This window comes from Sebastes fasciatus, chromosome 19, assembly GCF_043250625.1.
Source record: "Sebastes fasciatus isolate fSebFas1 chromosome 19, fSebFas1.pri, whole genome shotgun sequence".
Taxonomy (NCBI): Eukaryota; Metazoa; Chordata; class Actinopteri; order Perciformes; family Sebastidae; genus Sebastes; species Sebastes fasciatus.
In genome coordinates this window covers 6,801,773-6,930,412 of record NC_133813.1, presented here as the reverse complement: position 1 = coordinate 6,930,412, position 128,640 = coordinate 6,801,773, and the positions used below count along the sequence as shown (strand labels likewise).

The window sequence follows — 128,640 nt, the reverse complement described above, 5'->3', positions numbered from 1 at the left end:
TAAAAATAAATAAATAAAGAATAAACAAATGTCCCAGTAGATTATGTTCACCTCTACAACTGAGCATACAAATATGTCACAGAAATTGTATACACACATGGTCACACAGTATTAAGTAACATTTTTTTTTAATAATATTTTTATTTTAGAAAAATAATATTATTCACAGATGTTTAACATTTCCCTTTTCTCCCACCCCCCACCGCATAGACTATAATAACATATCTACACAGGGAATGATGGTTCAAAATTAAGTAATAAGATTAATATATATATATATTATAATAATGTAAATAATCAAAAGCAAAATAAATAAATAAAACAAAAATAATAAAATAAAAATAAATAAATAAAAATAAAAAAGCAAGCAAACACATAAATAATGAAATAAAACATACATACAGATTAATTATTTTAACATTTTGTATAGGAAAAGATGCATATACATGCTTTGAAATATAAAAAAAATGGTGGATGTTCAAGTATATAGGCTTATTTAACACCAGTTTTTAACACTACATTCTATAAATAGATAGATAGATAGACAGACAGACAGACAGACAGACAGACAGATAGATAGATAGATAGATAGATAGATAGACATAGGGCCTATATATATATATATATATATATATACGTATATATATATGGTTAAAAAAGTAATTTCAAAATTATTATTTTTAAATTTTTATATATATATATATATATATAAACATATATTTTATATTATATATATTTTGTTTTAATATATTATATATATACTATTTATATTATATATATATTTGGTGGCTGAAGGGCATTGTTGAAAGAAGTATTCATATGTTTTACTAAGTGAAAGTAGCAATATAAAATTAAAGAAAGCTCAATTACAAGTGAACATCCTGCATTTAAACTATTAAGTAAAAGCACAGAAGTATTATTTACAGATTGTACTTAAAGCATCAAAAGCATTTTTGCAGAAAAAATAGTGTTATGTTGATATGTTATTATCTCCTCCAGGTGTAAAGGGAACCCTCCTTGAATGGGAGCAGACGGGTTTCAGCATCTGGTGGGAAAGCCTGAAACCAGAAGAGCTGTTTAACTAGATATTTACATAGTCACACTGTAGACTGTAGTTTTGGCTATATAGTGTAGTTTGTTTACGCTAGCCTATTACAATACAACTTAATTCTCCATCATCAGCTTGGCTCCACTTTGTTCCCATTTGAATCATTGTAATCAGGTTTGGCCGTTTTAAGGGTAAATTAAATTAGACCATGGATAGCTTAGTGACCTAATATGCATGGAACAACTTGTAACAAAGGGTTTTAATATAAATTATGATGACATACAAATTAGCTGAATCCTCTTACTCCCCTATTATTATCTTAGGAGAGGGTGAAAAACTAGGCTGAGAGCAGCTGAAAGACAGCTTTTCTGGGCCGAGGGCCAACTTTAAGGCTAAACAAGCTCAAAATTACAGGTTTATTCCAAACTCAGAAGGTCTACTTATTGTTGGGTATCGCTTTTGTCAAAATAAAGTATATTAGGGGCAGAATAACTGTTAAAGGCATATTTTGTCATCAGGGATCTTTACATAAAAGAAACAGTGCCTGTTGCTCTTTAAACAATGTCGACTAGAGAGTTTACGCAGCTGTGAATATTTGTTGTGTCAACATATTAGTTATGATGTCATATGACCGAGGGAGTGTGTGTTATTAAGTATCTTCAAATGAGAATGAATAAAATCTGGTTATACACACAAACATCTGACAGTATGATTAGTGTCACAGTAATGACAGCTAATGAAATACAGATTAAAGTACGCATATTTTATGAAACCAACAATTGTCTTTGTGGTCATAGTTATTTTAACCCAAAACACAAGAAGTTGTAGTTTTGTTGCCTAAACCTCATTGTTTTATTGCCTAAACCTGTAGAAGTTGTAGTTTTATTGCCTAAACACAACTGTTTTTGTTGCCTAAACCTAAAGAAGTTGTAGTTTTATTGCCTAAACCTACACAAGTTGTAGTTTTATTGCCTAAACCTAAAGAAGTTGTAGTTTTGCTGCCTAAACCTAACTGTTTTTTCCTAAACCTAAAGAAGTTGTAGCTTTGTTGCCTAAACCTAAAGAAGTTGTAGTTTTGTTGCCTAAACCTAACTGTTTTAGTTGCCTAAACCTAAAGTAGTTGTAGTTTTATTGCCTAAACCTAACTGTTTTTTTGCCTAAACCTAAAGAAGTTTTATTTCTGTTGCCTATAACTATAGAAGGCTTTTTGTTTGTGTTCAAAATGTGATGTTTCATTCAGTTTTACATGTTAGAATGTGTTGCTTTTAAGTTAAGTTTTCGCTTCCACTCTTACAAGTAGGCGTAGGAGGCCCCTAATGACCCAGATCTACTGTATGGTGCTTATAGTGACTGATAACGCCTGTTTAATGTCCTGATAACGGTCAAATTAGGTGCAGCAGATGTTACAGATGGCACAGAGAAGGGGAATGTTCTGAGTATATGTGAACATTTTCTGTTTCACAACTGAGCTGGAACAGAAAATGCGTGCTGTGGTGAAGGGATGGGGCATGACTAAATGTTTTAATGATGAATGTATTGACACATAAAAAAGAAAACTCAATAAATGTAATTGTTATAAAAGAAAGAAAGAAAGCTTTTCGCTTGCCCATGTAAAGATAGTGTGCTATAAATGCAGAATTTGTGTTTATTCTTGTGCTGGATTTTGCTTGATGTTAACTGAAGTGCTGTAAAAGTATGAAACTACTGTTCCACCATTTGAACGTGCTACTACAAACTGCCCCCTCCACAGACGTCACAGCGGGAGCAAACAATGTATGTAAATAATTCTTCACCAGGTTTGTTTGTACTGACATGCTGACGTCCTTTCTCTGGCTAAACAGCTATTGTTTCTGTTAAAGGAAAGGGTGGGGGGTCAAAGGTGCTGCCAGTCAATCAGATAGGGACTCATGAATAATGTTATTGTTACATTAACAACCCACAAACAGTGTGGCCATTGGAGGCAGGTGTGGGCATGTGGAAATAACTTTTGGTGAAACTGAACAACCTTAGATTTAAATAAGTTTCACAGAGTCATTATCAGTAAATTTCATGACAAATATACTATATTAGCCATTAGTGATATTTCTTGCATACTAGTGGAAATTGTGGTATGTTGGTGGAACTAAGAAAAGTCAGGGGATCACCAGAAACATTTTAGATTCCACACATGGCGCGCATGATTATCCACAGCAAAGCTCAGTTTTTGAGATATGTTTTTATGAACCAGACTACCATCATATATCACACCAGACCATCAGATAGGGGTGTCGCCATATACCGGCATTGATGATAACGATACAACGATTGATATTTAAAAAATCAAATATTGATATCATGTTAATAATATACATCCAGCACCTCTTGAATAATTTCCATTTCTTTCCGTTCTTGCGCTGTCTCCCTCCCCCAACAGTTAAACTTGTATTTTGAGTGTAAATCTTTTGCCAAGAAAGAGACAAAACGCACAATAAACAAAGTTAAAGATCCCTATATTTTAACAATTACATAAGTAATCACTTTATTCACACACATTGCACTTTACTCTCACATACATTTCTTTTTACCATCTTTTTTTCTTGTTTTTTTTGGTGTACTTGACTTTCACTTCCACCTTAACCAGAAGTACATTACTGGAATAGCTTTTTTCTACAGTGATGTGACTTAGGGTCATTCTGCTGATACATAAAAATACATATACAGTAACTCAATCTATTTATTGCAGTAGGCTATAGTAGCCTACATCTAAAAGCCCAAAACAGGGAAACCCTAAGAGGCAAGTGAGAAAAAAAAATTCTGATGATCCAAGTCTGAAAAAAATTCTCCCCTGTGTTTATGACATCTGTTTTCGCAGATGATAAAAGAAACTTAGAAAAACAACAGATGCAACAACAGATTCATGCTTAAAATATAAACAATTTATGTCAATTAAACACTGTGGTTAAAGCAGGAAAGTCAGTGGGCCTAAATTAGTCTGCATTGATCTATGAATGAATGTGAGTGATTCTTACAATCTGCTCTCCACAGCTGCTTTATAGGCTACTGTGTGAAAAGCAAATTCAGTTCATGAAAACTGAAGGCAGCAGGACACATATGTTGGTAAATTTGTGTGAGAAGTGCTGCACCAGAGCACAGTGCCATTACGCACGGCCGTTCACTGTTTACCTTCATTAAATTGCCTGAAAACTACACCAGGCTGCTACAGTATAATACAGACCTCTACACACATCAGACTGTCCGGTTATAACTCTGTATTCTGCTTTTTGTATGTATGGAGGAGACGTCGGTTACTAGGGCGAGTCCCATGTTGTAGCCTTGAAATACATAGCAGTGCAAATTCTGTTGTGGAACATTAATTACTAAACTATCTTGCGTATGTCTTTGGGTGCAGATCTGTGGTGATGTGTGAGTTGAGTTAATGTCGTGAAGGTCTGAACCATCAACACAAGGTTTCCGTTTACTGAGCTGTCGTTATCACGTTTAACTGGGATTGGCACAGCTGTTTCACAGCTATGAGAGCAGTGATGTGACTGGCTGACAGGGTATTAAATAATCACCAGCACGTCTTCCTGCTTTACATACATGAACCAAAATAGAAGGGCGCGTGGAGAGACGCCCACACAATACTACCACCTTGTGCTTGACATCATTATTCACATTTCAACAGAGGGTGCAAAATATTAAAGCTGTAGTGGGTAGAAATGGAGCAAATATGATTAAAACAAAGTTATTTCTTCTTGCAGGTGCCATTAGGAGCACCTGAGGACACAGAGGCACATGTTTTTTTTCAGATTACCTGTCTCATGCACTACTGTCAGGATATAGTGACCGTGAAAATAACTTTTTCTTAAAAATATCTGCTGCAATTCTACGTACTGCAGTTTTAAGTCATAAACAGGAGAGAAAACAATTCAGATCGGACTTATAAAATGGATCACTAGAAAAAAAATTCAAACTTACCCCTCAGGGCTTCCATAAAAAGCAAGAGTATGAGAGATAAATGTATGTCTGTAGGAGGAAAAATACAGGAAACATTTATATTTGCTCAAATAGAACTCAAGTAGAACATGATGACACAGCAGTAGAATTAATGCTGCTCCATGGCATCCTCCATCAGGTCTAAAGTTTCCTATGGTCTGGCTGGCTGGCTGCCTGTACTGCAGCAGGGTGTCATGCTGATAATAACACAGTGACAGGCTTTGCGATATCATTTCACAGCAGTGTGGAAGGTCAGACCCCCCAGAAATCTGGGGGCTCATTAACTGGGAGGACTGCTAATCCAGTTAATGCCGGATATCATTACTGTGAAACACACTCACTCAGTTCTCTGCTGCTCTCGCTGCCTCTACACTGTAACACACAAGTCTATTTCATTTGGATAGTCCAAGGCATCCAATATACTGTATCACAAACTCTTCGGTTACACTTTACGAGAAGGAACACAAAATTGTCAGTAGTTAAAAGCCTATTCTCATTCCAGTGCACTCCTCTTTAAAGACTCCCTTACATGCTTTTGAATTAACACATTGATCAAGAAGATGCAGAGAAGACCTTGAAGAACCTGCTTGGCCCGGACGCTTTGAGTGACAGTCGGGTGCCTTTTCAGGTGACCAGCCGCTAGCTGTCTGCCCACCTTAACTCCACCAACAATCCACCTCTTTGCCCATGTTTGGATTAGCCGGGAGTTTTCAGAAACCTATGGGTTTTACGAAGACTACGTCCATATTTTATACAGTCTATGTGTGGTTCATAAGTGTACTTGGTACCAGAGCATCCCTTGGCCAAAGATTGATGATAGACTTTGTGGTCATATCATCAGATCTGCGGCCATATGTCTTGGACACTCGGTGGAAGAGAGGAGCAGAGTTGTCAACTGATCACCACCTGGTGGTGAGTTGGATCAGATGGCGGGGGAGGCTGCCAGACAGACCTGGGAAACCCAAATGTGTATTGCGGGGGAACTGGGCACGTCTGGCTGAGGCTCACGTCTGCCATTCTTGCCAACTTTGAGAACTCAAAAAAAAAAAGGATTTGTAAACCAGAGCAGGAGGTAATTCCCCAGAAAAATTTGAGTTTCAGAGACTTTGTTTCCTGCATTCTGGTGACATTTAAAGAATGAAAATGGTAAAATATCAAGTAAACTACAACGGCATTTTTATGTTAATTAGCTTATTTTAATTTTACTTTTAATTCTCAGGAAAGAAAATGGAATGATTCGCCCCTCTGGCGTGAACTTGTGTGAATCTCTGGCATAAATTAATATTCATCAGTTTTCATTCATTCATAATTTTTTTGCCCCTGCTTGAGTATTTCTTCTTCTTAATACTTTCCATTTCTCTCCTTCTCCGTCTCACTGAAGGCCCTTTCAGACACAACATGACAACAGCACCACTGCACTCCAAAACCCCCTGGTTTGCACCACGCCATGATGGCAAAACCCAACTTCTGGCACTGCATGCTGTGATGTGAACCCAGCAGCGAGCGCAGCTCAAACCGCTGTGCAGTAATCAGGAGGGTTGGCAAGTATGCTGTCCGCGAGGTCTTCAACTTCCACCTCCAGAAGAATTTCATGTGCATCATGGGGGAGGTCGGGGAAATGTAATCTGAGTGGGTCATGTTCAAAACCATTGTCGAAACGGCAGCTGGGAGTTGGGCTCGGAAGGTCGTCGGCGCCTTTCGTATGTATGAATGGAAAAATAGGAGACTGAGTAAACTGTATGAACTACAAAATGTGAAACACCAATTTAGTCCTTCAGTATGACTCATCTGTGCAGCCGTCTGTGTGATATACAGTAGGTGGACAAAATAACAGAAACACAACCAATGGTAAATGGTAAATGGATTTGCATTTATATGGTGCCTTTCTAGTCGAACCACGATATTCATTTTAGTGGACAACCACTCTGATCTGCTGAACCACAGCCGCTTGGCATCATGTGCCAAACAGAACAACTGTATTAGGAGGGGTTCACATGCAGACCCTCAGCTTCACTCACTGAAACATGACACTAAAATATTCCACCTGCCGGTGTCATTTCAACAGTCCAACACACACGCACCAAAACTACATACTATACAGCAGGTTATTGCACACATGCAAAAGTGTAAGGAGGGGAGTGATTTTTCACAAAGACAGGCCACAGTGGAACAGAGAGCTGAGTAAATACTTGCTATTCCTGCAGCCACATATTAGAATAATGAAAGTAATGAGTGCAATTTTATCATAACTGATAGCAATGATGGTCAAAATGACAAAAATGAGGTCGTAGGGTTTTAAATGTTGGCCGAAATATCTGCCACCCTCTTCCTCATCCTGCTCCGTCCTCTCTCAGTTCACCGTAAGATGAGAAGTGTGCCGCAGGTTTTGACCCCCTGGGATATTTCTGTTGTGACCGTGTCTAACTCATTGGGTCTACAGGTCAACAGGACCTCTGCAGTGTCAATCACAAGGTATTGGTACAAGCTTCATGACCTTCAGTGTCAGTTTGCAGAGACGTGTTAAATTACCACATATGCTGGGAATGTCTGCGGTGTGTTTCAAGCAAGGTTTAAGAAAATAGAACCAACTCTGGTTATTTCATTGGGCTCTCATTTCTGACACTCACTGTAGAATTGTACCCCCATATAATATGGGAATACGGGGTACCGGGGTCTCCGTTACAAGCCATCCGGTCCATGTATAACCAAAGTGACAGCTGCATCCGTATACTCGGCACAAAGTCAAACACTTTTCTGGTGGTTGTTGGCCTCCGCCAGGGTTGTCGGGGAATGTCCGGTTTGGGGACCTCAGAATTGGGTCACTGCTCTTTGCAGATGATGTGGTTCTGTTGGCTTCATCAGAGCGTGACCTTCAGCAAGCACTGCGGCGGTTGCAGCCGAGTGTGAAGCAGTCGGGATGAGAGTCAGTACCTCCAAGTCTGAGGCCATGGTTCTCTGCAGGAAAAAATTGGTAGATTGCACCCTACGGGTGGGGAGTGAGTCACTGCCCCAAGCAAGGGAGTTCAAGTATCTCGGGGTCTTGTTCACGAGTGAGGGGAAATGGAGCAGGAGATGGACAGGACCGTTGTCGTGACGAGGGAGCTGAGCCAGAAGGCAAAGCTCTCGATTTACCAGTCAATCTACGTTCTGTCCCTCACCTATGGTCATGAGCTTTGGGTAGTGACTGAAAGAATGAGATCTCGGATACAAGTGGCCGAAATGAGTTTCCTCCGTAGGGTGGCTGGGCTCAGCCTTAGAGATAAGGTGAGGAGCTCGGAGTAGAGACGCTTCTCCTTCACGCCGAAAGGGGCCAGCTGAGGTGGTTCGGGCATCTGATCAGGATGCCTCCTGGACACCTCTCTTTGGAGGTTTTTCGGGCCCCGGGGTAGACCCAGAACACACTGGAGAGATTATATATCTCGTCTGGCCTGGGAACGCCTCGGGGTTCCCCAGGAAGAGCTGGAAAACGTTGCTGGGGAGGGACGTCTGGAATAACCTGCTAATCCTGCCTCCCCCGAGACCCGGCTCAGGATAAGTGGAAGAAAATGGATGGATGGATGGACGGATGGATGAAAATGGACTGTAGAATTGTGAGAATAAACCGTGGATGGTGCCAACAAGATGGAGGATTAATATCGCACTTTTGCCCATCATGTTCACTCAGTGCGGATTGATATTTTCCTTAATTTCCATGTAAGGAAACCAATCAAAAGAGGAGAACACAGAATGGGAAAGGAGGCTGGTTTAATTATTCTTTTCACTAGAGATATTTAGTTGTAGCTGACAAGACCATGACCACAAACTATACATTCACATACATTACAAACCTGTCAAATAAACAGTTTTGCATCTGTTTGTGATCTTTTTTTGCACGTCTTTATAGTAATTTTGAATCTTTTTCATCGAACAAAACACACCTGGCAAATTTTGAAATGAAAGTAATAACTTCCCAGCAGAGCGTTATGTTGCATGGTGGTGTGGTGGAGTTTATGTATCATCAGTGTTTCGTTTGTTTTGACCATATCTGTGGCATTTCAGTTAACAGGGTAGTGTGACTTTCACCGAGGACGACTTCACTCCTCCTGTCAACATCTGAACACAGCTCATTCCCTGCAAGGTGACTGCTGAAGCTGCGGCGAGACAGCGGCCAAACTGTGGGGAAGATTTTGAATGACTATGCAAAAATATGTGTATTATTTTTAATGGACTTTCTATGGAGAGAAATCTGTCTAAAATTATAGATATATTTTGACACTTTTTTAACATCCTCTAATCAACAAATGCATGTGTTTAGGTGTTTGGTGTAAAACTGGGACATCTCACAGATTACATCCACACTTGTCAGGTGATTTATTGATACAAACTCGACAATGTGTAAACAAATGTAAGAAGCATTTCACCGTTTAATTTTTTATTTTTATTAAAATTTGACATTATTCTGCTTTATTGTTGAAGTTTGGTTATATTTAAGTGTAAAATTGTCAAGTCAGGTGCTATTTTTGTGGATAGGTGCATGCATTTGTGATCACCATATTTTTTTGTTTGTTTCAAATTGTCATATATGTTTCATGCGTGTCATGAAAATCAAACACTGTGTTTCTGCAATAGTTGATCAGTGCAGCGAGTCCTACCTCTTACCTCTCTGTAGATACACTGACAAACACAAAACAACCGGGTTGCCATCACAGACAGCATGCAGGTGGCAATATTTTTCTACGCACTCGGAGGTTCTGAGCAGATGCAAAACGCAGTATACTGCAGTATAGGGGGTATCACTTCATTTTACAGGTCCGCAAATTTCAAATTACTGTCAAATTACCCCAATATTTACCTCAAAATTGATAAAAAATTACTTTATTATAAACATTATTTAATAATGATATGCTAAAATAGAATATAATGGTTAAAATAGAGCCCTTAGGCTTGAGAAGCGGCTGTGCGCTGCTCTTCATCGGAGGTGGAAAACTAATAGAAGACACTTCTGATTCAGCACAAATCTCACCATTGTGTGACTTATTGTCTACACAGATCTAACCTGGTAGCTGATCTAATGATTCAGGGAGTTTTTTAAGAAATTTCAAATAAGTTATTTGCTAATTATTATCTATTTACCAGCAGACATGGAAATAAAGCATTACAAATAACTTTGTATTCTTTTCCTGGAAATGTATTCAATATATTACCAGCTATTTATTACTGCTTGTTGGGAAATAGCGGAATATAATTATTAAATAATATTTATAATAGATATAAAATAATAATAATAAAAGTCCAGAGTCAAGTGCCAAGTCAGGACAACCAAACAAATTAATTTTCGATAAATTTGAGGTAAATATCGGGGTAATTTGGCAGTAATTCCAAAGAAATTTCAAATAGGTTACTTGCTAATTATCACCTAATTACCATGAAATTGGCAGAGCTGTAGTGTTACCGTATAGAGTAGGCCTACATGTGATAAGACATCAGAATGCATTGAATTGGACTAAATAGAATATTTATAGACAACCACATTCATGTACAGTAGCCAATGTCAGAGTGGTTATCTATTTCTGGAGGGAGACGAAAAGGTTCAGCCTGAAGTGTCACTACGACCTCTCAGAACAGTGTAAGACTATTAGCACATAGTTGACCCAGGGAGGCAGCAACAAATTCCCAGAAGGTATTGCAACTCAGGTCTATGAGACGTCGAATAGAAAAAAAAGGCTGACGCAGTTCAAAGAGATTCATTCAGCATGGCTCTGGGGCAAAAAACAGCTGTGGTCTCCTATTGGCCACCGCCCATGTTTGTGACACAAAATGGGCCTTGTGGAAAAAAATCTTTTTGTTGAAGAAAACTTCACTCAAATCAAAGAAAATAATCTTTACTTAAAGCTGGGGGAGGCAGTTTATTTTTGGTGTTATTCAGCCGATTAGACTGTTGTCAGGCTATTAAATAGGCGTTATCAGTCGCTATAAGCCCCATAGATGTGGGTCAATAGGGGCCTACTACAGCCACTAGTAGGTTTTATCATCTATTCACATGGTAGATCATCGAAAGAAGGTACAAAAATACATGACAGCGACCTCTAGCGACCGTAGTAATTATGACAGGAGCAGAAGTGGAAGTAAGGTGCTGTAGTATAGACAGTGTGAAACAGTTTGAAAGCCGTGGAGGTCGGGGACGATGGATGGGACACAAAACACTGAGTTTTCACCCAGGAGACCAGAGTTTGCATCCCGTCTGAAACCAACAATGTGTAGCTGTCTTTGTGTTTGTTGTTATTCTAACCCAAAACACTATGTTTTTCCCTAAACTATAAAGTGTTTTTTGTTGCATAAACCTAAAGAAGTTGTAGTTTTATTGCATAAACCTAAAGAAGTTGTAGTTTTATTGCCTAAACCTAAAGATGTCGTAGTTTTGTTGCCTAAACCTAAAGAAGTTGTAGTTTTGTTGCCTAAACCTAAAGAAGCCTTTTTGTTTGTGTTCAAATTGTGACGTTTCATTCAGTTTTACATGTTAGAACGTGTTGCTTTTAAGTTTCACTTTCACTTTTAAAACGTAATTGTGTGTTGCGTGCAATACACAATGTTCTTAAAGCTGATAAAAAGCTTCATTAGCATCAGTTTCACATGAAACAAAGCAGAATGACTGAAAGGAGAAAAAAAAAAATCCGCTTTTCAGCCCACAGTGTTAAAACCGAGCTTCTCTCTCTGTAAGTGTGACCTCTCACAACGCTGCAGTAGAAAGCTCTTTCAGCCAGGTTTGAGAGTCATTAACACACAGAGAACGTTATTGACCAACAAATCAGGACATTAAAGGGTCACCGCTACCGTGACGACAGGCCGAGTGGAAAGTTTTTTCCTACATACCCCGTACACACTGCTGCTTGTTGTCAGCTTACACACACGGCAGCACGACCAGCATTTATCATTGCAGCTGGAGCATGGTGCGGTCAGATCAGCGGCTGAACTTTGAATCACAGTAAACATTATGGATGTCAATATTGATGGTGCCCTATAGAGGTTCAAATGTCAAGAAGGGCTCGTGAAGGCATATTCCATCCCAGTAGACGTTAGTCAGTGTTCAGTGTGAGGAGGAGCTGCAGGACATCCTGAGACTGCTCTCAGACCAGTCTAATGTCACTTAGACAGTCAGATCTCATTTTAAGCTTTTAAAGATAGCGACCTTACCCCCCATGCTATCTGTATAATTATAAGGTAGGAACTGTCTCTCACTAATCAACATCTGCTCTGCTCCCATGCTCTCGCTCAACTATGACCCCTATCTCTGAAATGAGAAAAATTTATTATTAACATTATTTAGCTAATTTTAGAGATGAGGAATCAATTGGTACCAACCATGTCATACTAGGAAGCTAATTAACGCTCCAAACTTGCATTAATTTTTGGCGAGGAAAAACTGGCATGGTCATTTTCAAAGGGGTCCCTTGACCTCTGACCTCAAGATATGTGACTGAAAATTGGTTTTATGGGTACCCACGAGTCTCCCCTTTACAGACATGCCCACTTTATGATAATCACATGCAGTTTGGGCAATATACAGTATGATAAGCTTATTAAATACAATTATTTCCGGATATTAAACCAGTGGCTCAACCTTTTTTTGGAGCTTCATATCCTTTTTCAAATGAGTTGATATCACATTTCCCTCTAGAGGTACTCAGTTCCGTTCACGGTCCACAGAGGTCAAATAATCCAATATTTCACGGAAAAAAAGTCCAAAAGATTAAATACAGATTGGACATCAGATTTGTTTCTTCTTTTCAACCTCATTAATCATCTCATCCCCTCAGATTTATCTTGTGACCCTTTGGAGGGGCTGGAGGCTTTATACTAGCTCCACCTTGAACAGCACCAGTATTAACAATGTACTATAATAATGTCATATACATATATGATATCAGGACCTTTTTTAAAAACCCATTTTTATAAAAAAGCTTTTTTAACTCCGTAAGGCAACAGCTTGGTGCACCTTTTCCCACACCTTATACTGTCCTCTTTTGGCATATGTATTGATAAAGTACCACTGGTTACAGGTTTTAGTTTTCTCATTATTTGGTCTTTATGTTTTGTTCTTTTATTGTTGTTTTTATTTTGTCTGTGTTTCATTGTATCTGTGCAAGCACTTTGTTACTATGTTTAGAAAGGTGCTATACAAATAAAGATTATTATTATTATTATTATTTACTTGTAATGGTGTACTTTTACATTGTGGTACTGTTACTTAAATATCTCTATGTTTTCCACAGGTCCACCAGGGGTTTGGTGCCATCTGCTGTTTAAAATCAGCGTGACAACTGTACTGTAATCTAGTTGTGAGCACATACTGGCAACAGAATAATCTTTAAGTGGTTATGGGTATATTTATGAGCATTATACATTTATAATTCAGTCTAAATATAGCTATAATTACCACTGGTGAGAAATAACGAGGTACATTTGCTCAAGTACTGCACTGAAGTAAAAGTTTTCAATTTATGCTATTTGTAGACCACTTTACAGAAGGAAATGTACTTTTTACTCCATTGTATTTATCTGGCAGCTTTAGTTAATGAATACTTTAAAAATAAAGATTAAAAAAAAAAAAATGCAATAAATTGTTATACAATAAAATAAAGTAAAGTAGTTAAAATTAGCCCCAACTCGTCTTGCTACAACAAACATGCTGCTCACTTATAAACAAGTACAGTTACTCAAGCACTTACCTACTTAAGTACAAATTAGAGGTACTTGTACATACGAATTTCCTTTATACTTCTATTCCACTACATCTCAGAGGGAAATATTGTGCTTTCTAATCCACTACATTTATTTGACAGCTATTGTTACCGGTCATGTTTCTTGTTAAAGGGGACATATCATCCTCATTTTCAGGGTTTCTACTAGAACATGTTTACATACTTTAATGTTTAAGAAAACCTTTATTTTCCTCATGCTGTCTGTCTGAATATACCTGTATTTACCCTCTGTCTGAAACGCTCCGTTTTAGTACATTTCAACGGAATTGCAACAGAATTGCGTTGCTAGGCAACAGCTCGGGTCCATGTTTACTTCCTGTCAGCTGATGTCATTCACATACACTGCAACAGGAAATAAACTGGGACCCATTTAGAATGTTTACGTTTAAAACTTTGAAATGGTCTAAATATTGTATATTTGTGACATCACAAATGGACAGAAATCCTGACGGCTTGTTTCAAACGCAGTTTCTGAATACGGTCCGTGTGTATTTCTCTGTATTTTGAGCGTTTCGATACTTTCACAGTATTTATATAGAACTTAAACCTGCTTTATAATATAAAAGCCATGAAAATGTCACTTTTTACAATATGGGACCTTTAAGATTTTAAATGAGGACACATAAAATAAATAAAATGCATTGGTAAACACGGATTCCCGACCTTTTTGACCGAAAAAAAACAAAATAAATAAATAAATAAATCAATGTGTAGTCGAGGCTCCTTGTCACATTTCAGATATTGATGTTATTTCTTTATAGCAGACCGTTGCTATGAACGGAGTTCTGATCTCAGACTCTAGCGGGCCACTTTGGTGTCAAATTATTGATTTCTTAAGTAAGCAGCCGTGCAATAAGCGGGATAATGTACAGCTAGCGGATCGTTGTTGCGAGATAAACCATTCTGTGCATGAAAGGTGCTATATATAAATAAAGTTCATTCATTCATTCAGTCACAGTTAAGTGTTTATTTTCTAGAATATTACAAATATTTTCTCTCATCTCAGTTATAGTCATACAACTGTGCTAATATACTGAAATTAGCTGTTGATATAAATCACTTAGACACTCTGAAGTTGGTGGAAAAAAAACAAGCTTATTGTGGTTGATGTTTCTAATCCCCTGACCCTGCACATATTGTAAAGGTGTAGTGAAGACCTTTCACGTTAGTGGACTTCTTAGTAAACATTTGACCCAGGAAAGTTCCCGAGCATGAAACATGTCTATAAATACATTTATCAGCACATGTGAATTAATAAAAGGACAATAAAGGAACAGAAATTAAAATAAATAAATCACGGAATCAGAACTTTCACAGAATTGAAAAAAAAAACATTTGATAGGCTAAACATCGGGGCACTTTTGGTCTTTTCATATTCAAAATCCCTCTCCACCAAGACAATCTACAATTATTTTTGTTTCATAAATAATATGAATTGAACAAACACATACAATGTGCGCTGTGATAGGTCCACATAAAATATATATATATAAATTTGTTGATCTTGTTGAAAAAATTCACAAAGACATTTTAAGCAGTTCGACAGGTGTCAGAAAAATTGCTATCTGTGAACCATTTATTTTTGTTTGTAAGTTCCAAACCACATCTGTGAATCTTCTTTTTCAATACACTATAATATTTTATACCCCATTAATTTATCCTTTAGCACTGAATGTAATTAAGGCATTTTAAGGGGACTATCAAATGTCAGTTTACCCTCTTAATCCATGCAAAAAGACCATTAAAAACCACTTCATATATTACAGTTCATTCATTTAACATTATTAATGTATCCATAAATCTGAGTAGACTTATTAAATACTGAAGAAGAATCCTTCATTTGCATCTGAAAATATTTTAGAACGTAAACCAACCTTAAAAACACCTTAAACATACTATTAATGAAGAGAAAAGCCCATTAAAATCTACTGAATTAATTTATTACGGGCTTTTATTTACGGTGTTTTCATCAAATGGATGGATAAATGAAGGGCTTTCTGGTTACAGTAACGAACACATTGTTTCAGTCGAGGGTGCGGGTTGTTGTTTCACAGTGATACGTTCAGGTTCATATTATTTATCCAATGTTTTGTGAACTGGTCACGCACATACGATCAACTCACGATCCTCTTATTCACTAACTAGACGACCTCAGTGAATCATCGAACATGATTGTAGACTCACTGGCAAGAGCTCATTTCTATCCCTCTTTGCTCATCGCTCCGAGCTGCGTCACCACATCCGTTGGGAGTTCTATAGCTTACGATCTCCGGCGAGGATGCTCTGGTAGATACTGTCTGTTAGAGGAATGTAGTTCTGCTGCTGGTAGTCCAACACGTAGAGGAGATCAGAGATTGTTAAAGGGTTGAAGCCGCTCTGGACCAGCTGGAACTTCTGCTGCTTGAAGGTGCTTGTCATTTCCATGAACTCCTGATGGGGAAAAAACACAGTTGATCACCACTAATTCTGATAATTGGTTAGTTTTTTTAAATCATTTTTTAAACAATAGGTTGACATTTGAAAACATTGGGTTACGGGAAGTTAATTCTAAAGTGAAGCTACAGATATCACATGAAACTAGAAGACCTAAGGAATCCATTGGTATCATGTCAGGAAGGAGGCTAAATAACGCTTACAAGTTGGGCTAACTTTTAGTGAGGAAAAAACGGCATGGCCATTTTCAAAGGGGTCCCTTGACCTCTGACCTCAAGATATGTGAATGAAAATGGGTTCTATGGGTACCCACGAGTCTCCCCTTTACAGACATGCCCACTTTATGATAATCACATGCAGTTTTGGGTAAAAAGCATGCAGTTCTTTGCATGCAGTATAAGCGGTTATTTTCTTCTATTCTAAAATTATGTGTTTGAATATTTCTGCATACTGGGGTCCCTAAACAGTCTTGAATTACATAAATTGGGTATCACTGTAAAGCTGAGACTCTTGTGGATCCAATGAGCCCAACTGTATTCATGTGTGATGATGTTAGTCCCCATAGTAGCTATTTCATTGTAGTGAGACCACTTTTTTAAACTTGACCTGACTGTATAAAATGACCTGTGGTGACCTCTAGGATAATCACAGCTTCATGAAACTTTACAACCACAAACTAGAGACCTAGAGCATTCAGAGGATGGATGGCTTTTCTAGCTAGATTGACAATAAGGGGGTTTCTGAGCAGTTTACACAACAGGAGTGCTCGCCATCCAATCGCCGACAAATGATATTCTTGCAGAAATCTCAGAATGTCAAAAGTTTTTTATCCCAAATCACAGCATGGCTTTTCTATGGTGTTCCTCAAGGTCTTGGTGTCTTAATGTGGTATTTTGGAGGGATTATTGATAATTTTTTATCAATTCTCGAGCGGTAAAAAATTGTTAAATTTAGCACCAAATCTGTGTAACATATGGTATCAACCCAAAAATTGGTTGGAACCTACTAGAGCCTCTGAAAGACGGTCGGGATCAATAGGACAAGCAGGTAGGATATCTGTTTCAACTATTCTGTCCTGAATGAAAGTAAACTCCACGATAGTCCTCATTATGAAGAACACTCTTCAACATAATGCAGACACAGTAATTAGTCTCTGCTCGTTACCTGAAGCCTTATGAACAGTGGACGAGCGTACGCTGGGATTTCCTTCATCACATGCTCAAACAGTTTCTTCCCATCGAATGTGAGTTCTGGTCTCACAATCATGGCAGCCATACCTGCTCTGCCCTCGAACCCTGTGGACAACATGGTTCAGTGTCATCACTCTCCAGCTCAGTGTTGTTCATTATCAGGAGTAATACTTGAAACAGCATGGCTCACTTAGCTGGAAATTATTGCAATAATAAAGTTAGTACACGTTGCATTATTCTGAAAACACTTAAATGCTTTGTAATTGCGTTGCTTATTGAGATGAGCAGTATTTGGAGGGCAGAGGTAGACATGTAAACATACCTGGTATTTCCACCCCATACACATTGACTTCTTGGATAAAATCCACCTGCCCGAGAATCTCCGTTACCTCCGTCGTTGCTACGTTTTCACCCTTCCACCTGAAATCAGGGGAACAAGATGATGATTAACACTGCAGGTGTTGTTTCTTTGGTTGTTTACATGTGTCCTGAATATAAAACATTTAGCATTTTAAAAAGGAAATGTATTTGTGAATCTCAATGGATTCCTGTGGATCCTTTTGAGACTGTTGTGTCTCACAGAAAATTCACAAGTGTATGGAAGAGCCAGCGCTCTCCAGTAGATGGCAGCACTGCAACAAAAGAAGCCTTCACTCCAACCCAGTAAACATTAGTCCAAAGGTACCAATCTCAGTAATATATCCATGGATACTTCCTGACCCTCTCAGGCCTACAGGGGTTCCCTGCCTGCGCAGCGCCTCAGTGTTTTTGCACCCCGCAAGCCGAATGAACCATAAACTCTACATATACAGTCTATGGTATGACCGTAAAAACTATTTGGAGAACATCTGGCTGACCCGACGCACTGCCTTTACTCGTCATGTTCACTAAGTTATGGACCAACCTGCATCCTATTTTCACGTGTTTTTGTGTCTCTTACAATAAGACACTTCTATTAACAATCTGAACTTATCAGTGGCAAAAACGAGCACTTTTAGTGGACGTACACGGACACATCTTTCAACTCCCCACCTCTGGTTTCTATTGCAGACTTTCTGTTATACATGTGTGGTCTTCAAGTCTGATGACATCATTCTTTAAAGGTTGTAGTGTATGGTTCGTACTAGGGATGCATCAAGTTATGCATATGATATCGGGCCGATACTGACGCAAATAGCTGACTCAAATAGCTGGATCGGATATTGTTGACAAAGTGGCCGATCTATTAAATTCAATTCTATGTTTATATAATATATATATTATATAGTGGAATTTTAATTTCTGTTTAAGTTTTGACCAATATGTTGCTGCATTAAAACACTTGAATTGTTATTCCTGTTAATTTTAAAGAGTTTTTTGCCAAGTTATTGGTGTACGATTTATTATTTTAATAATAAATAACAATTTAATAAAATATATCTGTGTATTTATTTTTTTAATTTTGTTTTAAAAAGTTAAGAAAACAATGTTTAAGTCAAGCCTGATGTTTCCTTACACATAAAAGAATGATCCCAGCATACAGCTTATTGATTAAACACCCAAGGCCAAGGTATCGCCGATACCCAAGGCCAAGGTATCGCTATCGGTATCGGGACTGAAAAAGTCGGATCTGTGCATCCGTAGTTCGTACATCTTATCAAACTGTACCTGAAGGTGTCTCCCACTCTGTCTCTGAAATAGATGAAGCCGTCCTGGTCTTCAGACATGAGGTCGCCCGTGTTAAAGTAGGCGTCTTCCTTCACGAACACATTTCGTATCAGCTTCTTTTCAGTCAGCTGCTTGCTTCCGGCGTAGCCAAAGAACGGACTGGTGGCGCTCACTTTGGACAGTAAAAGCCCTGTCTCACCTAAGAAGAAAAAAAAAGGGACAGAAAGTCTAAAATCAAAACAAAATACAAAGTCAACTTTCAAAGAAAAAAAATTCTAAAAAGACAATTGCACTCTTACCTTTTTCCACTCGCTGACAGAAACCATGCACATCTTTCACTGGTTCATCTTTCTCCATGTCGTACTTTATCAGATCATACTTGAACAGGAGCTACACAAAAAAAATAAGAGAAATGTAGAGTAAGAGAAAAATATAATGTTCAAGCCAAGATATCGCTATCGGTATCAGGACTGAAAAAGTCAGATCGGTGCATCCCTAGTATTTACAGGCTTTCCTCGGGTCTAAGAATAACATTTTACTACATGTTACAGAACTGAGGATTAGGATATCTATTTTTATAACTTTTATAACGGGGCGAGACGGATCTAAAAATAGCGGCGGTCAGAGATTAGAGCTAAATACATGTTGTAACTCTGTTGTAACTGATTATCTGCTCCACAGACGAGCATTAATGAGGCTAATACCTCCCTCATCCACAGGAAAGCCACTTCACTGGTCATCCTCCGTAATCACTACAACTAATAATTCAGGTTGACATTCTTTATCCTACCTCTTTCCAAGTTTCAGCAGCAACATCGTTAATGCCTTGGCTGGTGTTTCTATTATTTTGTCAACCACAAGATATCATAAACACCTGACTATTGTACTACAATTTATTGTAATTATAATAAATTATTGTTATATTGAGCCCCAAATGGACAAAATAAACCTGACCATGATGCGTTGTAGAACATCATATTGTGTTATATTAATAAAATATAAATGAGCTGATATGAGATGTACTGTATGATTTTGGCATAAAAGTTAGTCACAGTTTCTTTTTCTTTCTGTATTGTGCATAAAACAATATGATGAGATACGGATGATCAAAACTAGAACTAGAAAATGCATTTCCTGCTGAAGATGCATGGAAATGCTGGCAATTAATTGCAATGCGTTGCTGAAAATACGGAAATGAATTGTAGAACTTGAGTTGAAAGCTGAACTGCATGACCCCAAAAAAAGCTAAGAGCTTAAATACACTGCTAGGAAAGCAGGAAGCTAAACTGTAGTACTGTCAAAAGTGGAAGTTGAAATTAATTAACTCGTTAAGACAGAAAATAGTTTTTGGATGGAGTGAACCTTTAAAACTGTGAGTCGTTAAACAGAAAGTAGTATTTGGTTGGAATAAACGTGGACAGAAAGTAGTATTTTGGCCGAATTTTAAGTCATTAGACAGAGGGTTGTAGTAGCAGTAGTAGTAGTAGTAGTAGTAGTAGTAGAAGAAGGAGCAGCAGCAGGAGCAATATTAGAAGTAATAGTAGTAGTAGCAGCAGCAGTAGTAGTAGGAGCAGTAGGAGCAGCAGCAGCAGTAGTAGTAGTAGCAGTAGTAGCAGTAGTAGGAGCAGTAGGAGCAGCAGCAGCAGCAGCAGTAGTAGTAGCAGTAGGAGCAGCAGCAGCAGCAGCAGTAGTAGTAGTAGTAGCAGCAGCAGCAGCAGCAGCAGTAGTAGTAGTAGAAGCAGCAGCAGTAGTAGTAGTAGTAGTAGTAGCAGCAGCAGCAGCAGCAGTAGTAGCAGTAGGAGCAGCAGCAGGAGCAATATTAGAAGTAATAGGTAATAGTAGTAGTAGGAGCAGTAGGAGCAGGAGCAGCAGCAGCAGCAGTAGTAGTAGCAGTAGCAGCAGCAGCAGTAGTAGTAGTAGTAGCAGTAGGAGCAGCAGCAGGAGCAATATTAGAAGTAATAGGTAATAGTAGTAGTAGGAGCAGTAGGAGCAGCAGCAGCAGCAGCAGCAGTAGTAGTAGTAGTAGCAGTAGCAGCAGCAGCAGTAGTAGTAGCAGTAGGAGCAGCAGCAGGAGCAATATTAGAAGTAATAGGTAATAGTAGTAGTAGTAGCAGTAGGAGCAGCAGCAGCAGCAGCAGTAGTAGTAGTAATAGTAGTAGTAGTAGTAGTAGTAGTAGTAGCAGAAGGAGCAGCAGCAGGGGCAATATTAGAAGTTATAGTAGTAGTAGTAGTAGCAGCAACAGCAGTAGTAGTATGCTGAAGCAACATTCCCACAAAAATAGGATTTGTTGTTCATTTGTGATGTTTTTAAGTTTGCTAACTCAAAAGCGGAGAAAAGAGGACAACGTGGACAATTTAATTTGTCTTCACTTGGATTACTCTCGTAGGTTACAACTATATAGCTTTATAATCATGGATTTTGTTGAAGATATGGTCTGAAAACTTGTAGTAAAATGTGTGAATCAGTATTCTTAATTTCTGGACTGTGGAATGTGTGCATTATATTCTGGATCTGGTTTATATTATATTTATTGATATAAACTCATGCAGGGTTTATATCAACCCATTTCTATGCATGACAAAATAATAACTTCATAATCATCTGTAATAAAACATAAAGATATAATAAAATACACAATATTGTAATGTATTTCATTATATTGTAAGGTGTATGAACACCTCTCGTGTATTGTTATATAGGACAACCACAGGTATTCATGATACGGTGTCCACGCCATGTTGAACTGGTCGACCTCTTACCGACCCCTCTAATAGAGGACATTTGCTACATCCTGGATAATACATGACCTGGCAGATCTCCTCTAAGCTGCTTACCCCTCCTCCCACCACTTACTACAGTTAGGTTAGTGGTCAACTTCACAGCGGTGGTCTAGCACACTGCCTCTACCGTAAGATGTGCCCAATTAGCAATAATGCCTGGATAGTGGACACACCTCTTCAACACAGCCACACACCTGGGTTGCCATCACGTTTGAAAGTAGATTTACATAACGCATTGAAGTGATGGGGATTCTTTTATCTGGTCACCTGTAAAGCACTTTGAATTGCCGATGTGTATGAATTGTGCTATATAGTAAATAAATTGACTTGATAAATCCTCACCTGCTGGCAGCTGAAAAAGTGTGCTTTTAGTGGTACTGAGTAACTTAGAAATTAATATAATTCTGGATTAATGCATGACATCAAATCACTGGTTGCTGCTATTATTTATCATTATTGTACACTTTAAGGTCAGTGACACATATAATAGCTTTAACCCTCTGAGACTCCGCAATCCTGACCGACTTGACTGTCTGTCTGAGACTGTAGCAGGTTCAGTTTTAGAGCTATATTGGGAAGGAGGTTAAATAACGCTCCAGATTTGGGCTAAATTTTGGCGAGGAAAAACTGGCATGGCCATTTTCAAAGGGGTCCCTTGACCTCTGACCTCAACCTAAGTTTTTTGAATACGGTATAAATGTGTTAATAATTGTTTGAATATTTCTGCATACTGGGGTCCCTAAACAGTCTTTGAATTACATAAATGGGTATCACTGTAAAACTGAGACTCTTGTGGATCCAATGAGCCCAACTGTATTCATGTGTGATGATGTTGGTCCCCATAGTAGCCATTTCATTGTAGTGAGACCATTTTTTTGAAACTTTACAGCCACAAACTAGAGACCTCGGGCATTCAGAGGATGGATGGCTTCCCTAGGTAGATTGACAATAAGGTTGTCTCTTCACATCTTGCAGACCTCACACCTTCAGGTTACCGAGTACTCACCCTGTAGAAGAAGTTGGAGCGTCCCACAGTGCCAATCTTGCCGATGTGGTTCATGAAACACAGGTTTCCCTCCGTGGAGCCGTACACCTCGCGCATTTTAACGTCTCCAAAGCGATTCTGGAACTCCCGCCAGACGTCCTGCCGCAGCCCGTTCCCGACTCCCATCCGCACCTTGTGAACTTTATCCTCCTCTCTCTGACGGAGGGAGAAGGACGTGATGACGTTAGCAAAATAGACAGCTGATAATTTCTCAAGTAAACACATGTTGTTATTGAGCTGACACGATGGACTATATGGACAAAAGTCAGTTATGCAACGAGCTTTCAAACTGCAGCTCTCGAGAAAAAAAAATGTTTGTGTCACAAACAAAGAAATACCATGAATACAAATTAGTGTGAACACACTAACTCACAGAAGTTGTGAAAACACAGCCATGGTCATAGCTTGCTCCAACAAGTTATCACTTATTATTCCATGTGTCTTATTTCTAACTGCTGAGAGCACTATAATGTGATGCATATCGATGCATTTACTTGCAGTTTGTTTAGAAAATGTACACTAGAATGCCCCAGAGCCCCTATAGACATCCTGTCCGTGGTATTTTGGTTGCATATTACAGAACAAATCTGCAATTAAATGACCACAAACCAACTGAAATAGAATCAGCATTGGGCCTTTGGGGTTCTGGGGTCGAGGGGAAGTTGCCCGATTAACCTCGGTTGGTAATGCAGCCCTGCATGTATCGAGCACCGGGGGCGGCCGACACACTTTGAGCAACTACTCTGTCAGAAATATAACAGAAGAAGAAGAACAAAGGTTACGATATTGTAACCCTAGTTCTATAAGCACAGGCGGAGCCCTCTAAGGGTACAACTATACAATCAACAGTCCTGCACTCCTGATCAAATAAAAACACCTTTAGACAAACTGCTTGCTAGGTGTGTTTGTGTCCTCTGTGATGAGTGCTCTGGTATTTGTCATGTTTGCTCATTTGGTCGGTCACTGTGCATAATGACAGCACACAAGCAGTAATTGGTACTCACCCTTGTGTGCACACATTGACCTCATGAAAAAGGTGCTTATGCGCCGTACGTGTCCGCGTCTTTAATTTGCCAATCAGTAGTGAGTGGTGTGACAGTGTCGAAGCCAGCCTTCCGCCCACAAAGCCAAATAACAGAGAGGGAAAGTGGACAAAGAGGACTTTGAGTCCGGCCTCAAGAAGGGATGAGCTCTTCCCCTCGCACTGTGTGTTTGCGTGCATGTCTACGTGTTCCCCATGGGAGGACGCAAACATCATTAAACAAAGGCCCCGCTTGTCTTTCTGCTACAGTTGAGCACAACTTTGCTTGAATGATTCACAAGTAGCAATGATTATGAAGGACTCTGCCTACTGTATGAAGCATTGATGCTTTTTTTCCGTTGCTCTACTCTAATTTACTTGCTCCGCCATCCATGAAGTGGCAACGTATGTTGACTATCTGGACCTTGTTTTGTAGACTGGTGAGGGGATAACAAGGTAAATGTAAATAACATGATGGCAAGTCATGTTGAGATATTAACAGCAAGTATAGAATAGAAAGTATAGGATAGGAGAAAGCTTTAAAGTACTTTGAAGATCAATGGTTTGAGTGTCAGTCCATCAGAATCAAGACAAAGCACTTCCTTCTAAACTTAAAATTCACATTCAACAATCACACAGAAATAGATATCCTGAAAACAACGGAATTACAATGTTTTCTTTAGTGTATAATCACCTGAAAATAAGAATAGTTGTGTTTTCGTTACCCTAGAATGAGCCGTTTGTATCTACGTACTGAGCGGGTCCTCTTCTACAGTAGCCTAGAACGAAGGTTATGATATTGTAACCCTAGTTCTATGAGCACAGGCAAAGCCATCTACAGGGGACTATGGGTAATACTACCATAATACCATACGCACGCATTCGCACATTGAGATTTGTATAAACGTAGCCGGCCAATAGGGACGTGCCTGCCTGCTCATCCCACACTGAATAGACAAACCAAAACACTGGCTCTAAATAGGGCCAATCGCGTCTGCCACTATAGCTCTCCTACACGCTTGGCACACAATCTGCAACCTTACTGCCAAATACTACACACACAAGACCTTTAACACTCAGAGCTGAATGCCAAACAGAAGGTTACCTTAGGCTGGTTGCAGAGATATCGGCAGAGTTCACCGATATACTGGAAAACCGTAACGTTGTGTTTTCTACAGTCGTTCCAGAACTGGGAGGCTGAGAACTTCTTTTTCAAGACGCAGGTCGCACCTGTGATAGAAACGGACAACAATGTCATTAAATTCCCTTTTAAAGGACACAATTATACATATTCTCCTATATCAATATAAGTTATATCTACTTCATATGTTTAAGAATGTAAATATGAAACTTAAAACACATTTATACACATTTGAATTTCCATATACAATTAAATTACAATTAAAATATTTTGATGGCAGAGGTATCTTGAACAAGTGGTGCTGTAGAGCATGGGGTTACTATGCAAGTCCTTGCACTGTGTAAATCTCGGTAACACTTCATTTTACAGGTCCACAAATTTCATGGTAATTAGGTAATAATTAGAAAGTAACCTATTTGAAATTGCTTTGGAATTACCCCAATATTTACCTAAAAATTTATAAAAAATTATTTTGTGTAGCTGTCTTGACTTTGGACTTGACTCTGGACTTTTATTATTATTATTTTATATCTATTATAAACATTATTTAATAATTAAAATTCCACTATTTCCCCAAAAAACAGTAATAAATAGTTTTATCATTATTTAATACATTTCCATTTGATATGCTATTTTAGCATATAATTATTAAATCATGTCTATAATAAAGATATTGGGGTAATTTGGCAGTAATTCCAAAGAAATTTCAAATATATACTTGCTAATTATCACCTACTTACCATGAAATTTGCGGACCTGTAAATTGAAGTGTTCCCTTACAGTGTTAAACACGCAAAAATGTGGAAAATAACACACTAAGCCAAATGGTTTCAGTCCAAAGAACTGGAACCCAACATAATGTCACCTGAGATACAACCCATTCACTGACCTTCCTGAATGGATGAACTCCACAAACAGAGTTCAAACATTAGTCTTTGCGCTCGTAGCACAAACAGACGTACGTCAAACAGATCACGGTGCCTTATTGACGTCTTTTCAAAACTGAGGTACAAAGTGTACATTAAGTGTTCTCTTTGGTCCACTAAACTAATCTATTACAAATAACTGACGTAATGTCTGCCAATGTTATCTTGTGGTAAAGGGTCAACAACAGCTTGATGGTATTTTTGTTTGCTTTCAGTCCTACAAGCTCGTCTCAGTCTTATGAGGGCATCCTTCGTCTCCAACATTACAACATAACACTGTGACCTGTGTTCTATCATCAAAACTATAGTGTAGACTCGCATAGCTACAGGTTTTTTAGGGACGTAACCTACAGCACATACCTGGTGAGAAGAAACAGAGTCTTGCATTTGGAGGATGAAATTGCTACATAATTTGTTAGCTAGCTTGTTAACTAACTTGTATTTTGTATACTACAGTACACGTATCTTTAGACAAGTCCCAGTTATAAAGGTCTTGGCCATTGGTACCAAACATGCCAGCTCTTTAAAGGATAGGCTTGGGTTATTCCATGACACACACATCTTCGTCCTGACAATTGTGTCTAGGTTACAGACAATATTGGCATGGCATGGGAGAACTGTATTATGATAGAGTGATTCAGACCTGCAGTTCTGAACTCCAGTTCAATTGTGTTTGAAATCTACAGCAGCTATCACTTCCCTGGTGAAGGTTGGCGTGAAGGAGTAGCTCTGGTCTGACGACAGAACAGCTAACCTCGTGTCTCTACATACATTTCAACATCTAAAAACGGTCAGGACACCGGCCTCACCAAGGTTTATTAGCACAACCTATCTGGATGTTTATCGCTCTACCAGGAAAGGACGTTGAACTGTCAACTTTGGTAGCAGTTGGATCGAATCCAGAAGCCAAGGATTCATCAATGGGATAGCTCATTCTGAATCTACTGCTGAAACAAGCTGTTTCTACCATACTGCAATGTTGGGAGTCGTGGAGAGGAGGTCGTGTTGCTCTGGCTCTATCTATTTGGCGTGGAGAGGAGGTCATGTTGAGGGAAGCTGCTTGACATCCTCCCGGATCCACCTTCTCACATATGTTCACATTATATGTATTAATTCTTGAACAACTGCTGAAACAAGTAGTTTCCACCATACTGCACTGTTAGGAGGAGGTCGTGTTGCTCTGGCTCTATCTATTTGGCGTGGAGAGAAAGTCGTGGTACTCTGGCTCTATCTATTTGGCGTGGAGAGAAAGTCGTGGTACTCTGGCTCTATCTATTTGGCGTGGAGAGGAGGTTGTGTTGCTCTGGCTCTATCTATTTGGCGTGGAGAGGAGGTTGTGTTGCTCTGGGCCTATCCGTTTGGTGACGCCGGGAAGCTGCTTGACATCCTCCTGGATCCACCTTCTCATATATCATCACATTATATGTATTCATTTTTGTCATATAGAATGACTTGACTATCTAAACCCAAATATGAGGGTTCACACAGTGGACAGGAGAAACACAGCCGCGATGACCTAAAAACAATAATAGTCTCCATAATAGTCCCTAGTGTCCACTTCCTTCTCTAAAGCCTCCAATTAAGCCGCTAGTTGAAGTGAAACACAGCGGGTCCTCAAAGGGTTCACATTGTTTGGCAGTTACACTGTGCTCACTGGACATTGTGCTCACTGGACACTGTCTGCAGTCCTGAATACCAGTTTGCCAAAATAATTACTTCTCTGTATCTGACATGGTCCTCAAATGCTTTCCATCGCTAAGATGGAACAGATTCGCTTTAGCAAATGTAACTCCCAAATCAACTTTTTAAAAGGTGTGGAAGCCGTTCTTGACATTGCTTGATAAGCCCTAATTGTATAATTCATGAGCTTTGCTGCTATGTTGTATCTATCTAATCTATCTATCTAATTTGGTCATATTCTTAAGGCCTACCCAGCTCTATGGTTCCTCCGATACCGATCAAGGAAGCTGCGCTGTGGTAGAGCGGCAGAGGGATGTACATCACGTCATTTTCAGTCGCTCCAAACGCCCAAAACCCTGCTGCTGCCTTCAAGCTCTGGAGGTGAGTGATCACTGCAGCCTTCGGGAGCCCTGTGAACATGAAAAAGACATGATTACATGATATCACAAAATAAACATTTCATACTTTCTGCACTGTAGAATGTTAGCATGGGGAGGGAGGACGTAGCCATGTGCAACCTCAAAGACAGTGGAACAACATATCATTCAATGCTGCATTCAATTGTAATTCTACTAATATTACAGTAGTTTTGTGGCTGCTCCAGAGAAGAGCCACTAACGCTCTCGCTCTCTCTCTGGGTTACCCTTCACTCGCCCTCCGTGCGAGGTCCTGGGTAGCCCGGATGTTGCTATTTGACATTTTTTGACTTGAATTTTTCGACCAAATCGAATTTGAGCAACGTGAATGTATTTTCTGGGAAATTCTGAAACTTAAAATTTTTAATTTGTGAACATTGAAACAAATGCATTCAAATTCAGGTCTTCAAATACATTCGGATACATGGTTTTCAAAGTAAAATATTTCAATGCTATGAACTCAGTGGGGTTTATATTTCAATATTAAGTATTCAGTGGCTGTTAAAATTCAATTACTTATATCTCTTATTTGCTTCCATATTCAACTTAATACTAAACCTTTTTTTCGAACTGTTTCAACTTATTTCTTAAAATCTCCAAACTACGGCCCTAATACTCCGTCAAAACATAGCAAATGGCAAAAATAAGGCTAAATATGATGTAGTCATGTTATTTCTGTATATTTATCTTGTCTAGAGGTGGAGGCTTCAGGCTTCTTCCTGCACTGTATAAATGTATATATATTTTTTGTTATGTTTGTGTAGTCTTAATTTGTGAAAAATAAATAAACATAAACATAGATTAATACAGTATGGAAAATGTAGGAGAAGATGTTACCGTATTGTATAAATCATTGATGCACATTTAAATTGAAATATAAGCTAGTCTCACTAATATGGTCGGCCTGAGGTTAAACAGATTTACAGAATGCCCTTGTTTGTTCAGAGTCACAAAGTCTATCCCAGCATTCATTGGTAAAAAAGGCAGGTTGACCAGACCAACACCTGGTGAGCAACACGTGTTGTTATTTATTTATTTTTACATTTTATATACTAAACAATTAGTGGAGAAAAAAAACGAATAGGTTAATCAATACTAAAAATAAGCATCATATTTTCCCTTTACAAGCAGAGTGGCTGCTGTGTTCATGTTCTTGGCACTAAGCCAAACACAAAGAGCCCCCAAACACTGGAGGGTTTACTCAGGGGAGACGCTTGAGGAGTCCTCTGGGGACCCGTTACCAACACAACAACAGCAAACACAGGTGGCTATAAACCAGTTAGTTGGGTGGATGGACAGATTGTTTTGCTAAGAAACAGCCTAAAGTCAGTTAGTTACATGGCATTCATGATAGTAAATGTATTCTGAATAAGAAAAAAGGTTATCATTTAGTAAAAAATAACGCTTTCAGTGGGTGAATGCGTGCTTGTGATTGGAGGAGAGTATTACCCAGAGTCCAGTAGAGGGCGGAGCCTATGTGATTAGAACTATTGGCTATTTCTTATTATAACTAACAGCTGTCTAAAGGTAATATTTATCCCTATATCACAAGAACACTGTGGTAATCAGACACAGTAACTTTACACATTATGCACTACAAGCACCATAAACATGACATATTTGAGGATGACGTTTTTGCACATGGTGTGAGGACCTAAACGACGAGACTACAGTCGAGGACTGGCGAGAGGTCTGCCTAAATGCTCAAACACAATCCATAAAAACACGTTTTAAACTCCTCCAATGAAACTGTATATAACACCAATCCTGTTAAATAAATGTAATCCCTGCATCCCCGGTTTGTGTAGTAAATGTGGAACAAAGGGCACACTATTTCATTGCCTATGGGACTGCCCAATTATCCAAGCTTTCTGGATAGAGGTTTTGGATATTCTTTCATATGTTACAGGTGTAAGGTTGACTGTATGTCCCAAAAACTATGTATCCTTGGAATTTTTTCTGCAAACTGAGCAATACAGATAAGAAAATTACTGTCTTTTGTTTACTACAAGCAACGCATACCATAGCCAAGCTTTGGAAATCAGATCTGGCTCGAGGGTCTATTACACTCTCTTGCTCTTGGAAAAACTTACACTGACAATTAAGGGAAAATGTTCTACCTACCTAATCTGCAGAAGCCTGTTTGACTTGAATGTTTGCTGATGTCATAATTTATGTGCAATATTTCTTTTTTTTATTGATGTTTACATAGTCACTCCTCGTTGAGCTGTAGAAAAAACCCTCAGACTCACCAGTTGTTCCAGAGGTGAAGATGTAAAGAGTGGCGGATCTGAGGGACGTGGCGGCGCGTAACGCTGCAGGTACGGGCTGGTCAGAGGCAGCATCGATCTTATCCAGCAGAGTGTGCACCTGCGTGTGCTCACTTTGGCTCTTCATGGCCCACACCTGGATGTTGTCCTCCAGCAGGCTGGGTAGGATGCCGTCCAAACATTCCACTAAATCTGGGAGACGGAGATAGCAAAGCTATAATTCATGAAAAGAATACTTTGAATTTTTTCTAGTGCAGTGCCTGTTCATGGCGTGGCCGTTCGGAGAGCGTACCTCCTGGTATTGCTCTAAAAAAGATTTCTGGACAGCACACCAGTCAGAGCAATACTGTAAAAGAGTGATTCTGTCATAAACAGATGAATGGCTTTGCTAGTAAGTACAGTATCCAGTTGACCCTTATGGGAACGGTGCTTGTGTACTGCCCCACATGTACTCTTATCAGTGTCGGACTGTTCCAGCTATTCCATGAATCCGTCTCCTGTCTCCCCGGGGTTGCAGTGAGGACAGCGTCCCTGACCAATATCATGCTTGTTTGGTTGGGCAATCATCCGTCATCCTGTCACATGGCTGCAGCGTGGTGAATCCTATTAACTGCAGAAACAGGATTCTTCCAGTGAAACATGGGTGGATGCTGAATATGATTCAATATTCATATTGTTGTGTCATTAAAATAAACAAGAAATATTAGAAATTAGTATTACAAACAGCAGGGTGGTGCTCCCAGCGCTTGTTTTGGATATTGGCAAGTTTGGAAATGTTCAGCCGTCGTTAAAGTCTCTTACTGGAACTCCACACAGTTCACAGCTGAGTTTGAAAACAACTCAAGTGACCTGAGCAGATATTTGGAGATCGGGGTTCACTATAGGGAATCATAACAGAATCAAGGAGTGTACTGTATCTTTGAACTACATGTTATTCAACCCTCTGAGACCCACAACAGACCTGTTTTTGTCTTTTTTAGGGGGGTACAGGTGGTCTTTAGGGGGAGATAGCAGGTCAACAGTAGATGTCATATAGGAGTGGTGTACATCATCTGAAAGCTGGGAACCTGAATTAATTAATTAATTATTTAAAATTAATTTTAACAGTGTATAAGCGCCTAGAACATCATGATAGAAGTATATGATTTACATCCCCATGCTTTATTATGTCTCATAAGTTGTTGCAGCAATTTTTGGGTTGATACCATTTGTTACACAGATTTGGTGCTAAATTTAACCATTTTTTTTTTCCCTTGAAATTTGATAAAAATGATCAACAATCCCTCCAAAATACCACATTAAGACACCAAGACCTCGAGGAACACCATAGAAAAAGCCATGCTGGGATTTTTGGTATCAAAAACGTTTGACATTTTGAGATTTCTGCAAGAATTGCATTTGTCGGCGATTGGATGGCGAGCACTTCTGTTGTGTAAACTACTCAGAAACCCCCTTATTGTCAATCTAGCTAGGAAAGCCATCCATCCTCTGAATGCTCTAGGTCTCTAGTTTGTGGCTGTAAAGTTTCATGAGGCTGTTATTATCCTAGAGGTCACCACAGGTCATTTGCATCAAAAACGGGTCTCACTACAATGAAATGGCTACTATGGGGACTAACATCATCACACATGAATACAGTTGGGCTCATTGGATCCACAAGAGTCTCAGTTTTACAGTGATACCCAGTTTATGTAATTCAAGACTGTTTACAGGAGTATTTACTTATGCAAGCGATCAACAGCTGCTTCAATTTGGCATCTTGTTTCCTCAAGGGATTAGCAATTGTTTGTCTCTTGATTTGCATGCCTCGGTAAGACGATACGGTATGTGTGAGTGAAAATGCGTCTCATGTGCTTGATGAGGGTTTACACAATTGCTGTAAATAAATAATATTTTATTTGTAAATTCTTTTCATAATTCATCTTTTTATTGCCTCATTAAAATGTCAAATAATGAAATACTTTGTAATTTATTCAATTTATTCATTAATTAATTAATTAATTTGTAAACACATTTATTAACGCCTATTTTTATTGTACAATTAGTTATTAATGAATTAAATGTTCTATTACTATTTATGTGACTCTTGTGGTCCTCCATAACCTTATGTAATGATTCAGGGAGTTTAGCAAGTTATTTGCTAATTATTATCTATTTATCAGCAGACTTGGAAATAAAGCATATCAATTAACTTTAAGTAATTAAGTATATATCAAATTAAGTAATTTTCGACCAATTTTTAGGTAAATATTGGGGTAATTTGGCAGTAATTTAAAAAAAAATTCAAATAGGTTACTTGCTAATTATCATCTCTTTATCACTTAACTTTGAATTATTTTCCTAGAAATGTATTAAATAAATTACCAGCTATTGGGAAATATAATTATTAAATAATTTTTATAATACAGTCATTTTCGATACATTTTGAGGTAAATATTAGGGAAATTTGGCAGTAATTTCAAGGAAATTTCAATTTTTTTTCTAATTATCACCTAATTATCACCCTGTAAAATAAAGTTTTACCCTATTAAATTATGATATGTGTCATGCAATATTAAAATGAAAAGCAGTGAAGGTGAGAGCTTTACCTGCACCAACAATGAGAGTTTTGGTACACGTTGTCAGAAATTTCAAATAGGTTACTTGCTAATTATTATCTATTTACCAGCAGACATGGAAATAAAGCCTATCAATTAACTTTGTATTATTTTACTGGAAATATATTAATTTAAATAATCAGCTTTTGGGAAATATAAGTATTAAATAATGTTTATAATAATAATAATAATAATAATAATTATGAAAAGAATATACAAATGAAATATTATTTATTTACACATTTTATAATGCCTATTTTTTTGTACAATTAGTTATTCATCAATTAAATGCTCTATTACTATTGACGTGACTCTTGTGGTCCTCCATACAAGCTTCTTTTCACTTTAATATTGTATGACACATAATTATCACCTAAGTGTTACCCTACTGAATTATGATATGTGTCATGCAATATTAAAAATGAAAAGTAGAACAAGAAGAAGTGAAAAGAAGTTCAGGTGAGAGTTTTTACCTGCTCCAACAATGAGAGTTTTGGTACATTTTGAGGTAAATATTAGGGTAATTTGGCAGTAATTCCATAGGTTACTTGCTAATTATCACCTAATTACCATGACATTTGAGGACCTGTAAAATAAAGTGTTACCTTATTAAATTATGATATGTGTCATGCAATATTAAAATGAAAAGAAGAAGAAGAAGATGTAAAAAGAAGTTCAGGTGAGAGCTTTACCTGCACCAACAATGAGAGTTTTGGCTCCACAGCAGTTGAAGCAGTGCAGCAGAGACTTGGACTTGATGTTGGTGTTGAGGAAAGCCACCGAGCAGCCGACCTTCACCAAGCCGAACCAGACGCACAGGAAGTCGGGCTCGTTGCTCATCAGCAGCGCCACACAGTCTCCTCTCCTCAGCTTCACTCTCTCCAGGAACACGTTGGCCAGCCGGTTGCTGCGTCGCTCCACGTCCCGGTACGTGTGGACCGCACCGTCGTAGATAACGAAAGGTTTGTCCGGGATGCGGTGAGCCTGCTGGACGAACCGGTCCAGAACCGTGACCACTCTGGAGGTCAGGTTGCTCAGCTCCAGATGCGCTCCGTACCGGACCACTTTGAGCAAGAAGAAGAAGTCTCTCCAGAAGTATGGGAAGCAGAGTTTCTGCAGAACATGAGCGGAGAAAAAACCCGCGGCCACAGCGGAGAGCCAGCCCAGAGACAGAGGCATGTCTGCGGCTGTGAGGCAGAGAGAGGACCCGGTGGAGGTGGAGATGGAGACACTCAGAGCAGAGATGCCCACTTCATACTCTAGTTGTTGCACAACCAGGTGTTATACACCATGATAAACACTGTCTGTTTGACCGAGTGATGTAAGTGATGTAAGACAATGATGTAAAGTTACACAACATATGACCAGAACAGGAGAAATGTTGCCTTCAAAATAAAAGAGGATACAGTGTGTTGAATAACTAAAATATCTCCAGTGCTGGAAAAAAAAAATTTAGATTATGAAATAGTTACATTTAAGAAATAAAATTGTCAACTTTGTCAAAGTCTAAGGAGGCTTCTGCTCCACTCTTCAAGAAACTGAACATTCTTTCAGTTTATGACATAAATATTCATCAGATATGTGTGTTTATATATAAATTTATGTTCTTCATCGTTTAGCAACTTCTTTAAATCTAATTCTCAAATTCATTCACATAATACAAGACAGGTTAATCATCTTCACCTGCCTTTTTACAAAACAAAACATGGCAATACAAATAGGAACACCAAAATACATGTTATCAAGAGCTCGTTATCCTTAGAACATTTTAAAAGGAAATTATCATCACATTTAATTAAAGATGTCTAATTATCTTTTGATATGTTTAGATATATTTTCTTTTTTTCTGTACTGTTCTTTGTATGTATTTCATTGTTTTTATTGGGTTGTTTTCCACTGTTTGGTTGTTTTTTCCGCACATTTTGTGTGCTTCTTGTTGTTTAACTTTTGTTGTAATTTTAAATTATGTTACTTTAGATCTTTCTTCCTTTTGTGTTATTGTTTTTTTCTCCTAGGGTTGGGGGGGAGGTCCTTTGTATAAGTCTTATAAGGCTTCTTGACCTCTCCTGACAACCGAATACTCACGAATGGATTAAAGGTCCCATATTATACTCATTTTCAGGTTCATACTTGTATTTTGTGTTTCTTCTAGAACATGTTTACATGCTGTAATATTTTTAAAAAAAACTTTATTTTCTTCATACTGTCTGCCTGAATATACCTGTATTTACCCTCCTGTCTGAAAACGCTCCATTTTAGTGCATTTCAACGGATCGCGTTGCTAGGCAACAGCTTTGGGTCCATGTTTACTTCCTGTCAGCTGATGTTATTTACATACACTGCAACCAGGAAATACACTGGTACACATTTAGAATGTTTATGTTTAAAACCATGTACATTTTTGTATATTTGTGACATCACAAATGGACAGTAATCCTAACGGCTCAAGCGTCCAATGCTGGGAAGCGAGGCGATCCCTCGCGATAAAAAAAAAACGCCCCTGTGGACACGTACCTTTAGAAACAGACAGAAACACAGAAACAGGATTTCATGCAATAAAAAAATATTTAAAACATTTAAAAAATCTCCATCTTCTCTTCCAGGACAGACAGAAATGCAACTCTGTTTTGAGCCTGTTGTAGAAGTTGTGTAAGATGAGTATTTTATTTTGAAGGGAAAACTCACTTCACTTCCTGTTTGACTGATTTCTTGAGGCAACTTGTGAAATGTTATTTTCTGGGAGTTATATCATGTGACAGATGCTGCAAAGATGAGTGGGTGAGCTGCTGAGGACCTCTCCTCCTCTTTTTTTTTTTAAAGTCAGATAACAGAGTGACTGTTCTGACAGTTAACAGGGAGGTCTGCTGTCTCTCTGCTGTAAACACTATATTAAAACTCACAAAGTAAATTATACAGAATGAAGCCTCTGTTCTTCTCTGACTGAGCTGTTACTGTGAATGGATCCATATTTTTTTTTTTTAAACAGAGTTTATTTCTGAATTTTGTCAATACAACTCTGACAATCCACTGCACAAACATGTTTTGACCGATAGATATCCCACCCACCCCTCAGCCCACACCCATGACAATACCCAGAGGGCACTCAACTAACAAAAAAACAAGTGTACAAAAATAAATAAATAAATACACAAAAATATATAAATAAAATAAAATAGCTATAGTTAAAAATAATAATAATAATAATAATAATAATAATAATAATAATAATAATAATAATAATAATAATAATAATAATAATAATAATAAATAAAATAAAATAAAATAAAATAAAGTAAATAAAATAATAATAATAATAAAAGAAAATAGCTCCATATTTTTACAAGATTCAATAATTTATTGCCAAATATCAAATGCAGTTGGTTAGTAATTTGTTTTTCGGTGTGCTGAAAAACAAAACATACAATCACATAGCACCCACAACAAAAACACACTGCCACACTCTACCACAATAACAATACAGCAACCATACAATAAATACAACAATGCAACCAGATGGCTCCGACCCTTAAAGTGACAAGTTAAAGTGCATATGCTTGTTTTATGGTGTCAAAACCAGGACTCTAAACTAACATTTTTCAGCATCCTCCCAGAACCGAAATGAATGCGGACCGTCCCAAATTTTAAATGTTTGTTTTCTACATTATCCTTAGTTAATCATTCAAAGTAACCTTTAAAATAAATCAAAATAGATCTCATTTATGTTGGGTTTTTTAAAGAAGAAAATTAAAAACAGATGGTAAGTTTTTGTCTCCTTCTTTCAGATTATTATCCCATTTCATAATCCTTTGAAAGACAACTAAGAATGGAGAAAGAAAAGAAAATCAAGTTGTTTTTTTCCTTTAATAGTTACTTGTGTCTTGTAAAACACAATGCACAAATATATGTAGAGTGATTTGTATCTGTATCTGTGCCTCTAATTTACAACTTCTATATCAAACTAACAGTTAATAACATTCACAAACCTTCTATTCATTTGTGAATCGTCAACTTAGCATTTTAAAATTGGAAATGTGAATGAGTATCTCAACGGATTCATGGGATCCTTTTGAGACTGTTTTAAGAACAAGTGTAGGGAAGAACCAGGGCTCTCCAGTAGATGGTGGTAACGCAACATTTATGGATGCCAACTGCTGATAAATTAAACAGAGGGCAAGGCAAATTTATTTAATATATAATACAAATACATTTCAGCAACAAGGCAATTCAGAGTGCTTTACATTATAAAAGGACATTTAAATACAAGTAAAAACATTATTTTAAATATTAAAATAATAATAATAATATCATTAAATATCCAAGACAATAGAAAACAAGATAAAATAGAATCAGAGAGGTATAAAATATATAAAATAAATCAAAATCCATCTAAACACGAAAGTGTATTCGTTCCACACAGTAGAGGGGGGGATTAGTAAAATGATCTTTGAACAGCAATAAAGTGTAGCCTACTTATTAGAATAAACATCATCCCTCTCTCTCCTTGACGGAGCTGTGCGGCGGCTACTTTTCTAATGTTTTCTTAGTTATTATTTATATCCTTATCTTAATGTCTTTCTCTGCGCAACACACAGCAGAAACATGTCATCAATATCCCTGTTGTTTACAGAACGTTATCGTTAATCAGTGTGGGTGCTCACATTGTTATATTTATGGTTATTATATTCATTATAGTTAGGATGAGTTGCCGTAATGTGGGACACACCTAAGTTCCAGTGTAGGTCAATACAAGTCAATACAATTATTGGTCAACACAAGCTGTGGTTGCAAGTGATCAAAATGACATCTGAAATGTCCAATCATAGGATTAGGGTATAGCAATCATCAAACTGGAAGCACACCGTGTGAAGAAGACCACCCAAAGGTCAATGACCTAGAGTTTAGACAAAATGAATGCTATCCGAATAGAGTTGTTAGCGACCCTGGTCCTTGCCATTCACATTGAAATCGACCCTGGTCCGATGGAGGAAAATGCAACCGTCCCAGCGCCAAGAGGTTTGGCTGGTGGAGGAATTGGAGGGCGACAGTGAGCTGTATGTGACGGCAAGGGAGATGGAGGAGGCCGGGATTCTCCAGATTGAGGATGTTGTTGTTGTTTTTCAGCTGGATGTCGTGGTTAGGAGGTGGACGAGAAGGTCTGTGAATGAAAGAGTCTATCGACCTGTCGAAAATATGTCTAACACACTATTATTCTCAGCAATTCTGCACATATTTCTGCTTTTTATAAGTTCTCAGTTTAAGCACACACAAGAGACTGAAATAATGAGAAAACCACTTCAGCACGTTTGTTTTTTATTTGGTACATAAAGCACATCAGGGCCAGTGTGGTTCTCTTACAGCCCTCCAGAAGGCAAAGTTAAATAGGTAAAACTGACCTGCAACATGGCTTCAATTGATACATTTGACATTGGTGCGACATTTAATACACGTTGAATAAAGATTTAGATTACTGAACAGGATCTGTTAAAAACAAACATTTTCAAGGCAACATTTCTTCTGTAACAGAGTCCGCTCTTGCTGAGATGCTGTGGACACCAAGCCCGCTTCTTAGGAGCTCTTCTTCTCCTCAAACATGATGTTCGCTGTGGCTCTCTTGGCTGTGGACAAATTAGACACAAATGTCAGATGTCTTGTTTGTTTTCTAGATTCTTTTTAATGTTATTATTATTATTATCTTTTTTTTTTTTCATCACAAACAAATATAGTAACATCTACAGACAGACTCACAAACATACCAACCCCACATACAGAAAAACAAGCATAAAATAAAATAAAATAAATCAAAATAAATCAAAATAAAATAAAATAAAATAAATAATAAATAATAAATAATAAATAATAATAATAATAATAATAATAATAATAATAATAATAAATACATAAAAAAAGACAACCACCACAAGAAAGCCAGACAAAGATACAATCACATTTCCGCCTATGTCCTGATCTTCTACTTTGAGGCATTTTTGTTCAATTCTAAGCTACTGTCAGTGAAACTCAACCTTTCCTGCAGATGTTTCACATTACAAAGTCCAACAGAAAAGGGAAGGAAATGACGTTTGCAACAAGAAGGCTTTTTATGTATGTATGTATGTATGTATGTATGTATGTATGTATGTGCAGGAAATGTTGAGTTTCTTTGACATTAGCTAAACTCTAAATGAAATAAGTAAATAAATGGCAAAGTATATAAGAATAAGAACAGTATTTGGAGGAAGTGTATAATAGGAGCGTATCAGAAAACAAAGAGGCTTCTTAATAAAAAAAAAAGTATTTTAAAAGAATTGCCCGTCTCTAATACAAGAAGAATAAGAAGAATGAGGTGAAGCGAAACAACGCGACGGTGAGAAGGAGAGAACGACGGCGTGACAGAGCACCCGTGTCCCCGGTCGCTTCCACTTCACAAGATGCCTCGGCTTCCCGTGGCTTCTTGTTGAGCTCGGCCAGAAGCAAGCATGACATTTCATGGAGGTCCACTGTTAAGTGCACTTAAAACACATTACGGCCCCGCCGCCCCACCTAATTTTGGCTACATCTAGTGGAGCCGTACTTTACTAATTCTTAGGTAAAATGGACCGAAAAGGAGAGTAGCGTCTGCATGTGGTTTAAACTTCAAATAATGTTGATATAAAAGGCATGTTTAATTCAACTCTTTGTATTTGTCAGACAATGTTTTAGTCCCGACCCCTTCAATTTTGTGAGAAATTACAAAATTGGAGGGATTTGTTCATTTTGGAATATTGGCTGATATATAGTCATCGGTTTTTGTTCCCCTTTACTTACAATCCCAGTCTGGGTGCGGCTCTATTGACAGTAAACACCTCGTAGACGTGTCGGTTCACTCACCCTCATCTTTGATCTTGTCCGCAGCTTCTGACGCCTTGTCCTGGACTTTCTTCAACGCGTCGTCAATCTTGGCTTCGTTCTTGAGGAAAAATGGTCGAACGATGCGGTTATAAATCGTGACCGATCCGTTAGAAGGAGTTGGGGCCATGCACCACACCAGGAAGGCACACTGGGGAAAGAAGACAAGAGCTCTGTCATCAAACTGGAACTGGAACAGGACACGGACGTCACAGTTACATTACTGGTGGTGAAACTATTCTCAATAACTCTATTATATTAAATTACTAAGAAAGAGCAAACTATATTTGACAAATACCAAGAAGTTAAACGCATAATCCAGATTAAAATTAACACAGTTGAAGCTGCCAAATGCAGGAAGGTCAGCTGGCAAAAGAAACAATGCTGATATGTGAATGAGTAAATTAATAGATTTATTAATTTAAGTCTGTTAATAAGTAAAAATATAAATATAAAAACATAATTCAAAGCGGTAAACACCCACAGCATAAATCCAACTGTCCTTCCTGCATTTATCAGTTTAAACTATGTTGATTTCAGCCTGGATTATGACTTCAACTTCTTCATATTTGTGTAATACGATCTGCGCTACGATTGGTCAGAAAGTGGTGCTTTTATACGAGTTGATCTCTTATCTGGAACATAACCTGCTCCGGAGCAGGTTAGGTGTTCAGTTTAAGTTACCATGGCGATCTACCCCGATAAGAAGTGAAACACCGTCGTAGGACGGAAAAACCCTGAAGTTACCTCACTAACCCTAAATCCCTCTTCGTAGTACAGACCTCTGGTTTACAGTCAGATTAACGCCTGTGTTACAGAGACCATGGCTGTACATTATACATGACTACCATGTCACAATCTTGTTTTTCTATGTCTGAAGTTAAATGGATGAGGAAATTTAAATAAACACAACAAAGAGCACCCGTGCTTTGACTGGACATGGCAGCGTCTTTCACCCTGTGTCTGTCCCTCCCTGCCTGTCGGAAGAAGAGATTATCACGTATATCGCCCATCCCTTAAAGCAAACACAGGCTCTCTGCATTAAATGGCTGCCTGTGAACTTGCTGACGCAGCTCTCAGCACTCGGATACTCTTTTATCATCAGTGCAGAGTGCTCCGCCCTCGACATGTTGATGAGTTTACTCTGCTCATAAGAACGGAGAAAAAAAAACATGCACCCACTCTCGTGAGAAGCTGTGCTCAATGTGGTCAGAGTCCATTGTTTGACTCAACCCACATTCAGCAGCTCCCTCAGCCTCCTCGTCACGCATAGTGAGTCTACACACAGCCTACATGTGAGAGATGGATATTTAGAAGGTTATTCATGGTTACTATTTTGTTATTTCTTACTGTTAACTTTGATATTATTCATAAAGGTTACCCCGCAATTGATATGCAATTTGCATCCTTATTTATTTATATGCAGGCAGTGTGTTTGTATTCCAAATGCACTGAGCTCTGTACTACGAAGAGAGTTCAACACACCCAGGGTGTGTTCTCGTTATCTGGCTTAACTAACCCTAACAAACCCAGATCCCGCTAAACGGTCCTATGACGGTGGTTATCAACTCAGTAAATCAACCCAGGGTTTCTCAGTCTGGCTCTGAGCGCGTTGCTCCTTTGTTTTTGTTATTAAGTGGAGAAATAAAATCACTGCAACATAAACAGCATCCGTCCGTCTCTGGCTGCAACATACACATGAAATGCCTATTGCATATGTTATATACTTTTCTAATTATCATGCATTTTATCTTGTTTTCTTTGACTTATTGAGACGTCGTAGTGTGTTATTGGAGTGGCGAGAGTCCAAAAATGGAAATATGCAGCAACAGTAATCACACATTCTGGGATTATTTTGGTTTAAATATAGTTTTTTTTTGCTGCAGACAAATATGAGTAGCTTGTATCAAAGTTTGAGATTTATAAAACAAACCACCACTGAATGAAGCAAACTACTAGTACAACATTCCCCTTGTGCCACCTGCTATGCTTGTATTTAGTGTGTGCTTTTGTTCACGATTATGACATTCGACAGGACGGGGCTGTACAGGACAGGATGGGACCTGCTCAATGTGGGCGGAGTCGAATGTCTGATTCTAACCTCATTGAACAACTCCCTGAATTGCACACTGCAGTGAGTGACACTTGTCTCTAATGAGGTGCTGACTCAATAGACATCTGACGCTTTGGTCAGACTGCCTCGCTAAACCGCTGCGTATCTCACACGTATTGTCCATACCGGCAGCGTTTCTGCTGCTGCTGGGCTGCCCCTGCCAGCCCTTTCTTTCTGCCTTTCATAATGGCCAATTCACTTCATTATAAATGTCATTTATATTTAATTTAGACAGCAAAAGGTTAAGAAGCGTGTGCTCATTTGTAAATAACAATGATAATCCACAATTAACACCCCGGAGGTTCGTGACATTTATGGAGCCGTGCAAGTCACTGCATTTTCTACAACACTGTCCTGCAAATATTTCAGAATAAAAGCCTTGTGTTAACAAATGAAGGAATTCTGTCTACAGAAAAAAAAGCTTGGGCGCTTTTATTTTGAAATGGCAGCAGGAAGTGTTTTTGTCTTTTTTTCATGTTCGTGACATATTCTACAGATACAGACATTTAAACTGTAGTAATGTTGCTCGTATGATGTCAATATACAGTCAAAGGATCACTTTCACTGTCTGTTGTTGCTGTGAACCGCGCAGCTTGCGGTAAAAATAGACCTCGAATCTCTAGATGAGACTTAGCTGACACGCCGCCGGGAGCCTCTGTGGCTGCTCTAACCTGTTAACACATCGTTTGAAACCCAAACAAACACAACAGCTGGATTACCTTTCCGATATAGTAGAACGGGAACCAGGAGAGAAAGATATCAGCGAAGAACTCTGCCACACTAAAGAGTCCGTACACCACCCAGTAGGTCAGCCATTTAGTATCATCATCTTTGGTGGCACTTTCAATGGCCTTAATCCTGGAAAGAGAGAGGAACAACATGTTAGAGAAATAGTTTGATATTATAAAGTCATAATTATTGTCACTCTGGTCCGGCATGTGGTCGTCCATCTCTTCCGTCCTTTGTTTTCTCTCTTTCTTTCATTTGTTGTTACAGTGACGGCTCTGGTTAGGGAAATCTAAAAGTCACTATAAAGACATCGTTGATGAGAGACGGGAACCAAAACAATCCCTGCTGTCAAAGTCACAGTCTGCAACTGAATGTAAAGATGAGTCAAAGCTATTGTTTTTCTGGTGAGGTCACGTCTTCTCTGCGATGTTTAAGGGACATTTGTCTTAAAATATACACTTGCAGAGATCTAAAGAATCAGTCTTTTCAGACACTGAAGCTTTTTCATTGTTTCATCTGTGGCAAAGACAGGTACATTTTTATCAGTAGCTTTTATTTTTGAAGCTTTTGACTAAGATGCGAGGAAAGGAAAGAGAGGAAAGGAAACGAAGAGACACGTTAGCACAATGAAAAAGACCCAAGGGGCTTTGAGATGGTCTTCAAGATGACGGAGCAGAACGACTTCCGGTTCAAGCGAAGATCGAGGAGCGAGGAAATGTCAAATAAGAGACTTGGGATGTTCCCCCTTATGTGGCTGATGTCCCAGCAGCCATATTTGATGCGGCCATCTTTGTAGTTTTACATTGTCAGCCATAATGTTTTGTAGTTTCAGTAATTCTAATTTTATTGATATTAATAATTATCTTAACATTCTTACATTTGCTAATGACCAGACCTGTTCATACCTTCGTCCCCAACAAAAACAATAAACATGAAAACTTCCAAGGGGGGGGTGAATAGTTTTTATGCTATTTGTTATTTGCTAAAAGAAATTCCTTACAAAGGTTGTTGTACTAAACAGAGCTATTTAATACATTTACCAAACATGATGTTTAAATAGAGCCCCCCAAGTATATAGCAGTGTTAGAAACACACAGTAATTGCCTGTTTTTCTGGTTCCCGTTTGTTTTGCTTCATCTTTCCTCTTGTCAAACACACAGCAGTATTTAAAGGAAGTGTGCAACAGCACTGGAGAGAGAAAATACTGAACATGATTGGGTAGTATTTAGTTTCCTCTTGTCGTTTGTTTCTAACAGCAGTCTTTATCATGTATTTGCATTCTCCCTGAGGCCTGTGCTTCTCAGTATAAAAGCTCCTGTGTGTTTCAGTTACACGCTTCCATGCTGTTTTAGTGCAGTTTTAACAGTCTGGAGGCTCAACATAGCTCAACTGTCCACCAGTAAGGGTTGTTACATACACATGTGTTGACTTGGCCCGGCTCGGTTTGACTCGGCACATTAGCCCAGCAGAGAGGGGATTTGCATTTCCATTACAACAGTGCGTTCCCTGTTTGAAGGTGAGCACCTTGGCCAAAAGAGCAGCTGTAAAATGGTGGATAAATACATTTCATTTCCTTAAATCTTCACAATAAAAGTCCCCCGTTATTTTTGCTGCTTGTTCTCTTCCTCTCTGCAGTATTAGTTTTTTATAAAGACTAGCCGCTAACAAAGCTCCGCAAATTCTGAGATCAACATTTCATTTCATATAATTTCTTCATAATAAATGTTGCCCGTTATTTTTATTTAAAAGCTTTTATTATGAAGCAGCAAATCAGGACTGTTGGGGTTTTCATCCGCAGCAACTTAACACGAATCATTTGGCCTACAGCTCAAAGCGAAACAGGCGAAGAAGAGAAGCTAAAGATCAAACCACAGATATTCAGTTAGAAGCTACAGAACACACACAACGTCCTCCTTTGGTCTCCTGCACAGATAAGAGTTGAGTTAAGTTGCTGCTGATGAAAACCCAACAATGTACAGAAGTACAGAAGGACCTGAAGTTGTCAGAGCTGATTACTAACGGACACCATTGGGTCCCTGGCATGGCAAGTCCTGTCAGAGACTTTCCTCATGCTGATGGAGCTGTAACAACCTGGATGTAACCACTGCTCAAGGCAGAATACCTTGTGCATGACTGATGAACGTGCTAATCAATTCAAAATTCATCTCAGAGAAGGGAAAAGGGCCAAATTTCAAAACCAGTTTTTGATAAGAACTTTATGCTGCTGCTCAAACACGCTCTGCAATCCAGTCGTGTGACTCGCTGATCACATAAAAACACTGTTCGCTTCAAATGTTCAAGGGTAATCAAGGTAAGCCTGAGAACAACTGCCCAACAGGTTTGGGACTTACTTTGGAGTCTTTAGTGAGGTAACATCAAGGGGCAGGGCGGCAGACGAATTCAAAATCCGAGCCTAACTGAGTCATAACTGAGTCTGTAAGGGAGACAAGATCGTGGCTAAACCCAGTCTGAGAGGATATCAAGTATAAAAAACAACTGAATTGCATGTGTGGGTTGTTATAACGTTGTATGTATTTTAGAACATTCTTATGTAGGCATGCAAAATATGGGACGAAGGAAGGTAAATTCATGCAAATGAGTTGTGTCTGTGGATCCTGTTCAGACCTGGTGTTAACATACGTCCTCAGTGATCGGATCACAAGTGGACAGCTCTAAGGTGAACGCACTCAAGACGCATTGAGATCAGATCTTTCAGACCACATTCAGAGGTGGTCTGGGCCACATATGGCCACGTTCTTGTAGTAGTGTGTACGCGAATGTTGTCCTGGGCAACATTAAGGACCACCTACTGACGTCCCGATAAATAATCGTGATACCAATATTGATCAAAATAATCGTGATTGTCATTTTGGCCATTAATCTTGCAGCCCTACTTGGATATCAACAAGTTTTTGGATATGTGCAAATATCGCAACGCCGACCTTTTTTTTAGAATGTGGATGACGGAATGAAAGAGGGAGGCTGTGTTTACACGGTCCAACAAGTCCGCCAACCAGTTATTCGGAGAATAAACGACTGCATGAATATTAGTGGAATATAAATTTTCATTAGCAAATGTAAGCAGCTTAGTAGGAATATTGTCTTTTTTGGAATAAGGGCATAAAATGTAATATTATGTGCATGTGAATGTCACTGAGAGAGAGTGTCTGCTTTGGTTAACCATCTACAGCTCCGAATACTTTGTTTAACTTTATGATATAATCACAAACTGTACGCCCGAGGTGAGCCTAAAAAGAAATAGGTAACTAACTAGTTTGAGAGTTAGAAGCATACTTGTTATTTCACGAGAGATTTCTGCTGAGTAAAGGTCATCCACTGATGAAGATCACATTATACAGTTGAAAGCTCCAAAGAAAAGCTGGATCTTGAGTGGGAATCATTTTGTCAAACTAAATAAACCAAACTAGGATGTTAGGACGATTTAATTGCTGAGCTCTTATGTATTTATAACTAAGTATGTATTCTAACTGTACTTTATTTATTCTAACTCTAATGTATTGTCACAAGTATTTAATATAAAAGATAAACACTAATATTTGATATATTATATATATAATATTTGAATATTTTCAAGTGATTCACCCATCATGTCACTGCCACATAATGTCTGCGACTCAAACAGCACGGCGGTATAAATACGGAAGGAAGCAGAGTGCTTGTGGTTTAGTGAGTGACACGTCAGACTGACTTTCTTTTGAGATCGTGACTCAACTAACGTTATTTCCTGAAGACCAAAATGACGCCTTGTATTAATATTTTTAACCCAACTAATGATCTCATCATAACGTTAACTAAAGATGCCAAATGTTTTATTTTAACTGCAGATAGTCCTGGTCATTCTATGTCGGTCTCATCGTGGCGTCATTCCTCACAGCCTCGAGGCATCCGAGGAGAAAACAGAGCACAAGTGACGGAGGAGAACACAACATGTGATACTGAGTCTACCAGTAGCTGAGAGATTATGAGATAATTACATCATGATAACGGTTTCAAAATGATCAAATTGTTTTCTCCGAACAAGTCTTAAAATGAATATGAGAAGCACAGAAAATTGTGTAATTAAGTCATGATCACAAGATTATCAGAGGGGAAACTCAAACAGCTTCGATAAGTCTGAAAATATATAAACCAGACAAATAGATAGCTGCAATGGTTGGAAAACCATTCATCCATCCAAAAATCTAAAAAATGTACAGCATTCATTTGAAAAAAAGTCTGCAAAAACGTTAAGTATCCACCTCTTCTCTACTGTAGAAATGATGTGGGCGTAACTTCCGGTGAGATAGCGGGAGTAGCAATAAGATAGTTAGTCCCATATAAGCTAACCATAGTGCTAAACGCCAACGACGCTCTTTTGAAAAGTAATTCGCCTTCAATTTATAAAATCCTGCTTTATTTTTTAACAGTTAACTGACGTTAAATTAGCATTTTCTAAAATGTCATTGCGGAGAGGAGGTCTCTCATCACCCTGAAGGAGTTTCTTTCACAACAATGACCTGAAATAAGCTGTACATTATCCTGCTTATTACACGGCTACTTAATTAAGAAATCAATAATTTGACACCAAGACGGTCCGCCAGAGTCCGACATCAGAGCCGCGCCCATAGCAACGGTCTGTTTTACATAGCAATAGTCTGTTATACATAGTAACGGTCTGTTTTACATAGTAACGGTCTGTTATACATAGCAACAGTCTGTTATACATAGTAACGGTCTGTTATACATAGCAATAGTCTGTTATACATAGTAACGGTCTATTATACATAGCAACGGTCTGTTATACATAGTAACGGTCTGTTATACATAGTAACGGTCTGTTATACATAGCAATAGTCTGTTATACATAGTAACGGTCTATTATACATAGCAACGGTCTGTTATACATAGTAACGGTCTGTTATACATTGTAACGGTCTGTTATACATAGCAACGGTCTGCTATCCATAGCAACGGTCTGTTATAAAGAAATAACAGACTTTAGAATGATTGACCAATCAGAATCGAGTATTCAACACAGCCGTGTAATAAACTGAAATAATGGTGACTACCAGACTACAGTACGCTATACATACATACACATAGCTGAAAATCTAATAATACAAATAAAGGTGTGTGTATGTGCGTGCATGTGTGCGCGCGTGTGTGCGTGTGCTGGGTTAGGGGCGCTGCCTCCCTTAGAGTTAGGAGGTCTAATAATAAATACACTTACGATATGTAGGCTGGATAAAGGAAGCCGATGAGGTTACACAGCAGAGAGGCTCCGTAGCCTATGACCAAGTAAACTGCGATGATCCCGACGACAGCTGGAACAAAAACACACACCAGATGTTTATCACGCATTTACTATAATAAACATATTATACTGCACTGCTGATCACAATAAATACAGCTGCTAGGCCTTGATGTTTATTATTGATTAAAAATCAAGAGCAATATTTAATTTATTTGGTTAGATTATGAGGAAAAATGTACTATAATAAACATATTATACTGCACTGCTGATCATAATGAATACAGCTAGTAGGCCTGATGTTTATTATTGATACAAATCAACAGCAATGTTTCATTCATTTGGATACATTGTGTCAAAAGGTGCATGAAGGTGTTTGTGCCACGCTTCCTCTTTCTGATGCATCGAGCTCTTTCTTCTGTTTTTCCATCCCCGCCCATGTCAACACTCACCCAGAGAGATGTAGGTCCTGCTCACTCCGGTTCTGGCCTCGATCTTGGCCAGAACATCTGTCATTATGTTCTTTTCATGGAGAAACTTCTCAAATCTGTCTTTGAGCCCCTGCGCCATGACTGCTGCTGCTGCACTTCCTTTCTTTCTTTATAGAGAAGCGATGCTGGATTACGAAATGTGTTTCTGATTCAAACTGCGACACCCCTGCAACTCAATACACCACCACACACACTGCTGCTACCAGAGACAAGAAACAGAAGTCACACAGAGAAAACGGATGGCCTCTACTGTCTCAGGGCCACGGGCTTCACAATAAGAGCATGAGGTTTGTTTAAAGCTGCAGTGGGTAGAAATGGAGATAGTATTATTAAAAAAAAAAAAAATTTATAAAATGGTCACTACATCCTGACAGTTATAATAGAGAGTATTAGGGACACATTGAGGGAAAAAAATCTGAGATTTCGAAATAAAGTTGTAATATTACGAGAAAAAAGTTGTATTATTACAAGAATAATGTCATAACTTTACGAGAAAAAAAGTCGTTATAGTACGAGAATAAAGTTATAACTTTACGAGAAAAAAAAGTAGTTTTTAGTACGAGAATAAACGAGAAAAAAAGTAGTAATATTACGAGAATAAGGTCATAACTTTACGAGAAAAAAAGTCGTTATAGTACGAGAATAAAGTTAGAACTTTACGAGAAAAAAAAGTAGTTTTTAGTACGAGAATAAACGAGAAAAAAAGTCGTAATATTACGAGAATAAGGTCATAACTTTACGAGAAAAAAGTTGTTATAGTACAAGAATAAACAAGAAAAAGTCGTAATATTATGAAAATAAACAAGAAAAAAGTAGTATTACGAGAATAAATGAGAAAAAAATTCGTAATATGAGAATAAAGTCATATCTTTACGAGAAAAAAAGTAGTAATATTACGAGAATAAACGAGAGAAAAAAGTCGTAATAGTATAACTTCACAGGATGCTCCATGTTCCTCATTTTCACACAAACGGCACAATGCTCTATTTCCCCTCTAAAATAACACCTAAAATTACCACTTTATAATATTATGATTTTATTCTTATAATATTACGACTTTTTTTCTTGTAGACTTTTGACTTTATTTTCGAAATCTCAGATTTATTTATGTTTTCCTCAATGTGGCCCTAGTACTCGTGCATAGTACATGAGACAGGTAATATGAAAAAAATCATGTGCCTCTGTGTCCTCCGGTGCTCCTAATAGAGAGCCTAAGTCACGCCCCTTACAGTGGAACCCATGAGACCTTATTTCGGAAAAAATATGAACGGTAGTCAACGGAGAGAGACAAATAATTTTTCCCTTTTTATTTTATTATTTTTGAATACTGTTTCAACATAATAATATCATATAAATGTAACAGCCATCTAAAGAGGAAGCGTTCTGTGCTCTCACATTGTGCATTTTTCTGATGTGCTATAATGAAATTTACCTCAAACATACACCCCCAAATCCAAAAATGTACACCCATGTCACTGCTGATTTTTTCGAAAATCAAGTATGAATTGTGTTTCAAAGAGCAAGCTGCACGAGGGGATGTTTGAGGATTTGAATGTGCTGTTTAATGATTCATTGTTTTACATAATTAATCACCACTGATCAAACGTGTAGCTCCCATTAGTATCAATCATTTGGTTGGAACACTAGTAAATAAAATGCATTTTTAATAGCATAAACTAAGTGAATCCATCCCCCCCTTTACAGTTGTAAGTAACAAAAACAGGATGTTTTTATCCCATTTCCAAATAAGTGTTGTGTGAGTATTTACTTTGAAGGTAAGTGGAAGTAAATGTGGTCTCATACACCTACAGTAAATGTGTCCAGCTTGACACAGCTGGTGCTCAATAATTAAAGAGAAAGGAGGGATTTTTCCCCCTGACCTCGGTCTTACTGGCATTGCCTTCCCCCACACTGTTTACTTTAGCAAGAACTCTACCTATCAAATCCTTTAGGTTAAGAGTTATAGAGGTTAGATAACCTCATGATCAGGTTAGGGACTGTCAGGGCTGCTGAAGAACTGTGTAATTTAGAGGAATATTTCCTGAGAGTCTAAAATCAGGGCACAAACCATGTAACAATAACATGAGCCCTCTGCAGCCACACCCTTACTGGCTATGATGACATTGCAAATACACTGTGTAGTTACTGGCATTAAATGCAATTATTTAAAACATGCTGCAGTGTGCAGCCGCTGATTTATAATGTAAGATTGCTGATAATGTAAGAGACATACTCAGATATTAATAACCAGGTATCATAATAAGACATAATAGTGTGCATGTAAAGACTCTTATTTACAGATGATGTTGATACAGAACAGGAGTTGGCGGAAGCTGTTTATAGTACTTAAAATAATATAGTGTTTAAAAGAAACAATTATAAAATGATTATAATGTTTATAAAATATTATTATTATTATTATTAATAATAATAATAATAATATTAATAATGATAATAATAGCTTGCATTTTATAGCACCTTTCAAGGAACCCAAGGACGCTTTACACATATGGAGACAGAACAAATGACACAATCAATTCTCAGCGGACGTCTCACCTATAGGTCCAGAACTGGCCCTAACCACACTGAAAGGCCTGCTGATCTCTCTCCAACAACTCGATGTCTTTTGCATCTTTGTAGTCTCAATGCAATGAATCCTACAAATGGATCTCTTCTTGAGGGCATTCACGGTGTTACACTTAAAGACGAAAAGTGCCCCCCGCTTACCTTCACAGCTCCACATACCTGACAAAACACTACGTAAAGTGGGTGTGATACCGGGAGTGTTTGTTTGGAAAAGTTACAAGAATCATCAGACAAGCGAGTGGTTTACAGACGCTGTTACACCACCCCCGATTCGACTGTTATCAGACCATTAAATAGGCGTTATCAGTCGCTATAAGCAGCATAGATGTGGGTCATTAGGGGCCTACTACGCCTACTACTTTGTAAAAGTGAAAGTGAAAATTAAAAGCAAAGAGTTAGTTGTCGTGTTCTTTTATACCTTCTTTCAGTGATCTACCATGTGAATAGATGATAAAACCTATTAGTGGGTGTAGTAGGCCCCTATTGACCCACATCTATGGGGCTAATAGCAGCTGATAACGCCTATTTAATAGCCTGACAACAGTCTAATCGTCTGGTTAGTACACGATCCGATAACCTTTTCATTCGAAGCATACTGACGTCTTTACTTTACTCTTAACACTGAGTTCTCCTCATCTTTACATTTTCTATGCAGTTTTAGACACATTTCCCCTCATCTTTCCCCCACAGCTGGAGACTAAACATTTGCTATCATTACTTGTAGATTAATATATGGATCATTATTTTGGAACAGCATACAACGGAGGTATCCAGGTATTCTGATACAAGAAATTAATGGATCATAAATTCTAAGAGGCCACGGTACTGTCTAATGGTTAGGTTCTGTGAATTGTTAAATCTACGACTACAAGAAAAAATGTTAATCAAATTTCAAAAGCAACCTTGGGGCATCTTGCAGCCTGGCGATTCCTGTATTTAAATGTTTTGGGATATGGGGGCTGGACTGTAGAGCAGACATTGTCTCTCTGTATATGTGGGGCGTAATACTGACAAGCTGGCTTCGATAGAGGTGCGCTTGCCGCTGGCACAGCCCCATACGGCTCAGCAGCATCAGGAGGTCTCGGTGAAACGCCTTTGTCAGGATGGCGTAAAAAAATGGGTGCGCGCAAGAGTTGAGAGGATAGAAAAGCACCAGCAGCACCTGTGGAGATAAAAAAAAAAGATACATCAGTCTTTATTTTAAAACAGAAAAGGAATTAAATCTCAAAGAGGGAGTCGCACCTTGGAGTCGGTGACAGTCATCAGCGGTTGGATGAGAGCTGCAGACAAGCCGTAGAAGCAAATGGGAGCCAGACACAGAAAGTTGGTGAAGATTAGAACGGCCATGCGTTTGGCCATGCTGGTATCACATCTGCTCGACTGGTGCTGGGGATTGTGCACCATGCAGTAGATGTGGAGGTAACACAAACACACCACCATGAAAGCGACGACGTTAACCATCAGCACGGAGACCACGTAGGCCCGAGCGGCAGTCGTCTCGGTGTCCATGGGTAAGCAGATGCTCACTCTCTGGTAACTGCTCACACCGACCGCCGGCAGCATTGCTAGAATCACACACAGCGTCCAGCCGACGAGCATCAGCACAGCTACGTGGCGTAACCGAAGTTTCCTGTCTGGCCTCATGGCGTAGAAGATGGCATGCCAGCGCTGGAGGCTGATTAAAGTTAACGTGTACACGGATAGCTCGCTGGCAAACACCGATAATGTCCCCGCTAGATCGCAGCCGCCTCCTGTCTGCCAGGCAATAGCATAGTGGTGATAATGGGAGCGCGTGTAGAGGTCGACAGAAGCGACGAGCAGCAAGTATATCCCCATGCAGAAGTCTGCAAACGCCAGGTGGCCCATGAGGAAACGGGTGACGGAGAACTTCTGTCGGCTTGTCAGCAGGATGAACATCACCAGGAGGTTGGCTGTAATGGCTAACGGACTGACCAGCCAGACCAGCACCCGCAGGAAGCCGTGACTCAGCACGTCCTCGCAGGGGTTCAGGGCGTCAGGCAGGGGGGTGCACAAGAGTCCACGGTTATCTGCGCGGAGTTCATCACACAGTGCAAAGTCAAAACCTTCACTGAGACGCTCCGTAGGTAACTCCACGTAAAACTCATTCTGAGACTGTTCAGTCGGGCAAACGGAGGTGTCGTTGTAATGATTGTGATTTCTGCCGTCGGCGGTTGGGAGACCGAAGCTGTCGTTCACATGTTGATAGATTTTGTGTCTCAGATGCTTCTGAGAAAGAGCTGCGGAGGATTCCTGCAGCTTTCCCAAAGCAGCGCGGGTCAGGTTGCAAATAACTGCCTCCGAGTGTCTTGAACACAAACGATACAGATTATTAATCAGAGAATGAACTAGGCTACGACATTTTTTAGATGCATGCAAATGTTCTTCCACAGGTTCAAAAACTCTCGACGGAGGAAAAATGCACTCTGTCGCTAATTTGTAGTCACTTTGTTAATGATGTGTCAGGCCTTCATCAAATACCGTAGACTGTATATATAAAGAAAAAACACCAATCAGAGGCAGCAGCTCCCTGGCAAAGGTTAATGAGCTCTTCCAATTGTAAATAAGCATTGTATATTTACACCTATCAAAAAACTAACTACATAGGTACTGTACATAACCCTGGACTTGTAATCCCCAAAAGGCACAACTAGACCACACTGTCAACTATTATACCAAATTTGAAGTTCATATGTTAAATAGTTTCCAAGTTCTACTCCGAGAACAAAATTGAAGTCGAAAAAAATCACAGTTTTTGGCCAAAATTTCAAAAGTTTTGTGTACCTTGGACTTCTAACCCCCAAAAGGCACAACTAGACCACACTGTCAACCATTATACCAAATTTGAAGTTCATATGTTAAATAGTTTCCAAGTTCTGCTACGGAAACGAAAGTGTGACACGCGAACGGACAGAGGGACGGACAGAGGGACGGACAGAGGGACGGACAGAGGGACGGACAGAGGGACGGACAGAGGGACGGACAGAGGGACGGACAGAGGAACGGACAGAGGGACGGACAGAGGGACGGACAGAGGGACGGACAGAGGAACGGACAGAGGGACGGACAGAGGAACGGACAGAGGGACGGACAGAGGAACGGACAGAGGAACGGACAGAGGGACGGACAGAGGGACGGACAGAGGGACGGACAGAGGAACGGACAGAGGGACGGACAGAGGAACGGACAGAGGGACGGACAGAGGGACGGACAGAGGAACGGACAGAGGGACGGACAGAGGAACGGACAGAGGGACGGACAGAGGGACGGACAGAGGAACGGACAGAGGGACGGACAGAGGAACGGACAGAGGGACGGACAGAGCGCTATATATCCCCAACTACCTTGTCGCGGTATAAAAACAAACTACATAGGTACATAATCAGACAGAATAATTCAGTATACAGGGGAGAAGCAGGTATTAATACATAAAATAATTTCAAAGTCAAAGGATGGACCAAATATATAAATAAATATGATATCATGATAATAGATATTTTTTAGTATAGGTTGGAAAACAGTGAAAATGGGCCAATGTTGGCTAAAAAGAAAAATAACCCAATATCATAATAATCACAATAGTCAAAGATCAGCAATCACAAAAAAGAAGTCTTATACATAAGATGTATTCTTTTTGATCTTATGGTTATGGGTTTGATATTACAATTAGAAGAGCTCATTTACCTTAATTTGTAGGGTTGCCTGGAGATGCTGCTGGCGCTCTCTGATAGGTGTTTTTATTCATATAAAGTCACTTGGTGAAGTCTGATGAAGTGACTACAAGTGATCAACACTGCAGGATTTTCCCCCCCCCACAGTAACATGTTTAAATACAAATCATTACAATGCTGAAAAACTCAGTCGTTCACTCAATTCATTGAAATCAGCTTTTGTGAGTACTCTAATACGTACACGTTACCGTGGGCTCGAGGGTAGTTTAGTATGTATAGGACAACTACCTGACAAAAAGAAACCATAGTGGGAAAGTATTTCCCCAACACTTTCAATTCTCTTACTTACCCTCTCCACCTTTTCAACATGTTGAGACCACAACAATGGCTCGGGAAGGTCAATTCAGCACTCTGCAAATGGAGAAAGGCTCTAAAGGGGGGCAGCACTTTGAGGGCCCATGTGTTTTTAGCCTTGAGTCTTTCAATGGTCTCCATACCTATTGAAGGCAGAGAGCTAACTTTGGTTTCTGAAAGGTCTCTGGAAGGACAAATTGTTCGGATTATTCATTTGGACACAAAGCTGAGGCTGTTCCTATATCTGAGGTTACGATATTGTAACCCTAGTTCTATAAACACAGGCGGAGCCCTCTACTGGACTCTATGGGTAATGCTGTCCTCCAATCACACGCACGCATTCGCCCACAGAGATTTGCACAAACGTAGCCGGCCAATCAGGACGTGCCTACCGAATATGTGCATTACCACAGTATATAAGGCGGTGTCCAGCGCTGCCTGGTATCCCATGCCCTCTTCAGCGAGCAGAGACTCCTTGGTAACTCCTTCTCAGGAGCCAAGTCTAGAGAGGATGGCTCAGACACAGCCCCCCAGAACTGGGGGAAGGACCAAGGCTGGGCCGCCAACATCTGAGTGAGTTCTGCGTATCATGGTGCCGAGTAACGACCTGGTGCTATCAGAATGACTGACAACTGCTCCCGCCTCACTATCTCCAGTAGGGGAGGGATGAAATGGAGGGCGTAAAGCTGCTTTCTTGGCCGTGGGCACGTGTGCAAACGCGTCCACTCCCAGGGGTGTGTCCTTCTGTCGTGCCAGAGAGGAGCCATAGCTGGCAGTGGGTGTTGCGTTGGATGGCAAACAAGATCCACTTCCACTCTGTTGAACCGGGACCAAATCTGCTTCACCATCTCCGGTTGAAGCCTCCATTCGTCTGGCAGAGGTCTGCCTCTTGACATGAGGTCGCCCCATGCACCATGACTCCATCCGTGGAGATGTAGCAGTCAGTGCACATCGATTGACACCGCATTATATACCGCGGTAACGCACAAATTCGGTAGGCGCATCCTGATTGGTCCGCGTGCGTTTGATTGGAGGAACGTATTACCCATAGAGTCCAGTAGAGGGCGGTAAGTATGTGAGAAAACACAAAGTAAAGTTCTCTATTTTCCCAGAAGAACACAAATTCCTCTTCTAGCAAATTCTGTCACTCACAAGTGCGTTGGGCCTTGAATCACGCCATAAAATGCAAATTCATCTATTCGTTCCAAATCCACATTCCTGTGAAGATACCTGTAGAATGGAGGATAGATTAGAGGCAAAGAATGTGACCAAAATTAATCTGTTTTGTTTTACAAAAATCACACATAATTTTATCAAAACACAATATTAATACAACCTGCCAGCCAGCCAGGTGGTTAAAGCTTTATTAGCTCATTTATAACACATAAATAGAACATAAAAGAAAGTTGTAAAGTTGCAAAATAATTCCAAATGGCATACACTTCCTCCAGTCTGCTCCCGTTGAAGGCATAGTGCTGGATCTCTCTCACGCCGTTGCTATTCAGCATGCTAAAAAAAAAGAGGAAAGAAGAGAATATCATGTGAACCTTCAACTCATTTTTTATTAAAAGTGGAAAATTAGTTCCATTTCTTGTCTCGCTAGTGGAGACTCACGAAGGATTGGGCTTTTATTTGTCACTGCACACTTTTGATTACATTCCTATCTGACATGGCTAAAGCAAAAAGCTCGATTTACGGATGGTACAGTTATGCCTTAACATTGTCATAATTTAATATTGGTTTCAAAATTTAAAAAATAGTAAGTGCAATCAGATTACAAGAGATGAAATCATACTGGTGTAAAGCTGTAAGATAAAATGAGCAGAAGCCATCACGGAACTGTCATTTTAACGCCCGTGAGTCAGCGACAGTGTGGGTGAAAATGTCATTTGATCCATCGTTCAACTATCAATCCTACTTACATGGTCAGAGCGTTCTCAGATATCCCAGTGAAAGAATTAGCAGGTATAACTTGTATGAAGACGTTCTCCACTATCTCTCTGTCAGAAAGGGATGAACATTAAATATTTTTACACCAGTTAAAAATATGTACATTTTTAGAAAACGATTAAATGCTACATACAAAATAAAATCCTCTTGGCTGGACTGAATATATTGCAGCCCGGGGAAGGAGGTGAGACCTGTGTTGGTGATCCCGCTGTATGGAGACAAATGTCGAGTTAATGGTTAAACTATTTATAGAAGTTTTCTTGTGAAAATATGATAAGCTATGATACAAGAAGAACTACACATGAGCAAATGAAATCTTACTTACAGGTACTTTAAATTCGGCAAATCTTTAAAGGCCTCTTGGTCAATGTGGGACAGCGTTTTGATACCCGTTAGTTGTCTATTGGACACACAAACGCACACTTTACTATCTCATTAGGGTTGACTAACTATTTCATCATTCGAAATGTTGTTTTTTTAATACTTTAATATGTAGTTTGGTCAATACATATAATGTTCTGACCTCTTACCTCCTGTAAAATGTCCAACTTCTTGTGTGTTGAGCAGTATATGTATGTACATTTATGTAGCCAGGACAGTGACAGTAAATTTTGGCATTGAAAATATAATTTGGCATTGAAAACAAGATCTAAACATTGGCATGGAAACACCTGGATAAGTTGTATTGGCACCAAGCGGCAACTTCCAGGTCTGAAAAATGAAGCCAATTTGGAAGTGCCAAAAAAATGCAGTTCCTCAGATGGCCACTGGAGGTTGTTGAATGTTGATAATATTCAATGTTCATTATATTGTTTATAGTCCCTGTGGGGTTACTACGGTGGACACTTAAAGCCTTTCCTTCCTGTATGTCAACTGCTGTATGTTTCTATGTTATACGGTATTGTAAGTTTTGTATGTGTTTTTATGCTTGCTGCAGTGCAAATTGCCTACTTAGGAAAACTACTCTATGCCAAAACGGTGACCGAAAGTTGAAAGATTGTTGTTGTCTACTATCAGAATAGAATAAACTGATTTTGAATGCCTGTGTTATATTTTTTAGTGGAACTTTTTTCCGTGCAAATACAACTTTTGTGTCCCTTTTCAGTTCAGGTCGTTGACGCCAAAACATTACCGTCACTGTTCTGACTCCATATCCAATGGCTTCAGATCCCATTAATCTAAACTCAATAACCCATAATGACAAAGAGGAAACAGGTTTTTATAATATTTTGCTGCAAAACTTTGTGGGCATGTTTGCTCCGTAATATCATCAGCACAATATCTGTTGTGAATTGGACCTTGAGACGAGACAGAGCGGTTTCACGTGATGCTCAATCCGTTCTTTGTGAATTTGCCCGTTTTATGTGTATTCATGTTGGCTTCATTTTAATCAAGTTAATCAAGTTGCACTGCTCAAAGGTTACATACATGTGGGTAACCCTGGACAGGTTGTGGAAAGAATGCCTCTCAAGATATCTTATAGTATCATCATCAGAGATGTATCTGAAAACAAAACACACAAACAAATAAAATACAACAAAAGAACAATCTGGAGAGTCGTGCTATATTTGGATTTGCAGAGGTGGAGGAAAATAAAAATAAAATGAAACCCCTCAGTTAGTTAACGCAACAAGTTGGGCCAGCTAACTACACCTCACTAGGTAACTAAGCAGAAAGACAAACTGACAGATGAACAGATTTATCAGTTTGCTGCTGCTCAGACTCAAACAAGCATGAGTGCGCCTGCGCAGGCTTGGAGGATGACCTATGACCTGCAGCTTCTACTATAGTCATACTTCATATTCCCATTTTAACAACAACCTTCTTTTTTTTTTTTTTACTTTGAGCACAAAATTAAGTTATTTGTCTTATCAACTTAGCCAGGAAATGACTCCAATATGTGCAATATTACTTATTTTCTCATCATATGTAATATTACTATTGCAAATTTCCCCACTACGGGACTAATAAAGGAATATCTTATTTACTTACTTTTCTGTTTTTTAGCTTACTTTTTTAAATCTTTTTTGTTTTACCTATCTTATTTACTCATTTCACTAAATGTATCTTACTTTATTGTTATTCTTTTAGACATTAGTGCTAGAAATAGTACTTTTTATTTTACACACTTGACTTAATTTTGAGCAATCTCTGGCACAAGAATTTCCTTCTGGATTAATAAAGCTCAACCTTATCTTATCTTAAATATGAAATATCATAGAAATGTCACAATACACTGGAGGGGGGTATTTCAGTATTCTTCTGGTTTGAAAGAGTATTTGGGGAAAAACGAGAGAATCTTACATGCGAGAAAGGTTGGCCAAGTTGACAAAAGCATTCTGAGGAATAGAAGAAAGTTTGGTTCCCACAAGCGACCTGAAGCAGAAATACATTGTGACTCTTCAGTCTTGATGTACAACTGAACTCATGAGCTACAATCAGAGTTGTTGAGAAGAAGAATGTGGTTACTTACACCTCCTGTGTGCTGGAATGGAAAAAAGGCATGACCTCGGCACCAAAACATGACACACTGTAGATGCTCCAATCACACCGGCAACGAGGTGGACAATATTCCAGCAGGAGAGAGACCTGGATGGAACTGAAAATGAAAACAAGTAGATTCAAATCAGGCTTCATTGTGAAAGTGGTGATTCAGAAGAGGAGACTCTTCAGGTCACGTTGCTCAGTGAAGAGGTTCTGGAAGAGGCTGGGCTGGATGGGATGTGGCCAATAGTGGAAGTCTGGCAAGATTACAGACTGGCACTTCTGGTCAAGACCTTCAGAATAAAAAGCTAATTGACTTTACTTGCATAATACAAATTAGACTCATATATATTCATATGCATATACAGTATATATACATACTTTTGATGAACAGTGTCCAAAAAATAATTATCAAATAACTTCTACAAAATTTCTTAATGCTCCTCTCGTCAGAAAACACTCAAGGACAAATTTGAAGTTACTTGAATTTAACTTGTATTTCCATTCTGACGTTGCTTCTACTCCACTTCATTTTAGAGGTAACTATTGTGCTTTTTACTGCACTACATTTACCCGACACTTCATTTTACAGGTCCACAAATTTCATGGTAATTAGGTGATAATTAGCAGGTAACCTATTTGAAATTTCTTTGTAATTACTGCCACATTACCCCAATATCTACCTCAAAATGTATCGAAAATTACTTTATTATAAACATTTAATAATTATATTCCGCTATTTCCCAATAGCTGGCAATTTATTTAATACATCTCTAGAAAAAAAATACAAAGTTAATTGATATGCTTTATTTCCATGTCTGCTGATAAATAGATAATTGGCAAATAACTTATTTGAAATTTCTTAATGCTCTTGTCAGAAAACACTCAAGCACAACTTTGAAGTTACTTGAATTTAACTTGTATTTCCATTCTTATGTTGCTTCTACTCTACTTCATTTTAGAGGTAACTATTGTACTTTTTACTGCACCACATTTACCTGACCAAACTTCATGGTATTTAGTTGATAATTAGCAAGTAACCTATTTGAAATTTCTTTGTAATTACTGCCACATTACCCCAATATCTACCTCAAAATGTATCGAAAATTACTTTATTATAAACATTATTTAATAATTATATTCTGCTATTTCCCAATAGCTGGTAATTTATTTAATATATTTCTAGGAAAAGAATACAAAGTTAATTGATATGCTTTATTTCCATTTTTACTGATAAATAGATAATTAGCAAATAACTTCTTTGAAATTTCTTTAAAAAAAAACTCCCTGAATCATGACATTAGCTACCAGGATACATTTGTGTAGACAATAAGTCACACAATGGTGAGATTTGTGCCTGATCAGAAGTGTCTTCTATTCGTTTTCCACCTCCGATGAAGAGCAGCGCACAGCCGCTTCTCAAGCCTAAGGGCCCAGAGAGTGCACTGTCTTAACAGCGGACTCACTGACGACACCAGGCGGATTCCTTTTCCAATTTAGAGTCAACAATTAACCTGCATGTCTTTGGACTGTGGGAGGAAGCCGGAGAACCCGGAGAAAACCCACGCTGACACGGGGAGAGGATGCAAACTCCACACAGAAGCCAGACCGGATTCGAACCTCCGACCCCTCTTGCTGTGAGGCTACAGGTGATGGCCATCTCCTGTTTCATTCAAACAAATGTCATGACATACAGCAAGTAAAAATCTAATGGAAAGTTATTTGCAGACATTTAACAGCCTTTGCTTGTGCTCAACCTACCTAGAGTGTCCGATTTCTATCATAATCAAAAAGGTGACACTTTGTCGAAGAGAGTTGGTACGAGTGAGTACAGTGATTGATTTTAATGGCTTCATAAACAACTATATAAAACAGTTCATAAAAATTCATGCACTTTCAGTGTAAATTCATTTTGAAATATAGAGGAAATTTATGTACAACAGTGTGAACCGTAACAGTGACTTCATTCAGTTGGGTGGTTCACCACAAATATACTTGGCTGCATAGAAACATCGACATTATTGCCTACGTAGAAAAAGAAAACTGAAAAGGTAAAAGAAAAAATATGTAAAAAGTTTATTTAAGATCTAACGGGGTGCTTCTATTGAAAGACGACCGTCGTGATTTTCAAAAGTCAGCTCCTTCCAACTTGATTTCGACGCACTGAGGAAAAAAAATATAAACCTAAGCACAAGAGAATAAAACTGAGTATCATTAAAAGAAACTTTCCCTTTACCAAAAAGTTACATTCTGAAAGCATTATCATGAAAGAACTATTATACAGAAACTCACTCGTAGAACGACAAAAAAGCCTGAGTTGATGGGGGAAAAGTAGAGTCATAATAAATCCAAAAAAGCCTGAGGAAAAAGACCACTGATTTACTATTTTACAAAAATTTACAACAGTATTACTGGAGGAAAAAAAACATGATACACCTCTCTCTCCAAAACAAAAAAACAACAACAATCCAGGTTATTTTTTTTTACAGCTAAGATATGTTATTAAATAATAATTCACGCCTGGTGGAAAAAAAAGAAAAAAAAGAAAACCTGCTGAAAATGAGAAATGCTGTAAATGAGGTACTTCAGGTGGTGAGCCTGAGTCCGGACTGGATTCAACCAGACACCTTTTTACGTCAACTTGTAATGCGATTCGTGTGACTTCTCGAGTTAACACTTAAATAAAAGGTAGAATAAATCACATTAAGCATGATAAGAGAGACAGAGACAGACAGACAAAACATAGAGAACAGTCATACAGGATCCAGTGTCATTGGTTGGTGGGAATATGAGGCAGCACTCAGGGTCAATTGTGTCAGTTTCCAGAGTAAAAAAAAGTTTATAAAAATAACAAAAAAAAAAATGTCTGCATCCTGTTGAACGCCAACAATGCAGCTTTAAATTCTTTAAATACAAAAATATGCTTTGATTTTTTTTTTTTATTATTATTTTCCGCCCGCCTGGATTGAGCCGCTCCCTGGCATTCATCTCCCAGGTTCCCGAGATTTAGCTGCAGCTTAAGAGAGGAGAGGACAGCCATGCTGAACTGACTGATACACAGTGCTTCAAACAGCTTCCGGTTGGAGCCCACAGTCCTTAGTAAGGCATTTGCTGTGTTTTGCTGAGTCTATGGCTGCTACTAGCAGACCCAGGCAGCTCCTGTTATGTCTTGCGGCTGCTCCAGATCTGCTCCGGTGTGCTCTTGTGGTCCGACGAGTAGTCGAAAGGTGAGCGGTGTCCCATGGGCGAGCGGGAGTCGTAGGGCGAGCGCTGGTCTCGGGGAGAGCGGGGCCCGCTGGCCGAGGCCCGCTGCTCCGTCTGCCAGTCCGAGTGGTAGCGGTACGATGAGCGGTGGTCCGAGTGGGAATGATCCTTTATGTCCAGCCGGTGGTCTCTGCCGGAGCGGTACTCTTCCAGCTTCCTGTGCTTACTGTCGTTGTAGTATCTGCACATAACACACACATAGCACGACTCAGCAACAAGTCAAAGATGACACTTAAGACAACAAAACACTTTTTCTATGGTATTCTTCAAGGTCTTCGTACCGACGGTATTGCAAAATCCATGTCGTGGCCGAACGTGACACCGGTGTTGACCGATATACCGCCCACCCCTACTCGGGAGCAGCACTTGTTCCTCACCTGTCCTGTCTGTCTCTGTCTCTGTCTCTGTCTCTGTCCCTGCTGTCTGGTCTGTAGTGGTCTCTGTCTCTCTCTCTGTGGTCTTTGCCGTTGCTGAAGGAGGGGTACGGTCTTTTCCTCGACTCCCCTCCCGTCGTCTTCCTGTGTGACTCTGAGCTGTGTCTCTCCTTGCTGCTGTTGCTCTCGTGGTATCGCCCCGAAGGCTGATGCCGGTCCGAGCTGTAGCTGTCCCTGCTGCTGTCGTCCTGGTGAGAGTTGTCCTTCAGCCTTTCGATATCTGAGGACGAAGACGACCGCAAAAATTAATCAGCACACAGCGACAACATCTTATTCTTTAATGTGCAACAGGAGAAAAAGTGAACGTACCTGCGTGTTTATAGCCGTGGGTGTTAGTTCTAGTGTTCTGCTCCATCGCCTGAAGAAAGAATCATGATGGATTTCAGTAAAGGACTTGATACTGTAATCCAGATTAAGAATCACTATAGTGCCTTCACATACCTGGGCGTTCTCTTGTCTTTTCTTGATTGCGTGCTTATACAGTTTATGTAGTTTCCTGGCATCAAACTCAGTGAACTTGGAAACAAATATCCACAGGTTTCTGTAAAAGACAAACACAGTCAGCTTAACATATAGAACAAAGATGACTTACACCTCATTCAATCTGCGTTGATGAATCATGTGTGTACTAACTTTCTCCACTGTTTGATCTGGTCAGGGTTGGAATACTCTTTCAGACACTCGGTGATGTGGTCTCCGATCTTTATGAGGCACTGTCTCGTGTGTTCGAGCTGCTCGCGCTCCGACAGCCCTTTCTCCGGTCGGTCCAGCTGCTTCAGGGCTGCTTTCACTGGCCGCATCCTCTCTTTACACTGTAAACGTTCACATGAAAGTCAACTGGTCTTATCTTAGTCATCAAAATCTGTTTGAATGATGCTGCTATTCCATCAATCAAGGACATAACATTATATACGCCAAGATAGTCCAACAGGCTATGTTTTGCCATTAGCTGATCATTTAACTATTTATTTTATCTGAAGATTTGGTTATCAGTGAAACGTACCACACTGAAGGTCCTCTGGTCCAGCTCCTCGGACTCCTCAGACACCGGCACATTCTCTCCACTCGCTGTTATGTGGACCGGCACATCGGAGGCTTTCTTTGTTCGTTCTCGTACCTCAGTCTTTACTTCAATCTGATGAAAAGGATTTGAGAATTAATTCCAAACCGATCCATCGTGTTTTTTCCTCCCGAGACCCACAATAGACCAGTTTTTTGTCTTTTTTCTAGGGCGGTACAGGGGGTGTTTAGGGGGAGATAGCAGGTCAACAGTAGATGTCACATAGAAGTGGTGTACATCATCTGAAAGTTGGGAACCTGAAGATTCATTTAAGATGCAGCTCAGCACTGTTGTAGCAAGTTGTTCTAGTCATAAATCAGAAATAAACATGAATTACTTAATTAAATGAATTGTAAAAGTGTGTACGGGTTTAGAACATTATGATAGAAGTATATGATGATCATCCCCATGCTCTATTATATCTTGTTGCAGCAATGTTTGGGTTGATACCATTTGTTACACAGATTTTGTGCTAAATTTAACAATTATTTTTGATAAAAATGATCAATAATCCCTCCAAAATACCACATTAAGACACCAAGACCTTGAGGAACACCATAGAAAAAGCCATGCTCACCTTTTCCATGCTCTCCTCTTGTTTATATACGGCCTCCAGAGGTTTGGTTTCCTTTTTCTCTTTTGGCTCCTTTGAATCTTTAATGTCCCAGCTTTCCTCCTTCTTCTCCTTTTTGCCTTCTTTTTTTATTTCTTTTTCTTTGACCTCCCTCTCCCCCGACGAAGAAACTTCCTCCTGCTCAGGCTCCTCGTCCTCGTCCTCCTCCTTCACCTTCACCACGACCACCCTGTCTGCTCGGCTCCGTCTGCTCGGCGCCTTCACGGGTGTCACCTCCTAAAAAGGGTTGAAACACATTATTATTATTATTATTACACATCAACTCCAAACTAAAAACAGGAAATGTTTGTTTCATGCTACAGCTAGCGAAGCAGTACCAGTCGGTATTAAAATGTACCTTTTCCTCCTCGATTTCATCCTCATCGTCCGACCTCTTGTCCGACGGGGGATCCGAGGACGTGCTCTTCAGCACCTCTACGGTCTTAGCTGGCTTCAGAGTTTTGCTCTTTTTACTTCTTGGTTTCCTCTTCCGTGAGTTGGCCTACGTACACACAAAGAGGCATGGTAGATTCTGGTAGACATACATCTTAATCCATCCATATTGAATTTAAAAATGACTCATATATACATATTCTAGTTAATGATGCAGTACTTAATACTCAAGTATTTTTGGGACTATCTCTACTTTACTTGAGTTTTTATATTTCTGTCAACTTTCACTTTTACCCCACTACATCTCCTAACTAAAATGTGTACTTTTACTACGATACATTTAACCTATGCATCTTCGTTACTATTGCAAGCAAGTTACGTCATTCACGTGATGGGCAACAAGTGCAAACAAAGTGCTCTCAAAGCCGCGGTTTAGTTTCGATTTCCGCTCAAGTCCAGGCAGGTTGCATGTCAGATCATGCTACTTGAGACTACGAGGGAAGGAAAAGGTTTGTTCTTTAAATCCTTTAAGTTATGAAGACCTTATTTTTCTTCAAATGAAATGTATCCTCCAGTTTTAAGGTGGTGTAAATGAGGAATAAACGTCATAAATCTCCAAATTCGGACGTGCTTGCTTTTTTTATTAACAGCATTTACTTGTACTTTTAATATCAGAAAATTACTTTTGGTTCAGAATATCAGATACTTCTTAATCTAATAGGTGACTTTAGCTTCTACTGAAGTCATTTTCAGGTTAAATATCCGTACTTTAATCAAGTGTAGCGTTCAGATACTCACTGTCCCTGCTTGTTTCTGTGCTTCTTTTTTGGCCAGGTCCTTGCTTAGCAACTTGATGAGGTAGTCTGCTCTGGTCTGTAGCTGCTTGGCCTGTGGCTTCTTGTCGGGGTCGTCTGGTAAGAGCTAGTCAACAATGGACACAGGAAACATTTTCAGAAAAGGCTGCACACAAATACATCACACTCTTACATTAGTTTGCCTCTATACCAACATTTGAAAGGAAAACAACAATACAAAATATGAAACAAATATTTGGCTAGGGGCAAATCTATATGGCTGACCTGCCCAGATAAACAGATGAATGTGGGAAAACACTTGTACTTTACGTTTAGTACAACTCTCTAAATTTGGAAAAATCTCTAAATCAATACAGTAAAAATGTTTGATTTTCAGCATGTATGTAGTCAGAGATGTCCTCAAGTCAAATATATATCGGTCATCGCCAGGAATTATTCATTACATTTTTACCAGCAAGCCAAAAATCACAGAATGAAAACATTTCCCTCACATTTTCTACTTTCTCGTTTCGGCTCACTGCGGTTTGTTTTGGTTGACTGATACGGAACGGATTTGATGTCATGTTACTCAGACTACAATCGATTCCAAAATCGTAAAACAAAAAATAGCGATATATAGGTGAATCATTTTTCCCCAAATCCCTACTTGTGCCTGAACTCACCTTGTGAGTGAGATTGAGGTCCGGGTCCATCTTGATCATCTCCCAGCTGCCGTAACCGTACTCATAGATTCCTATGAGGAGGCTGGAGTCGTCCTCCTTCCCCCAATCAATGTCAAAGTGTGCTGCCTTCGAGTGGCATGGAATCATATACCTATTCAAATACACAATTCAGTTCTGGACATTCAAATACATATGGGCTTTTCATATTTAGCAACAGGGTTGCTTGAAATAGAAAACATATGAGAGAGTAGGTGCCATTCAATTATTGGATATTACACAGACCAATACAAATAAGCTGCGATGCCCAATCCTGTCTAACGGAAATCATGTAGTGTATCTGGAACCTTACTTCTTTCTCTCCTCGGGGTCAGCAGGAATGGCCTTGTGGAGTGGAGACAGCTCTTCTTCATGGGAGATGACAAGCTTGGCATTCACCTGGACTCCAGAGATCCTGAATGTAGGGCCCTTCACCTTCCCTCTTCTTCCTCCTGATGATCACACAAGTGGGGAAAAGAAACAACAAAGCACTTAGATGCAGGTTTGGTGACCTTGAGAAAGCAGCAAGAGTACACTAGATTTTTAAAGAAAACAAAAGACATATTTAGAAATGTTTTTTTTCACTCAAAGTTTTATAGTAAACAAGAAGAAGGGAAACATAACAGACAACGTCTCCCTCTCAAAACTACAAAACTGTGATGGAAACTGAGCAGCGCAGCTTGTTTTATTGGCAGCTTCAACTCTCTCAGGTCTAGTGCTCAGCCAGATGCTGGTACAATATCCCCTACTCAGTGTGATTGACTCTTTGACTGACAGATGCTTCAGCGGTCTGTTTTCATATCACCGATAACGAACAAAAGGCATTAAAACGTATTATTACTGATGATTAATCTAATTTATTGCAGCTCTGATAAAAAGAAATACATATATACAAAACATTCCCATCATGTGCGGATCTTTAATGGGTAAAAAGATCTGTTTTTGGTTACCTGAAGTCTTCTCTGGTCCAGAGGGGTTTTCTCGTAGTGTTCGAACACAGCCGTTGTGAACCGTCTCCGCTAAGCGTTTCAGGTCGTGTTCGGATTTATCCACGAGTTCGGCATCACGGGCAATAGCATCCAACCTGAATGACGTGACAAGACACGTGTTGAGAAGACTGCGTGGGGTGTTATGTTTTGTTAATTGTTAAAAAACAGTAAGCGAATCTGATGCGGCTTACCTTTCTAGTGGTCCTCCAAATTTTTTGTAACTCTTGACAAACCTGTAAGTAGATCACAGAGATGGTAAAGGTATACTATGCAGCATTTTGCAAAAAAAAAAACAATGTATAGGCTCATAAAAATTATCCCTCTCAATCATCACTTATGAACCAATAGAAACATGTGGTGGTGTCTGTATCTACAGAGATTTTTGCAGTGTATGAGACGTTTCTGGGTGCCAGCAAAGAAGCTATGGGTGTGTAACCCCTAATTGATAACAGCGCGCAGGCGAGGTCGTGACTTAATCAAAACCATAGACTGTATGATCAAACTAACGTCTAACGCCGCTCCCTCTCTTCATTCACACTAGCTCGCTCGACCACAACTGCTCTCTCTTTCTCTCGCTTGTTGAGCCGGGGAAACTTTGAAGGGTTAGTTTACAAACACCAACTTGACAATGTATACCTTTAACAGGAATATGTGAGGAGGAGTAGATAAATAGCCACACTGAAACATTTGGTTTGTTAATATAATCACCTCCGGATCTCAGCATCACTAAAGCCCTTGATATTTTCTCGTGGAATGGTCCGAGGCCGTCCTCGTTTCTTTGGCCTTTTTCGGTCTGAGGGCGAGTCGCTGTCAGACGCAGAGTACCTCCTGTTCCTGCTCTGCCGGCCCGAACTGGCGTTAAATTTCATCTGTTAACACAAACCAAGAAAATGCAAAATATCACTGCATAGCACACAAATTATCGTGAATATTTTTTCAGAAAAACGTAAATCATGAGTCCTTATATGTATATTTTATAATATATTATATTTGGACTGCTTGTGTACCTGTTTGGCACAATTCCTCATGCGTGGCAGCAAGTAGATTTCCTCAAGCTCCTTCTGTCTTTCCTCCTCCTCCATCCTCCTCCTCTGCTCCCCAGGAATGATGTCGTCCCAACTCCGATGACTACGCTCAGAGTCGATGTCTATTTCCTCTTCCTCCATCATAGAGAAGTTGGCAACCTGCACAGATCAAGTAACAAACAACTGTAAACATTAAATTGCTGAAGAACAGAGCATCGTTCAGCCAGTTTCTAAAACAAGAACCTTTTTACATACCTTGAACTGAGACAGCAGTTCTTCTCCCACTGTGGAGGGTCCAGGGTCATTATCCCTGGTCTCGGCTCTTTTCAGGATCTCGTCAATGTCCATTTCCTAGAGAGCAGAAAAAGGTCATGCTACTCTGACATATTTCAGAGAAAATGTGTGATCATGTACTCGCATAATTCAGTATATAACTACGTACCTGAGGCTCCTGCTCCTCACCCTCCGGCTCTTTGAAAAGCTCCTCAGCACCAAACTTCAGGATGGAAGACAGCTCCTCCTTGTTGTATGGTGCTGAACTGTTTGTAATAAAAAAAACACACTCACGTGAGAAGACAGCAAAGTGCAGCAGCAACATCTGAGAGGAGTATTAACACTAAGGATGACATCTCTTGATTTGATTTCTTTAGTGAAAAAGCTGCACTCAAGGTGGTCAACAAGCACAGGAATTTGAGTTCAAGAGGGACGTTGGCAAAAGAAGGAAAGGCAGTCAAGTAGCAAAGAGCTGTATGGGGTTGCTTACCTGGAGGGAGCAGCACCCGTATGGAGGACAGTTTTCCCCGTCGTGTCCATCCTCTGAATGACAAGGTGGTCCAGCACCATTTTCTTCTTCGCCCTCTCAATGATTTCCTCCTCTACTGAGCCCTTCGTCACCAGACGGTAGATATTCACCTGCCAACAGTGGGATATACAGTATACTGTGTTTATTAATGGAATAACATTCAAACACAATGTATGTCTATTAAGGATCATCTGAGTCGGACCAGAAAGGCTAACCGTAGTGGTGGAATGCACTTAAGTACTACAATGTTGAGGTAATTGTGTAATCGCTACTTGTACTACACCTGCATTTTTTTTAAAAACATCTCATAAATGTGATTAATTATTAGAGATGAAAATGCCTATCAAGTAGCTATAATATATCTAATCATATAAACCTCTGAAATGGGCCATTCTGCATAATGACTACTTTTCATGCTAGTACATTTCGTCAAACTTAAAATGCAAGACTTCTACTTGTAACAGAGTATTTTTAAATTGTGCTATTGTTACTTTTACTTAAGTAAACAATCGAAGGCTCTCTTCCACCACTGGATGACTGCCTACTGAAGGGATTGGTCTTATTGCTGTCATCAACACCCTTTTCCCCGCAATCTTGACCAAACATTCATTTCTACCACAAAATATATAAACAAAGAAATGGATGGAGGTTTATGACAGTTGCTGCATACCTGTCTTTTCTGTCCAATCCTGTGGGCTCTGGCCTGGGCCTGGAGATCGTTCTGGGGGTTCCAGTCCGAGTCAAAGATGACTACTGTATCAGCCGACGCCAGATTGATACCCAGACCACCCGCACGCGTCGATAATAAGAAGCAGAAATCCTGGGGCACACAAACGGAGGTTCACTAAATGTTAAAGTTTATTCAAATGAAGCATACAGTGCATTTATTGTACGCAGGGCATGAGACTTACCTCTGAGCCCTCAGCATTAAAATGATCCAACGCCTGCTTCCTCATCTCCCCCTTGATGGAGCCATCTAATCTCTACATAAATAAACATATTCAGAAATTAATAACAGAAATATGTAGATGGCATTTCATCTTTTCTGGTTAGCTGGAGGGAAATTCATCCTACGTATGCATGTACAGTATGTCTGATGGTTGTGTGAGCTACAGTACCTGAAAGAGGAACTGCCGGCTCCTCAGGTAATCGGCCAGGATATCCAGCATCCGTACCATCTGGGAGAAGATGAGAACTCTGTGGCCTCGCTCCTTCAAACGCACCAGCAGTTTGTCCAACAGAACCAGCTTCCCACTGCAGCGGATCAGGTGCTGTCGGAGGAAAAAGAGGGGCAAACGGTTACTGGTCTCTCCTCTCCAAGTAATATTAGGAAATCAATAAACACTCAACTGTGTTCACTTGATGGAATTAACCACACACACACACTAAGTTAGTTCTTCCAAAATGTGTTCACAATCTGTCAAAAGCATCTCCTGTAATTCGTCAATCACATAATCCACCAAATAGCACGTGTTAAAGTATTCTTTTGCCGTGTTCCTCAGTAACCTGAGATGGACAGAGAGGAAAAGAAGTCCGGCGGCGACAGAGACATTCTCTAAGCAGTCTGGCGAGACTCTTCACAAAGACCTCTTACAGACACAATGCAGCGTTTTCTACAGTTACTGTGGTGTCTTTCTGATTTTAGCAGCTTTTCTCTCATCAACTTCTCACAGAACTTCATCTGAATTTATTATCATTTTGTGGGGGTTTGTATTGAAAGCCTCTCGCCAATCTCCCCTGCGGCAGTATCACTCTCTGCCTGAACTGCGCCGGCGGGGGCACCGTTTTACCAAAACACAAATATCACTATGTGATATTGACAGAACTGTTAATGACAGAATGTTCTCTAACTGGGAATGTTGGTATTGGGAATGTTGGTATTGGCAATGGTAGAAGAAGTAGGCTAGATAAAACTATTAATACCCCACAGTAAAAGTCCTGCATTCAAATGTTTACTTACCTGCCAAATTCTACTTTTTAATAATAATTAATTCCTTAAATAAATAAAAACACACTGTGTCAGGACTAACAGAAACCCTGATGTTGCAACACAATGAGATAAAATAAACAGACCTGTAAGGCTTCAGCTCTGTTGAGGAAATCGTTGTCCTCCGGGGGTTTGATAAGGTAACAGTGGTTACAACACTTCTTCAGCTCCATCATGATGTTCAGGAAGCCCGACGTGCTGCCTTTGGTACCTTTACTCAGAGCCTTGTAGTTCCTGGTCAGGATCCATCTGATCACAAACAGAAGACATTAATACACTATTGTAGAAATTATACTAAAATGTCTCACAGTGAAATTATATTAACTAGAAATATATATTTTTTTATTTGACCTCTCTGTATAAAATGACCTCTGGGATAATCACAGCCTCATGAAACTTTACAACCACAAACTAGAGACCTAGAGCATTCAGAGGATGGATGGCTTCGCTAGCTAGATTGACAATAAGGGGGCTTCTACACAGTGCTGAGCTGCATCTCAAATTAATCTTTGTTCCCACCACTTCTATGTGAAATATACTTTTGACCTGTCTGTTCCCATAAAGACCCCCTGTCCACTCCCTAAAAAAGACAAACATGTATCTATGGTAAAGAGGGGTGGAGTGGAAAAGGTTAAAGGTCCATAACAACGCGTGATAGTGTCCAGCTCTTACTTGTAATACTGTTTCTGGATAGCACTCATCTCCACTCTGAGGATCTGCTCCACTTTGGCAGGAAGAGATTTCTCCACATCCTTCTTCACTCGGCGCAGTAAAAAAGGTTCCAGCTCTTTGTGCAGACTGGTGTAGCCCGAGTCTCTGCCTTTACCGTGCGCCTCCTCAAACAGCTCCCAAGAGTGAAACCTTGAGAAACAAGACATACATCAGTACTCATGGTACAAGACACAGGAAAGAAATCCTGATTTATTCTTCCTTAGAAGCAAACTGTCAGAAAGTTTCATCATTCTTACTTTGTACCAATTGTCTCATAGGTTTGTTAGTATCATAAATTATTTCATGATATATTGCTATACCAGAGGTTACTAATAGGCGGACCGCAGTCCGGTTCCAGACCCAGACCCAGTCCTATCCGGACCCGGACCTTCAACTTTTAAAAATACGACGACACACGGGCCCGGTTGCTACTCTGTATTTCAGAGGTTGTAGCGGGCTCGGTTTTAAAGCTAGGGTGAAGGTACTGGTATGAAACTAGAAAACCTAATAATACCAATACCAATGGTGTCGTGTCGGGAAGAATGCTTAATAATGTGATAGGGTAGCACATCCCAGACTTCAAAATCAAGGAGAACAAAATACTAACATTTCACCTGTTTAATTGGCTCACATCACAATAGACATACGCTTACACGTTTCGGCACGGAGCCTTCTTCACGCTCTGAAGAAGGCTCCGTGCTGTTTGCATGCTATGCAAAGTTTTCCACCTCATTCGGACAGAGATATGCCGGAGACCTTTTCCAGGATCCTGAATATAAACTGAAAAAGACGACCAAGACCAGCAGGGCGATTTTTGTAATAGGATTTTGCTAATTTGAGAGCCGGCAACGAGTAGCTGCAGCGGGGCAACTGCTCAGCGGGCCGCCGCACGGCAAAGAGATACAGCGGGGGAAAACGGCCTGTAGAGCCGGTATGTTTCCACATCTTACTCAGCTAATTAAGTATTTATTTCAAACAAACCAGAGTTGATGGTTGTTGGAACAGTGGAAAGACTAATCAAGACGTGTTTGGTGACTTTTATTTTGTTTCTCTCCAGTTTGTATGAAGTGTGTTTTACGATGAGTGTACAAGGCAATTAAGCCCGCCTTAGTTCGGTGTAAAAGAGAAACATGAATTCAGAAGGTGAACGGTTGTATTGTATTTTTCTGTTTTCTGGGGAGTTAGGTGGTCCATGAGTTGTTTGATTGGGTGAGTGGTCCCTGGTGTGAAAAAGTTTGAGAAACACTGTTCTACACAATCTACAACAAAAAAAAAACATGGTATGCATTTCGTTTTCGCACCATATAAGCAACGTGTGCCTGCTTGTAATACAAACGATCGCGGGTAAATAATAAGCTATCTCTGCATTGAAAATGTTTCCTGGAGCCGTGCCTGTATCACCGTCTTGTTTTGCCTGACTCACAGCACCCTATTGCGCCCTAAATGTAGCCAAACTGTTAGAAAAAGTACCATAAGCAAGTCGAGTCAAATTCGGCACAAGTTAGTTTTTAAGCATAACAATAAATATGACCTACTTGTCGGGCATTATGAAGTGCAGCAGGGACCAGAGCTCTTTCAGGGAGTTCTGCAGTGGTGTTCCTGTGATCAGAAGCCTGTGATTGGACTTGAAGTCCATCATGGTCTTGTAGAGGAGGGAGTCATCATTCTTCAGTCGGTGTGCCTCATCCACACCGATGAAAGCCCAGGGAACGTTGCCCAAAAATCCCTGGAGACAAACACACACATAGTAAGTAAGTTTTACATGTCCTAATATTATACTGCACAGTTTTAGACGTGACCTTTACCATTTCATACGTGTCATAAATAAAGGCGATTAATTGATAAATAACAGAAAGCCCATGGTGCATGATAAAGTGAAATAGCTGCTGACCTTGTCTTTGAGAAGAATTTCATACGTTGTGAGAATGATGTTAAATTTCATTCTCTTGCTATGGGCATGCATCCACTCGTGTGTCCTTATCTATTAAATGAAAACACAGGTGAGAAGGAAACATGAAAAAGGTTAAGACAGTCGTTAACAAATACAAGAAAATGGGATTAGGCAATTGTTTCAATGTAGCTGAAGAAAATGTGTGTGGTGTTTGAACCACCATACCATGTTCCTGCTGCTGATGTCTCCTAGGTAAACCACAACATTCATCTGAGGGGCCCAGAGCAGGATTTCTCTCTGCCAGGAGACTAGTGTAGAGAGAGGCACAACCAGCAAGAAGGGTCCGTACAGCTGGTGATCATTAAACAGGTAGTTGAGGAAGGAGATCGTCTGGATGGTCTTCCCTAAACCCATCTCATCAGCAAGGATGCAACTGTTGCTTCTATGAATGGGAGACAGAGCAGAAGAGAGAAACAGCAATCAGAGGAGCAGATCGTGGGCCTGCTACACACTGAGTGATGGTGCCTCCAGCATATGACCATGGGATTTATTACATTTATTTATTAGGTCCATACCCTGATTACTACGGTAGTTTCCCCCCCATAATTACAGAATGGACATTCGGATGATGCAAGTTGAGAATTAAGAATCGCGTAAATCTTACTTGCACCAGGAGTGGGCCATCCAGTTCAAACTGTCCAACTGGTAGTCTCGGAGCTCCAGTCCATCACCTCCTATGTAAGTTGGCTGCTTCTTCATAGGCATAAACCTGGGTCTTTGTTTGAGCACCTACAGGAGAGAACAGCAGTCGGTGATGCTGGAAACTCACACGGAAGAGGTCACACCAAGCTAAACTAAATTCAAAACTGCATTACCTTGCAGTCTTTGGATGGAATGGACTTGGACTGGTTTCTGCTCATGTAGTCGTCGATGCATTTCTGGAACTTTTTGCCGATCAGACCGCCATCTTCCCAGCTACATTCGGAGTACGGTAAACCCTGCCACTTGCAGAGGTAGTCTGGATAACCGGCTGCCGACTTCTGGTTTGAATGTCCTGCTCAAAAGGGATTCAGAGACATTTTTAGTTGCACAAATCCAATGGCAATCAAATTTATTCAAAGTAAAATGTTTCATTCAAAGAAAACAAATGATACAGCCTGTAGAAAGTGTACCTATTATTCGCTCTACAAGCTGGTACTGAGAGTGCAGGTCATCCATCAATTCTTGCTGACAATTGAAATACTCTATATCCTCTGGTGAAGCCGCCTTTAACCTGGGGAGAGGACACAAAATAGACAAAACAGAAAATAAGCAATATGGTAGGCTTGTTGCGGTGGTCGGTGTTACCGCTGTTACACGGTGTTACACGGTGTTACACGGTGTTACAAGGTGGTCGGTCACGCACGTTGAGCTTTTTTTTAATAGAAATAAAACCAATTAGATCATTTTGCCGCATCAGCGCCGTGTTATCAATACAAAGTCGGATGACGGACACGACAAACTGAAAGTGAATGCATCTGCTCCGTACGGAGTCTCAGCTCAGAGTAGCAGGAGTCATATTTCACACACACACACACACGGGACGAGAGAGTTGACAGACAAAACGATGGTGGTGGATTTGGTATCAAAGCGAAAAGCAAAAGCGCCTATTTGGCAATATTCCAGATTTAAACCCAGCGCTATAAGGGAACCATAACGTTAATGAGGTAATCGGCAGGAGGAGGACGGAGCGGTCACAGTCGGTATGCGCAGCGGAGCAGCGCCTTGTGGAAACCAGCAGCCCTGCAGTGAAAGCAGGTAGCGCGCTACACATACTGACCACCTGATCATCTTTACTTGTAAAATGTCCGGTGTAATCGGTAACACCAGTGTTGTCACAAGTTTATCACCCGTCACACCCCTAATGACTGGCCATGGAGAATTTGATTACTTTTGTCTGTCATGTGGTTGTCATTTTATTTGTCCTAGTAGTCTTTCCTGATGCTCAGCGGTCAGTAGAGGACTGGGCAGCTTTCAATGTCGGTGTGTTAAACTGTTACCATTAGTAAGATTGTGATAATAAAAGTAAGAAGGTCTTGGGTTTATTAAACGAGCTCTCACCATCTCTTTTTCTCCCCATCCTTCTTCTTGAAATTTTCCAGTTTCTTCATGCCCTTGACGTTCTGTAACTTGAGTGTATCCTCTGTCTCCCAAGTGTTGTGGATATGGGCCCAGTTCTTCCACTTCATCAAATACTGGACATCACCAGCCTCTTTGTTGGGATTGAAGTTGATATTGGGGTCTCCGTCTGCTTCTATAGCGTATACAGTGGTTACACTTCCTGTGGCTGTTAGGAAAAAAAATAAAGGAATACTGTGAGCTAAAATATGTTTTGTTTGAAGGTGAACAGTTCAGAGAAACAGGAAGATCAAGCTGTTGTCTAATTCCCTCGTTTTCCCTACAGCTCTAACACTTTGATAATCCTGAAATACCATACCTGGCTAAATACCTCTGTATAGCAACAGTTAAATCATAAATCTCTGCACCGTGTTCCTTACCTCTTTTCCTTCCTATCCGGCAGTCCATCACTCTCTCCAGTGTTTCAAACTCGTCTTCCGCGGCCTGCGGGACATCTTCACCCACAACTTCCACCAGGTCGTCTGAATCGGTCTTCAGCTCCTCGTCCTCCTTGTAGCTGACGTTGACCGTGGCCTGCCGCCGAGGCCCCGCAGATGCCGCCTTCTTGTAGTTATCATCCTCGTCATCAGAGGAAGAACGATTCTGGGGTTTCTTCCTCTGGTTGCTGCTTTTCTTCCCATTCCGAAAATTCATCCTGGAGACATGACAAGAGATGAAGAGAATAACACATGTGCCGAGTTAAACTCACGGCATTCTTTGAATTCCTTTACGGATCATAGGTCATATGATCAATACCTACACGGCTGGAGAGAATAATGTAAGCCACCGTAACAAGGCAGCCATTTAAAGGGCAACTGTCCACTTACTTGGTTGGGGGCTTTCTGCTTTTGATATTGTGACTCGGCTCATAGTCTGATGCCGTTTCGTCACTCTTCTCCTCCGCTGACGAGTCTGATCCAGAACCACTCCCGGATCCAGAACCTGATCCAGAGTCGGAGGAGCCTGAATTTCTTCTCCTTTTGGATCCACTTGACGAGTCAGATCCATCGCTACTTGAAGAGTCCTAGAAGAGATTATCAACAAAGACAGAAAGTTGACGCAATTACAGATGGTCCAGTTAAATAAACTCATAACACGTCCAAATGGCGTTGATTAGTTCCCACTCAAATGGCACAGAGAGAGTCTATTGGGAATCAATTTCAACAAACCTCATTCGATCCACTATTCGAGGAGCTTTGTCTCTGCTGCTGCTGTTGCTGCTGCTGCTGTTGCTGTTGCTGTTGTTGTTGTTGTTGTTGCTGAAGCTGCTGTTTCCTGAGCATAGCAGACCTTTGCACTGCTAGGATACTTGGGTTGGACTTCCAGAACTGCAAACAATAAGCGTAGTGTTAGGTTAGCCAAAAATATGTGAACAGGTTAAAAAGCTTTCACGCAACAAGAGTCAACCGCTATGTTAAACTCCCCAAAAGAACTGTGTGCCACGAACCGAGCGCTGAAAATGTGTCATGTGACCAGGTCAAAGGTCAAACCATCTGAACTCTTGCAACTCTGCATGTTTTAAGCAGTTCCCTGCATTAGACGTAGCGTTGCTACAGAGATGCAAGGAAGTCCATTCTGACAAATAGTTTCACACAGTGTTAAGCACTTTGATGCCGCTTATATAACAGCAGCTTTACAGTTAAAACACAATGATTTTCTTTTCAGAATAATTTCATTTTCTCCACATGTCCAGTTTGAGTAACAAATAGGAGTCCATCTTTGTTAATTTCTTTGAAAAGAAATCCCATTTCCTTACCTCAGCTCCGTCAATGTTTGACTTATTTGGCGTTTCCATCTTCTCCTTGGATTTCTCTGTGTCAGAATCTGAGCCGCTGCCAGAGTCTGAGCCACTACCTGAGTTACTGCTTCCTGATTGGCTGCTGCTGCTGGAGGAGCTGGAATTGGAGCCTGAGGCGGACCCTGATGCCGAGCCCGATCCAGAACCGGATTCATCATCGGAATTACTGTTGCATGTAAAGAGAAAATAATAAAACGCATACGTGTACACATTAGTAATTAATAGAGTCACAAATCAAATCAGTTTCGCATACTGGACTCATTCAAAACATGTTCATAACGGTGCCAATATAATACCTGGTTTGAAAAATAATACCCTTTTCTAGTTTGTCCTTTGTTAAACTTTATTAGTCATCCATTCTGGCATTGTGCACGAGAAAAACACGATGGCAAAGTGTTATAGCTTATTTATTAAGACACTGATAGGCGGCCCAATCATTTATTTCAATAAGACAACCGTGTTAATGCAGCTGGAGTGGCACCACAGAGGAAGGGATGTCCAGCATAAAAGTTTATTCTTGGTCTATCAGAACACAACCCAATGTCACTGCAATGTGTTACTTATTTATATATATATATATGTGTGTAAGTGCAGATTTGAGGTGGATTACCTGGCCTTGGGTTACTTCCACAGTTTAACTTGCAATCATTAAGATCAGGAGCCAATTACTGATGTCGTCACAATAAATTCTGCCCAAATGCAGTATATACTGCTGTGTGGTGTAAACAACAGTCTTGTGCAAAACAACAATACTGTAAACGGTGGCATACCATTAGGCTGCATTCACACCAGATCCGGCGGTGCCACAAAAATGCAAGTCCTCATATTCATTTTGAGCCTTTGGGCTGCGGCGGCTGTAGTCAATTGGCCGTTAAAGTGAGTCTGCCACACCGCTGCACAACCCTGCGGTGAATCGCCACAACGCCTGATCTGGTGTGAATGCAGCCTTAGACCATCAGTCGGTAACTTTATAAATGACACATTGCAAAAGGCTGCCTGAAATGCGATGATTAAGAAAAATTATTTTATTTAGGGATGGTCTATATTAAACGAGTCCCGAGTTAAAGACCATCACGTCAGTGTTTATCATCACGCTGCATCCTCCCCACTGTGTCGGGACTGTGGAGCTCTACACACACGTACACAGCGAAGTCAGCAAACAGCTGATCAGAGAGGCCATGGTGGAGGCAGTGACGTGAACCAGGTGAAGTCGAGTTGACGACAACTACGCTTCTCACTGTAGATAAGTGCAATAAAACCTTTGCAATACTTTATACACCTGTTCAACAAGCATAAACATGATGTAAACATGATGTAAACATGTTGAAAAGTGATTTATCAATCTACTCTGTCCGCAGTCTCACATCCAGCGCTGCTATGTTTACACAAGCACAGCACGTTAGCTCGCCTAATAGTGAATTGTTACAAACAAGTGTAAGCTATTTTTGTTGAGTTGAAGGTTCTGAATGACTTTAGTTCTCTCTAGTAAGCAGTGATCCAGCGTATGTGTCCGGGGAGTTTATTGTGAAGGGTGGAACGAAAAGAGTGAAGCGGTGATGCGCTGATCAGTTGATTTACCTTGATTCTCCACTGTTGTTGCTTGCACTTTCATTCTCGCTGCGTCCAGCCATGTTGAAGTCCAAAATATACTCACTTCTGGGAACCTGTAGTATTATTTTTCACGTGGTTAACCTGCACAAGAAGATAAACAATAACAACATTAGAAATACTGACTGGAAAATGCAAGGACTATGCAAAGCTGTCTAATTTATTTCAATAACATTATGCTTTCCAAGCAGTATGTATGAAGAGGATCTGATTCAGCTCTCAGTGTGTTTGTTAAAATTCAGCACAACGTGGCAAAATAACGAAGGAGTATTGGGGCCACGTTGAGGAATAAAAAACATCTGAGTTTTTGAGAAAAAAAAGTCATAATATTGCGAGAAAAAGGTCATAATTTAATGAGAATAAAAGTCGTAATATTAAGAGAATAAAGTCATAACTTTACGAGAAAAAAAGTTATTTCCTCCACCACAAAAGACGCAATTTCCCCTTCAGGTCCGTGTGGTTCTTTCTTCGGAACAAACGCAGTTTCTTGCACAATCCTTTCAAGGTCCTGATACTGATGATAATGTCGTGCCAAAAGATGAAGTATTTCATTATATGTGAAACCTAAACTTAAGTATTACTTCACAAGATGCTCCACGTTCCTCATTTTCACACAGATGGCACACTGCTCTATTTCCCCTCTAAAATAACACGTAAGATTACTACTTTATAATATTATGACTTTATTCTCATAATACTACGACCTTTTTCCTCGTAAACTTCTGACTTTATTCTCATATCACAACTAGTTTTTCTCGTAAACTTCTGACTTTGTTCTCATAATATTATGACTTTTTTTCTCGTAAACCTATGACTTTATTATCGTAAACGTATGACTTTATTCTCGTAATATTATGACTTTATTCTCGTAATATCATTTATTTATTTTTCCTCAATGTGGCCCTAATACTGCATATACAAATCATCTATGCTTACAAAAGTTAAATGCATTTACAGCTCAGTACACCATCCTTATCCCTACCTATCTATAGCCCCCTGGATCAAAGTTCAACCACTGAACTGTCATTGTGGAGCTGTCAATACACTTGCATACAAGATATTTGTCTAAATGCAAAGTAATTTATGCTCTGCGTTTATAGGTTAACTATCTCCTTAGCTCACAAAAACACTTATTTCTTCATGCATATGTCAAGTTGAAAGCAGAACAGACAGGAGATGTGCGGATGGCTGCAGCAGCTCCATGGAACAGTTCACTTTGCTGTATTTGTTCCCTTCGCCCAAAGCAGAGAGGCCTATCTATCAGGCCTCAGCAGCAGCAGCAGCGTGTTTTCACAACCAAACAAAGCTCACTCCAAACACCTAAATGACCACATTAACATTTAGCCAAACCCCCCCAAAACATATAGTAAACACACATAATGCCAACCATGGTGCCCTCTCTAGTCTGGGTGTAGCTAGCCTGTAACATTAGCTAATGATTAGCTTCTTGGCGGGGTATGTTTGGCTGTAATGTCTGCAGACACTGCCAAAGACAATATTATACTCCAATAATCCTCAACATTAGTACCACAAAAGGTTTAATTAATACCAGGCTTCATATATAACCAAATGCTAACTGTTAGCCTAGCTCACAAGTGTTATGTTGCACAATCATAACACGTGTGAAACAATACAAAAGCAATAGTTAGCTTTATATTTCAATGTGGGGTCAAACAAAATGTTTATTTTACATTAAAGTGGATTGAATAAACATGAACTATGAGGGATGATAGTCTCTTTACTAAGGTTGCCAAAGGGAAAATAAGCACGAGGATGTATGCAGACACTGCCAACAACAATATTATATTACAATATTCAACATTATTACCACAAAAGGTTTAATTAAAACCAACTAAAACTATCCTTCTCTATGTATAACCAAATGCTAACTGTTAGCTTAGCTCAAAAGTGTTATGCTAGCATTATGATTCACAATCATAACACGTGTGAAACAATAAAAAAGCAATAGTAAGCTTTATATTTCAATGTGGGTTACACTAAATGTTTATTTTACATTAAAGTGGATTCATTAAACATGAACTGTGAGGGATGATAGCACTACAAAGGTTGCAAAAGGGAAAGTAGCATTAGCTTCTGAAACACGAGGATGTCTGCAGACACTGCCAAAGACAATATTATACTCCAATAATCAGTATTATTACCACAAAATGTTTAATTAACACCAACTACAACTAGCCCTCTCTGTGTATAACCAAATGCTAACTGTTAGCCTAGCTCACAAGTGTTATAATTCACAATCACAACACGTGTGAAACAATAAAAAAGCAATAGTTAGCTTTATATTTCAATGTGGGTTACACTAAATGTTTATTTTACATTAAAGTGGATTGATTAAACATGAACTATGATGGATGATAGCCTCTTTACTAAGGTTGCCAAAGGGAAAATAACCACGAGGATGCATGCAGACACTATCAAATACACTATTATACTCCAATATAAATCAACAATCACCATTATTACCACAAAAGGTTTAATTAATACAAACCACCAATATGTATAACCAAATGCTAACTGTTAGCTTAGCTCACAAGTATTATGCTAGTGCTGTGATTCACACTCACAACACGTGTGAAACAATAAAAAAGCAATAGTTAGCTTTATATTTCCACGTGGGTCAAACAAAATGTTTATTTTACTTTAACCTGGATTGATTAAACATGAAGTATGAAGGATTATAACCTCTTTACTAACCAAGCAAAGTAGCATTAGCTTCTGAAGCACGAGGCTAGCACGGCTAGTTAGCTAAAAAATGACCAAACTTTTACTTCATGTTTAGCAGAAGAAACCAGCTATAAACCATCACTATTACGCATTATAACCAACACTCTGATTTAAACAATGAACTGTATTTAACTAAGCAGATATCTGTTGAAGTAATGAAGCCCTTAAAGTTGTTTAATACTCATTAAATTAAGCTCATAACCTGAAGCTAACCTAAGTTCACCATCTCTTCCATCTTGTTTTCATTCCGCCGCTCACTTCTCGCGGCTTTTACCACATCAACATGCAAACATTAGCTCACTTTACTCACTCAGTTTACATCAGAGAAGTATCTACACGTGATGTGTTACCTGGTGGGGTTTTTTCTTAAAGTACCTGGTGATGTTTTCGTTGTTTTAAATCCGCCTTTTTCCACTTCAGAGCTTCCCTTTCTTCTCTTATTTAACTAGCTAGCTGTGGCTAACTAGCTGTTAGCTTCACACAGCTAACTCCCCAGTTAAAGAGAGAGAGAGAGAGAGAGCAGCAGATCTGGCTGCTTCTGTTGGTTAAGTCCTCTCCCTCAACCCTTCCCCCGATAGATGCTAGACTCTAGCGCTCGTTGGTCGACCGTGATTGTAGGAAAAAGCTTTGCATTTCAGTCCAGGGTCTTCCGACAACCGGCCTCCGCCATGACGCCGTAGAGTTCACTTCACTAGGAAACCCCGGATAGTGACGTCACGATTGTGCGCCTCACTCACTCTCACACTGCATCATCCAGCAGCAGCAGCAGCACATCTGGGCAGGGGAGGGAACATCTTTAGGTAATTCTGTGATGTACTCCCAGAAACTCTTCTTCATCTCTACCTTATAAGTATCTGTTATTATTATTCTGTTATTATTATTATTATCTGATATTATGTTGTCAATTACTGGAACAACCTTGTAAAAGACCTCAAGTGGAAGAACATCTGGACTCTACCCTATAGGTATCTTTTGACAAACAAAATAAGAGAAGTATCCTTTAAAAAAATCCTTCACAGATATTATCCAGCAAGTCAAGTCAACATCAGCAGCACATCTGGGCAGGGGAGGGAACATCTTTAGGTAATTCTGTGATGTACTCCCAGAAACTCTTCTTCATCTCTACCCTTTAAGTATCTTTTGACAAACAAAATAAGAGAAGTATCCTTTAAAAATCCTTCACAGATATTATCCAGCAAGTCAAGTCAACATCAGCAGCACATCTGGGCAGGGGAGGGAACATCTTTAGGTAATTCTGTGATGTACTCCCAGAAACTCTTCTTCATCTCTACCTTATAAGTATCTGTTATTATTATTCTGTTATTATTATTATTATCTGATATTATGTTGTCAATTACTGGAACAACCTTGTAAAAGACCTCAAGTGGAAGAACATCTGGACTCTACCCTATAGGTATCTTTTGACAAACAAAATAAGAGAAGTATCCTTTAAAAAAATCCTTCACAGATATTATCCAGCAAGTCAAGTCAACATCAGCAGCACATCTGGGCAGGGGAGGGAACATCTTTAGATCATTCTGTGATGTACTCCCAGAAACTCTTCTTCATCTCTACCCTTTAAGTATCTTTTGACAAACAAAATAAGAGAAGTATCCTTTAAAAATCCTTCACAGATATTATCCAGCAAGTTATTATCTTGTTAAGTTTCAACAGGACATCAATAGTAAACTGAACTAAACCATAGCAAAAAGGCTGTGGAAGGACTTGAGTAGATTCATTATTGATAATATTGACCCTGATTTTATTCTATGTCTAGAGAATGTTTTGTTTGGTTTCCATAAAGGTAACAGTAAAATCAAAGAACATTATTTTATTAATCTGATTATTCTCTTATCTAAATTTTATATACATAAATCCAAATTGTTTGTATTTGAACATGAAACTAAACAATACATTAAATTGATTCTCTCCTCCGAAAACAAAAAAGAAACTGTTAAGACGGTAACTTTATGCACCTCCTTTAATATATTTATCTAAATGTTTATTTTCCCTGGCTTTGTACTTGTAAGCTGTTTGTCCCCTGGCATCTGTTATTTTGTCTTGTTGTTCCTTTTACAGTTTTGCACGTCTTTGTAATTGAACCTGTTTGACCAGTTTGTGAAATAAAGGCAATAAAAAAATATATATATTTTTAGACAAGAAATACTTCTACAGAACAAATGGAATAACAGGCTGACGTGTTAACCTCAATAATAATAATACTAATAATTCTCTTTTAATGCAAATTTTAGTGCTTTTAGTGCTTTTAGTGTTTGTGAATTGTATTTTATCTCTCTTTGTGTCTATTCACTCTTGGCCAGGTCTCCCTTGTAAAACAGGTTCTTAATCTCAATGGGACTATGAGCTGAAACTTGTTTTAAATGCAAATAAGACCAAACTTATGTTGTTTTCCAACACAAAGTGCAGCACATCTGGCAGGGGAGCATTTTTAGATAAAAAAATACTTCTACAGAACAAATCGAAAATAACAGGCTGATATGTTAACATCAATAACATCATTAGGGCTATGAAAATGGCTGCGATTAGTGGTAGTTCACCTCTGCTCAAACATTGATCCTATAAGAGATTTCCCTAAATTAGGCCTACAGGTGCAGAATTTGATTCCCAGGAAGTGTTCACATAAGTGTGCAGTACATTATTAAATTATTATGTTGAAAATATCACTATGCAACAGACAAAAAAGATCAAGGCCTCAGATTATAATTCATACAGTCAGAAAAAGTCAGATCAGTGCATCCCTAGCCTATACACTGAATAATAAAATACGTTTTAACATTTCAGTCAACTAAACTGTTTGGAGAATTTAATAGTGCGTGGACAGATTTGTTTGCTCTCTGCGGCGAGAAAATAGCAAACAAAAAAAACAGTAATTGAAAGACATTTCCAGAACAAACCCACTGGAAGCTCCTGCTGAAAAGAGCTTCCAGTCAAATCTCCTCAAGACAATTCTTCAGTGTCCTGTCTCTCCTTTGGGTCCTCACTGCATTAGACTGAATAGGCGGTTTTACCTTCATTATAAATCCTCAAATACGTTTTGCGGCTCCAGACAGATTTTTTTTATTATTTTTTGGCTCTTTTGATAGTAAAGGTTGCTGACCCCTGGGATAGGACATGTTGTACTAAATGTGCTGGAGAACATACTGTACTGTAAATACAGCGGTTGTGCAGCTGCTAAGTTGAAATGTTGTAATTGTGGTGGGGAGCATAGTGCTAGTAAAAGTTGTGAAGTGCAAAAAAGAGCAAAGGAAATTCAAATATATAAAGAACAAAAACAAAATTATTATGTTGTAAATATCACTATGCAACAGACAAAAAAGGGCAAGGCTTTAGATTATAATTTATATAATTGTTTTTCTCAAGATATTTTAAATTTTTTCCCTGAATTTCAAAATGACAGAAAAATCATGGAAAAATTACAATAATTAACTGTTTATTGAAATGTGTCATGTGTTTTACCAAAAAAAAATTGGTATAGGTGGAATACATTAAATATATATTTTTTAACAGCTTTTGCATGCTAACTAACTGTAAAAATAAAGTATTCTTTACTGATAAAATTAGCAGGATTTTCTGTAATTTTACAAAAAATAATGTTTGTTATGCCGATATGTCAATGTCAAATACATAGAAATACTGTTATTAATTTATTTAAAAGTGTAATTGCAAGAAAATATCTGCCTAAAGAAATACATATTTTGTCATTTTGCATAACATTACCACTACTTTACATACATATACTGAAAAAAACACAGGTATTGACTATCCTGAGACAGTTAAAAACTGCATTTTAACAGATTTTGACTTCCTCTTTATCGCTACATTAGTATAGATTTAAAGATTTGATTGTTAAATAATTTATCTAGTTTAAAGTGATATGTATAGAGATTTGTAAAAACAGTGTTTTTTGTACTTAACTCATGTCATTTGTGTCAGTGATGCACGTTTTTGTGATGTACTGTATGTAAATTGCTGCTGTAACACCTAAATTTTCCTTTGGGGATCAATAAAGTTAATCTATCTATCTATCTATCTATCTGTCTGTCTGTCATTTATCGTTGAATGAACATTTAAATTCAACTTGAAAAGTGACAATGAAGTGAAAAGGGGGAAAAGGTAATTTTATTCCATTGATTTTATACATTTTTATCAGGCGGGTGTGTTTTTGATGTTCTGTCTGGAATGAAGTGAAGTGAACTGAAATCAAAGACTACAAAGTGCACAGTAGCTATCTCTCTGTTTGTTAGATTCAACTGCTTATGTAGCAGCACCCCCATCTGCTGGTGGTATAGCCTATATGTTTAACACATGATACATTAGGCTACATTCATTTTACAGTTTCCCTCATTCATGTTGTGGTTTTTTGGCATAGATGTCATTTTGTGGAAAAATCTTGATTCACAGTATATGACTTTACATGAAAGATCAAAGTTTCTGTTTACAGTACATGTAACATGTCGTTACTCTAATAATTTTACTGTACATATACAAATGTGCATGCCCTTTTCCTGTGTAGCTACTACAGTATTTACTTTTCCCAGTAAACTTTAACCTACTGTTGAAATGTGCATCTAAAAAGCTCCATGCGATACACAACATCATTCAGCTGGATAAAACTGACATTCTGGTGTAGTAGGCCTAAGCCAGGGGTCAGCAACCTTTACTATCAAAAGAGCCATTTTTGGCCAAAAAATAAATACATAAATCTGTCTGGAGCCGCAAAACATCTGAGCATTGTGATGAAGGTAACACAGTTTATAGTCTAAGTATATAGTATATTAGTCTAATGCAGTGAGGGCCAAAGTGCAAATGTACTACGGAGTATTAGGGCCACATTGAGGGGAAAAACATCTGAGATTTCCAAAATAAAGTCATAATATTACGAGACAAAAGTAGTAATATTATGAGAATAAAGTCATAACTTTACGCAAAAAAAGTCGTAATATTACGAGAATAAAGTCATAACTTAACAAGAAAAAAAAGGTTGTGATATTACGAGAATAAAGTCATAACTTTACGAGAAAAAAAGTCTTAATATTACAAGAATAAAGTCAGAACTTTACGAGAAAAAAAGTTGTAATATTACGAGAATAAAGTCACAACTTTACGAGAATAAAGTCGTAATATTACGAGAAAAAAGTCGTAATATTTTTGCACTAAAAAAGTCATAACTTTATGATAAAAAAGTCGTAATATTATGAGAATAAAGTCATAACTTAACGAGAAAAAAGTTGTAATATTACGAGAATAAAGTCACAACTTTACGAGAATAAAGTCGTAATATTACGAGAAAAAAGTCTCAATATTTTTGCACTAAAAAAGTCATAACTTTATGATAAAAAAAGTCGTCATATTACGAGAATAAAGTCATAACTTAACGAGAAAAAAATTTGTAATATTACGAGAATAAAGTCATAACTTAACGAGAATAAAGTTGTAATATTACGAGAAAAAAGTCATAACTTTACGAGAATAAAGTTGTAATATTACGAGAAAAAAGTCGTAATATTTTTGCACTAAAAAAGTCATAACTTTATGATAAAAAAAGTCGTCATATTACGAGAATAAAGTCATAACTTAACGAGAAAAAAATTTGTAATATTACGAGAATAAAGTCATAACTTAACGAGAATAAAGTTGTAATATTACGAGAAAAAAGTCATAACTTTACGAGAATAAAGTTGTAATATTACGAGAAAAAAGTCGTAATATTTTTGCACTAAAAAAGTCATAACTTTATGATAAAAAAAGTCGTCATATTACGAGAATAAAGTCATAACTTAACGAGAATTTTTTTTTAATATTACGAGAATAAAGTCACAATTTAGCGAGAAAAAAAGAAAATAACACGTAGAATTACTACTTTATAATATTATGACTTTATTCTCATAATAAAGCTGACCCCTGATCTAGGTCCTAATTCAAATTTGACAACATGGTAATTTATTTCAGCGAGCATGATTGGTCGGCTGAGTGAGCTCCGTTGTTTACGTCACGGTTTATGGACCAATAGGAAGTCACCCAGCAGCTGCGGAGAGGAAGTGCATCCTGCAGCCTCTCATCCTCTAAACAGAGTGATGAGAGGATGCTGAGAAGTTCTAGGCGACCTTACAGAATAAAGCCTCCTATCAATGGGGTGACAGAGAGGCGACTAACTGGAATAAATGGACAGCTCTGCAGAGAGGGTGAGTAGACTGCATATATGACCCATTTAACAGCTGCATGCTCACAGTTTCATCGCTATGCATCATTTATTTGCATGCATGAAACAGCAGAGATGGAGAGTGTTAAAGAGACGATGCTCATGGTGAGATGATGCAGTAGAGGAATTAAACGACGTAGGTAATGCGGAGGAATTAATGAGACAAAACCAGAGATCCGCCTCCCTTATGATCATCACTGAAGGGAGAAATTATACATAATATAATATAAGATAAGATAAGATATTCCTTTATTAGTCCCGCAGTGGGGAAATGTGCAGTGTACAGCAGCAAAGGGGATAGTGCAAAAAACAAAATGCATCAGCTAACACATTAATAAAGAGCTAAACAAAGTGTAACAAAATATGAACCATTTAAATAGAAGGAAGAATAAAAATAGGAGCAGTATATACAGTATTGACAATAAACAGAGTATTAACAAAATTGCACAAGTGGAAAATGATATTGCACAGTGAGAATGAAATGAAATTCCACCTGAAAATATCAGGTTATTGTCAGTTAAAATAACAATTTTGTTAAAAAACAAAATATGTAATACAATAAAATAATAAAATAATCCAATATATTTCTGAAAACCCAGCTCATTATTACAAAATCTTATTTCATCCTGCTTCTTTTTTCACAATACAGTCTAAACATTACGTATTAAATAAATAGCCAAATATATAATATGACTAAATAGAGACAAAATAAGGTAAACTGCCCCCATTAGATCGGGAAGAATCGCATCTCCAGGACCCCCGCTTCAGTACCAAATTACCATTACAGCCATCGTTCGATACCTGTGGTACCGCAGAAAACTAGTACCGTCACATTTTTCGAATTTTGGTACCGAGTTGGTACTGAAGTATCGGTTCTCGTGGCATCCCTAATGCAGAGTACAGTACCCTAACCCTAACCCAAAACTGGAGCAGAAGCCAGGGTCGGATTGACCCATGAGGGGCCCCAGTGGGCAAATTATCAACTGAAATGATAAAAGTTATTAGTATTATGACACAGGAGCAACCTAAAAGGTTCTTAGTTCAGGTTCAGTCTATGTGGTGTTCCTGTTCCTACACGTAGTGTTACCAAAGACATTTGCAATAACCACAAAAAGTTGCCTCACAGTGACTCTGGAGAACTTCAGGCCTCTTGAGGATCTGGAGCCCCGGGGCACTTTCCTGCTTTGCCTTGTTGGTGATCCACAACACGTTCTCACTCCCAACTCGTCAAATACCGCCGGTTGGTCAGTGCCCTTCGGCATCGGAGACAGACGTACGGCCGGGGTACCCCTCTTGCGTTACTTTTAAACGGACTGGGGACGGCGTTACATGCATAGTGTCCTTTCAAAGTAAACTTCCGTTTTCACATGAAGTTAGGCAACACAACCAGTTAGTTAGGGTTAGGAAACAGTCGTGGTCGACATTAACTTCACTGACTAGTGACTCACGGGACTCACAGTGTGGGGTCAGATCAGTCTCAATATTCATGAATACACACAGAAGGATTCACAAATGTATTTTGTGATTTATATATAATAACTCTCTCCAAAAAATATTTTTCAATGCACACAAAATAGTTATCGTTGTATATAAATGTAAAAAAAATCCACATAAAAAAATATATAAAGTTCACAAATATATTTCTGATGCACAAAGAAATATGTCTTGTTTTAAATAATTGTAATAGAATTCACAATTTTCATTGTAATTATTTAAAACAGGAAGCATCAGAAATATATTTGTTGTTATTTTTTTTTATGTGGATTTATTTTTTACATTTATATACAACGATAACTATTTTTGTGTCCATTGAATATTATTTTTGTGGAGAGAGTCATTTATATATAAATCACAAAATACATTTGTGAATCTTTCTGTGTGCGTTCATTAATACTGAGACTGATCTGACCCCATATCACAGGACTGACGATACCGACGAGTCACATGACTAACGACTGACGTGACAAAATAAGTCAGTGTTACTTTTAGTTTCACACAGGACACAAACACCGGCCTCCTCGTTGAAAGTGTTTGGTTTCAAGATATACAGTATGTCTCTACCTCCACCCCAATACAATAGAGGTGAATGGAATTTGGTTTGGGCTGATCACAACATGAACAGTTTCTTAATTGATTTTCCAGAAAATGCACTATAATATAACCTACTGCAGTATCACAAACTGAAATTGCATATAGCTAATAAAGATATTATTCACATCACAGATTCCTAATTTGAAGAATTTTTAGAGGTCTGATGATGCAAAAGTATTTCAAGAACAAGAAAACAAGCAAAAAATATAGAAAAGTCAGACAGTGTAAACATAATTTAGTGTCACAGAAATGTTTTCGATGACTTTTTCTTTCTTTTTTAAAATATATTTTTGATCAAGTTGTGATCACTCTGATTATTTTGGGGACTACTTGTGGGTCATTGACATGTCATAACTGGTTCAGATGATTCAGGTGGATAATTTGTGTGAAAGGGATGAAGAGTGGAAACTTGGATGTTATTGTCAATAAAAAAAAAAGGTCTGATTGCAGCGTTATTGTGTTACTGTGACACGGGTCTAGCCTTCTCACAGTGGCAGATCAGTAAGCTTTCTAGAGAAATGTATTTCCGTTTAAGAGATGCATTTCTGGCAATGACATCGGTGGAAATCACCGGCTTTACTATTGTTAGAAATGTAACAGAGAAGAGAAAATGTTTAGGGCCACTTTAATCAGCTAAATATGCAGAAATGAAACTGTCCAGTGTACAGTACAGTCACATGCTCCTGTGTTACCCTGTTGGTGATCTGTACAAAAGTGGCTTATCTCAAGCAAGCTGTATTTGACATCTTTACATCTTTAGTGTGTTCATTAGAGAACATTTGTCATGGTTTGTTCTACCGCATAACACTGAAAACAGCCACAAATGAATCTATTCACTTATTTTTCTTTATCATTTCACACTTTTATTTCTTTTACTCATGTGTTTCCTCCTTTTTTGCCATTTTGCCTTTTCACATAATTCACATGACCTGGGTGTGTCAACATTTTCGAGGTAGAAAACCGACTTTAATCGGAATTCTACCATTCAGTGCAATGTACAGTAATTAATCAGCAATGCTGTTGATATTTACTGTATATATTGATCCTTGTGCACATGCCTGATAGTGTAGTGATTGTCCAGAACTGTCTGTAAAGTTGAAGTGTGAGTGCAATAAAATATGAACAGTGAAACTGATCCTTTTTTTGTCATTTGTCCATTTTGATTTTTTCATACCGCTACATATTTGTTTTTTCATGAAATGTTTTATAAGCCCCAACAGGCTTATGACATTTAGTGTCTTTTTGTCACCTTGTATGTTCTGTGCTTTGTCATTCTTTATGTTTACAAGGAAATGAACTGTGCACACTTGGGGTAACAAACTAGATGACATCCATCAGACATTTAGTTTGAGAATGAAAGAGTTAAAATCAGGTTATAGGATGATAAAATGGGGTGAGGATAAGATCTGCTCTCGAAAGTGAAAGGACTGAAAAAGGGAATTGCTAACCAACTTAACCCTCTGAGACCCACAAGAGACCCGTTTTTGTCTTTTTTTAGGGGGGTCCAGGGGGTCTTTAGGGGGAGATAGCAGGTCAGCAGTAGATGTCACATAGAAGTGGTGTACATCATCTGAAAGCTGGGAACCTGAAGATTAATTTGAGATACAGCTCAGCACTGTGTGTCAAATTGTTCTAAGGGTTTAGAACATTATGATCGAAGTATATGATGGTCATCCCCATGCTCTATTATGTCTCATAAATTGTTGCAGCAATTTTTGGGTTGATATTTATTACACAGATTTGGTGCTAAATTTAACCATTTTTTTCCACTCGAGAATTGATAAAAAATGACTAATATTCCCTCCAAAATACCACATTAAGACACCAAGACCTTGAGGAACACCATAGAAAAAGCCATGCTGTGATTTGGTATTAAAAACTTTGGACATTTGGAGATTTCTGCAAGAATTGCATTTTTCGGCGATTGGTTGGCGAGCACTTCTGTTGTGTAAACTGCTCAGAAACCCCCTTATTGTCAATCTACCTAGGAAAGCCATCCATCCTCTGAATGTTCTAGGTCTCTAGTTTGTGGCTGTAAAGTTTCATGAGGCTGTGATTATCCCAGAGGTCACCACAGGTCATTTTAGACAGTGAGGTCAAGTCTCAAAAAAATTATATCACTACAATGAAATGTCTACTATGGGGACTAACATCATCACACATGAATACAGTTGGGCTCATTGGATCCACAAGAGTCTCAGCTTTACAGTGATACACAATTTATGCAATTCAAGACTGTTTAGGGACCCCAGTATGCAGAAATATTCAGATACACCATTTTAGAATAGGTGAAAATAACACATTTATACTACATGTGATTATCATAAAGTGGGCATGTCTGTAAAGGGGAGCCTCGTGGGTAACCATAGAAACCATTTTCATTCACATACCTTGAGATCAGAGGTCAAGGGACCCCTTTGAAAATGGTCATGCCAGTTTTTCCTCGCTTATATTTAGCCCAACTTTGGTAGCGTTATTTAGCCTCCTTCCCGACATGGTATGGACCTACTAGAGCCTCTGAAAGACAGTAAAGATGATCGCCCACGATCCTGCTGGTCTCAGAGGGTTAAAGTAATAACTTCAGTTGGTGGCCTCTCTGCTTTCTGTTTGTAATATTAGTATTTGTATTTTGATGCCATGGCAGCGTTGTTTTTTTTAAACTTTCTTGCCAATAAAGCATCTTTAAATTGTCTACCCAGAAAAAACAAGGGAATTTCTTTAAGTCAAACCAACAATTGTTAATAATAGAAAACAGGAACTTGACAGAAGCAAAAAAGAGAACTGCAACTCGCCCGGACATACAGTTAGAACATCTGAAGAACACAAAACCTATTTATTCCCTTTGCACAGCTGTTCTGCTCTAACGGAGCTCCGTCAAGCATGCTTACATTTGTTTAATCAAATTAAAATATTTCTCTTTGAATTGGCTTTGGGTGGGTCCATATATATTTTTTTAGACTTTTCATGGTTCTGCATCATTTAGCTGTGTCGGTAAAAGTAGAAAAAGAGGCCACCGTGGTCTGCAGTCGTCTGTGGGAACTTCAGTACTTTGTGATGAAGGGGGGGGTCTAAATCCTCTCTAAAGCTTCCTGCCACAGCAGATCCACCCTGACGCTCGTCTCCACTAATATTAGGTAACACTTCAGACATTGAAATAAAGCATATCAATTAACTTTGTATTCTTTCCCTGGAAATGTATTAAATAAATTACAAGCTATTGGGAAATATAATTATTAAATAATGTTTATAATAAAGTCATTTTTGATACATTTTGAGATAAATATTGGGGTAATTTGGCAGTAATTCCAATGAAATTTCAAATAGGTTACTTGCTAATTATCACCATGAAATTTGCAGACCTATAAAATGAAGTGTTACAGATTTCCTTTATTGAGACCTACAGTGTGTAGATCCCCTTCAAGGCCACATTTCAATTGAGGTGAGAACGGCTAAGGAAGTGAAGACAGTCGACTTCCTCTAGTTGGAAGAGACGTGAGCAGGAAGGTCGCAGTACGGAGACCACAAAGAGTCAAGTAGACATCGTATGGTGAGATTTTCCATCCCTGAGTGCATCAACTCCAAACAAACCTGAACCACCTTGAAGATGAACTACAGTCTGTCTGTAGCCTATTTTAGCTTCAAATGTCACCGTGTTTGCACAATCTCTGCCTCGCTGTGTTGCAGACAGCGTTGCTGTTTTCCTTTTCACTTTGATGCAGATCGCTGTAGCAGGATCGAGAAAATTATACTTTTTAAAAAATATTTAATTTTAGAATTTACATGAAATACATTTTTAGAGATTGACAAGAGACTAAAACATGGAGGTTTTTCCATGTATTCATGTGTTTTACTGTCAGATACAAATCTGGAAAAGCATTTGAAAACTGCAGAAGCATTTTCTAAAGAAAATGTGTTATTGCTGCACATTGATGCAGATAAGTGTTATTTTTAATGACTTTATAATCATAAGAAAACTCAATGTGACTCAATGGGATTTTACCTTTAACTCCCAGGAAAGAAAGTATTCTCCATTTCTCTCTCCGTCTCTCACTCACAAGGTCCTTTCAGACACAACGGCACCACTGCGCTCTGAAACCCGTTATTTCAAACGGCTTGCGCCGCGCCACGACGGCTTTTCGCTGCGTCAAGCAAAGACCAACTTTGGGCGCTGCACGCTGTGGCGAGCGCAGCTTAAACATGAACTCAAACTGTTCTGTGTCGTGAGTATAGACTGCTCTCTACCACCGGGAAACGACAGCTGGTGTAGCTCTATTGTCGTCCAGGTGGAAACAGTAGGGATTATACACACTGTTCAGTTCCAGAAACAGGCTGAGATAACGAAAAGGAAAGAAAGTGTGAAAATTTGTCATAAATCGGGAGAAATACGGGAGAATTGTGACCCCAGGAGGAAACCGTGAGAGGGCGATGAAAATCGGGAGGGTTGGCAAGTATGATGGTTACCATTGGAGTCACTTTGGGATTAGGCAACAAAACTTCTATAGTTAGGTTTAGGAAAGAACTACATGATTTGGCTTAAAACTACTACATTTTTACAGTGAAAATGAAACTGAATGTTGTGAACACGGGACACGAACAAACAGCTGATTGTAACGTGAAAGTGAAACACGGACAGCGGTCTCCTGGATGAAAGCCTTGTGTTGTTGGACCCATCCACCTCCCCTCCTGCCCGCCCGGTGTGTGTCTTTCCGCTATTTAAAGGGGCAATATGTAAGAATCAGAAATTGCTTGTTAACAGTGCTTCCGTGGAGTTTGTGTTGGAGACTGAGTGGGCTGTGGTGGGAGCTGGTTGTTTACTGGCGTTAGCGGATTCCATTTCTAACCGAACGTCATTCTATCGTTGCACACTGTTAGCCCTGTAAGTGGAACACGCATGACGTCACATCCGTTGGATTTTCCCGGAAAAAATCGTCCAGTATTCTTTGCATTAAATTCAGCAGTCTACATGCTGATAGAGGAAACACAGAAAGTCGAGGAAGGAATAATATTTTTAGGTTAGGTTACAACCTGTTCTCACATTGGCAATGAAAAACGCTTAAAAACATTTATACGTGTAAAAACGTACATACCGTCCCTTTAAACTACGTCATCACACTTCCAGCGCACTTTCCCCGAGCATTTACTGTTGCCACGGATCGGTTTACATTAATGGAACGCCCGGTGCGTTTCATACCGGCACTAAAGGATGCCTTGTGCGGCGGTATCACACGCAAACGGCCGTGACAAAGCATCGGTATTGGATGCCCTGGGAATGAGAACGAACCACAGATACCGTAGTTTTTTACCGTGTTAGATTTATTGATTGCTGTCGGGATGTTAAGAGAATTTCAACAAATATAACACACAAAAAAAGAAAGAAAACACCTTTTAAAATTGCATTTCTCTATTTAATTGAATTGAAAGTACATTTTTAGGACATATCTATAATCAGCAAAAGGGCGGTGGTGGTGTGATGTCTGTATTTTACTGACAGTATGTTGCGAGTGTGAAACACACCAAAGCCAGCTAGCACTTCCTGATCGGTAAACATGTTTTGCTCACACATGACTGACTAACTGTCCCTACACTGCTCAGTGCTGAAGCCCATTGAGTCTACTCCTGTCGTATGAAATGTGATATATAAATAAAACTTGATTCATTGATTAATTGATTGATAACACTCTAACACACGCACACAAACAACCACACACACAGTCGTCGAGGACATTACATAGCCTACATTCATTTCCTGCAGACTTACCCTATAACCCAAACCATAACCACTACTCGCATGTGTGTCATTTAGTGCATGTTTGTGCATGTGAATGTGTGGCCCTACTGGCTAGCTCAGGACGCCATTCAGACTGCGGTTACATAGCCGAGAACTCCGTCCCGACCCACGGCGCCGTTGCGGAAGCGTAGCACTCACCCTCTGGGTCCCCCCTCAGGTTAACACTGATAGCTCGTTTAGCATTGTTGCCATTGTTTTCACTGTTGGTGTTGTTAGCACCAACTGAACCCTAAGTTTGCTCCCGATGGGCAGGCCAGCAACTCACTGGACGCCATTGGTGCATGAATGTGTGTGTGAATGAGAATGTGTTGTCCGGTAAGGTGGAAAGACACTACAAAAACAAACAAACAGGAAACGATGAAAACCAATTAATTATAATTAACTATAGTTAATAATAATGTTCTATTGAATAATCTGGTAACACTTCATTTTAATAATAATTAGCAACCTATTTGAAATTTCTTTAGAATTACTGCCAAATTACCCCAATATTTACCTCAAAATTGATCAAAAAGTACTTTATTATGAACATTATTTAATAATTGTATGCTCAAATAGCATATAATAGTTCAAATAGGGCCCTTAGGCTTGAGAAGCGGCTGTGCACTGCTCTTCATCGGAAGTGGAAAACTAATAGAAGACACTTCTGATCAGGCACAAATCTCACAATTGTCTTTTTAAGAAATTTCAAATTTTGCTAATTATTATCTATTTATCAGGAGACATGGAAATAAAACATATAAATTAACTTTGTATTCTTTTTCCTGGAAATGTATTAAATATATAACCAGCTATTGGGAAATAGCAGAATATAATTATTAAATAATGTTTATAATAAAGTAATTTTTGAGGTAAATATTGGGGTAATTTGGCAGTAATTCCAAAGAAATTTCCGAATAGGTTACTAATTATCACCTAATTACCATGAAATTTGTAGACCTGTAAAATGTTGCTATTTTTTTTTTAGCTTTCAGCTGCATCTCACGGTTGTCTTCATCAGTTTTTTTTCTCAAGATATTTTTTATCCAGCTACAGTAAAGTTTCCAGTGTCAACAAAAAGTTTCTCTCTCAATTAAAATACATTTTTAAAATATATATGATGAAACACATCCAAAGTTATTTGCGTTGTCACTTCTGTCACTGCAGTTGTCACATCATTTCCTGCACGCAGCAGACGTGGTGGTCAGTGTTCAGATAAAAAAAAAAAAAAAAAAGGAAGTAAAAGAATTAAATTGTCAAGGAAGTCGTTGAAATGAGGAAGCGTCAGTGCTCCACCACCTCACTATGTACCAGTACGCAGACTGACTGGTAACTGGTCCAGCTGGAGAACACAGTCGGGATCAAACTGTGAGTGACTGACTGTTTGGATGTAGGTTTTTGACGGCAGTATTGTTTGTTTGTCAGGAGCTGGGCTGAATTTAAGATGTTCACATGTTGCTCAGACGACTGGCAGCTGATATGCTGACGGACTGAAAGAACCAAACTAAAAGGAGGATTAACACTGGAACTACTTCAACACATACAGTAAGAGCAATATTTTCCTTTTCTGTCTGGTTAAGATAAGACTTGTCAGACACTAGCACAGTTTCAAAGTGTTCAACATTTTTTTGTGTAATCCAAGAATAACAGTTCCTTTTCTAACTGGATTTTATCACGTCAATTCATCTCTCACTTTGCTGTTTGATGAAACAAGATCTGCCAAAGGGCAAAGGGAGTGAGATCATTCACCGGTGCAGTTGCCCTCGTTTCAGGAAATTAATTATCTTGAATTAAATAAAACACATAACAGCATGGAAACAATTTTATGTGTTTCATAGACATAAAATTGCCCTATAATATTGCACTTTTATTAACTTACCATGCACCACTGATCTTACAAATTAAATTAATATTTTACTAGTACTTTACGAGTACTGTACTTAAGTTCAATTTTAGGAACTATAATTTATTTCCATTTCTGCTACTTAATATGTCGACTTCACTACATTTCAGAGGTCATGTGGTACTTTTTTACTGGGGATGCACCGATACCGGACCTGTGACAATGGGGCTGATCTATTAAAGTCAGTGCTATGTTTTATTATATATATTTTATTATATACTGGAATTTTTTTATTCCCTTTTGGGTTTCGACCAATTTGTTGCTGCATTAAAAAGGTTTACTCTTTAATTGTAATTCCTGTTAATTTTTTTAATAGATTTTTTTACCAAGTTATTGGTGTACGATTTCTTATTTAAATAACAATTCATTAAATTCTATGTATATATTTGTTTAACAAAGATAGGAAAGCAATGTTTAAGTCACATAAAAGAATGATCCCAGTCACTTCCACACAGTGAGGCATACAGCTTATTATTTAAACACTGGTATCAGATCGATACTCGGTATCGGCCGATACCCAAAGCTCAGGTATCGCTATCGGTATCAAGACTGAAAAAGTCGGATAGGTGCATCCCTAGTTTCGACTACACTACATTTACTTTGCAGATTCAAATCTAACCTAATTTAAACACATGAGAAGCTCATAAAATACAAAAAGTACCTTCTACCTTCCCCTTGTCACATTTGAGAAGTCTATGAGTTGTTAGCAGTTCCCCTCTAAACTTAACAGATGTTTTCATTTAAATAATAGTTTGAAACCAAATAATAGTTTAGACTAAATAGACTAAATAATAGTTTGAGACCAAAAGGGATAAAAGGTATTATTTCATTGATGTGTGTAGCACAACTTTGTCTTTGCTTCTTTCCAACCACATTAATCATCTCACGACTCCCCCAGATTTCCCGCCCAACTACATGTTAACAAGGTTGATAAAATGTGAATAAAGAATTACATAATATAAACACAGTATTGTAGCGGTGAAGCCATTTCCATCATTTTCATGTAAATGGCCACAAAGAAAACTTAGCCTCAAATTACAGTATCTTTCAACATCGATGTATACAATTCTGAAAACGCTCTGAAACATTATAAAACATCAATAACAAAAATAGAATACAAAAATACAAAAATTGTAACATATTTGTAACATATTGTCTTTTACAATATACAATTTACCTTTATTTAAAAATACTATAATTGTACTAATAATTGTACTAATTGCAATAATTGTAGAGTGTAGAGAAGGGTGTTCCTGCAAAAGAGCAGCTGTATGATAATAAAATAAAAAGTTATATGTTCTTGTGACAACAAGCTAGCAATAATAACGGGTCCCTGGCACCAGCTGAGTTCATCCAACAGACTGAAAGCTGCATTAATCAACTTTTTTTTTAAATATTATATTATATTAATGGATCAACAATGGGAACTACCTCTAGAGGAGTAACGGTGCCTTCAAATGAAACTCATGAGCTCGTTTTACAACACGGGAAGTCGTGTACACGATATGTTTGGCGTTCAAGCGGTTAAGTCGTGAAGAACACCGCTGCTAAGCAACGGCAATATCAACGTTACTGTCGGCGTCTAGAAGCCACAGAGACTAACGATTTAGCAAGCTAGCAAGTGGGTAACATAATGCAGTAAATGCAAAGACATAATGAAAGAGGAAAAGGATTAGGCCGTTGGGAATACCAACATTTTCCTCAGTCATATTATAAAATTACGAAGATAAACTAAAATTACAATATATTAACTTATTATGCACTGAAAAATGAACTCTCATGGCCGCCGCCATTTCTGACAATGTCCACAAACACATCACAACTCGTGAAGCCTTCAGAAACTTTCCACTTAACGAGGTCGTGAACACCACAAGAGGTGGGCGTTCAAATGGACGACCCCATTTGAAGACACCACAATTTTACATTGCAAACAAATGTCGTACCACTGCAGCATCGGTTCCCCTTTCACATGGTTGATTTATCACTTGTCAAAAAGTAAATTTAAGATATCTACAAACACAATAAGGGTGCTTTGAAACACGTTTCCATAGATTTCTTGAACTGGCCCTTCGAAACGCATGTTGAGGATACGACATGCTCCATATTCAGACTGTTGTATGTTTTAGATCTTGAATGAAATAATCAGTTATTGGACAGAACAGCTTCTTAAAACTGATCACAAACTAACTTGCCAGAGTGGTCAAGCTTGAAAAACTCTCTGGCATCTGTAAGACTGCAGACATGCAAGACTGCAGTGCAGAGGCGTTTGCACAGGTGTCTTCATGTCACTGTATTGTGGTTACTCTGGTTACGGTAACAAGCATCTCTCTGTGAAAAGGTGTAGACACGTTTTTATGGCTCAAGGCCTTAAGTGTTGCTTTTCAGTGTTGCCCTGCTAGTGCAGTACAACAGTGGTGCGATGCTGATCAGTCTGTAGATTGTTGGATGGACAGGGTGCTAAAATAATCCTTTGACGTGATGAAATCTAATGTTAGTAGCAAGCTGCAGGCATTTTGTCAGCCCTTGGTTGCATATTGTGGCGCTGATTGGTTTCCCCTCACCAACATGTGTGACCAACTACTGGTCACATTGTCTTGAGATTTGGTATTGACATTCATGGAGTGAAGGGTTGCATGATTTATCAGTCATCCTGTTGAACTCAATATTTTGTGACTCCATTTTTCATTAATTTCTTGCATATTTTAAAGGTCCCATATTGTAAAAAGTGAGATTTTCATGTCTTTTACATTATAAAGCAGGTTTAAGTGCTATATAAATACTGTTAAACTATCAAAACGCTCAATATACGGAGAAATACACACAGCCCGTATTCAGAAATTGTGCGTTTGAAACAAGCCGTTAGGATTTCTGTCCATCTGTGATGTCACAAATATACAATATATAGACCATTAACACGGTTTTAAACATAAACATTCTAAATGTGTCCCAGTTTATTTCCTGTTGCAGTGTATGTGAATAACATCAGCTGACAGGAAGTAAACATGGACCGAAGCTGTTGCCTAGCAACACAATTCAGTTTTTGAACATTACAGCATGTAAACATGTTCTAGTAGAAACACAAAATACAAGTATGAACCTGAAAATGAGCACGATATGGGACCTTTAGCAGTATTTTTTTCGGAGTAAATTAATCTTGATTGTTATTCTACTTTTGCTTTTAAGGGTTAATTGCATCCTTCGTTTGAGGACTTAAAAAGGGAGCCCCAATCCAGAAGTCAACATGGCTGACGTGGTGAACACATTGCCATTCTTCTATGGCAACATCACCAGGGAGGAGGCGGAGGAATACCTGCGGCATGCGACCACGACCAACGGCTTATACCTTCTACGGCAAAGCAGAAACTATCTCGGAGGCTTCGCGCTGTCCGTGTTGCATTCCAACCGCATCTACCACTACACCATCGAAAGAGAACCCAATGAAACGTTCGCCATCGCTGGCGGTAAGAGCCACAGGACCCCCGTGGATGTGATTGACTACCACTCCCAGGAGATGGACGGCCTCGTGTGTCTGCTAAAGAAGCCCTGCAACAGGCCCAGAAACATGCAGCCGAAGGTGGGGCCGTTTGAGGACCTGAAGGAAAAACTGATCCGGGAGTACGTGAAGCAGACGTGGAATCTGCAGGTTAGTTCCGGCTCTATCCAGAAGGAAGGTCATTTAGGCCCTGTTCACACCTGATATTAACATGCGTCCTGAGTGATCCGAACACAAGTGGACAGCTTTAAGTACGTCTGTTCACACCTCGCATTAGGATCCACATGAGTGGCCACTTGTGATCTGATCTCACTTCCCCGCTCTATATGCAAATAAACAAGTAGTAAACACACGGCTAATACAGCAGACGTTGTGATGTAATATTACAGGAATGTCTGTAGTAATATCCTACATATTCGTGAATTTGGGTACATTTTATTAACATTTTATTAACATCAAAATCCGCCGGGGAGGAAAGCAGGCAGGCGGGTATCAGCTCCTTGCAAAGCAGCAGAACAGAAACACAGACACATCTCCGACAGTAGGATACAAATAATGCACTTCCTGTGCCTAATCTGATAGTCTGTAGATATGTAGCCTAAAGATTAGATATATTTTTTATAAAATACAGCTGTACCGACAGCAGAATACAGTAGAGCACAGAGGCCGTTTCCATGCTGCGAGACAGACAAGTGCTCATCTGCCTGTCTATTCAAATGAGGAGCTCAGAGACCCTGTGGATCCCAGCAGGACGTCAGTTGAGTAGGCGGTCCTTAATGTGGCCGAGGACACGTTCGCGTACACACTGCTAAAAGAATATGGCCATATGTGGCCCAGACCACCCCTGAATGTGGTCTGAAAGATCCGATCTCAATGGGTCTTGAGTGCGTTCACATCTGTACTTAGAACTGTCCACTTGTGATCCGATCACTGAGGACGCATGTTAATACCAGGTCTGAACAGGGCCTATGTTCAGAGCACACTTCCAATTTTGTAAACATAGGTAAAGATGGCAACAGTAGAGGTGGTTACTATAATAGTGTTGTTGAGAACACGTCAGAAAAGCTCGGCCTGAATATTGTTCTTATTAGAAGCGCTTGCTTATAGTTCATGTGTGTGTGTGCAGGGAGCAGCTCTGGAGCAGGCCATCATCAGCCAGAGGCCTCAGCTGGAGAAGCTCATTTCCACCACTGCACACGAAAAAATGCCCTGGTTCCACGGATCGATATCACGAGAAGACTCTGAGCCCCGGCTTCAAAAGGGCTCCCGTACAAGTGGAAAATTCCTGTAAGTATTTTACAAGCGTCTTTGGCTGTGCATACAGTAAATGGTGTGAAATTAATTGTATCAAATCCATCCAAATTTGACCAATTATTTCACTATTTTTGAGAATCTTGCAAATTTCTCCAGAGCTCACAATATCCATAACATGCTCAGAGAATATACCCATAAACACCTCCACTCTCCACATTGAATAATCACATTCACATCCACCGTTATGACCCAGGTCACACAAAATTCAGCCGATTAGACTGTTGCCAGGCTATTAAATAGGCGTTATCGGTCGCTATAAGCCTCATAGATGTTGGTCAATAGGGGCCCACTACACCCACTAGTAGGTTTTATCATATATTCACATGGTAGATCACCGAAAGAAGGTATTAAAGAAAACGGCAGTGACCTCTAGAGACTGTAGTAATTATGGCAGGAGCAGAAGCAGAAGTCGGGCGCTGTAGTGTAGACAGCATGAAACACCATAAGGAGTGGAGGAGTTCGCATCCCGTGTGAAACCAACAATGTGTAGTTGTCTTTGTGTTCGCAGTTATTTTAACCCAAAACACAATGTTTTTCCCTAAACTTAACTGAGTGGGGTTTTTTTTGCCTAAAGAAGTTGTAGTTTTATTGCATAAACCTAAATAAGTTGTAGTTTTGTTGCCTAAACCTAAAGAAGCCTTTTTGTTTGTGTTCAAAATGTAACGTTTCATTCGGTTTTAAAACGTGTTAGAACGTGTTGCTTTTAAGTTTCACTTTCACTTTTACAACGTGGTAGGCCCCAAATGACCCACATCTATGGTGCTTATAGCGACTGATAACGCCTATTTAATGGCCTAATAACAGTCGAATCCGATGCTAAGATACAAGGTTCTTCCTGCGTTGGTGAGCGATTTTAGCTAGAGGTTGGTAGATGGACAACAATGGAAGACGTAGCACTGATATTGTTGTTACTGAATTTCTTTTTAAGTATACTGTATATGCACACACAACAACTACGTACATCAGTAATATTGCTTTGTATTCTATTTAATTCAATACATTAAATGTTTAAAATGTGTCTTCTGCTTTGCTATTTAAACAAAGTGAGTGTAGAGTATTTGGCTGCTGCAGCTTCAGTTGAAAGGCAGCGAGTGGTCTCGGCTGAAGAAACACAGAGGACACACACCTCAGCACACAGACACCCACGCACACACAAACACACACACACACACACACACTGTGGTTTCCGCTCTGACAGTTTGCAAAGGACTTCCTGAAGTAGCCAAACAAGAGGAAGAATGACAGCAGGGCGACATGCGACTGTTCTGTCCTTTTTCCTCACGAAGCGTAGATAGAAACATTTTGTTTCCACTGAAACACGTTTCATGTTACGATTAAAGCTTTACATCAAGTCACCTGCAAAGTTTCAGTGCTGGCTTCCTAGAGTGGCAAATAACAGCTAACAAAAACACTATTATAATTGGTAAGGCTCTATTTTTAGATATTTTAATTTCCATAATATTTTTGCATTTTCTATGTTTATAATTTATTTATTTTAGATTATTTTTTTGGGGGCTTTTATTCCTTTAATGACAGAGACAGATATAGTTTTTTGAAAGGGGCAGAGAGAGGGGATGACATGCAGCAAAGGGCCGCTGCGGTAAGGACTTAGCCTTGGTACATGGGGCGCCTGTTCTACCAGGTGAGCTACCGCAGCAGCCCCATATTCAATGTTTTTAGAATATAATTTAGATCACAGAAGAGACGAGCATAGTTATAAATAATGACACACAGGCCAACGATTTAAGTTCCTGTTTAGTGTCTGAAACAAGGCTCTTCTCTTTATTGCTGTAATGTCTTCAGATCCTAATGTTTGAACATATTTCACACATTTATTAACCAACAAGGTGCAGCTGATGTGATACCAAGTAAATGCTATTAAAACTTTCCCTGGTGGCAAATATCAAAAAGTAAAATAGAATAAAATGATTAATATTTCAAAACAAGATGCTCTACAGGATCATGAAGATTAAAATATTTCAAGACTAAAACAATAGAGATATATATTTATATTTCTTTCTTTTATTTATTTAACTATTCAAATTAATTGTTGAAGGTCTAATTGTTGTTTGAAATCCTTTTCTGCACTACTGGTGGAGAAATACTAAACTCCACTCTATAAAACTATAACTCGATTAATAGTCGTTGCCTAGAGACGGTTATATATTAAGACATTTAGTACAACAATATAAAAACAGACCTTCATGTAATTTAAGATTATAATTATAGTATATATTATTATTAAGATTATTATTTTTCCAAACAACAAATTATGGCATGTGTTTGCCACCTAAAAATGACATTTGAAATGCAATTGATGATTTCACATTTTCAAATGTAAATAAATATGATATTTTACATGTGAAATGTCTTGAAACCAAATACGCCTTTAACAGTATGTGACATCTGTGTGTGATAAACCACATGTGCTGATCTGGATTAATTTCATGTAATATGTATTTTCAATTTAATTTAATTTAATTTAATTATTAATTTCATATAGTATTATTATTATTACTTTGAATCATATTTTTCAATAAATGTATGTATGTTTGCTTTATCATTTTCATCTTGGTATAACTGTTGAAACTTTGCATTTGCACAAATATTAATATCAAACAATGAGTAAAAATACAGATAAATAATAGACTATATGAGAGTTGTTTGTCATTGTGTGACACAGAGAGGTGATTTTTCACAAAAAAAAAATAGGATGCGTTTTAGTTTTGTGTAAATATTTAAATATATTTATCTAAAGTTTAAAATTTGCAGGTTGTGGCCAATCGTGTTAAATGGTGTGAGCAAATAAGAGTAATTCATAACAATATGAGGAAGAGTTCTTATTGAAAGCTGTCACTTCAAAGGTTAAAGTATCTTAAAGGTGCATCCATCACAAAAGTCTAAACCATAAACCACAAGCATTGTAGTGGATATATAAATAATCTTATTACATGTCTACAGACTCACTCATGTGAAGCTTTTCTCAATGTACCTCAATGTATTTCCTGTATTCCACAACGTCCTGTGTTTATGGGAAAGCTTGAGGTTGAAATTTCATGGTATTTAGGTGATAATAAGAAAGTAACATATTTGAAATTTCTTTGGAATTACTGCCAAATTACCCCAATATTTACCTCAAAATGTATCGAAAATTACTTTATTATAAACATTATTTAATATTTGTAGTAGTAATCATATTTCTATTATTATTACTGATACTATTACTGCTATTATTATTATTATTATTAGTAGTAGTCACATTTATATTATTAATACTGCTAATATTATTATTAGTAGTCATATTTCTCTTATTATTACTGCTACTATTATTATTAGTAGTCATATTTCTATTATTATTACTGCTATTTCTACTATCACTCTATTATATCCATCGCTATTGATTATTGTTGTCAGTCCTATTTGTATTACTACTTATAGCTGTTGTGCTATTATTGTGGTTGCTTTGCGCCTCTCTCTCTCAACCCAACCGGTCGAGGCCGCCCACCCAGAGCCTGGTTCTGCCCGAGGTTTATACCCGTTAGAGGGAAGTTTTTTCTTGCCACTGTCGCACTGAGTGCATGTAAGAGACCCTACAAGGATCTCTTGTAGGGTCTCTAAATTATAGAGTACAGTCCAGACCTGCTCTATACGAAAAACATCTTGAGATAACTCCTGTTATGATTTGACGCTATATAAAAAATGAATTGAATTTCACACCTACTTGAATTAATTTCTTCTTCTTCTTCTTGTGAGTGCAGGATCCGACAGAGAGATTTGAATGGATCCTACGCTCTGTGTTTACTCCACGAAGGACAAGTCATGCATTATCGCATTGACAAGGACAGGAATAGCAAGCTCTCGATCCCGGATGGCAAAAAGTTTGACACCCTGTGGCAGGTAAACAATGTTTTCTTCATATTTCTGTTTATTTTAAAGCTGAAGTCGGAGAGATTGGAACAAATATGATTAAAAAAAGTTATTTTTATAAAACGGTCGCTCTATTGTGACAGTAGTACATGAAACAGGTAACCTGAAAAAAATCATGTCCCTCTGTGTCCTCCGGTGCTCCTAACGGCATCTGCAAGATTTCACAGACCGGAGGAAAACAAGCAGTCAGAGCTGATCTGAGGTCTGCTGTCCAGCTGCTGTCTATGAGAGCCGGCTGTCAATCACTCGCGAACTCCGACCAAACGGTCAAACTAGGCAGCGCTGATCAAATCTGAATCAATATTATGTTACGTTAATGCCTATTTCTCGCCTCAAACGTCTTCAGAATCATCTAGTAGTGCACGGTTTAGCTGTAAAATGAGAAAGTTTGTGACGCCACCGCCATTGTGAAACCTGGTGAAGGAACGCCAAGTACCGGTCACTAGGCAAATAAGAAACGCTCTCTCGATGAAATGCCCTGTGATTGGTCAAAGTCTACCGTCACAGGCTAGATTTTCTAAAGCCTGAATACAGAGCCATGAGGAGGTGCAGAAGTCTAGTTATCTCTCAGAACACTTGAATTACAATATGCTGAAAGGTTATTATGGAATTTTTGCCCAATGATGCCAAAAGTATACTACATACTGCCACTTTAACGTTGATCTTTAACTATGAATTTCTCTCTTTACCACAGCTGGTGGAGCACTACTCATACAAACCAGACGGCCTGCTGCGAGTGCTAACAGAACCCTGTCCAAGACCTGAGGGAGATATCGGTAAAAACAAATGCTCACAACTAAAGCAAGACTGTCATTCAAACAGTATACTGCATATTAATTAATATCTAACATCTAAAAGTATAGGAATGTATTCAAATCTGATCTACATTTGTTTTATGCTGTGTTCATAGGGCTGATAGGACGGCCACTACTCCCACGGGACCACCCTGGATTAACCGCCTTTGTAAGTTTTGTGTAATTAATTCATTTGCATATTCTCATGGTCTAAAAAACAGGAAGTAAGGTCATCCACTCACATGTGTGTCTAACCAAAGGAAATGAGGACGCCACCTGTACACCCGCCAGCTAGCTTGAAACATGTCTGTTCATCTTCTCGCATGTGGACGGCTAATATTGAAAGAGTTGGTTCACCAAAAAAAAAAACGTACTTTCTCACTTGGTATTTTTTCTTATTTATTAGAAGTGCTCTCTAGGGTGGCCTTAAAATTTAGAAAACATAATGCGTAGTGCCATAGAGGATGCCCTATATGGTAGGAAATGTCACACCGCGTATTGCCGAGTCTCCAGCTGGAGGGAAGGGAGGCACGGGAGAACCAGAACCAGGATAAAACGGGGTAGACTGTCAGACCCTGCTTCTGCAGTAAAATGAGAGGTTTTCTAAAGGCACTCTGGTGCGTGGAAACACTACTGCTTTTGTCCACAAAGCCAAACACAAAATGAAAGTTCCTCGATGTAACTGTGACTATATCGAAATGTGATGTGTCCATGAAGATTGTGACACAAATGTGACTTACATAGTAATGTTACCTTTGAACAGACGTAGCATATCTAAATATATCAGGAAAGGGGAAGTTGACCGAGGTTCTGCCGGGTTCCAAGCTTGCTCAATTCAGAAATCTTAAAGGTCCCGTATTGTGCTCATTTTCAGGTTCATACTTGTATTTTGTGTTTCTACTAGAGCATGTTCACATGCTGTAATGTTAAAAAAAAACGTTATTTTCCTCATTCAGTCTGCCTGAATATACCTGTATTTACCCTCTGTCTGAAACGCTCCGTTTTAGTGCATTTCAATGGAATTGCAACCGAATTGCGTTGCTAGGCAACAGTTTGGGTCCATGTTTACTTCCTGTTAGCTGATGTTATTTACATACACTGCAACAGGAAATAAACTGGGACACATTTAGAATGTTTTCGTTTAAAACCGTGTAATGGTCTAAATATTGTATGTTTGTGACATCACAAATGGACAGAAATCCTAACGACTTGTTTCAAACGCACAATTACTGAATACGGGCTGTGTGTGTCTCTCTGTATATTAAGCGTTTTGATAGTTTAACAGTATTTATATAGCACTTAAACCTGCTTTATAATGTAAACGACCTGAAAATCTCACTTTTTACAATATGAGACCTTTAAAGATAGATATTTCCAAAACCTGGTCCAATAATCTGTCTACATGTATAGACACCTCTAGAAGGAGGTCAGAAAATATGTTTTTTTCATAATTTGGGTGAACCAACCCTTTTATTTTTGTCTTCCTCCTGACCGTAAAATGAACTTGGGAATGTTGTATACTATATGAACAGTCTACTTCTTGTATTTTGCAGTTGAATGAGTCAATAAGACGACACATAATGTTGACACATCCTTGTTTGGAGCTAACCAATTCCCCTGAATCTGTTTCTACTGTAATGCATCATGCATGGCCATAACATTACCAGGTCCGCCCTCTGATAACCTCTGTGACCTTTTTTTTTTTTTTTTTAGCACAATGCAGCAGGTGGACTTCTCTCCAAACTCAGAACTGTTCCCATACCCGGCATAAAAAAGGTGCACTAACGGTCGCAGTCGTGTGCAACCCCCTAACCTTTCCCCCTGTGTGTGATTATGCTTCAGTGTCGTTTGCTGCTACTTACTAACACCACAGTCTTCCTTGCGCTTTATGTGCTTTTCTTTATCACGTCCCCTCTCCATCCCTCTGACAGATCCCAGATCAGATCAGAGCAGATAGCTTGGTAATACATCATTTTACAGGTCCGCAACATTCATAGGTGATAATTAGCAAGTAACCTATTTGACATTTCTTTGGAGTTACTGCCAAATTACCCCAATATTTACCTCAAATTTGATCAAAAATTACTTTATTATAAACATTATTTAATAATTATATGCTAAAATAGCATATGATGGTTAAAATAGGGCCCTTAGGCTTGAGAAGCAGCTGTGCGCTGCTCTTTATCGGAGGGGGAAAACTAATAGAAGACACTTCTTATTGTCTATACACAAACGTTTTGTAATTATTTGCTAATTATTATCTATTTATCAGCAGACATGGAAATAAAGCATAATAATTAACTTAGTATTCTTTTCCTAGAAATGTATTAAATATATTAACAGCTATTGGAAAATATAATTATTAAATAATGTTTAGAATAAAGTAATTTTTTATATATTTTGAGGTAAATATTGGGGTAATTTGGCAGTAATTCAAAATGAATTTCAAATAGGTTACTTGCTAAATATCACCTAATTACCATGAAATTTGCAGACCAAATAGTTTCACAACTGGAGCTGACTACAATTCAGTTTGTGCGACCTCATAACAGTTGGGCTACTTTACAATCTAACACCATCCAGTGGTTACTCACTGTAATTACATCCTGAACCACAGTCAGCAGCCTCTTGCTTGTTCCACATCCCTTCTTTGAACGCATATTATGATGTTAATCCCATGCATTTATATTCTCATCCTCTAATCCCATTGTATGGACGATCATACAATGCCCCCAATTAATGGACACGATTTATTACAGTGATACTGACTAGTAGCTGAATGAAAACATATTCCAGAAACCCAAATGTATTAACCTTTTGCCAATTTCATATACTTTGATTCAGAAATTGCTGTCATTTCAGTACTTTTTCTCCACTTAAGACACGGATGAATGAGTTCTGAACTTCAAATTCTAATGTTTGAAAGATTATTGAGCCTAAACATTCAGCAAGTATATCACTATAATACAGGTTCCATAGAAAGTGCTGCTTAATTTGCTCCTTGCAGATCAGGCTACATTTCAGCAGTGCATCATGTATGTGTTTTATGTGTTTTCACTCTGTGTGGTTCTCTCAAACGTTGTCTCCTCTGATAAACTGATAACAGAACCGGGGATCTCGACACAACGCCACAGATAATCTCAATCCTTACGAAACCAGGGTGCCCAATAATCCAGGCGGCAAAGGTAAATTATTTAAGATGTAGCGGTGCGAGCATATCTTGTATTCAATAGAAAGTTGAGAATACTGCTGTTGTCGCGATTGAGAATTTAGATTAAATTAGATAAGATTCAACTTTATTGTCATTGCACATAGTGCAAGTACAACGAAATGCAGTTTTGCATCTAACCAGAGTGCAAACTAGTAAAGGGCTGATAAGACAATATATACAAATGAGGATATATTGGTGTATATACATAGGCATATACATATATACAGATTGTAATTAAAGTGCAAGTGATCGACATGTGTTATATTCAATGAAAAATAGCTTAACTATAAATTGCATGCTGATGGGATATTGTATAACAAATTTGTATAAGAGTATTATAAACAATAGATGATTTATACAGGTGGAGTTATATATATACACAGAGAGATTATGTACATAGAACTATATGCATATGGGACTAAGTGAATATATATAAGATGAATATAGGAGGGTAGATATGCCTTGTCTGCTATTACTTTGATTTCTGTAGAAAGGTACAGATACAGACAACCTTCCTTTAAATAGTCAGTCTACGCTAATTATACAACACATTTTCTATCATATTCCTTGTAGTATCAAGCTTTGCAGTGAACGAAGGTTACAATATTGTAACCCTAGTTCTATAAGCACAGACGGAGCCCTCTACTGGACTCTATTGGTAATACTTTCCTCCAGTCACAAGCACACATTCGCCCACAGGGGATGTAGCTACCCGAAACCTGTGCGGACCCCACAGTATAAGGCAGCGTCCTCCACTGCCGGCCATCCCACGGTGGCGTCATTTTTCCTAGGAATAATGATGTTGTGGATATCTGAAATGATAAATTGTGAATAGGAAGAATATCACTGTGGATATCTGAAATGTTCATTTTGACTAGGAAGAACTGAATTACAGATATCAGCAATACATATCCAGTGTAGCTATCAAGTGTTAAAACGGCTTGCCACAACTTCCTCTTGCAACACAGCCCAAGATACATTGGACTCTCAGGTTTAAGAGTGCAGTACAAGACAGACTGATGTGTCAATCACTCCATCACTATCCCACTAATGTGACACGGTCATTTCTCCATCAGAGGCCATGCCAATGGACACGGAGGTATACGAGAGTCCATACGCAGACCCAGATGAACTGAGGACTTCCACAGTGGATCGCAGTCAGCTCTTCTTGGAGGATGGAGAACTGGGCTCTGGGAACTTTGGTACAGTCATGAAGGGCATCTACAAGATGAGGAAGTATGCTAAATCACACAACATCACATTATATATTATAGACATAATATTACAAGAAAAAAGTCGTAATTTAATGAGAATAAAGTCATACCATTTCAAGAAAAAAAAGTCATAATATATCGAGAATAAAGTCATAACTTTACAAGAAAAACAGTTATTTCCTCCTCCACAAAAGAGGCAGTTTCCCCATCAGGTTCTTTCTTCTTAAACGCAATTTCTTGCACAATCTTTTCAAGGTCCTGATACTGATGATAATGTGGTGCTAATGTGCCAAAAGATTAAGTATTTCGTTATTTGTGAAACAAGATGCTCCACGTTCCTCATTTTCACACAGGCGGCACGCTGCTCTAGTTCCCCTCTAAAATAACACGTACCATTACTACTTTATAATATTAAAACTTCTGACTTTATTCTCATAATATTCCGACTTTTTTTCCCCTAACCTCGTGACTTTATTCTCAGAATATTACGACTTTTTTTTCTTGTAAACCAATGACTTTATTCTCGAAATCTTTGATTTGTTTATTTCTTTCCTCAATGTGGCCCTATTACTGTGTCGTATGACTCACAGTAGTATTTTGAGCTTGGGGATAAAATTGGCAAAATACAAGCAAAGTAATTAAAACAGCATAAAAGGAAAAATAACATGCAATTTAATACACAACTGAGGCAATAGCCCAAGATCCTAAAATAAAATATCCTTGTTCCAGCTGTCCAAAGACACCACTCAATACCATTTCAAAATGCCATGTAAAGCCTTATTAGATGGATCCAGGGGCCCTTTTCTCTTTGCTGGGATATAAACAAGAATCGGACCTACTGTAGGATTATCACCCCTTTTATTCACCCTATTAATTGAACCAGCTTCCATCAGATGCAGATGATATAGGCTACTATATATAACCAAACCATCAATACCACTCCAAGCTATTTGACCAGTTGATGAAATAGTCAGATACCATGCTACACATCAACTAGCCAAAGTCCAAGATGGACTTGTACTCGTCTCGTTCCCAATGTAAGTCTATGGGAAAAAGTCTTTTTGGGCCCAATGGTATCACGTGACGGACACGGAAGTTGTAGTACCGCCGTTTGGCTACTGTGAAAATTGGCATCAACGACCGGTGCTCATCTTGGGGGCTTGATTATATACATATGACAATTCCCACTTGTTCTGAACGCAGCATGGTGGCACACTACATACACAAGCACATCCACCTTTCAGCACACCACAGCAAGTACTACTTGAAATTTATTGCATCGGTGGCGAGTGTCAACACAGACCAGGTGGCACAGTCATCACAACGCTAACCCTCCCTATGTATTAGGACGGAGAAGCCAGTTGCAGTCAAAATCCTCAAGAATGATGACAGCAACCAATCAATGCACGAGGAAATGCTGCGAGAAGCCAACGTCATGCAGCAGCTGGACAATCCGTATATTGTCCGGATGATCGGTATCTGTGAGGCAGAGAGCCTCATGTTGGTCATGGAGCTGGCCGAGCTCGGACCACTGCACAAGTTCCTGCAGAAAAACAAGTACGTACTGCAACTAGATCCTGATCATTCTCTGGTTTGGTTTGAAATAAGATTTTCATAGAGACCAGCCTATGGCAGCGTATTATCGTTCCTAGTGTGACAAAGGATTTTATCAAAATTTTAGTTCAGTTTAAGATGAAGCAAACATTTCAACTATAATTAAAAATTATTTAAACTTTGATATTAGTATTGTATTGATAAACCACGTTCTTTCTAGTTTAAAAACTGATCTTTGTGAAACTAATGTTCAGAAATATCAAAAGATTCTTAGTGATCAGCCTGTCTTCTATGTCATTTGAGGTTTAAAATAATTACAATAGCAGTTAATGTTATAATCAAACTAACAATTGATCATCTACAGGCAAACAACCATAAAGAACATCACAGAGCTGGTCCACCAGGTGGCTATGGGGATGAAGTACCTGGAGGAGCATAACTTCGTCCACAGGGACCTCGCTGCCAGGAACGTGCTGCTGGTGACGCAGCATTACGCCAAGATCAGCGACTTTGGCCTCTCCAAAGCTGTCGCTGAGGAGCAAAACTACTACAAGGTACAGTAACTGACAAATAGTGATGATGGATGCAGCTTATTTGTAATCCGAGGCTGCAAAATGACCAATGTAACGTGATGTTTTGTTTGTGTGTCTCCTCCACCAGGCCAAGGGTCATGGGAAGTGGCCAGTGAAATGGTATGCTCCCGAGTGTATAAACTTCTTCAAATTCTCATCCAAAAGTGATGTGTGGAGCTTCGGGGTGCTCATGTGGGAGGCCTTCTCCTTCGGCCAGAAACCATACAAGGTACAAATAATCTCAAACCAACCTGAGTGGAGTCATTAATATATAAATCACAAAATACAGTTGTGAATCCTTCTGTGTAAAATTAATATTGAGACTTATCTAACTCCATAGTGACACCAAAAAATCACTACTTATAGGAAAAATGCCAGTGATACCATTTCGAATGCATTCCTTTCAGAGGTATTGAGCAATATTTGCACCTTTAATCTGAATGTTTCACTGCTCACAGGGAATGAAAGGAAACGATGTCCTGCAGATGATTGAAAGTGGAAGCCGTATGGATTGCCCAAACAACTGTCCACAAGAGATGTATGACCTCATGAAGACCTGCTGGACATACAAGTAAGGGACAAGTTGTCTCTAAAGCTGGGCATACACTGTATACGATTTTAGAAATGTTGTCGTGTAACCCCTGCTGTACGAGTAGATCGTATGCGATGTATGTACGTCTAAAATAGAAGAAAAAAAAAAAATTCGGTCCAGAAACGGGCTAAAATCATACAGTGTATGCCCAGCTTTAAGTCATCACACGGTTAATAGTTGGATCAACAACACACTCTTACACCATAGAAATAATGTTTACTACTTTCTGTTTTCCTGTGTTGCAGGGTGGACCAAAGGCCTGGATTTAAAGTCGTTGAGCCTAGACTACGAGACTATTATTACGACATTTCACAGTGATTCTTCACATGGAGGTTATGAGATTATGCAAACCGTTGCTCGTTGTGAAAAAAAAAATGCATTTAATCATGTATGACTGGAGATGGTTATGAATTATAAATGCTGTTGTAAAGTATTGAACTTGAACTGGAGGATTAATTCTAACTTTTAAACATAATTATGCAAATGACATTTATTTTATTACTTTTCTTGTTCCTTCCTGAATGTAAACAATATGGAAGTTGTAATAAACATATGCAAGTCTATCTTATTTTATTGACAAACATTCATGTTACAGCTAACAAACTAAACAACTGATTCATTCGGCGGATGTGTTTCATACTGTTAGTGAATATAACAGCATCATTGTCATTATAGTTCAACCTAAAATCTTTTGATTCCCTGAATGAAGGTCTGGTTGTTTCAGTGTAACGGAGAGGTTATGTACCACTAGTGGGTGTTTCTGTACTCACATGAATAAATCCCATCACTGTGACTCATAATTAACCCTCTGAGACCCACAATAGACCCGTCTTTGTCTTTTTTTAGGGGGGTACAGGGGGTCTTTAGGGGGGGATAGCAGGTCAACAGTAGATGTCACATAGAAGTGGTGTACATCATCGAAAAGCTGGGAACCTGAAGATTAATTTGAGATGCAGCTCCGCACTGTGTGTCAAGTTGTTCTAGTCATAAATCAGAAATAAACATGAATTAATGATTTAAAATTAATTGTAAAAGTGCATTAAAAATATGAGATAAAAAAAAAGTATTTTTACCCGTGAAACTCCTAAATCTAAATGGAATTAGATTAGTTGAGATGCTTCTTTCTTTGTTGTTAAAGAGGACCTTTTATGCTTATTTTCAGGTGCATACTTTTATTGTGGGTTTCTACTAGAACATGTTTAAATGCTTTAATGTTCAAAAATGCCCTATTTTCTTTTACCTATTTCCCCCCTTTGACTGAAACGCTGTTTTTAGCTCCTTTTGGCGTGGACTTTGTAACTTTGCAGACCGTTTTACATGCACAAAAACTATAAAATAAACACACTAAAGGAAAAGGGAAGAAGCATAAAAGCATAATAGGTCCCCTTTAAAACAATGATCGCTGGTAAAACTGAAATAGTTGGTTAAGTAACCCGGAACTACATTTTTTATTTTTATTTAATAAGACCTAGCTTAATGTGAATAATTAATTCCACTATGAGAAAAGTGAGATTAAAAATGTGCTGAGTCCAGATGTGTATAGGGGGGTAATTTGGATGCAACCCTATTGAGTTTATTTTGAGCAGTTTTTAGTGTTCCCCTTCTTTTTTCAGCAATATAAGAACTTTATAATACATTCAATGTGAAATAACAGAATACAATAGTTTGCATGTTGTCCATTTTCATACCCCCAAGTTTGTTTTTGATGAGTTGTGGATGACTGCAGGTGGCAGCAGAGTCAAAGTGATGTTAAACTGATGTTTTGTCTGGGTGCTTTGAGTATCACTACCTCAATTATGGATATTTTCTCAGCTTGATGCAATATACACAAAAATTTGTTTTCCCAAAATTGAAGGTAAAGTTTACTTATAGATATTATATTCTAGTTTAATCATCCACATAAACAGTTCATAAACAATAAAAAGTTCTTATTATATGATAAAAACAATAATATCCCAGTCCCTCAAGTTGTGCATTTAGGACTACTGATTGTCCCATGAATATCCACCCTATCCACCGTAATGGCTAGATATGCTTCAATCTGTTCAAGAATAATTCTTTCCATAACCTTGGACAAAACGCATCAAATTAAAACTGGCCTATTGTAAGCTTTGTCCAATTTGTTGCCTTTTTTTTGTAGTGAATAATTGTCAAATGTTTTGGGACCCTACGTCGCTCTATGTTACTTATGGAGCAATAATATCTGCCAAATCTCTGAGAAACCAGGCTGTTGTCTAAGCCAGTGGCTTAAAAGTTAAGGAGCCATTTGAATCCCACGTAGACAATAATAACTCAGTCTTTCATTATAAAACCAGGAGCATAATGAGGAGGTTGCTCTACCAGATCAACTGTGATAAAATAAATGAATTGGATGTAAAATACTGCAGGATCTTTTTTTAACTTGATTACTAATGCACTATTCATGTTGAATACCCACTGTACATCACCAAGTACAAGAGACCAAAACTATTTTGCTGCACAAAATGTGACATAGAAATTCAGATGTTTTTGTCACTGAAAGGTTTATCCTGAATATCACTATCCGCAATAATTGTAAAACCAACTAATTTGTTTCCATGAACATGAGGAGAGAAGAGAACATGAGGGAGCTGCATCAAAAATAGTCACATTGTCTTTTGGCATGACAGGTAGCCTGATTGTTCTCGTAGGGCCATCATATTTCATGTTGTCTGCATCACCTTTTGTAAAAGGCCCACCAGCGCAACACTTCCGTGACAACGCTGTTGGTCGGGGCGGCGTTATCAGTTGTAACCGCCGTACGAGCGCAGTGCAGAGTGGCGGCCGTGAGCTAGCCAGTGGGGCACGCTCACATGCACTAACACACACAGAGGGAGAGCGACTTCATTCTCTGCTCAGGTAGACTCTTACTCCTCTATATCTTTACATAGCACATAGTTGTTTGCTGCTATATTAATGCTCTGGATATCGTATAGAGCACCTTTGAGACCCAAAACAATCCGTTGAGAAAGAGTTCAAACAGAAACCTGTGCATGGTAGAGGAGAAGGAGCCACATCTCCCAGACTGGTCTGCGGTAACATAAACCGTTTCTTAAAAAAAAACTAAAAACTAAAAAAGACAACGAAATGCTGCCGTTAACAGTTACACCTTCGCCGTTTCCCGTATGAAGTGGCTGGGGTGCAGGCCTCCAGTATTGGGGAGCGGGTCTTTCTTTACGCAACCTTGACTTGTGGTGGGATTCCCCCCGGCTTATTGCTGGGACATCTGCCGGAAGGAGGCCAGCCACAGTGGGGATGTGCAGCCTGATGTCAGGTTCTGTGCTGCAGCAGCACGAAGCCACAGGGCATGTCTCCACTCAACCGCTGGCCAGGGCCTCAACAGTCTGTTCACACACTCGCACACACACCTTCTACTTCTATTATGTCCTCACGATAACCCTGACCCTACCGTCAGCACACTGCATGTCTAATCCTAATCAGAGTGAAGCTGCAGCCTCGGTGATGTCCTCCACAGGTAGACTGGAGATTGGCTTTACCACTCACCAACATCATTCATAATGAACCCCAAACTAAAGGAAAAATAAGAAGCTACTTTAAAGTTGTCACCAATTTAATTAAGGTGTAATATATAAAATGTGGATAACTGTGGATGGTTTCAAACAGTACCTCCCCTTCCGGTGGACCCCATTGGACCTTATTTAGGGGCAAAAAATATGAACGGTAGTCAACGGAGAGAGACAAATCATTTTTTAATCCCATTTGAACTACGCCATGAATCACACATATGTTTTTTAAATTTAAAAGATAATTTTTCAAGTCAAGAAAGTCTCAGTTTGTTGTAGGTTTATCATTTAGTTTTGTGTGAAACCGCTCAGTGAACTACATCTCTCGTCTCGCACAACATACGTCACCAACACTAGCTAGCTAGCTCCTCTGGAGTCATATTATTAAAAGGTACAACTGAACAGGGATTTGTACCACAGATTCCTAATCCAGCAGACACTCACAGGGCAGGATATGTTTTTTGTCTACCAAAAATAATAATAAAGGTATACGTCATTTATTTCAGAATGATATGATGTTGTCAATTACTGGAACAACCTTGTAAAAGACCTCAAGTGGAAGAACATCTGGACTCTACCCTATAGGTATCTTTTGACAAACAAAATAAGAGAAGTATCCTTTAAAATCCTTCACAGATATGATCCAGCAAGTCATTATCTTGTTAAGTTTAAACATGACATCATTCTGTGATGTACTCCCAGAAACTCTTCTTCATCTATTCTGGCACTGTGACCATAGCAACAGGCTGTGGATGGACTTGAGTAGAATCATTATTGATAATATTGATCCTGATTTTATTCTATGTCTAGAGAGTGTTTGGTTTGGTTTCCATAAAGGTAACAGTAAAATCAAAGAACATGATTAATCTGATTATTCTCTTAGCTAAATTTCATATACATAAATCAAAATTTAGTAAATCTAAACCTTCATTTTTTTGTATTTGAACATGAAACCAAACAATAAATTAAATTGATTCTCTCCTCCGAAAACAAAAAAGCTGTTAAGAGGTAACTTTATGCACCTCCTTTAATATATTTATCTAAATGTTTATTTTCCCTGTTTTTGTACTTGTAAGCTGTTTATCCCCTGGCATCTGTTATTTTGTCTTGTTGTTCCTTTTAAAGTTTTGCACATGTCTTTGTAATTGAACCTGTTTGACCAGTTTGTGAAATAAAGGCAATAAAAAAAAAACAATGTAGCTAGCTAGCTATGTTCCACACACAAATGAACCGTTATCTTACCTGATGTGTTTTATTCAGCAACTCCTGGTGTTTTTATCAGCCAGGAAGAGACAGAACAAGTCAGACCAGTTGCTGGTGTGAGTTCATCCCGGTAGGAAACACACAGACATCATAGCTTCAGAGAGAGAGACGTTACTCGGCCCTCTACCGTTGCTATGATACGTCAACGCGGGCGCCATATTGGACCGGGCAAGACTGGCCTGTAAACGAGGGAGCTGCTGTTTTTCTGGATAAAAAGCGCTATAATGTCTACATTTCTCAACCGATTTCAATGAGTCGTTATTATATTAAAGAGTTTATGATCTGCGTGATTGTGAATTACTTACGTGATAGAAAATAATTAATTTATCATAAGGAATTGTTAAAACTCACGTTTGTCGAGTTTGGCTTTGGCTTATTTTCCTTGTTTAAGGTAGGTTAATACTTGTAGAGAGGTCCCTGTATAGTATAATATAATAAGATATAACGCGTAAAATTACTACTTTATAATATTGACTTTATTCTCATAACACTACTTTTTTTTCTTAAACTTATAACTTTTTTTCTCATATTACAACTTCATTCTATTACTTTTTTTCTCCTAAACATGACTTTCTTCTCATAATACGACTTTTTTTCTCGTAAACGTATTACTTTATTCTCATAATATTACGACTTTATTTTTTCCCCCTCAATATGGCCCTAATTCTCCATCGTATGTTTGTTATTCTACTTCGTGAGTTTCCACCACTATGTTTTTGACGCGTGTAGATCCGTTGATATTATGGGGGAGCTATTGTTTGCGCTGACAGACATTTCAGTTATTCTTCTTGTTTGAATTTAGAACTGCTTCAATATTCAATCAAAATCAATACTAAAAAAAAATTACATTATACAATTATTATACCTATAGATTTTATTTCCCAAATGTCACTATAGAGCTTTCTAGCCCATATCTAGCAACGCATGCACAGTGCTCAGTTTCTATTAGCTTCTACCTGTACTTGACTTACTGCATGCGAGGGATTCAAATCACCATTTATGAACAATATGTCCCAACATAATGTATCTCAGCCAGACAGCATAGAACTGCAAGTGGACGGATTATTATTAGGTCATTATGTGCACTCAAAACAATACAAATGTAGTATGGGAAGAAACATTTCAGTGTGACAGAAGTTTTATTTACAACTGTGTGATATCGTAATGCCCTCACTCACTTCACTCACCAAAATAACATTAAATCATCTCCACTGTGGCTCATTCATTCATCAACAGTTTCATAAAAGCAGTTAAAGTATGGTGGGGGGCTCTGTAGAAAAGATATCTTTAAAAAATGAATATCAATATGGGAAAAAAATTCAAGGTCCACTTACACCCTTTTCCAGGGCTTTCAACCAAATTGAATGCTCTATATCAGCAGATGAAGTTCTCGCAGTACCAACTGAACAAGCACCACCCACTGATAAATGTGAGATGTGGTTGAAAGCTCTTGGCAGATCTAGTAAGAGGACCAAGAGTTAATACCTTTTTCCAAAGTTGAGAACAAACTTTGATGCTCAAAAACATGCATTTTTGCAATATGTTGATATAATTTATATAATGTACTTTTAAGGGCATTTCTGAACAGTTTTTGATGTCGGTCACTCTGAGCAATAGCAGCGTTGTTTATTTTCTGTTGGTCAGTTAACCAATCAAATTAAACAGTACACACTGGGCCAATGTGTCGGTACAGTCACACAACTGTGAAGCACTGCCTTGTTCACACTCCATGACTTTAGCCCTGATTTTCCACTCGCCGACAAATCGGCGCTCGAGGGTTATGTGTGAACTGCTTCACTCACATTCCACTTATCTAGCATGCTAAATATCTGGACCTGTCTGGGAGTCTGTCGGGGAGCTACAGCCAATGAGAGCGTGAGACACGGGTTGAGGGGAAACCTGGCAGAGGGGTCGCCTGTAACAACAGGAACTTACAGTATGTGTAGCGTTTGCAACACGGACCAAAGTTGTTGTTGCACCTAGGGATGTTTGCACGAATAAACATAACTGATCTACATATGGGAAACGGTAAAGACGTATGGGGAAGAGATCTTGTAGTATGAAAACCACAACAATTACAAGACAGCTAGTTGTGTACAGCAATCTGAAGACTTTGAAAGTCATGTAGTGTGAACTTGGCTTAAAGCTGCAGTGGGTAGAAATGGAGCAAATATGATTAAAAAAAGTTATTTTTATAAAATATATCCTGACAGTAGTGCATGAGACAGGTAATCTGAAAGAAATCATGTGTCTCTGTGTCCTCCGGTGCTCCTAATCTGCATCTGCAAGATTTCACAGACCGGAGGAATATAACCAATCAGAGCCGAGCTGTAGTCTGCCGCTATGAGCCGAAGAAAGAAAGAGAAAACCGAGTCTGTTTTATGATTTCATGCAGACACCTCTGGTGTTATTCAGTGTTGTGAACACAGTGGTACATTTCCACCTAAGTAAAAAAAAAAGCAATAAACCCTCTGATGCATCATTCATGTGAGGCAATCACAGAAATGTCTATGGCTCTTGGATTGGTTCATTTAATCAAGGAGGTTAGTGACCAACTGTTATCATACTGCAAAGAGCAATAACCATTTGAGGTAATTCATCTTTTAGATTTTAAGTTAGTTAAGTTTTAAATATTGGAAGCCAATGATTGGTTAGTTGACACACCCAGCAAGTGCTTTACACGTGAACATTGAAGTCACTGGCAAAAAACACCAGCCAGGAGCGGCCGTAATGTCCTGCGGTCAAACGGACGTCCTCTGGGTGCTGTACAGGTTAATGTGTCGTCGTGTACAGTTTCACCCAGAAAGATGTTGGAAGCAGTGGAGTAGCGGGAGAGCTGAAGGCAGAAGGAGTGTGGCTTCACTCCCCCTTGAAGTGAGGACGTCTCTTCTCCTTGAACGCAGCCAAACCCTCCAATCGATCTTTAGTTGGTATCACCTGAAAAACAACACAAATGTTTCGGTACAAAAAAAGATGCACCTCTTTATCTGAAGCCAATTTAAGTCCCTGCGCTGATGTGTTTCTAATATTTTGTCCATTCATTGTATATTGATGAGGGTAACACAACTCTCCGTACAATACAATACAAATGTGGTTGTATCCACATGGTTGAATGCACTAATTGTAAGATGCTTTGGATAAAAGCGTCAGCTAAATAAATGTAATGTAAATTGTGTGACTACAAGGCTAACGGCGGGGGTAACCATCTGGAAATATGTGAACACTCACAAGACTCTTCACATTCTGCCGACATGTCATGAATGCAGCACAAGTTTTAGCTAGGCTGACCTAATAATCTGCCAACCAAATAATTATCCCGTACAGCAGGGGAAATAACTGTTTCATTACTCACCTGGGCATAGCATGCTTCCTCAATTGCCAGACCTGTAGCTAAATCGACCTGAAAGAGAAAATGACATCTCTTAGTGAAAGTTCACACTGCAGCTGAAAATGTCTAATTTTCTTTTCATGCCAATCAGTCGTGACGCTTTCTAATTAACCACCATGAGATTTACTGTATGCTGCTGCATGTTACACGACAGATACCCAGCCTGAAAGCAACTGGATTTAAATGCTCCAATAAGATTTTTTTTAGCAATGCCATCTTTAACCTTGAGCCAAGGCAATCGCAAAATACCGTAAAAGCAGTCCTGCACTGACATCTTACACTTACCTCTATCCCCTGGTTGATCGCCAGTTTCGCCATCCTTACTGCAATTGGACCCTGCGGAGCCAAAAACCAAAGAGTGACTGCCATTTTACTGCAATTATTCAATGCCTATGAAATGACATTCATCACGATTTTGTATAATCTCCTTAATAAAGAGATCTGCTTGTCAGTGAATCGGTCTCATTACCTGAGGGTTGATCTCGCGGGCGAGCTCCAGAGCCCGCAGGTAGGCAGCATCTCCGCTCTCATTCTGCTCCACAGAGTGATTGACGATACCCAGGCGACACGCCTCCGTTCCATCCACCACCCGGGCAGCAAAGATGAGCTCCTTAGCCATGGAAACGCTAATTGCCCTGGGGAGACGCTGTGTACCACCTGCACAGAAGTGAGAAGTTATGAGAAACCAGGATGGGACATGGCCTCGACCACATCTGGACACAACCTAAAGATTTTCACTGGAAATTATGAAAAACAAAAAAAAAGGATCCAGCCTTACCTCCTCCAGGAATGATTGCAAGTCTGGCCTCAACTAGTCCCATTTTCGCAGTATCAGCTAGAGAGATCAAAGAGTAGTGTTACTACTTACACATACTACTACCACCACCACCACTACTACGAGTATAGATGTATTATACGATACAGTCCACTGAGTCTCACAGGCAATTCTGATGTCACAAGCAAGGGCCATTTCCAAGCCTCCTCCTAAGGCAGCTCCATCAATTGCAGCAATTGTTGGTACCGGAAGGTTACCTGCAACAGAAAAGTAAAATCTTACTACTACTAATATCAATGTAGTAGTAGTATACTTGAAAGTGTACTACTTCAGTACTTCTTTGGACTAAATTGGCCAACTTTTTAGTTAATAAAAGTATACTTTTAAGTGTTTTTGCCGATAGTGTCTGGCCTTAATGAAAGTGTTAATGAAAAATTTATATTTTCTTTCACTTTTTCAAAGTAATGAAAACAAAATTACATGAGTTCTGCGATTCAAAAAACTTTACAACATTATTATTAAATAAGAATGTGAGGCATCGCTGTGTAGAAAACATTCAAATCAATTAATCTACAATGAATTCGTGAACGGTCTCTGAATTTAATCCTTCTTTACAGTCTTTACCCAGCTCTGTGATGAGTCCTCTTGCTTTGGACACAAACGGTCCCACTTCACTCGGGTGCATCTTGGCCCTCTCCTTCAGATCTGCACCTGCACAGAGAGACAAAGCATCGGCATCAAGCCAGAGGTTTGTGGCTTCCTGAAACATGAAGCAGAGGAGTGTGTAGTGTTGGTCCGTCACTCAGAGATTTGGTATCTGCCAGATCAAGCTTTCAAGATCTCAATATGAAATATTATACACAGAATTATGCATGAAGATTGGATTGGCAAAATGTCTACAACTGAAGAACGAGAAGCGAAATGGAAAGACGTTCCAAACAGCGAATTCAAAAAGTCAAAAATCTCTCCAATGCAATAAACAAATAGAGTACCTGCACAGAAGATCCCTGGAACCAGACTGCATATAATGACACTGCGCACTTTGTTATTCTTCTTGATGTCCTCCACAGCCTCAATCATCTGAAAAACATTTTTATTCCAAAGTAAAAATTAAATTTCTCACCATGTCTTTATGATTTAAATGTGAAAATCACTTTGTATTAAAAAACTAAAAATAATAGCCTGATAAACTGGAGCATATTTCAAGAGTGCTGAGTGCTTGGAGCCAGTTAAGAGGTACAGGAACTTTATTGATCCCAAATTGGGAAATTATTGTGTTACAGCAGCAAGTTATCCAAGCAATGCACAGGAACAGTACATAATAAATATATACACTATAAATATACCCAACTACTACAACTAGCCACAATAACCCACTATATACATTAGCAAAAGTGTGCAAGTTACAATGTTTTGTTCTTTAATAAGAAATATTTGAGGTAGTTAATGTGCAAATGTGACCGGTCACAATCTCAGAAATTGAGACGAAAACAAATGAACACAATGTACAAATGCATAATCCACCGTGAACTTTAGCCTACATGCAGCCCACAGAAGCACAGTAACAACTGTACTTGTGCAACCGATTGTTGGCTTAATCTAAGTAGATATGTTAAAGTGAATACAAGGTAAATATAGCAATACGTACCATTTTTACCAGATTTTTGCTTATGGAATTTTTTGCTTTTGCTCGATTTATCCCCATAACAACAATACCTGAAAGACAGAGTTACATCACGCTGATTAACAACGGCATAATGAAGACATAACATAACACATAACACCATGATGTTACAACTGAAGCATCTTCTACCAAGATCACATATGAAAACTGAAATGTTGTGTCCCATTTCCATACTACATGCAGCAGACTAAAGTATAGCAGATGTTAATAAGATGCACTAGGGCTGCACGATTATGGTCAAAATGATAATCATGATTATAACCTCCGCCAAGGCTGAATGAGGTTATGTTTTCACCGGCGTTGGTTTGTTGGTTTATCTGTTTGCAGGATTACTCCAAACGTACGCAATGAATTTGAATGACATTTTTTGGAGGGGTGGGGTGTGGCACAATGAACAAATCATTAGATTTTGGTGGCGATCCGGATTCGTGATTTTTTTTTAATAACTCCACTCAGCCTGTGCTTTAAGCAACGTACATGAAACCTGCCTTGGCGGAGGTCGGTGCCTTCCGAGTGCACTTCTAGTATTGATCTATATTGAGGTACAATTATTCATTGATTTTAGGGACAAAATATTTTTGTTGCACTTTATATATACACATACACACACACATTTATTTATTACTTTGTACCCCTATAAGCAGCTATAACCCCATAATTGATATCTTCAACTGTGCAATACTGACTTAACAGTGCAATAATCTGGTTTACTCCGGCATTAATACTGCATTTATTTACTTACAGTACATTTAAACTAATATTCTTATTTATTAACAATATTCTTGAATTTTTATAAATGCAAGCATTTACATTATTTGGATATAGATCCTATTTTTTGCATTATTGTTTGCACTGTTGTTATATATATTTATTATTTATATTTTCTTATGATTTCCTCTATTTATATTCTGATATTTGTTTGTTTTGTATTGATACCCTCCACTTTAAAGAAGGATGCTTCACTGAGCTGTGAGGGTGTAGGAAACATGGTATGAACCGGATTGGAACTGGTCCAGCCTGTGCACCATTGCATAGTCAACTTCCGTTTGCAGGAATGCGAACTAACGGGACTTCCGGTTTGACAATAACAACCACTTTTCCATCAACAAAAACATTTTAATTATCACACTGACACCTGAGCGGGACTCACCTTTGTCCTCTCCGTCCAGGTACCTGACCCGCAGGTCCTCCTTGTTGGAGTCCGAACTGTAGTGTCTCGTCACGGCTGCGGGACCGTTCAGCTGAGACAGAGGAGACACCTGACCGAGGACAGCATACTGTCTCCTGCAGGTGTCTCGGCTCGCTGCTTGCACGCGGAAGGCTTGCAACAGGACTCTGCGTCCAGCTTGCACCGCCATGATTGACTGAGTGAGGACGCCGGAGCCGCAGTGTGTTCTTTGACTTTCAACTTTGAACCTAGTCACGTGTTTGTATCACGTGACTTATTTGCAGGCTGTGCAGGAGAAATATTAAAAAGGCCCAGTTCCAATCCGCTCACTACTATGTTTCCTACACCCTTCCACTGTAGTCGACTCACAGCTCAGTGAAGCACCCTTCTTTAAAGTGGAGGGTAGAAATACAGAATCAGAAATACTTTATTGATCCCCGGGTGGAAGTTGAGTTACGTCTTGCTCCCGTTCTTGGATATAAATAAGAAATATGTATATCAATAATGCTAATAATAAATCTGCTGAAAAATAGGTTCTATGTAAATAATATAAATGCATGCATAAATAAAAATGCAAGACTAGTGTAAATAAATAATATTAGTTTAAACTATTTTTACACTTAAAGTACACTTAAAATATAAACTAAAAAGTAGTCCCAAGAAGTACTGAAGTAGTACACTTTCTAGTATACTACTAGTACATTGAAATTAGTATACTTACTACATAAAGTATAGGCTACTTATACTTATACTTATAAATATACTTCATAAAATAAACTAGACTACTTTTTCGTAAGGGGATATATATATTCCTTTAATGACAGATTTTAGGACCTGGACACTTTTATTTTTCTACATTTACTGCAGTCAGAAGCATTCATTTAAATCATAAGTACATAAAAAGTAAACTGAAATCATACTCTCCTATTTTAAGTTGATACCAATAGCACACTTGAACAAACTTCTTTTTGGTAAGGGTCCCACTGTGATGGGGAAATGACGAGACTTTTTTTGTAGAAATTATGTGTACTTGGATAATCTAAGACAAACAAACAAAAGAAATTGACAGAAAAAGACATAATTGATACAGTGACAAGACCTTTATTGTAAACAAAAACTCACCATTACAATAAATCTTGAGAAAAGTGTTCAAATACAGTTTGCTGGAATTCAGGCTGCTGGGTGAATAGAGTTATTATCACCACCACCGCCATCATCATCATCATCATCATCATCATCATCATCATCATCATCATCATCATCATCTAGATATTCCAAACTTTTGACAGCAACTGCACACCATTATTTTGAAATGAACTAGGGATTCATTCATCAGATGGTTATCACAATTCTCCAGCCAGTGTCACACACACACATTCTCAGGTAACCAGCAGCGTGAAAGATTTAAGCCTAAATAATCAACAAAAATCCACTAAAAGACAAAAGAGAAGCGATGGCTATTTGGCAAACAGTGAAGCAAGTGCAGCAGCAGCAATTTAAAAGATAAGCTAAACTTAGATTAAAGCCAAAATCTGTAACTTTTAAAACTACAGCAGAGACAGTGGAGAAGCGTGTGGTGAGGTGAGTTGTTTCAACTCACTGTCATTGAGTGCAACATGTCCAAGAAGTATACAGTATTGTTTACTGAAGTGTTGAAGCAGCGTTAACATAGTCAACCAGGACGATACAGAAAAGAAGTGCTGTATTTTTTCCTGAAAGAACTGTAATATTTGATATTAAT

The 128,640-nt window shown here is 38.8% G+C and overlaps 7 protein-coding genes across 13 annotated transcripts in view; 1 reads left to right on the top strand and 6 right to left on the bottom strand.

The window, feature by feature from the left end:
- Positions 1 to 14,713: 14,713 nt before the first annotated feature.
- On the bottom strand, positions 14,714 to 34,220 carry slc27a6 (solute carrier family 27 member 6). Its single transcript, XM_074618249.1, has 10 exons — positions 33,601 to 34,220; positions 30,294 to 30,503; positions 27,877 to 28,035; positions 24,984 to 25,108; positions 22,819 to 23,013; positions 19,331 to 19,421; positions 19,032 to 19,230; positions 17,707 to 17,804; positions 17,359 to 17,489; positions 14,714 to 16,191 (listed from the first exon to the last, which is right to left on the bottom strand). Exons 1-10 carry the CDS (start codon positions 34,085 to 34,087, stop codon positions 16,015 to 16,017), a joined length of 1,872 nt encoding a protein of 623 aa, XP_074474350.1. The 5' UTR covers positions 34,088 to 34,220; the 3' UTR covers positions 14,714 to 16,014.
- A 3,981-nt stretch (positions 34,221 to 38,201) lies between these two features.
- reep5 (receptor accessory protein 5) lies at positions 38,202 to 48,588 on the bottom strand. Its single transcript, XM_074617220.1, has 5 exons — positions 48,336 to 48,588; positions 47,863 to 47,956; positions 42,623 to 42,761; positions 39,773 to 39,941; positions 38,202 to 38,523 (listed from the first exon to the last, which is right to left on the bottom strand). The coding sequence occupies exons 1-5, from the start codon at positions 48,451 to 48,453 to the stop codon at positions 38,474 to 38,476; spliced, it is 570 nt and encodes a 189-aa protein (XP_074473321.1). The 5' UTR covers positions 48,454 to 48,588; the 3' UTR covers positions 38,202 to 38,473.
- Positions 48,589 to 51,569: 2,981 nt separating this feature from the next.
- LOC141757875 (thyrotropin receptor-like) lies at positions 51,570 to 59,740 on the bottom strand. Its single transcript, XM_074618774.1, has 11 exons — positions 59,427 to 59,740; positions 59,258 to 59,329; positions 58,382 to 58,456; positions 57,279 to 57,353; positions 57,087 to 57,161; positions 56,926 to 57,003; positions 56,444 to 56,512; positions 56,156 to 56,233; positions 54,999 to 55,187; positions 52,203 to 53,286; positions 51,570 to 52,122 (listed from the first exon to the last, which is right to left on the bottom strand). The coding sequence occupies exons 1-11, from the start codon at positions 59,588 to 59,590 to the stop codon at positions 51,841 to 51,843; spliced, it is 2,241 nt and encodes a 746-aa protein (XP_074474875.1). The 5' UTR covers positions 59,591 to 59,740; the 3' UTR covers positions 51,570 to 51,840.
- A 1,526-nt stretch (positions 59,741 to 61,266) lies between these two features.
- chd1 (chromodomain helicase DNA binding protein 1) lies at positions 61,267 to 83,162 on the bottom strand. 3 transcript variants are annotated; one of them, XM_074618772.1, is made up of 36 exons: positions 82,778 to 83,161; positions 79,653 to 79,766; positions 78,033 to 78,240; positions 77,446 to 77,604; positions 77,104 to 77,300; positions 76,657 to 76,931; positions 76,220 to 76,445; positions 75,292 to 75,392; positions 74,995 to 75,173; positions 74,784 to 74,908; positions 74,345 to 74,561; positions 74,120 to 74,209; positions 73,764 to 73,954; positions 72,190 to 72,378; positions 71,604 to 71,766; positions 70,649 to 70,801; positions 70,442 to 70,513; positions 70,201 to 70,350; positions 69,492 to 69,640; positions 69,171 to 69,267; positions 68,984 to 69,079; positions 68,711 to 68,887; positions 68,412 to 68,572; positions 67,895 to 67,936; positions 67,665 to 67,798; positions 67,028 to 67,166; positions 66,679 to 66,829; positions 66,000 to 66,122; positions 65,167 to 65,310; positions 64,773 to 65,045; positions 64,139 to 64,270; positions 63,769 to 63,947; positions 63,577 to 63,676; positions 63,445 to 63,493; positions 63,079 to 63,355; positions 61,267 to 62,882 (listed from the first exon to the last, which is right to left on the bottom strand). In XM_074618772.1, exons 2-36 carry the CDS (start codon positions 79,703 to 79,705, stop codon positions 62,600 to 62,602), a joined length of 5,454 nt encoding a protein of 1,817 aa, XP_074474873.1. In that variant the 5' UTR covers positions 79,706 to 79,766; positions 82,778 to 83,161; the 3' UTR covers positions 61,267 to 62,599. The 3 variants fall into 3 exon arrangements, 2 of the variants coding, with proteins under 2 accessions (XP_074474873.1, XP_074474872.1); XM_074618771.1 differs by having other exon boundaries at positions 82,803 to 83,161; XR_012591768.1 differs by having other exon boundaries at positions 62,743 to 62,882; positions 62,983 to 63,355; positions 82,803 to 83,162.
- Positions 83,163 to 88,492: 5,330 nt separating this feature from the next.
- Positions 88,493 to 115,642, top strand: syk (spleen tyrosine kinase). Of its 3 annotated transcripts, XM_074618129.1 has the most exons (15): positions 88,493 to 88,630; positions 97,931 to 98,050; positions 101,592 to 102,051; positions 103,028 to 103,188; positions 106,974 to 107,112; positions 107,837 to 107,918; positions 108,053 to 108,105; positions 109,650 to 109,712; positions 111,043 to 111,121; positions 112,224 to 112,383; positions 113,709 to 113,918; positions 114,280 to 114,469; positions 114,576 to 114,716; positions 114,946 to 115,058; positions 115,325 to 115,642. In XM_074618129.1, the coding sequence occupies exons 3-15, from the start codon at positions 101,650 to 101,652 to the stop codon at positions 115,395 to 115,397; spliced, it is 1,866 nt and encodes a 621-aa protein (XP_074474230.1). In that variant the 5' UTR covers positions 88,493 to 88,630; positions 97,931 to 98,050; positions 101,592 to 101,649; the 3' UTR covers positions 115,398 to 115,642. The 3 variants fall into 3 exon arrangements, with proteins under 3 accessions (XP_074474230.1, XP_074474231.1, XP_074474228.1); XM_074618130.1 differs by lacking the exon at positions 97,931 to 98,050 and having other exon boundaries at positions 88,529 to 88,630; XM_074618127.1 differs by lacking the exon at positions 88,493 to 88,630 and having other exon boundaries at positions 97,781 to 98,050.
- Positions 115,643 to 121,004: 5,362 nt separating this feature from the next.
- On the bottom strand, positions 121,005 to 127,164 carry auh (AU RNA binding protein/enoyl-CoA hydratase). The gene is made up of 10 exons (XM_074617474.1): positions 126,882 to 127,164; positions 125,696 to 125,763; positions 125,040 to 125,127; positions 124,672 to 124,758; positions 124,212 to 124,304; positions 124,051 to 124,107; positions 123,742 to 123,929; positions 123,558 to 123,608; positions 123,237 to 123,284; positions 121,005 to 122,821 (listed from the first exon to the last, which is right to left on the bottom strand). Exons 1-10 carry the CDS (start codon positions 127,087 to 127,089, stop codon positions 122,744 to 122,746), a joined length of 966 nt encoding a protein of 321 aa, XP_074473575.1. The 5' UTR covers positions 127,090 to 127,164; the 3' UTR covers positions 121,005 to 122,743.
- Positions 127,165 to 127,980: 816 nt separating this feature from the next.
- The window catches only part of nfil3 (nuclear factor, interleukin 3 regulated), a 5,986-nt gene continuing 5,326 nt past the window's right edge, over positions 127,981 to 128,640 (bottom strand). For all 3 annotated transcript variants that reach the window (XM_074618134.1, XM_074618133.1, XM_074618132.1), the window contains one exon: positions 127,981 to 128,640. This exon is cut by the window's right edge and continues 2,939 nt beyond it. The gene's annotated coding sequence lies outside the window, so the exon portion shown is untranslated.

Bases quoted from the DNA above. Each gene is read 5' to 3' on its own strand.
- slc27a6 (XM_074618249.1), bottom strand. From the start codon at position 34,087: ATGCCTCTGTCTCTGGGCTGGCTCTCCGCTGTGGCCGCGGGTTTTTTC. The intron at 23,014-24,983 runs GTAACCTTCTGT...TCCCTCCGTCAG, and splicing joins ATCTCTGCAACCAGCCTAAG to AGAGAGGAGGATAAAGTTCA. The intron at 19,422-22,818 runs GTGAGTACTCGG...TTTTTTGTGTAG, and splicing joins GCTCCAACTTCTTCTACAGG to CTCCTGTTCAAGTATGATCT.
- reep5 (XM_074617220.1), bottom strand. From the start codon at position 48,453: ATGGCGCAGGGGCTCAAAGACAGATTTGAGAAGTTTCTCCATGAAAAG. The intron at 47,957-48,335 runs GTGAGTGTTGAC...TTTTTGTTCCAG, and splicing joins CAGGACCTACATCTCTCTGG to CTGTCGTCGGGATCATCGCA. The intron at 38,524-39,772 runs GTGAGTGAACCG...ATTTGTCCACAG, and splicing joins GGACAAGATCAAAGATGAGG to CCAAGAGAGCCACAGCGAAC.
- LOC141757875 (XM_074618774.1), bottom strand. From the start codon at position 59,590: ATGAAGCCTGATTTGAATCTACTTGTTTTCATTTTCAGTTCCATCCAG. The intron at 57,354-58,381 runs GTATGTAACCTT...TGTGTCCAATAG, and splicing joins CTGTCCAGGGTTACCCACAT to ACAACTAACGGGTATCAAAA. The intron at 55,188-56,155 runs GTGAGTGACAGA...TTGTCCTTCCAG, and splicing joins ATTCAAGGCCCAACGCACTT to AGACCTTTCAGAAACCAAAG.
- chd1 (XM_074618772.1), bottom strand. From the start codon at position 79,705: ATGGCTGGACGCAGCGAGAATGAAAGTGCAAGCAACAACAGTGGAGAA. The intron at 74,210-74,344 runs GTATGGTGGTTC...TTCATTTAATAG, and splicing joins ACATCAGCAGCAGGAACATG to ATAAGGACACACGAGTGGAT. The intron at 73,955-74,119 runs GTCAGCAGCTAT...GTTTGTCTCCAG, and splicing joins AAATTCTTCTCAAAGACAAG to GGATTTTTGGGCAACGTTCC.
- syk (XM_074618129.1), top strand. From the start codon at position 101,650: ATGGCTGACGTGGTGAACACATTGCCATTCTTCTATGGCAACATCACC. The intron at 107,113-107,836 runs GTAAACAATGTT...TCTTTACCACAG, and splicing joins AGTTTGACACCCTGTGGCAG to CTGGTGGAGCACTACTCATA. The intron at 109,713-111,042 runs GTGCACTAACGG...AACTGATAACAG, and splicing joins CCATACCCGGCATAAAAAAG to AACCGGGGATCTCGACACAA.
- auh (XM_074617474.1), bottom strand. From the start codon at position 127,089: ATGGCGGTGCAAGCTGGACGCAGAGTCCTGTTGCAAGCCTTCCGCGTG. The intron at 124,305-124,671 runs GTAAAGACTGTA...TTTCTGTTGCAG, and splicing joins AGGACTCATCACAGAGCTGG to GTAACCTTCCGGTACCAACA. The intron at 123,930-124,050 runs GTAAGGCTGGAT...ACTTCTGTGCAG, and splicing joins TGCAATCATTCCTGGAGGAG to GTGGTACACAGCGTCTCCCC.